This window comes from Centroberyx affinis, unplaced genomic scaffold (assembly GCF_046629955.1).
Source record: "Centroberyx affinis isolate AG114_WGS23_722 - 3 ecotype Tasmania unplaced genomic scaffold, CSIRO-AGI_Caff_v1 ptg001146l_1, whole genome shotgun sequence".
Lineage (NCBI taxonomy): Eukaryota > Metazoa > Chordata > Actinopteri > Beryciformes > Berycidae > Centroberyx > Centroberyx affinis.
Genome location: NW_027279680.1, coordinates 26,037 through 168,371, shown reverse-complemented (window position 1 = coordinate 168,371; position 142,335 = coordinate 26,037). Strand labels below are relative to the sequence as shown.

At 41.3% G+C, this 142,335-nt stretch overlaps 10 protein-coding genes and 1 non-coding gene across 15 annotated transcripts; 8 read left to right on the top strand and 3 right to left on the bottom strand.

Annotated features, from left to right (window-relative positions):
• Positions 1 to 24,089: 24,089 nt before the first annotated feature.
• On the top strand, positions 24,090 to 56,791 carry vsnl1a (visinin-like 1a). The gene is made up of 4 exons (XM_071524087.1): positions 24,090 to 24,194; positions 31,976 to 32,142; positions 54,497 to 54,712; positions 56,594 to 56,791. The coding sequence occupies exons 2-4, from the start codon at positions 31,981 to 31,983 to the stop codon at positions 56,789 to 56,791; spliced, it is 576 nt and encodes a 191-aa protein (XP_071380188.1). The 5' UTR covers positions 24,090 to 24,194; positions 31,976 to 31,980.
• Positions 56,792 to 60,369: 3,578 nt separating this feature from the next.
• On the bottom strand, positions 60,370 to 63,360 carry sf3b6 (splicing factor 3b, subunit 6). Its single transcript, XM_071524095.1, has 4 exons — positions 63,249 to 63,360; positions 62,338 to 62,456; positions 61,513 to 61,651; positions 60,370 to 61,084 (listed from the first exon to the last, which is right to left on the bottom strand). Exons 1-4 carry the CDS (start codon positions 63,276 to 63,278, stop codon positions 60,995 to 60,997), a joined length of 378 nt encoding a protein of 125 aa, XP_071380196.1. The 5' UTR covers positions 63,279 to 63,360; the 3' UTR covers positions 60,370 to 60,994.
• An 8,508-nt stretch (positions 63,361 to 71,868) lies between these two features.
• tdrd6a (tudor domain containing 6a) lies at positions 71,869 to 83,148 on the top strand. Its single transcript, XM_071524088.1, has 14 exons — positions 71,869 to 77,779; positions 78,211 to 78,332; positions 78,824 to 78,925; positions 79,000 to 79,060; positions 79,734 to 79,813; positions 80,071 to 80,151; positions 80,378 to 80,432; positions 80,853 to 80,932; positions 81,071 to 81,125; positions 81,400 to 81,467; positions 81,561 to 81,624; positions 81,893 to 81,969; positions 82,501 to 82,558; positions 83,009 to 83,148. Exons 1-14 carry the CDS (start codon positions 71,869 to 71,871, stop codon positions 83,119 to 83,121), a joined length of 6,927 nt encoding a protein of 2,308 aa, XP_071380189.1. The 3' UTR covers positions 83,122 to 83,148.
• pla2g7 (phospholipase A2, group VII (platelet-activating factor acetylhydrolase, plasma)) lies at positions 83,129 to 93,983 on the bottom strand. Of its 3 annotated transcripts, none has more exons than XM_071524090.1 (11): positions 93,849 to 93,983; positions 92,642 to 92,769; positions 91,597 to 91,747; positions 91,391 to 91,484; positions 90,899 to 90,967; positions 89,347 to 89,518; positions 88,372 to 88,485; positions 87,550 to 87,641; positions 86,781 to 86,951; positions 85,434 to 85,582; positions 83,129 to 85,230 (listed from the first exon to the last, which is right to left on the bottom strand). In XM_071524090.1, exons 2-11 carry the CDS (start codon positions 92,735 to 92,737, stop codon positions 85,130 to 85,132), a joined length of 1,209 nt encoding a protein of 402 aa, XP_071380191.1. In that variant the 5' UTR covers positions 92,738 to 92,769; positions 93,849 to 93,983; the 3' UTR covers positions 83,129 to 85,129. The 3 variants fall into 3 exon arrangements, with proteins under 3 accessions (XP_071380191.1, XP_071380190.1, XP_071380192.1); XM_071524089.1 differs by having other exon boundaries at positions 93,690 to 93,959; XM_071524091.1 differs by having other exon boundaries at positions 92,642 to 92,788; positions 93,849 to 93,949.
• A 504-nt stretch (positions 93,984 to 94,487) lies between these two features.
• On the top strand, positions 94,488 to 106,391 carry ints9 (integrator complex subunit 9). 2 transcript variants are annotated; one of them, XM_071524096.1, is made up of 17 exons: positions 94,488 to 94,586; positions 94,994 to 95,121; positions 95,347 to 95,407; positions 95,532 to 95,594; positions 96,027 to 96,166; positions 96,828 to 96,914; positions 97,288 to 97,408; positions 97,966 to 98,100; positions 98,402 to 98,513; positions 99,227 to 99,407; positions 100,090 to 100,150; positions 100,722 to 100,893; positions 101,886 to 102,010; positions 103,519 to 103,686; positions 104,010 to 104,108; positions 104,701 to 104,838; positions 105,559 to 106,391. In XM_071524096.1, the coding sequence occupies exons 1-17, from the start codon at positions 94,578 to 94,580 to the stop codon at positions 105,733 to 105,735; spliced, it is 1,977 nt and encodes a 658-aa protein (XP_071380197.1). In that variant the 5' UTR covers positions 94,488 to 94,577; the 3' UTR covers positions 105,736 to 106,391. The 2 variants fall into 2 exon arrangements, with proteins under 2 accessions (XP_071380197.1, XP_071380198.1); XM_071524097.1 differs by lacking the exon at positions 95,532 to 95,594.
• A 1,107-nt stretch (positions 106,392 to 107,498) lies between these two features.
• Positions 107,499 to 111,008, bottom strand: glrx5 (glutaredoxin 5 homolog (S. cerevisiae)). Its single transcript, XM_071524093.1, has 2 exons — positions 110,594 to 111,008; positions 107,499 to 109,373 (listed from the first exon to the last, which is right to left on the bottom strand). Exons 1-2 carry the CDS (start codon positions 110,889 to 110,891, stop codon positions 109,201 to 109,203), a joined length of 471 nt encoding a protein of 156 aa, XP_071380194.1. The 5' UTR covers positions 110,892 to 111,008; the 3' UTR covers positions 107,499 to 109,200.
• Positions 111,009 to 111,316: 308 nt separating this feature from the next.
• On the top strand, positions 111,317 to 113,820 carry prkrip1 (PRKR interacting protein 1). The gene has a single exon (XM_071524094.1). The coding sequence runs from the start codon at positions 111,338 to 111,340 to the stop codon at positions 111,893 to 111,895; it is 558 nt and encodes a 185-aa protein (XP_071380195.1). The 5' UTR covers positions 111,317 to 111,337; the 3' UTR covers positions 111,896 to 113,820.
• LOC139648051 (small Cajal body-specific RNA 13) lies at positions 112,718 to 112,990 on the top strand. The gene has a single exon (XR_011695559.1). It is a non-coding gene; the product is annotated as a small Cajal body-specific RNA 13 (non-coding RNA).
• Positions 113,821 to 114,792: 972 nt separating the features above from the next.
• clmnb (calmin b) lies at positions 114,793 to 120,880 on the top strand. 2 transcript variants are annotated; one of them, XM_071524099.1, is made up of 10 exons: positions 114,793 to 114,990; positions 115,523 to 115,584; positions 115,706 to 115,801; positions 116,095 to 116,178; positions 116,317 to 116,409; positions 116,540 to 116,766; positions 117,053 to 117,246; positions 117,619 to 117,701; positions 117,873 to 119,572; positions 119,948 to 120,880. In XM_071524099.1, the coding sequence occupies exons 1-10, from the start codon at positions 114,906 to 114,908 to the stop codon at positions 120,072 to 120,074; spliced, it is 2,751 nt and encodes a 916-aa protein (XP_071380200.1). In that variant the 5' UTR covers positions 114,793 to 114,905; the 3' UTR covers positions 120,075 to 120,880. The 2 variants fall into 2 exon arrangements, with proteins under 2 accessions (XP_071380200.1, XP_071380201.1); XM_071524100.1 differs by having other exon boundaries at positions 114,977 to 115,037.
• A 1,770-nt stretch (positions 120,881 to 122,650) lies between these two features.
• LOC139648040 (protein Z-dependent protease inhibitor-like) lies at positions 122,651 to 124,749 on the top strand. The gene is made up of 3 exons (XM_071524086.1): positions 122,651 to 122,857; positions 123,933 to 124,083; positions 124,341 to 124,749. Exons 1-3 carry the CDS (start codon positions 122,667 to 122,669, stop codon positions 124,527 to 124,529), a joined length of 531 nt encoding a protein of 176 aa, XP_071380187.1. The 5' UTR covers positions 122,651 to 122,666; the 3' UTR covers positions 124,530 to 124,749.
• Positions 124,750 to 129,151: 4,402 nt separating this feature from the next.
• LOC139648048 (alpha-1-antitrypsin homolog) lies at positions 129,152 to 131,792 on the top strand. Its single transcript, XM_071524098.1, has 4 exons — positions 129,152 to 129,812; positions 130,214 to 130,484; positions 130,812 to 130,959; positions 131,601 to 131,792. Exons 1-4 carry the CDS (start codon positions 129,152 to 129,154, stop codon positions 131,790 to 131,792), a joined length of 1,272 nt encoding a protein of 423 aa, XP_071380199.1.
• The last annotated feature ends 10,543 nt before the right edge of the window (positions 131,793 to 142,335 follow it).

The window sequence follows — 142,335 nt, the reverse complement described above, 5'->3', positions numbered from 1 at the left end:
TTTAAAAGAATGTATAATCTGTTTTCACAGTATATTTTGCTTTGGAGAAGTAAGGCTGTGTGATACATTTGGAAATGAAAAGGTAGCGGAGATAAAAGTGCGCTATCACACATGAACCTTGAAGGTGACAAAAGGTAAACCTTGACAGTCATACTGGAGTTTAGGTTGTACGTCAGTGCAACAGTGCAGTGATCTGTTAGTGATGTCTAGGTGATAACATTGTGACACTGCTTTTGTGTAATGAAAGATTATCAAGTAAGAGAGAAATAGAAAGACGTTTTTTTAGTTTAATTTCTGAGCTGTTTTATTCACCACAATCGACACAGAAGTCCCGCACCCCCAAAATACCCATTGTTTTCAATTTATCTACTGATCTCATTATGTAGTATCACAGCGTCTACTCATTTAATGTTTGACTACGCAGAGCCAATCAGACTGGAAACAAAACAAAACAAATGAAAACGAGAAAGAAAAACACGAGAGAGGCTCCGTCTTGCAATCAGGAACACTTAACAGATTCTCGCGATTTGTTTTGCTGCATTGCAGCATTGGTTCCCTCATGGCCCTCTCTCTGGGAAGGAGGGAGAATTAAAAAAAACAAAAAACCATGGCAGTGTAAATCTCAGTTCAACTCCTCGAATAAAACCACACACCGCTCTAACACATTGCTCTCTATGTTGGATTGATCTGTTGTTCTCATTCTGAATAACTAGAAATGTTTAGATGATCCCGGTGGCGCTTGAGTTGTTATTTTCCGAGTGTTTTATGCAGAGCCTTGAGTTGCAAAAGAGGCTGTTTTGCTGCTCATTCTCCACCTTCCCTCATATCCATCCATCGTTCTTGACACCTATCCTCCCAATCCATCATATTTTCATTTATATATCCCCCAAATGACCACATTATTTCATCAATAGGCCTAATACCCCTATTTTCCCCTGGCATTTCATTTTCTCTGACCAGATCAAGACAATTTATTAGCCCCTGCGCCAAAATAGACATCAATTCCAAAAAATATCAATATTATACTGTGGAAGGGGTCGCCTGCATTTTGATGATTTAGACAGATTCACCAATCCTCTCTTTTTTCTGTGATAAATCAGATAATCCCAATAGGGACGTGTGAGACGGCTGACTGAAGAGGCGTGATCCTGGGTCAGAGTATCGACAAGTCTTCCTCCAGAGGTCAAACCTTTTCACACTAATACAGTCGTAATGACAGGAAGCCCTGCAGTGGACCATGGGAACAAGAAAGAGGACCGTGAAACCAAAAGGGAATACAGTTTACTCTTCATGTTGCTTGCACTGAGCGGTGGAGTAGAGATGCTTTGCCCCTTGTTAACACAAAGAATGAGATGAGACCCATCAAATGATGAGAAATTATGTTTTACAATCCCACCCTGTATTAATTAACAAATATACGACTGCTTGTATCTAATTCAATGCATACATACAGACAGAGACCTCTAGTTGCAATAGGCTCAATTTTAAAGATCTGGAATTGTTCTATTCTGCATATATTAATGGTTCTCTGCATGCTGGATCTGCATATTCACAATGGTTCCACTATTTAATACTATATTCATACTATATATTTAAATATTTATTAGATTAGCAATCCATATTTAAGTAATAGTAGTGACTGTATGTATCTGTATGTACCAAGTGAATGTAGCAATGCAACAATTGTAACTTAATCCATATACAGTATGTTACTAATCTATTCTCTTCTTCCATATTTCCAACCAATTCAGTCAACAGTACATAACGTGTGTTTAACTTGACACCAGCATTCATTAACAGAAGCCCACAATTGTTTACAGTCTGTTTAATTGCTTTATTGCATTTTTAAGTGTTTAAGTGTTTTTATTTTTATATCCTATTTGTGTCCCTGCTGAATCATATTACTATTTGCTGCTGCCATGACCTAATTTCTCCACTGGGATCATTAAAGTTTATCTTATTTTCCTGAGCTTTGCTGCAGCAAAAATGAGTGACCATTTTGCACCATGGCATTCAATATAAATCAAAAGAAACAGACATTTATTTGATGCTTATAAACCTGCAGAAATAATGAGCTACAGAGCAAAGGCTTTCACACCGTACACTGGACCCCCCTTTCACTTTAAATGCTTAAAAAGCCTCAGTCTCTGAAATAATGGCGTAGATGTCTTGACTGTGGCTCTGGACTGTCATAATGCTGCAAAGTGCTTTGTCATTAAGTGGTGACAAGAGAGAGAGAGACAGAGAGACTGGGTCGGACTGTTCAGAACAGCTTAGACCTTTGGGATTTTAGTGAAATTGCCTGCTTATGTATCAATACAGTGTTTCCCATTAGGGTCGCCGAGAGAGTCTGTCCCTGAACTGAAAGGTTACAGCGTCAATCCCCACAACAGCCAATATGTGTCCATCAACAGCCATGTGTCCTTGAGCAACACAGGTCCATTAAATGCCTAAAATGTAAACTTTAAATGTTAAAAGAAAAAATAATCCACACAAACGCATACGTAGATGTATTTGTTTTGACCCACCACAATTTCCAAACACCTCACTACGAACAGATTTCGCAAACTGACACAATAACACACCAACAATGTTTCTTTTCTTGCACACAATCAGTCATTTCCACCGCTCCACTCTATATCTCATCTGTCCCTGCTTGCCAGCACCACAAATCACCTGAGAATTTATGGGAAACACTGCGATATATATCCATCATTTCTGTGTGATATCACATCTACAAAGAGCAGGCAGCAGCAGCAATGACTGCGGCGGTGTCCGGGTCTATCTCGTCACGCCACTGACTGTTGTCGAATGGCACCCTGGAGATCAATGAGGGAATCAGCGTCACGCAGTGAATCAGGGGGTTTGTGTGGAATGAGAATTAGTCTGGAGAATCAATGTACCATAAACAATTTCACTGACAACACCCTGCCTACTCCCCGTCAGACGCCTCCCTCCCTCTCTCTCTCCCAGAGCTGAAATAAATACACCTAATTAAATACCACCGGGAATGCTGACTCCAAAACCCCCTGGCAGACAAATTAAAACAGAGCAATAGATATACTGTAGGTTTGAAAAATCAAATAGTATTGATTGAGCTCAATAACTTGCGTGCTTGTTTCTTGCGCGCCGCCTCAGCAACTTTGGAGCAATTGGTGAGATTGACGTAGACTCTGACTGATAATCACCCAAGGCAATTTTTCTTTGATGTGATTCCTGCAATGACAATGATGGCGGTATAACTCAATAGAAAATCTGAGGTCTGGTTCTACTGTGAACTACAAGCAGCACATCCTGTGAGCCTGTCAGCAGAGGCCTCATCTAGAATGATTATCAAACACTTTCACAGTCAATCAGCTCTCTAATACCTGTTCAAGTTAAGTCTGGCCCTCAAGGTTCACAGTTATTATTTATTTAACTGATTTAGCTGCTTTCATATTTGGGCAGTACCCCTGAAAGCTACAGTTTGTATCCTGTTGGACTACTTGCAAAGTTTTTGTTAAATTCAATCTGTGTGTACAGCATATATTTTGTGTATATTATGTAAAATCGCTTCTCTCTTAATGTGAAATTATGCCTGTTTATGGCTAGATATTGTGCAGATTTTGGTTATGCATTAACTGACTAAGGCAAAGCATACATATATAGGTACATATGGGTTGTAATGTATCTATACATTGGTTCTCTGTAGGAACCTGACTAATTGCCATGGTGGGAAGCTATTGACGTCAGTGGTAGAGAATAATAATAATAATGATAGTACGAAGGCGTATATACAGGTCTAGGGAATATTGCACTGGATCCAGAGTATAAATAGCTATTAATATATAACTATACAGCCAGAGCAGAGATGAGTATTTAACAACTGTGTGACAGTGTGGATGCTGAATACCAACAATAGAATCCTGTTGTCCCTTTGGAGCCGCTTCTGGAGCTAAATTGTTTACATTCTATTATACTGCTTTATTGTTTTTATAAGGTTTCTTTTTGTACTGTTTTGCATTGCTTATTTTTATATTCTATTTGTCTCCCTGCTGAATCCTATTACTACTTGCTGCTGCAATGACCCAATTTACCCACAAGCATCATTAAAGGTTGAGTTCAGACCAAATACCTTCTCACATTCAAAGACACCACTCAAGGAATCATCACAGCACACAGAGTTAAGTGTTGCTGGGGTCACAAACAAAAAGTCAAGCATCTTTCACCATAAATGACGAGCATGTCCGGCATACTTATGAGGCGGTAAGACAGCTAGACAGAAAAATTTGGCTATTTTGGGTGCCAAACCCATTTTAAGACGTTTCCAGTTTGAAAAATAATGCTTGGCAATGTGTTGGACAAATAGGTCCTGAGTCACCGCTTTATTGGATACTGACAAATGTGAAATGTTGAAAGGAAACAACATAATATATCTTCTATCTTTTCCTATCTTTTCCTAGCACATAGCCACTGCAGAACCAAGTCTATGGTGTATCACAGAATTACAATAGATAGATATGGGCTAAATCGTCATTTGGCTATTTGATAATATTGTCTTGGACATGTTCATTGCTACAGTGCATGAGGTTCAGAAAGCCGATGTATTCCTCTTGAAAAAGGCATCAATTTTCTGTCCAATCCAGTCGCAGTTGTGTTGAACATTCTTGCTTTGTCATGCAGTTTCCCCACATGCAGCAAAGCTCGTTCCCATGACAATATGATCTAATTTCTACGGCAGCCAGTCCATATAGCAGCTGTCCTAAAGGAGATTACCATGACTCTCCAGGATGTGCCCTTCCCACCCATTTTAATTCTATGCGACTGTTCCTTGCATATCACTTAATATTAGCCGCTCACAAAAGCAGTAAAGTCTCCCTCTGCCCTGTAGTTGCTGTTTTTAAACAGATTAACGACACAAACTACAGTCATCTAGGCTGAAGGAACAAATTCCCCTGCTAGTCTTCTGCAGATTAATGCCCTTTCCTATCATGCCTGTGGGGTTAGCTGAGAGGCAGACAGCGATTAGTCACTGGGAGCGGCGAATTTATGACAGCAGCTCATTTTGCTGTCAGTGGCTCTACTTTAACAGTAACATCCACTTTGAATATCTTCTTGTTTAATCAGTCCACTGTGAACATGTTGTACAATCTGAGTTATGTTTGACAGTCTTGTTCCAGGGGTTTCAAGGGCACTAAATCTTTCTTGATTCTTCACAAACTAATTTATAACAGCATGATTCTTTTTTCCAGATTTTGCATATCAGAAATAGCACATGCAGTACTTTCTACTCATTATTAGCTTCAAACATGAACTTTAAAGACAGCTGGGATACAAAGGGGCAATGTTCAGTGTGTGGGTGTATTATAACGGTACAGCAGCATGTACGTAATGAAGTATCATAATGGAATTATGAGAGATTCTGGCACTTGGTAATTCAGGCAATTACTAAATGGCTCAACCTACGTTCTTTTAGCTGATAGCTCTGGACCTGATTCAGGTTCCATAGACTCATCTGGACTTTGAGGCACTGATATAACCATCCATCTCATCACTCAACAGCACATTTTGATGTTATGGACCCTAATGATGATATACTGTATGGCAGTAGCTGTCCTATTTTACTCTACAAAGCCAAAGTGCAGTACTTGTGTGGGTTGTGAAACTGAGAAAAAAACACCTCCTGTCTTGCAAAAATGATCTTTGGTTCAGAAGTGTAGTACATTGTTAAATAGAATTTATAGGTATAATTTCAGCTGACCTTAGCACTAGTCATGACCTTAAAAGACTCCTAGAGTTAGGTTCTGCTGTTTGCCTGAAGGGGGATGGTATACCTGCTATTGACACAAATTTCGGCAGATTTGTACGGACAAAAGGACACTTTTGCAGAGAAAACAAAGCAACACATTGGCTTCGGACTCCGCAGTTTACACAGGCTTTCTGGCCAAACTAGTCGAATGCTTTGCGAACCAGCAGCCGCTGTGTGAGCGTCTGCAATTGGTCTAAAGTATCATGTGATTGGTTGTATTGCCTTGTGGAAAAGATCCTTTTCCTGTTCATTGCCTTTGTTTATATCTCCCTGCTAACATCTTGTGGTCAACTCTTATGAAATGAATAATTTGGAGGCTCGGCTCGCTGTTAGAAGATATCTGCATCTTTATGGCCGATCACAGCCATTGTTGTTGTTCTCTCTATTTCTGGTTTCCCCAGGTTACTGTCTTCATGCACCCCCACTGGCACGGTGTGTCAACAAACAAACAATACAAAGCCGCAGCATGTATACACAAATTTGTATGCGTTGGCGTGTTTGACTACGTTTCTATTCTGGGCAAGTTAGACTTTGTTTTATACTGAATACCGATGGCTTTTGTAGGGAAGTATTGTTTACCATTCTATGTGCGGTTCTTTAATAAAAGCTCATGACAGCTGTCTTGGTTGCCACCTCATCCCACCCCCCCACCGGTGGCTCTGCACCTGATCCAGAGTCTGTCATGACTCAGCAAGGGTCCTGTTTATTCGACCAACCTTTTCTGTTTGTTGTGCTCTACCGTCCAGTCAACCCCAATTTAATTAGAGCTTTTCAGAAGCCCAGCAAACCGAGAACGCAGCGTTATGTCACAGCACTCCACTGTGAAATCCTCTTATTGTCCGTTTTCTCGGCCTGCTACCCTTCATGCTGCTCGATAACAAAGTAGTGCAGAGATTACTGTGCACGCAGACCTGGGTTAAACAGTAGTGGGATATATTTTGAGTGTTCGCAAATGGTCCACTTTTGAAGCCACTTAAATGTCAGGTGAGATAAATCAAGTGCGATTCAACAACTTAAAATATCTGAAACCCAACTGAACAATGTTTTTTTTTTTTCCCAGGTCCACTACAAGCTCTCTTTGCCAAAACTGTTCACAGTGATGCCCTCCACACTAAAAATATAGTGTATGGTACTGTAATACACTAGAGATAAGAGTATCCACTAAATGATGTTTGTTAAATGTAATCAAGAATCTTTAGTTCTGGTCACTTTTGTTGCATTGCTGAAAATTGCCCAAGAGTGAACTCAACAGTGTGCTGATGGGATGGATATTCCAGTGTATTTTTAGGCTCAAAGTCGATCATCTGATTCTGGCACTGTGGCCCAGTGATTGCTATTGATCTGAAAAAGGCAGCAAATACGTGCAGGCTAAGCCGCGTGTGTGTGTTTGTGTTTGTGTGTGAGAGTGAGTATACATACAGTGCTGTAATGTGTGCGAAACACAAACTCTTAGCTTGTTTGCTTTACAAAGATTCTATAGTCTACTGCAGACATTTTGATGCCACATTTTTCCCTTTGATGATAATGAAAGGATGCATCAGCGACTGTACTGAAAACACTGTCAACAATATAAACAGCCGTTTCATGGAGACAGATACCTTAAGGGTCCCAGTTTGTATGTGATAAAACGGGGTAAACAGAGACAGCGAGAGAGAGATGAGAGAGAGAGAGAGAGGGAGAGAGAGAGAGATAGATAGAGAGAGAGAGAGCGAGCGAGAGAGAGAGCGAGAGCGAGAGAGAGAGAGAGAGAGAGAGAGAGAGGGGCAGAAATGATGACGATAATAATGCACAATAAAAAAATGAATGCTGGGTGAGTTTTTCCCTACACAGAGAAAACAAGCAGTAATCTATCAGAGCTTCGGAGCATGATAGACACTTTTTACTCATTAACCTGTGTATTGGTCACATTTTATCTTTATTGCCTGGCATTAGCTGACATCTACTTGCAGGAGGCACAAGGCCTGAGAAGAAACAGAAATGCAAAGCTGTGTAATAATTGCTCTTGGTTTGCTGTTGAAATATTGATGGCATATCGGCTGATGCCCATTAATTATCCTCTAGCTATCCAGTAATAAGCTTTCTAAGTATAGGACTCGATGGTTCTTCCTACACTTCCTACACAGTGGAACCATGTAAATGATTCAAGGAGCAAAAAGGAGGAAGAGTGTGTTCTACATCTTCAAGGTCTCTCCACAAGCGTAATCGTGCTACTTGGACTCTCACGCTGGGATGATGCCCGTTTTCCATTCCACCTAATGAAAATAAACAAATGTGTGCATGCCTAATCCTTTTAATTTTTTTTTTTTGGGGGGGGGAGGAAATTAAAAACAAGAAAATTTAAATCACTGCCAGTTTTCATTTCTGGTATTGTTTTGAATCTTGGATCCCCTGGTTATGCTAGGAGCTCATAATTTGTGGTAAGTGAATTATACAGCGGAGCTTTTGTGAGAATGGGGAGGAGTAATTTTCTAAGAACTTCAAAAAAAACAGAGTTACCTTCTGGCTCCACAGGAGCCTTTGAAGTCTCCTCGCTCCTTCCAAAGCATTAATATCTCTTTCATGTAACACGGACGAGCAGCAGATTCAGGTTTAAGGGAACTTAAAATCACCTCTAATGTAATAAGAAAATTAAGACACTTGAAGTACTGCTCATTAGGCACTGGAAGACATCATAAGCATATTACAAGCACATTATAATCACTGCAATCAGAAAATAACAAAATATGTTAGAATACACATAATGTCCAATAACTCTGACTACTTTCAGAGGCAACTGTATAGCTAATTTCATAAAAAAGGCTGTGCCAGATTTATAATGTATTATACTATAAACAATTTTTTTCATCCAGTAGCCACAGTGGTTGGTGGATTCTGGACCCAAATTTACCCGCCAATCTCACTACTTATTTATTGATTTGTTTATTAGTTTATTTGACAGGGACAATGCAACTGGTTACAAACCAGTTCATGCAACTGATGTTCTGCATTCAGAGATTATTGCTGTTGCTAGTTTCCAACTTCTGTCCCTAGTTAGGCTTTTCTTAAAAAGAGAAAAAAAAGAAAAAAGGAAGAAAATATTAAAGTTACATACAGCTATACTTTATGAGGCAAACTGATCTTTAGAACAGAAAACAACCTCCAAATACTAGTTGGTTAATTGTCAAAGTGGCTGGTAGAGCAGAGAAAAAACTACCAGCCTTGGTGAAAATACCACAATTTGGCTGGTGGCTGCTATTAACTTTTATTTTTTAATTTTTTAAATTATTATAATGTGCCATTATGCATGTAATTTTATGATGTGTGATAATGTAAAAATAGTGGATATAGTTTTAAAATGTGTTTATGCTGCCTCACTGCACTTCAAGTGAAGTGTTACCGAAACCTGCAGATTATTGGCCTGTGTGTGATGAGGCATAACAAATACCAAATAGATGAAGTGTCGTTCCAGCAACTGGTGGAGGAGACGGGGATTTGCTCTCATTTAAGACCATAAATTGCCCATTAAGTTGTTAGAATGATTGAAATTGTTATTTGGATAATATATTTAAGGAGATTGTTAGTCTGATTAGTTCTGCTTTCTCTGAGCTCATGGTTTAGAGGAATACAAAGCTGTCATTAGCATTAATGAGATGTTTCACATTCAGATCCCACTACCAAGAGAATAAGTTTTCAGCTAAAAGGAGAGAAAATATCCATATCCAAGTGAAGATTAGGCCCTGCAACAAATCTGCAAACAAACTGAGCAAACATCGCTCCGCCATATTTAGCACTGACAAAGAAATTAGCAAACAAAAAAAAAAATCTGATTCCCTCAAGTGAGACTAGCTATCCCCAGTATAATATAGGTCTGTATGACTTCAAAAGATGCATCAAATTCAACTCCCTTGCCTTCACAGACTGCCTGATTAAAAAAGCAGATTGAATGTGTAGCCTGTGAATCCAATTAAATTTTGGAAAGCCATGCCTGGTGTCGTTTCTTTTTGATTTGCACTCATGGCTGGAGCCTGTCTGCCAGCTGAGACACTTTCCCCAGTGAAACAAAACACTCCCAAAACAAGCAGCTTTCGGTGTTCACATCGCCCTTTAGACAAGCTTCCACTGTAAATCAGAGATGCGATCAGGACGACATAAAAAGCCTTCCGAGTGGTTGCCAAAAGCCTGAAAAAACATCAGTGAAGAAAGCATTGGAAACATTAAAAAGAGTCCTGACTAGGTTTTATTAAACAAAAAATGTGTTATCCTTCCATTAGAGGAATCTCTATCCCAAATATTTGTGAAATTGTGCACTTTTTCAAATAATTAGAGGCCCATCTTGACTCTAAACATGACTGAAGGGATAACACTGACATCATTTTATAAAAAGGCCCATTCCAGCCTCTCCTTTTAAAGTAGGGACGCTCATTGTGAATTGTGAGTTGTATACTTTTGCCTTTTTCACTCTGCTGCTTTCATAAAGGAGACTTTCAAGGCAATGGACCAAGTAAAAGTATTGTGTCATATAAATAGTTCAGAGGATGGGCTTAGATGGCAGGCTATTGGCAAGTCAAACCTAAGGCACCTTTCCATGTACTTCATTATTTTTTAAAAATTCTTTTTAAGCCATTGGTGCTTTATTAGATGGCACACAGTGGAGAGAGCCAGGGAATGACAATCAGTCAAGATAGGTGTTGGAATACACAATACTGCAAGTACACTGAGGTACCAGGATGGTCCTCATGGCTTGATTACAGCAATAATACCTGATAATCAGATGGGTTTTTTTCTCACCATGAGTATGATGTGTAGCCTCAAGGGCATTATGGATTTTATACAATGGTTTCTAATGCATGTTCACTGACTGAGAAGTTTTCTGGAAAGTAATGAACATAAACAATAACAACAGCTGAAACAGGAAAAAGCCTGGTCACCACAAGTGTTGCCATAGCAACCCGCAGCTGGGAATTATCAACACGGTTGGAACATGTGTTTGACCAATCAATTTGCTTGTATAATCTGTTATTCTTCACATTTTATGATTAGGCAATGCTTCTAACATTCAAAAAATATTATTTTAAAGCTATACTAGGCAAGATTTTAATGTAAAAATGCACCTGTCTTATCAGCTTTAATCACAGAGAGGAGCGTCCCATCCCCCAAACTGAGACTCTGTAGTTTTGCCCTATTTGCCCAAATGAAATTCTGGCATTGGGTTTAGACACTTCTCCGCCCACAGGAGGTGACAAATCAAAACTTAAGAGTAAAATACAAATTGACTTCCAAACAGCAGTGAGCACTCCGTCCAGAGAAAGCTGGATCTCTCGTCCCTTCAGTATTCTTTCCTATACAGTGATTAAGACCAGCCGGATTGGTAAACATGTGCGTGCTGTGCGCAGTTTACGTCATGCTATATGATTTCTGGGTGTTGAAGTTCATATTTTTCAGTTTAACAGTTACCTCTTGCTGCCATTTGGAGCTTGCCGTTTGCCACGCCCACAGCAAATGGTATGAGCCCCAAAATGTCCCAAACATCACACCAGACAAGAAAAACGGCTGAACAGCTTCCACCTGCGATGCCTACGTCGCATCCTGGGCATCACGTGGCAGGAGAAAGTACCCAATACGGAAGTCCTGGAACGTGCTCACTGCACCAGCATGTGTGCCACGCTGAGTCAGCGCCGCCTCAGCTGGCTTGGCCACGTCCACAGGATGGACTCCAGTCGGCTCCCCAGAGCCGTCCTGTACGGTGAGCTGTCGACAGGCTCCAGGCCTGCTGGTCGCCCGTGCCTGCGCTTCAAGGATGTCTGCAAACGCGACATGAAGCAGGCAGGCATCGACCCCAACAACTGAGAGGAAGCCACAAATGACCGCAGCGTTTGGAGACAGACTGTCGCTGCAGGAACTCGCTGCGCTGAGGAGAGGCGCTCCTCCTTACTGCAGGAGAAGAGACAGAAGAGGAAACTGCGAGCAGCAGCCCCCACTCCTGTGCCAGGCCCCTCTCCATTCGTCTGCACCAACTGCAGAAGAGACTGCCACTCCAGAGTGGGGCTGCACAGCCACAATCGCCGCTGCAACAAAAACTGACGACCCTTCAGGCGCAATCCATCGTCAGCACTGATGGACGGATGCCTACCTAATGTCAAAAAGTTGCTTATTGTAGCTTTAAATCAAAATACATCACAATGTTGACTTTCCTCAATTCTGTCCATCGGATCGATGTTCTGGAAAATACAGCCTGAGTTAAGAATAAAAGGACATCTATTCAGTTCACGTTTAAGGAGCTGTGTATCGCAGGTAAACAAACCCAACTGCTACTCTTAATGCCATCTTTATCACTTGACCTGAGGCGTCTACTCCAGTGTCGACTGCTAATACTAGTAAAACCACCCAAAGTAGAGGGCTACACATCTAAAAGTCTTTGCACTGAGAGAAGTTTGTCTCAGGTGCGAGTGTTGAGTCGAGGCTAAAATCAATATGTGGCTGTCAACTTGTTGCATTCGGAAGAGAGCCAAGCATTCAATGAGGTACTGCGTTTCTATGGCGATGAAGGCTTATGTTAAAGGCAGTCTATGTAAGATTTTCACTTTAATCTAATTTCTACTTCTACAATTTCCAGTCTTCATCTGGTTTGCTGTTGTCCCCTGTATTCAGTTCAATACACTGTATTTTTTACGGCCTCCTTAAAAGTCCTCCCCAATAGCTGGAGCCCCTCCTCCCTCGGCTCAACCAGCTCCGCCTCCCCCAGTGACAGGTGCGTACTGTAAAATATGGTGGAGCAGCCAGTCCCAAGACCAACAACTCTGGTATGCCTCCTAAATTGCCTTTAATAGAGCAAGGTCAAAACAAGAATAAACATTAGTATTGCTATTGAAAGGACGAGGAAGCTGAGACAGACCGAAGAAATTAAAACTGATGCTGAATTAGCCTTTTTTTGACCTAGACTGGTACATTTGTCATCTGGAGTATTGCTATTAGGGAAACTAGTCTAGGCCTAGTCTATTTACAATATTTATAACCAGGCCATGCTGAGCTGTGCAGGGCTGAGCCTGATAAAGGAAAAGCACAGCTGGTTAGTCCTATCAAAAATATACTAATCCTCACTGATTTGTGTTGTCAGTGTTGCTTGGAAAAGGGGGTGGAGGCAGGTTTTGTCTTTGTTTTGATTTAGATTCATCATCTTCTTCCATCATCATCTTTGCACCTGCAGGGGGTGCTATTTTACATAACTCTTACATAGTATATCTTTAACATAATAAACAATGGATAAACACGTTTGGTTCAGAAACACATGACAGGCACATATGACCCACAGCCGACAAACATAAGTTAGACAAATTAGTTTTTGTTGAGTACCATTGCTTTTACTGAATGATGCAACATCTTAACAGTAATTAAACGCTCACCGTTTGTCACAACAACGAACATGTATTTAAGTTTTGCCTCAAGATAGGAGTCATGTACTGTATCTGTATGAAAAACAAATGTTATATGTGCAATTCATATTTTATTCTCTGGGGAACAAGCCTTTTTGAAATTCAACTCCGAAGCCTCCCACAGAACTGCTTGAGGATATGTTGCATACATATCAGACCATTTAATGGTGAGAACAGAACACACAACACAACAATCTCAAATCATTTACCCTGACTGCATACTCCCACACACAACAGGAGCGAGTAGCATACTGTATGAATACACCCAACACTTAAGAATGAATCAAAACTAACAAACAACAATCAAAATTGAATATACTGTATATTATAAATAGTGTAAAATTTGTTAAACTAGTTCTAAGAGTAAGGTATAAATAGTCTAAAACTGCAACCAACAGTATAAATATTTGTAACAGAGTTTGAATGAATGCGGCAGCAAACATTGTGCCTGCTTGCTGTGAAAAATTTCATATATATTCATATGCACTGTTATCCCAAGGTGCTTTTCCAGTCAGGGTTGTGATCAGGACAAATAAAAAAACAAGAAATAATGGGGAAGGGGAAATGTAGTAAAACCAGAATCTTAGCCTAGAGACAGCAGAGGGTCACTGGTTTGAATCCCAGCTGGGGAAATTTAGATACGAAAAGCAAATGAGAAACACTCTCCCCTCCCTCAACAGCTATTGTTGAAGTGTTCTTGAGCAAGGCACTTAAACCCCAACTGCAGTACAGCTGCTCGGTGGGCAACAGTAGAAAACTCTGGTTGTACTGGATTGCTCCCACATGTGAATGTAGAATGTATAATGTAATGATGTAATGAGTAATGATGTAATGATGAATATGTGAATATGAACCAGGCGGTTAAATAGAGGTTTTGAAAAATGAATAGGAATCAGAACAAAGCCTGAAATTCTAGAAGGGAAAAAATTCATAAAGCAAAATAAAAAGTTTTACCTTGAGCTTAATTTTCATTCATACGCACAACACCTTGACTGTGCTTCTGATGCTCCAGCACCCTCCTGTTCATTTGTAGGGATGGGGACAGTGCAGGTGTTTGGTCTTGGCCCTCCTTGAGAGTCCAACCCTGATGGGCCGTGTGCAGGTTCTCAGAGGCTCCAGTCTCCTGGCCTGCTCTGGCTGTCCTGCACGCAAGAACACAGCAACGCAAAAATATGACAAGGCAGCATGTAACATCCCTGCATGGCTGCCAACGCCTAACCCCTTTTAACTCATATATATTATATATTATATTATATTATATACTCCCTCTTAGAGACTTCAGCCTCTGCAGTAGTGATGCACAGGTTTTTTTCAACCCGCGACCGCCTGACCCGACACATAAACGTATCCGAACCCGCCCAACCCATTTTCATACACATAAAACAACGACCCGAACCCGAAAAAAAAACAATAGATGATCAGGAAACCAGGTAATTTTCCAAAGACTCGTGTCACTAAACTAACTAACTAAACCCATTGAAATTTAGTCTAGAATTACATTGTGTGTGTGTACTGTGTGTAGCCCATTTGACCCGCACCCGCCCGACCCGATCTCAATATCATCATAATTCGACCCTAACCCGCCCCACCCGCGGATAAACCCGCGGATAAACCCGCGGATAAACCCGCGGGACCCGCAGGTTTCGGATTGACCCGAGCATCACTACTCTGCAGGGTATGGATTTGTTTTTGGCACAAAGCCCCGCTGAGCTGGGTTTTGTTTTCTGCTATATCTTGAATGGTTGTGAGGATACATTGGTGAATTAAGACCCACAAATTGACATAGTGCCTTTCCTTGCCAGGCAGGATGTAACCACGCTTTTAGGCAATTTACCCAAACTGACAACATGAACACAATGCTTCTCAATGTACGCAGCACATAACCATGCTATTAGACTGACTATTTACCCAAACTGACACGGTGAGCACATTGCATCTCAAGGTTTGCGGGACGTAACAACACTATTAGACTGACTCTCCTCTCCTATTCTATTCTGTGGCCAGCTTGCTTTACTCCTGACACACTTTGCTTTAGAGAAGAATGAAGAGAAGAGAATTATGAAACTGGATGCAGCAAGAGAAGACCACACATTGTACTTTTAACCACTGTGAGAAATTACGACTAGCTACCAACAAGACAAATGGTGGTAAATTTTGTCTGTGGCTGGTAAATTTGTCTACTAAATATTTTGTGAAATTATATAGGCTATTCAGTGTGCAGAGATCCTTCCTTGTCTCTCTGTAAATGTGTCTACTTAACCAGCTACTTTGGCTGGTATCCAACCACCATTTAGAATTTCTACTGTATTCTTAAAAAAAACATGTAGTTACTTTACTACTATGCTTGTACTACGGTTTACTCTCTGTACCTGTTCTCACACATAAATCTATCTGTCTCTCTCTGATGTCTCCAGCCTTTATAGATACTTTCCTGTCACTGTCTACTATATACTACCAAATAAAGCCGAAACGAGTGACTCATACCCTACTACAATACGTTGTATCTTGTGCTACAAATGGATGTAGAAATGACAAAGTACGGAGTGATTACACAACCGAATGGGTTCGCCATGATTAGATTTAGATTTATGATATAATTGCACTGATCTGATGCTGTAGTTGATATTTATCAACTCAGTACAAAAAAAAGACCATTACAGGTCTTTCATTACAATATATCAAGAGATTAAAGACCTTTCAAATGATTTTGGAGAGGCCTGTCTTTTTTCTCTTGAAAACAGAAGATACTTTTTATCCAAAGAGCACCCAACCCTGTCATTTTCATCAATAAGAAGCTCAGTAGCATTCTAGTCTCTTGTCTGCCCTCACACTATGAAACTTACTATGGCTCAGTTGCTCCAGGAATGGTTGAAATGTGAAGGAGGGAGCCCATATTTTGCTTTTCTGTTCCATCTCCCTGGACTCTGAAAGGCACATATTGACAGTCAGTGACAGTCAGGAAAGACAGGATAATTCTGTCTTATTTGTTGCTCTGTTTACCCTTAAACAACATTTTTGCATTCATAGCGGCGTTATTGTTCAGCTGTAGCTTATTGAGGTAGCTGAATGGATATTTGCACATTCATGAGAAGAAGCTGTGTCAATTTGAAAAGAAAAATCAATAAAAGTAATTGTATTTCCTTACTGAATTAGCCCACCTGACCTTTTAAAGTCTATCATCAAGCATTTCTGCAAAAACAGTGTTAGTCACAAAAAGCCCCAACTAGAACAAAAGAACAGTTAGTCTGGTTGAAATAATGGACATGTTTTTCATCACAATGCAGACTGGTCATTTTAAAGGGCTGAAACTTTCCTATTGTGTTTATGAGTTGACACCTCATCCCTTGAAAAGTTTTCAGGTTGCTATTCCTTTATTCTAAGTTTAGTTTTTACTCTTTTTGACTCCCTTTTCCAATAGTGGTTATTGTGAAACTTTGTTGATCCCCATAAGGAAATTCTCTTTTCTCTTGCCCCCACTCATTCTGGTTTTGGTTCTGCATCTGTCCCCATTTTGGAACCAGTTTTAGATCCAGTGCAGCTTTCATTCCTGAATCCATTCTCCTTTGGGTACTTTATCATAATAACTGTGCTATTTCTAAGCATTGGCCCTACACTTGTTTGTTTTTTGGGGGAGATATTAAGCTAAATTATGTCTGTTTTTTGTCTGTCACATTTTTTAACAGTGGCAGAATTTTTTTTATTGAAGAAACTGAACCTTTGTGTTTCTCTGAAGAGTACATGGACGCTTCCTGGCACTGGTGGCTGCAGTCAAGGGGCACTTCTTGTTCGCGGTCACAGCCCAAAGCAGTACATGAAACCACTGGATCAGCTCCACAGATTTCCAGGCTGCGGTCTTCATCGCCATCATCATCGTCATCTAAATGATAGGCACGCAACAACATATCGTCACACAATGCAGTCAAAAGTTATTAGGACAGAGAGCTGAGTTTGGTGTTTTCTTTTTGCTGGTGTCATTGTTTGAATGTGGTCAAGCATGGTATTAATAAAGATGAGCAATCAAAAACCTGACAGCCTATTATTTTGCGTCATCTTTTAATGTGAAATCCATATTACACAGTGAATCAGTCAAGGGCAAAAGAGACTAACTTTAGGGGAGAGAGCGTTGTATACTGAATCAAAAGGTGATGGCTTGGCTTTCAGTTCATTTGATTCAAAATGTAAAGAGGAGTTCAATTTCTAAAGACATTCCCTCTGAACTATGTATGATAACTCTCATGCCCAAATGGTTTTGCAATATTTGAATTTTTGAAGAAAAATCTTTTTCCTAAATTGGCTGAATTGAAAACGTACTGCACCCTGCTTCAGTGACATGAGCACAGTGTTCTCTCTAAAATGTTTGGGAGCAGCAGGGTGTACAGATAATTTACTGTACATTGCTCAACGTAGGATTTGCTCCCAGACCTATTTCCGCCATCAATTTCAGTACCTGCTGTACTGTGGTACTGAAAATGCCTGTTATATGGATACATGCAGTATGATAGAGTATATTGTACTGGAATTATCCTATCCTATTTGTTATGAGTAATAGGGCTAGATGATGAATCTTTATTTCCCTTGACAGTACATTTTTCTAGCAGGGAAGGGAAATTGCTGCTGAACATAGCAATAATATCTGAGTTGATGTTCTTTACTGTGACTATGGGTACGATGGTGATAGACTAGTCAGCACAACCAAGTACCAATACCATAGAAAAACTGTCCTAAAGGGCATTACGGCTTTTATACAATGGTTGCCAACATAGTGTGTACCGTCTGAAAGGTTTTCATAAAAGTAGTGTTCATACCTTACAGTCTATGGTACATACATAATAATAAAAGTGTTAGAAAACATGTTGAGAAGACATATGGCATACCAATCCATGAAACATGGGTAGGTAAGTACTCTGATTGGTCAAAGATTTGTTCCAACTGTGTTTCCTGCTATAGCTGAATTATCAGCACAGTTGGAACGTAGGGCTGGGCAATATGGTTGAAATCAATATCATGATAATCGTAAGGATTTTTCTCGCTATCAATATATATCACGATATGGTTCATGTATGCAAAATCACGTTAAATAATCAAATGAATGTTCATCTCATTGAACCAAATGGTGCTGTTAGGTGTGATGTCAAACAAAACAGAAATATTCAAATAATATTCCTACCATACCTTATTTTATGAGAGTTTTAAGTCAAATTTGCTTGTCATCATCAGTTTAGACAGCAGAAATGTGTGTCACAATATCAAAATACCTTCATATGATCACAATATGATTCCACTGAAAGATGATAAACGATAATATTGTATTATCGCCCGGCCCTATTGTAACGAGTCAATCAGATTAAGTGGCTGAATTTACCCATTGTGCATTGTAAAGTAAATGCTGTATGTATATTCTTGCACAGCTACCTGATGATGCGTCTCTGTGGCGTTCCTCTGCTGGGCTGCTGAGGCACTCTCTGCAGTTTGATGTGTTTCCATCCTGGGGTTCAGTTATTACACTGCATTGTTCGGGTGATGACACCCTGTCTTCTGAAAGATTGGTTGTACTGATCTCAAAATACAAGCTCAGCTCTTCTAAGACCATGTCAAAGTGTTCCTTCATCTCAAACTTAGGGTAGTCGTTCGCCTCAGAGATTGGATTGTGTCTCTCAGTGGAAACAGTGGAGAGCATCAACTGAGGGTTTAAGTCACCCTGGAAGTGTCCACAGAAATCAGGGGCTGATTGACTACCGGGCTGTTGCTCTGGTCTTATTAGAGCAGGGATATGTGTTGTCCAGATAAAATCGGGGTCTTCATTGGACCTGGTTCCGCTGTTAAAACTTCCATTTCCCATATTCTCAGCTTGACCCTCAATTTTTTCCACCTCCTCTTCTTCCTCTCCCTCCTCCTCTTCTGATATCTCCTTATGGTCACCGCTCTCTGCCCCTGGCATGGAGTGGTGAAGTTGTCGCTGGGATGTTTTCAACAGCTGCCCGGACAAGCTGGTGAGGAGAGGGCTGTGACCCTGGCCACCAACATCATCATCTGGCAGGAGCTGGACCTTTTCGAAAGTGTCAAAACCCCCAGGCACACGGTCAGGGAAAGCGAAGGCAGATGGCACTGGGGAAAATCTGTCAGTACAGTGCTGAGCTGTGGGGTTATCAGCATTTTGTGAATAGCATCCATGGCTTAAATCGTGTGGACCGGGCACAACTGCATCACACGGTGGAAGAGAAGTGAGGGAGGACAAAGGTTCATCTTTATTTTCAACCATGAACGTCTCAGCTCTGTGTCGGTAATCAGGGAAACAACTGAGCAGGATGCCTAGTTCATCTTCAATTGGTAGTGTTGATTTGCTGCCACATTTAATCATTTTACCCTCTGTCCAGTCGCTGATGCAATTGCCAGTTGAGATTTCAGTCATGTCTGCTTTGTGTTGTTTATTTTGTTGCAGCAGTCCATCCTCTGATTTCACCAAGTTAACATGAGCATCATTTTTAATTTCTCCTCCAAAACTTCTCACTTCTTTTCTTGCCTTTCCCTCTGTTGTCTCATCCATCGTTGCAATTTCAGTCATTGAATATTCCACCTCCTGTATCTTCAGGTGGTCTAGGCTGATGGGAAAGCAGCCAGCTTGATACTGCTCTTCCCACAGGTGTCCCACGGTATCAGGTGGGCTTTCTTTTCTTTCGTCCCCAGTGGTAAAAGGCTTTGCGGGGCTGCATGGACTGCTGCTGGGACTGGATTTCCAATGACAGATCCCCTCCTTGCCTGTCTTGTCATGTGTCTCAATGGTGGGGATGGAGCAAGGCTGCGGTTCTGTGCATGACTGACATGTGTCCTCTTTTTCACCTTTGCACTGCTGCGCTCTGCTGCGGTTATTAAAATGTCTGTTCAGGTCAGAAGCTGAAAGCTCCTTTGTGTTGTTTTCAGGTGGACTGACATTAGAATACAGTGGAAGAGGAGTTTTTTGTACAGTGGAGTTTCTTATTGATGGAGATAATTCTACACCTGCAGCGCTCTCCGAGTTACAGTGTTTCTCTTCAGCCTCCCTGTCAGTTTCACTCCAGATTGCTGGGTCAATTACACTGAAAGCGCCTGCATCATTATCTCCTTCAACAGGCTCTTGACTGATTCTTGCAGGCATTGGAGTCTCTGTTGTGTGATCAGCCATTTCACTCCAAGCTTCAGCTATCATCTTGCCAGCAGCATGCCCCCCTCTTGCACCACAGAGGTAATCATTTTCAAGACTCGCACTGGTCTCAGTCCAATAACCCATAATATTTCTGGCTAATACCACATCACAAGAAACACTTGATCCCTCAGCACATTCAGCAGCACCAGGGTTGGAGTTACTGCTCATGCCAGTCTCATTAACTTGGCCTTTTGTTTCCCCATCACAGACAGCTACATTTTCTTTTACATCACTCTCCCATCTCGCTAAATTTTCTTGGTCAGTTTTTCTTGCTTCTGCCAAGTTCCCAGAGGGGCTCGTTTCAGCGTGAGAGTGGGATGATTTAGAGCCTCCATAATCACTGGGAGATGTGTGGCTCCTGGCCTCTTCTTCTTCCTTGTTGAGGAAGATATTCTCACCAAATCCTTGCTCATCCTGCTTCTGATTACTCGCTTCAACTTCAGCAGATTTGCCCGTTGTATTATAAATATCTACGTCATGTAGCGCATCTTCATAGTCACAATCAGTTGGACATCTGACCTCTTCATGCTCACTCAAACCAAGGGTAATTGCTTGGATTTGACTGGCATAATTTTGCCCCTGCCTTCTATCTTCATCATATCCAGAAGGAAGGCTGCCACCACCAGGGGGGTCGTGTTCAAGTGATTTCCCCAGCCGTTCGCAATCATGGCGAGTGGAAGTATCAGCTCTTGTGTCATTTGAAGTGTGAAACTCTGCTAACACACCTCCTGCATCATCTCCCGGGTATGAGCTGAGCTTGTCAGTTTCAATAACTGGAAGCTCCTCATCTTTCCCCAGATGTAGGAAGTGTCTCTCAGCTGTGATAAAACAGACTTCAGACGATCCTGTGTGTGTATTATCGTCAGGGTGTGAAGTAGTCACCTTAGTCATGGGGGTGACATTCAATTCAGTGTCGTCACGTTGATATTTTTCATGCTGTATATCCTCACGCCCACATTCTGCTGTGCATATTAAGCCTGTATTCTTCTGGAAAGTATTCAGCGATGATGCAGAGCCTTCAGTTTTCCGAAACGTCAAAAGCTCTGGAAACTCAAAACAGATTTTTCCACTGTGGTGGTTTGTCATCATGGAATCTGTCCTTGGTCGTTTGGGAGAGAGTGGTGAGGTAGGCTCGCTCTCAGTTTGCGGGCTGATAACTTCTTGTGTGATTTTATCCATTCTCTTCTATCTGCTAAACCTAAAATCAAAACAGCCCAAGTGTGAACACTGCATCTGAAGGCCACGCTGCTCAGATCAAGATCATATAAAAAAAAAAAACACAATCACGTCAAGAACTGCCACTCTCAAATGCATAGCTTTGTTTTTGCTAAATAACACAGTTTCAAGTCAAATTTACATTTTTAGAAAAAACCTAGGCCATGTTAAAAGAAACAGACTACATTTCAAACTAGAAAAAATGTCTAAATCTAATACTGATTCGAAGGAAAAAGTGTAATGGATTTTGCTTCTTTTAATATGATTATTACAACCACAAACAGTATGCGTGCCTAAGCATTGAGATGCCGCCAACTAAAAAAAAAACTTGTAAACTTCAGTCTGTGCTACAATCTATATTTCCATATGCATTAACAGAGACACATGCTTTGTTGTATGAGTCCATTATGGGTACAGTAACTCACCTGAGACCAAAGCTGAGTCTCCAACACATGAAAGGAATCCCACGGCGAACCTTCAAAGGGAAAATGGGACCCAACAGCATAATATTCAGTTAGCGGATTTACTACACCTGAACAGAACGTTACACAGCATGAAGTCTATTCAATATTCAGGATGCCAGGATGACACTAGCCGACAGAATAGGAGATTACAAGACACACTGCAGACTTGTGCTGTCACCCATCAGCCACTTCTGCATTACTTCCTCACTTTGTGACTGTAGTACAAAGAGTAGTCCCTCATGAAATATTTCCACCACACTTTGCTTGGACTGAAGACAACTGTTCACTCTCATGCTTCACAAACTTTTCGAGACAGTATGTGACAAGCTAAAAGTGAGAATCCCACATATTTTGAGGGTGTAAAAGGTTAGTTTACATTTTAGGTGTTTAGCTGATGCTCATATCCAGTGACTTAAAATAAGTGAGCAGGCAGGGCTTCAGGACACACGGGTGTTGATGGGATGTGACCTTTCTGTTACTGGGAAGACTCTCTAATCACTAGGCCACTCTGGGTGTCACACACACTGGGCATGTTTATAAATGTTCCAGCAAAACAGACCTGTATTTTCACTTGGGTCATTGTTTAAATTGTAATATTGTATCTGTGTATATTGTGTACAATATACCAAGTATAACTACTGCTATATTACCTTGTCTTCTCCTTTTACTAGTCTCCTGTTGACAGCCTCTACTTCATAAATTATCCCTCTATATTTTGCTGTATTTATTAAGTGTATCAACTCAACAAGGCAAATTCCCAGTAAATGTTAGTGTAAATCTGACTTAAAACTGATTTTGACTGCTTTATGGACAAGATAAAGCTTGTGTGTTGTGTCACCTGACCGGCTTATCTCTCTCATTTTCCTAGCTAAACTATGCTAGCTTGTTAAGAAAAAGTAAATTCACAGATAATATCTTGTATCTGCAAGTAGCTAAACAAACCTACATCCTACCTTCAACCTACAGCTGAAATGTGGAATTTTCTGGTTTGTGAAAGTGTACTTTAAGCATTTCTTAAGTTATTTGCTAGCTTTGCTGGTGTAAACATGACATGCTAGCTGTGGTCTGTTAGCTAAATCACCAACAAACACAAATCTGTTAACGTTATAACGTTATTTTCGGAAAGGCATTCATTTACTCGTTTCCCCCTTAAAAGACACTCCTTTCATATAACTTACGTCAAATTGATCCTACGTACTATGAAGAATACTATTAACTAATTTATATCTAACTTACCGTTACCTAAAAAAAATAAAAAAAATAAAAAAAACGGTAAGAAAGCTCTATTCTGCAACAAAAAGTTAGCTAGGTAAACTGAGTTCAGGTGGGTTTACCTTCCATTAAATACTCTGAAATTAGCTAAAGAGCCAGCTTTTTAAAAGTTGTCCTTTATGTCTCTTAATTCTTTATTTATCATTCCTACTACTCACCTTTTAAATTAAGCCTGGCCAGCTATTAGAGCTATCAAACTAAGCTGGTTAGCCAGTTTATGACAGCTATCAGTTCAGCTAGCTAGTTCTGCTACCTGCGGTGCTGAAACCAACTGGCGCGAAATTATAGAGCTGCAGCATCCACTTTGCCTGTTGTTTAGTCCTGATCCTGATGGAGTCCCATTATAATTATTGGTTTAGAAGACGAGTATATTTGGCTCTGTGCTAAAATAGATTAAAAACTGCTTAATTGGCCGTGTTTTCAGCAGAAATTGGCACAGCAGTGTTATGGATGTAGTGTTTGTGTCAATATCATTCTTGTCCTATAGTGCTTCACTCCACTAAAACACGGATCCTCTCGCCTTGCCATGCAATACAGAGGGAGAGAGAGAGAGAGAGAGAGAGAGAGAGAGAGTGAGAGAGAGAGAGAGAGAGAGAGATGCACACTCCTCTCACTACTTAGTATCAGCAGCAGTGTGTTTTGCAGCATCCTACGGACGGCACCGGTGACTTTCGTGCAGGCTGACTTTTCTCCTGCAAAGAAGAAAAGAAAACATAAGACGGAAGAAAACTAACATCTCAAGATCCAAGAGGGTCGACAGAAGAGCAGCTTCAAGCGTTTGAATTGCGTCTTTTTCCGTCCTCGCAGGCTTTATCCACTCCAAACAACAGACCGGACTTCTCCCGTTGACTTCGCACTCTCGCAAGGTAGGATGCTCTGTGTTTTAGGATTAATTTTATGCATGGAAACAAAAAAATACACATCTTTTACGCATGGACTTATCAGGTTGTTTTATGTAGCCTATAGGTTCTTCATGATGCAACATGGTGCATCGTCCATTTACTTTCAAAAGATCAATTTATGGATTTATTGGCGGGATGAGGTCCGTATTAGTGAGAACTAAATTAAAGTAATGAAATATATCACAGATCAATTTCGCCTCTGCAGCTCTGTTAGCGTTACCCCACAACATTTGCATGTTTTGCACGAAAAATTGCAGTTAATTAGCATTAAATAAACAGGGCTTGTCTCATTGCTTCCACATGTATGAGGCTTTCGATGCAGTGACAAAAGTGAAGAGACCGAGACGGATCGATTGGTCATCTTTGGCGATTGGCTCATTAATTTGTGTGATGATGATCAATGCAGTTTCTAGGTTAGGCGTTTGGATATTGCGTGGGTGGGTGTGTTTTGACACGATGTGGCACGATGTGGTGTGATACATCCTCGTAGTTTGGCTGCTGCTGGTCCGTGGTGCTGATGTTGGAGGCGGGGGAGAGGGGGGGTGGGGGGAGTGGTGAGTGGGGTGGGGACAGTGGAGAGTGGGGTGGGCGGGGGTCTCCTCAACCTACAGCATCCTCACTGGGAAGCACATTATTGCCACCAATAGGTTACTTTTTGCAAACGAAGGCATGACCACATCTTATCCAGCTCTCTGTGCTTTTAGTACCCCCCTCTCCCTCCCCACACCCCCCTCAGATTTTTTGGACAGCAGAATTCAAATCAATCCAAATCTATTCAATCAAACCCTTAAATTGCACCATTTTTTCCTCTCTGGTGGTGTCGTGCTCGGCTCGGCTCGGCCGGGGCTCTGCCTGCCTCTCAAGGTCATCCCCCTGTTGGAAAACGATGGTAAAGGGACATAGTGTTACGTAATACGCCTGGCTCAGGGGCAGATCTGCTGGTTGTTCACAGGACTGTAAAATTACTCATTTGACAATATACCTTTGCGTCTCCGACAGTCGATACCACGCCGCTGATACGCAACAGTAGCTGTGAGTGGTGTTATTTTGCACTGGTGTGGCCCCACTGGACTACAAGACAAAGGGCTATGACTCAGGTCTGAAGTCAGCATGGTGCTCTGCAATGCACTGCAGACAGACCCAGTGCATGCTGTCCCAGACTGGGTGCTATGTGATGGTGCTCATCTCTCTCAAGCTATAATAAAGCACTGGCATTAGCTGATTATGTAATGATGGTCTGTTTTTAGGAGATATGAGTAACTGATGCATAAAATCAAGAATGAACAATATTTTTGTGCTAAGGAGGGTGTCTTTCCTCTGCATCCCCCTCAAATCACACAGTTTTCTTGTATATTGTCCTGTTTTGCAATTAATTACAACATAATTCTTCTCATTCACATTTTACTAGTAGTGCACTTTCCCCTCTATCATCTGTATGAAAATGTACCTGAGTAAGCTGGAGAATGGGGAAGGGATTTCACCATTATCGCCTCTGGCCTGACTATCCAGCACTCGTTGATGGCTACTGGGAGCACACAGAGGTTTTGTTCACAGTCACAAAGATTGTTTTTATTGCATTTCTGATTATTAGATAGTTAACAGTGGAGAGTGACAGGAGGGATGAGTGAATGACAGGAATTGAAAATGTGGAAAGTGTGGTATTGGCACGGGAATGAAAAGTGTGGAAGAGGAATTTGATCAGTCTTGAAAAATTGGGATCTTGCACAAAAAACGATTTAAAAATATTTGCTGCTCAGCCCCGATACACGTATAGTGATATTTGTTGTTCTGAAGCATTATGTTCAGCTATAGAGTGTAGTGGCCTATCATATCACTCAGCTTGTATCAGTGGGTATCAGGTTGAACGCAGGCCAACATTCGCAAAGGTCTGGAAAAAGTATGGAAATTTGAGCTGGAAAATGTGTAGGGAGATGACATGTGACAAATGTTATGAGGCCGGTTCAAACCTACGATGACAAGTCACTAGAGAGGCCATCCTTCAACCAGATGACCCGGGTTCAAGCCCCCCTCCCTGCTGGAGTTTCCTTGAACAAGACACTGAGTCCCTACCAGGACCAAGTTTAGGAAAAGGAAATAGGGTTTTCAGTAGTGAAAACCCAAAAATGCACCACCTGCTATGTTGTCACTCATGTCTATTTGAAAGTTGTGAAGTTGCAGCAGGCTTTATATGATGGCAGCTACTGGTATGCCAGGAAGAAACCACTTCAGATATGTTATTTTCCAAGAAGTAAAAGCAATGGCATTATGATATAAAAATGCAAGAAAAAGCAATTGTAGCCTACATTACGATATGGAGAATTAGCTAACAATATGAAAAAAAAGTCAGTTTTTGTTCCATTGTGACTTTAAGGCAGGTCGCCTCTGAAGACATAACACTTTAAAAGCCTGCAGCACACAGACAGAATACAGATCTGCTGCCCATTGTATGAATGAAGGCAGACTGAGTAATGAGTAACGCTTGCATTATGATGCATTGTGAGGCATCTTATGCACATTGTAAATATAAGTGAATATGCGCAATTCTAACTTTTATTACCACATCAGACATTTGCATGCTCTATAAAAAAATTATGAATCGTGTGTGATTATGTTATGAGACTGTTTTAGTTATACAGTTGCCCCGGGAAGTATTCAGTCCCTTTCTACATTATACATAGGTTTTGTACATTGTGTGCATGATAGCATGTTTGATAATGTGATGAGGTTATAAGGTGCTTATGCTTACAATGTGCTTATGATGCCTTTTAATGTTTTATGAGCAAAACTTTAAGTACATTTTTAATGATTTCTGTAGTTCTGGCATGCAGTGGACACTCACAAGCACATAAGACAACACACACACATTCACAAACATACACACTTAATAAACACACATACATACGCATTCGAACACGTGGAGCACACACACTTGCACGGACGCAGATGAATGCAGGGAGATACATACCGAAGCACACACATGCACAAACACACACACACTCACAATACAAATAAATGCACATGCAGTCTCTCTCTCTTTCTATCACACACACACACACACACACACACACACACACACACACACACACACACACATGCACAAGCACCTACACTGAAATGGATGGCAAGACTGTGATGCATCTTGTGCTCGCAGCTCTCCTGGGACACATCTGTCTCCTGCTGTAGCTGCTGTCTTGAGGCTCATTCCATCTTGACTGACGGCCTGTATTGTAACAGAAAAGTGTTAGCAACTTGCTGTCAGAGTGTATTGCTTCCCCTGACTGTGTCGGTGCATCAGTGAGAGAGTCTTCTCACACAACAGCTGTCTGTACCGGTGGTGTTCCTGATGGCTGAGCACTTATAGGCCAAGAAGCCGGGTTTATAGTGGTCAAAAAACCTTGTTGAATGTTTAAGTGTGTGTTCGTAAAGATTTCTCTCTGCAGTCTTCATCAGCGGACATACTCTACTCCGTAATGTGTGTGAGTGTTTCCTTTTTGTGGATTTGCTACCACAGCTAAAAGAGAGGTGAAAATGAAACGAACTATAGGCACTATAACTTGCCCCTACGCTCTTCAAACACAAACATGAGTAGAGGCAATGTTTCAAATCAATGCTTTTATTTTAACAGAGTATTCAGATAGCAGCAATTTTAGCATGATAGCCAACACTATAGCCTAACACATGGAACAAAAAACAAAATTACAAACACCCACCAAAAAAATCGCACTGATGTACAAGAATCTGTCCCTGTTTTGGTTCCTCTCATGCAGGTTGCAGCAGCACTTTAATATATCAAAAAAAGTTATTTTAAATGTTAGATGACTTTGTGTTTGTTGACGAAAAACTGACTGATTTACAAAGGATTTTTCAAATTTATTTCACACTTTCTGTAGAAGTAGTGGCAGTTTTCTTGCTGTACTGATCCACCGCTGCTAACTGAATATCGTCACTGTCGGGTGAAAACCTCTTGAATCCAGTTTTGGTGATTTTCTTTTTTTAAACTAAAGGATAAAGACTAAAGAATCACAAGGGCATTTACCAATTGAATGAAGTCAAAAATACTTGGTGGTCAAAGCGAAACACAATGCTGAAAAGTTGACATTTTGGAGATACAAGGTTTTCACCGGACAGCAGTGATATATGGAAACACTTTTGTACACCCGAGCTGATTGAATTGCCAAGCTGACTCAGATCCTCTAAATCTGTGTCATGGCCAGCAGATAAGAGTATCACCCAGATCTATAGAACATATTATAGTACTACGCAGCCTACTTACAGTGCAGTTACATCTGTTAGGGGCTCCAGATGTAGGGGAAGAAGTTGGTTATGATTCAGGGGCCACTGAGTGAGAGAAGGGCCCAACCCTCTGGATGATGAATGAATCTTATGCTGCTGTGGCTTTATGTACTGAAGTGTCTCACCTCACCAAACGGCCCATAATTCTTAGCAGACCTCCCATGATATCCACTGTAACTTCTGTGGACACTAGTTTTGTAATCAAGGCTTCCTAAGCGGATTGTCCAAACATGTCTGCTTTCCAGTTTTCTGGTAATGTTTTTTAGTACAAAGCGAAAAGAGTAGTGCCTTGATTTGTATGAATGCAGGTGATAAAATAGCCTTTTGAAATGTAATGACGGGTAGATGAGATGACTCACACACATACACAATTACACAGTCAAAAATGCTACTAATCCTTTGTTAATTCGTCTTAGTTCGTTCCTAGATGTGACATTTCTCAGCACCTGTTCGGTGAGATATGTTTTTCTCAGTCTCGGTCGGGCGGCACTCTGTGAGCATCAGGCTTGTCTGGAGCCTTGAGGGGCTCAGCTGATAGTGAGGGCATCCGTCCAGTGCGTTTCCTGGTCCCGGGGGACGAGGCTGTCCGGGCACACGGGCCATTTCCAAGGACAGAGAGTGGCCATCGCAGTTCATACATCAGGCAGAGTGACATCCAAACCAGGGCTCAGGCCTGGAGCAGCCAGGGAGCCGCTGAGCCGCTGCCAGTCTTATTGGATGGCTTTGTATTCATGGTTTTTGGTTATTGGATAGGCTGCTTCGATCTCTCTCTCTCTCTTTTCTCTCTCTCTCTCTTTTTCTCTCTCTCTCTCTCTCTCTCTCTCTGTCTCTGTCATTCTCTGGTTATGGAAGTGTGGATTTTCATCTCTACCTCCCATAAGCCATGAAATGAAATGAAATTGGATTGTTTTTTTTCTGAAATTGGTGCAGTGTTGCATCGATGAATAATCATTTTTCTGTTTACCTCTTAGCAGAGGGTGATTGGAAATTCACATAACCGAATTAAATAACCTGAAGTCATATTACAATGTGGAGAATATGCTTCATATCTGCAGTGATTTCAATTATAGTAAGTGAATTTATTTTTTATGTGTTGCTCATTTTGTTTGTAGGCAGTGTGGGGGCCTAATTAATTGATATGGCCTTTCCCATTGTATCATTTGCCTTCGGTTTTGTACGTTTATGAACCTCAAGCCATTAGTGAACTTGTAGATGAGTCTGGGCAAAAGCTTTTTTTTTTTTCATGGGACTTCTGCTTTATTAGATAGGATTCAGAAAAGAATGGCATGCATTTAAATACAAAACAAAGACTTTAGACAAATGGTTCCCAAACTGGGGTCCAGGGACTCCCTGGGATGCTTGAGAGGGTTCCAAGGGGCCCTAGCAAAATGCTGCAAAATGAGTTTAATTGCACTTTTCATTTATTTGAAGTTAACAGGATGAATGAATTTGTAAGAATGACTATTCTGTCTGGTTTCACTCAGACAAAACAGATCCACCAACCCAGCCCCCCCCCCCCCCCACCTCCATCACAAAACCTTCCAAAATAATTTCAGGCCTGTGGATTGGGGCTCATGTCGAAAAAGACAATCTTCTTTCATAATACAACAATACAAACCCTATTCCCAGCAAAATCCCATTCGGATGGAGGCTTAAGAAACACTCCTGAAAGTGAACCATCGAGGATGCTGCCAGCATGGCGGGCCTGAGTACACAACAGCAGCACAGTTGCATGGCCGCCTGTGTCTCTGTCCCTCGCCCCTCTGCAGCCTCACAGCCACCTCACATTACAAAGACTTCAGTGTTAAACAAGACAGATTGGCACTGATAGTGCCTGGCATCCCTTTGTGCTCCCTTTGCCTTTTCACACAAAATGGGATTTATAAAACATCTCAGCAGAGAGAAAGTGTACAAATGTTCTAAAAGTCTAACCATCTTTTTCTAATTATGGTAATTAGGGGTTGGTTAATGAACTAATCAAGGCCCAAGTGCCAGTAAAGCAGCAGCAGCAGCAGCACCGTGCAGAAGGATCAGCTAGACACAGAGACAGCTGGATGTAAGCAGCTGCCAGCGGAGATGTTAAGGGACATTAAACGCCACAACACACTTGGGATTCTCAAAAAAGTCACAGCGGACCAACTACTTTAACATGGTTTGATGTCATCTTCACCCTTCCCTCTGCACAAACTGTCCAGACGTCAACAATCAAAGAGTTTCATTTGACCATGAGAGTTGAAAATGAGATCCAACATTTCAAAAGAATAAAATGACTGTTCTCTTGCAAAAGCATTGATAGTAGGAAAGTTAAAACAAATAATGGTACTTTTTAAAGGATACTATAAGTCTTGCTTGAAAAAACACTTTTATAGGCTGGATCCTAAATATTTTTTCATATTTTGAATGACGAACTTAAGGCAATGATTTTTCCCCAAAACATACATTTAGTATTTAGGAAACAAAGTCTTCATTCGTTTTTTCCAGGTTGAAAACGATGGGTTCAAAACCTACATTGCACAGACAGCGCAGTGAACTGGGAAGACTGAATGTCGCCATCTTTATGCCCCTGGTCCATTATGACACTCTATTAAACCCATTAAGATGTAACACTGGTGAGCAACACAGCACTGTGCGATAACATTAGGACTGTTGTGATAAAAGGGTTCGTACTATTCACATTTCATGTTTTTCAAATGTGTCATCTCTCGGGATAAAAAATAATAGGCTTCATGATGTTGCTTCGTGATGTTTTTTCAAATAAATATAGTGTAGTTAATGGTATATTTCTTGAATGAACATGAAAAATACGTTTTCACACCCAAAACAGTCACAATACTGGACTGTCGTTGAGAGAGAGTACAAGCTCTAACTCCAAATCAAATGATGTAAACTGATTGGAAGGATTTCAAGGGTTTAAAACTCCGGTAAAAATGAAAAAAAAAAAAAAAAAAAAATCTAAATTAAGCTGCTCAAACAAACTCAACACAACATAGGGAAATTGAATGTCTTACAATATGACCCCATTAAACCAAGTCCCGAACAAAGAAAGAAAAAAAACAGAACAAGGCTAATTTCGAAGATGTGACAGTTTTTCGGCGCCTCATATTACACTGCATTTGTTTTGAAGCTTATTTTTAGATGAAGCTTTGGCTTGCAGTTTTGCTGTTCTCTAGAAATTGCAGCTTCTCAGGCCCGATGACTCACACTTCAAAAAGGCCTTCAGACTTTCAGGTTCATAACACCTATTTTGTAAAGAGGCACAGCTTTATGTTCTGTGTTACATGAAAAAATGCCCATCATAATTAATTTTGTGTGTGTGTGTGTGTGTGTGTGTGTGTGGTCGCTTGTGCACTTATGCCATGTTGGGGTGTGTGTGCGTGTGTGTCTGTGTGTGTATGTGTGTGTGTGTGTGTGTGTGTGTGTGTGTGTGTGTCCTGTGCCATCCTTTTCGGCAGACAAAATGGGGAAACAGAACAGCAAGTTGACCCCCGAAGTGATGGAGGATCTGGTGAAGAGTACGGAATTTAACGAACACGAGCTGAAGCAGTGGTACAAGGGTTTCCTGAAGGACTGTCCCAGCGGCCGGCTCAACCTGGAGGAGTTCCAGCAGCTCTATGTCAAGGTGAGTTTCCGCTCGCTGTCATGACAGCCCGTCGAGGGAGGCGCCGCGCAGCACGCACACACACACACACACACACACACACACGAGCAATACCACTCACTCATTTGTATGCACACACCAAACCCTGCCCCACACACACACACACACACACACAGACAGTCATTTATTTTAGTAAACATAGTATATAGAGTTTAGAGTGGAGTTGACTAGAGTTCAGTAGAGCACAAGAAATACTACCAACAGTGAGTTTAGGTTTAATTAGAGGAGATTGAATGTAGTGTGAGAGTGAGTGTCATGTATCACAGTAGAGTGACAAGGAGTTGAGTAGAGCAGAGTGGAGTAGAGTGGATTTGAGTACAGTAGAATTCAGTGGGCCTAGAATAGAAAACAAATTATAAGTTGCATAGAGTTCTGTTTAATTGATAGTAGTAGTAGTGGTAGTAGTAGTAACAGCAGCAGTAAGTCTAGTAGTAGTAGCGGTAGTTGTTGTTGTACTAGTCATAGTAGCAGCAGTAGTAAATTTAGTAGTAGTAGCAGTTGTAGTACTAGTAGTAGTACTAGTCATAGCCGTAGTAGTAGTAGTAGTAGTAGTAGTGGCAATAGCAGCAGTAATAATAATAGTAGTAGTTGTAGTAGTAGCAGCAGAATCATTAGCAGAAGTAGTAGTGTCAAATAGTAGCTATTACTAACACAGACCAACAAAACTCATTCTCAGTGGGTGTTCCCAAAATTTGTATTAACAGGGTTGGTGGGGGGTCACATGAATATATTCTGTATCAGCACCATAGCCATTGGGGAACTAAAATTGTGTTGCGGTTATTAATTTGGTACTAGATTTAAGCAGGCATCCTGCCATGTTCTCATTCGCCCCTCCTGTATCTGGGCAGAAAACCAACAGAGAAGCAGATATCAGAAGCTCTCAGATGATTATCTGTTCATGCTAATGTGCAGCCGACTGTATCTCATTACCTCTGATAGAGCTTTGTGGCTGGATTTCTTCTAAGTGAATTTATTCATTCATTCATTCATTCATTCATTCATTCATACAAAACAGGGAGGGACACACAAATAGAATAATGATCATCTCATAATGAAAGAAATTATGATAGTATAGCAATAAAATGGTTATTAGACTTATATAGAGTTAATACTAATACTAATACTAACTAATATTTGTATACTACTGCTGCTTCTGTTACTGCTACTACTGCTACTACGACAATTACTGTATAAAATAATGAATAAAAAGGACAGTAGAAAGTACTTAGGTGTATCAGATTACCATATGGTGATATCGACAAACTCTTGGAAATGAATAGAATTAAACCCGTGAATTATAGGCACCGTTAGGCTGCTTTAATCAAAATCTGCCGCTAATCTGATATGCTCTTAACACTTGGCTGTAATCTGTCCCTCACTGAGTTACAACCGGCTTATCTCCACATCTCGCTCCTCCAGATCCCCTTGTATCCTTAAACGAGGCCGACTTCGCAAGAGGCTACGACAAGCTGCGCTTTCTGAGTCGTGTAAGAATAGCCGGCATTAATCTTTTATCGTTGGCACCAGGAAATGCCTCATAACCAGAGGGGCTGCACAGTTACATAAGACGAGCCCGGGTACCGAGGTCATGGGCACGCTTCCTTCTAAATGCCACCGGAGCTCACGCTTCAGCTGAGACCGGAGGAGAAAGTGGAAAAAAAAAATCCAGTGGAAACAAAAAAAAGTGAAGGAGTGGGCGCCAAGGAAACAAAACAAAAAAAAGGGATAAAGCACATCTGTCAACACCACAAATGACATTTTCCATTTGGACCAATTTGTCTTACGTAAGACCTTATACTGAAAAGCATCGAAATCCTTTTAAGATTGAACTATAAAAATAACCTATACTCCTGGGAAATAAGGGAGAGTTGGCAGCTCTGATAAACGGATACACACGCACAAAAAAAAAAAAAAAAAAAAATCTGATGGAATATCCCCTAAAATCTCTTTACAATATAATATGACGGCACACAAGCAACAGCGGGAGGAAAATCTGCAGCCGCACAAAGGGGGGCAACGCAGCTCGGATCCAAAGGGGCCTTGTAGGCTGCTGGGTAAATCCTATTATTGATGCATCCTATTGTGTTTCCAGGCAACAGTGTATCAGTGATAGGGCTTTATTTAAATCCAAAGGGCTGATAAGTGGGAAAACGGTCTTCCGCGACCTCACATTAGCGGGACAGATTGTTCCTGTGAAGAGTGACTGTGTGTGTGTGTGTGTGTGTGTGTGTGTGTGTGTGTGTGGTGGGGGTCATATGTTTAGTGGGAGGGAGAGGGAGACAGAACAGTGTGTTTGCGTCGGTGAAAGCGAGAAACAGAGAGAGGGGCAGAGACAGGAAAAGTAAGCGAGCGAAAGAAAGTGGGCTTACATTATTTATTAGTCATTAGCTCAAATACAGTCATACAATGGTGATGGGAGTGATGGGATATGAGTTGTGTGTGTGTGTGTGTGTGTGTGTGTGTGTGTGTGTGTGTGTGGATGACCCTCCATGTGCATGCATGCATGAGATAAGCACGGTTCGCCTTACACCTGTGCACAGAGATGGGGGATGGTTGATCTCTGGCTTGCTATCTCTTCCTCCCTCCCTCTCTCTCTCTCTCTCTCTCTCTCTCTCTCTCTCTCTCTCTCTCTCTCTCGCTCTCTCTCCCTGCCCCTCTCTCTCTCCCTATCTCTTTAGTTTCTACCCTCCTGCTCTTGTCAGCATGCCTTCAGATCTGTCCACATTCACACACTAGTGCACCTGTGCCAATTGTCCAGATGCCTTTTCTGCCAATGTGCTAAACGCAGTATTACCTCCACTCGGCTGCCTTCCTGGAGTTAATGTACTGTTTTACTAGGACACAGACGCACTGTTCTTTCTCTCTTTCTCTTTTTTTTTTTTTTCCTCGGCCTCTCGCTCCTTTAATTCCCACTGCCTTTGTAGGAGTAATCATCTCTTAGGCTGCGAAAAGAGAGAGAGAAAGGGACAAAGCGATGAAGACAGGTTGAGAGAGAGAGAGAGAGAGAGAGAGAGAGAGAGAGAGGAAGCGGGAGAGGCCAGTGAAGATCAGAAAGAGAGGAAGAAAAAAGGCAAAGAGAGAGAAAGCGGGTGCAGCGCGTCGGTTGGAAATAATGGGTGTGCATATCTAAGGGCACGTCTGTGATATTCATATTTGCGGCTGGGGTGTAGGTTATATTATTTTTCTTTGTGTGCTCTGTAACCGGTATTACGGCTCTTAATGGTTTCCTATGATCAGGGCTGGGGAGTGATGAATTACATGGAATATGATTAGGAAAAAATCAGTAAATATGATGAATTCCAAAATGAACATGTAAAATCAGATAAAATAGTTTATTTAAATGCATATTCTATGGTAATGTAATCAGTCCTAATCCCTCACTGTGGTCAGTAGGCTAGATGGATGGATGGATGGATAGACATAGAATATACTTCACTCCTGTACTGAGGCTTGTTTGGTCGATTGCTTGGTAGAAAAACCTAATTAAACCCATTTTTGGATTTGTAGTTATTCATTTTTTCACCTTGATATATTTATCTAAGTAGAAATGATGAAAACGATGCCTCTGAGATTTGTACCATTGGTTTTCTTAAAGCAAAACTCATCACCCTAAAACAGAAGTCAGTTAAAAGTTGCCTTTATCTTGTTTCATTCAACATTTGTGATCATGAACACCTGTACCTAGAAAACAAAAACCTGACACTCTAATGTGTAATTTTATAGAGAAAGCACATCAGACCTGTTCCACTGACAATGAATATGTGGCTGGTTTTTGGAAAATGTCTGCCCATATCTTCATAAAATCGCCCTGGGTGCTGTCACAATGTCTCCAAGATTAATATCTTCATTATGTCTTGCCTGTCACATTTTTTTTTAGCTTTGTGAGACACTTGTTAATGTTCACAAATCTTGACTAAACTATCCGAGATCGTAAGAATGACCGTCATAAGTTTTGTTCTCTTTTGGATTTTCCCTTTAAGTGGTACTGCCAATCCCAGACAGCGATATAAAAAACGGAAGAGGGGTTTCCGTGACAAATCACACTCAAGCGTTTGCATGCCACAGTGTGTGAAATTTCTCATCCCTGACACGCCAAGCACTCTGGGAGCCATTTGTAACAGGATAACGACACTGCCTGAAATGCTAAGGTGATAGATTTGCCCCTAGGTTTTTCCCAGTGAACACACCCGACGCATCCAGAGACAGCAGTGGCACTCACGCATGTCCATGATTGAACACACACTAAACACGATTCATTCAGTCATTCCTCGTATAAAACAGGGAGGGACACACTGTAGTGCTAAAAGTAAATGGCATAAAACACATAAGATCATATGATAATGAAAGACAAAATACAATAGCAATAAAATACCAATAAAATGGCAGACTCACTATTACTACTACTACTACTACTACTACTGCTACTACCACTGCTACTACTACTGCTTCTGCTGCTACTACCTCTACTACTATGACTACTGCTACTACTACTACTACTACTAATACTACCACTGCTACTACTACTACTAATACTACTACAACTATTACTACTACTACTGCTACTACTGCTTCTGCTGCTACTACCTCTACTACTATGACTACTGCTATTACTACTACTACTAATACAACTACTACTATAACTACTGCTACTACTACTACAACTACTACTACTATTACTACTACTACTGCTACTACCACTAATGATAATAAAAATAACAATAATATTAATGTACATTAATAATGGATAAAGAGGACAGTAGAAAGTACTTAGGTATTTCATGTTATTGTACAGTCTGCCCACAAACACACATGTCTAGGATGTGTGTGTGTTTGTGTGTGTGTGTGTGTGTGTGTGTGTCTGTCTGTCTGTCTGTGTCAATGTGTGTGTTGACAGTCAAGTCAAATGAGCATCTGTCACTGTTGGTCTTCTGCCAGTTGGTGTTCTGATGTTGCTATTGCGATGAGGTAGCATTATAACGTCAGTATACTGGACTTAGTCTTATAGTTATGGTTTCTGCTGCACACAGCATCTCTCTCTCTCTCTCTCTCTCTCACATTACTCTGTAATTGGTCGCATGGAGAACACATGCAGAGAAAGAGAGACAAGAGCGACATATGGATATGGTGCTTCTGTAATGTAATTGGCCATTCTGAAGCTCATACTCTACTGCATGTTTATACACTATGATAAAGACAGCATAATTGCAAATGGCCATTATGCATCTACAATGGCTTCATTTATTTGCATCGGGGCCTGGGGGATCAGACAGCAACGCAAGCAAAATCTAGTTTTGTGTTTAAATTTTGCACTTTGAACTTGTGATTAATGTCAGGATTCCTTGAAATGTATGGAAAATTCATTTGATTATTTCCAAGTCTTGAAAATTTTGGAACTGAGTAAAAGCTGACAGTCAAAGTTGCCCCGCCACTATCAGCATAGATCATGATGAATACACACAACATTTTATAAAGTCTGGAAAAAAGTATGGAATTTTGAAATGAAAAATGTGCACACTAAACCTGTGGCTCTTTGCCTTAGATGAGAGGAGATTTGAAGAGGAGAGAAGAGAGCCTTGGTGTAGAGCATTGTGGACACTTTCCCACACACACAAACACATAGACATACACCCACACACACACACACACACCCACACACGCACACACACTGACACCAACGCACAAACACACACACAGATGCTGACCTGGATATAGATGTATGGATAGATTCCACTCTGGCGCTGGCTTGCATAGCCTCAGGGCTTTTGCTGTTGACGGGTGTGGAGTGTGCAGTGTGCGTGTGTGTGCGTGTGTATGTGTGTGTGTGTGTGTGTGTGTGTGTGTGTGTGTGTGCCAGTGACCATTCAGCAGCAGCAACTGTGAGACTCCCCATCTCCCCAGACAGACAGACAGACAGACAGGTAGACGGAGCGACAGACCGACCCTGACATCATCTGGCCAGCAGCCTGTGCCTGTGAGCCACCGACCCAGATGGAAACATATGTTGCCTAATCACAGGAGACAAAGGAGAGACAGAAAATAGAGAGAGGCAGAGCTAGATGGGCATGGAATAATAGCTATAAAAGTCCCACATTTCCAGGAGGAATTGTTTGGAAAATTCTGCTCTAATAATTAGGATAGATGTGAGGCACGGTGGTGCTGGGATCTCTACAATGGCTTCCACAGTATATGACAAACTTTTTAAACTTTTATTTATCCAAGGAAAGTTTTTGGTGACTCAGAAAAGTTGGTCACGGCTGAACACTGGTCATCATCAAGAGCCAATCAGATTTCTGTGCTTCCTTGTTTCCTGTCTGATGTGATTTTGTTTCATGAAGAAGCTGCAAGACCAAAATGAACGAGAATTACAGCCATCCAAAGCTTCCCAGTTCTCTACAACTTTTATTTGAAAGACTACAGCAATAAACGTCTCAAAAACTATGCTTGGAGAACAGTTGCATCCATTGTTGAGCTCTGAAGTTTGTTTTAGATGGTTATGTTAACTCAAAACAGTATAACTTTATGATCTAGATGCAGTCAAAGCCTCTTGATCAGAATAGAGCGATGGTTACTTGTTCACTTTCCCCTCCCTGTCCAAGAATTTAATCTAACTTCCGACAACAAGTCCGCCTCTCTAACCTCGAGGCTTCCGTAATCATGGAGTCTTGATGAACATGACAATATTTTGGCCTGATTGAGAGCCTCTCATAGGAGGCGGTCTCACATTAATTAAAAAAAACGCTAATGGTTTAATTTCTCTCCCAGTGTCTCCCAGCATGAACCTAAACCTGGAAAAATTGGTCCAGAAAATACTGCGGTGTCTCCTCCACACCTAGGAAGAAGAAGGATGCTGTGACAGACTGGTGTGTGTGTGTGTGTGTGTGTGTGTGTGTGTGTGTGTGTACGTGCATGTGTGTGTGCGTGCATGTGTGTGTGGTTGTGGGGTTTGTGCTATAAAAAAACTTGTGTGTGCCCTCTAATACGCTAATAATGGTGCATAATATCAACCAACCTTCCCCGCTTCCCTCTCCCTCTACTATATCTCACTCTCTTCCACTCCTGTCTCTCTCTCTCTCTCTCTCTATCTCTCTCTCTCTACTTCCCCTCTCCCATACACACACACACACACACACACACACTAATTCTCATCTCCCTTCCTCTCTGTCCAAGTGGGGTTGTGGCTGCCACGCACTAAAAATAGTTTCTGTCATTTCAGAAGCTCTCATGCCATTCTCCATGGTTGTCACAACACATAGACACACACACACACAACTGAACAAGGCACATGATGAGTCCTGAGAGACAAGAAAGTGTGTGTGTTTGTGTGTGTGTGTGTGTGTGTGTGTGTGTGTGTGCGGTTTTCTTCAGTAACATCAAACACCTTGCATTCAGTTGCAAACTTCTATTTGTGAGTTGCACTGTGTTCAAATATAGAAACGTTACTGACTGTTTTTTTTTCCTATTAGAAGTTTATGAGCTTATCAGATATCACATGCTCTGCTGTGTATTACATCGACTCCCCCAAGGCTCGAGTCAAATGAATCATAATCGAAAGGCTGAGACTCACTAATTAAGATATCGAGTAGTTTACGATGTTTGGGAACCACTAGCACATTGACATGGGCGATCTCACTCAGGTCCTCACTGGGAAATCTGACATCGAATTAGCAGACAGAAAAAGACAAACAGTGTTTTTTTGCTCAGCGAATCTTCTCCAATCTTTCAGAACAGACATTGGTGTTAATTGCCCTCTGTCTCGGTGTGTCAGGGTTTGTCAGCGAGTCTGAAATGTGGGCTGTATCAGACAGAACACACACAGAAAGATAGATAGACAGACAGACAGACAGACAGAAAAATAGATGGATAGACTGACAGACAGATAGATGGATGGATGGATGGATTAATACTGATGGATGGCTGTTGACCTATCGGCCAGTGGCTGCTCTCTGGCCTCTCTGCGATGTCTGCAGAATAACTTCGGGACCCTGCAGTTCTAATTGAATTATTGGCTCAGCGAGTCCCACCGCTGTTGCTGCAGTGTGAGAAGAGGAAAGGGGAAGTTAGTGAGAGCACAAAGTAAGATGATCGGGCATATCCTGGGGGGGAAAGTCTAATTCGGCTTGAGCTGTAAATATCCATCATCATATCCCTGCATGGAGAGTGGGTAGTTGTCATGGTCGAGTGGTTAAGGCAACGGGATAGAAATCTATTGGGGGTTTATCCATGCAGGTTTGAATCCTGACAACAGTGATGGTACATTTTCGGCAGCGGGGTGGCGTAGTGAGTATGGAGAACTTTCTTCAACTGGAGAACAAGGATTCAAGCCCCCATGTCAGCAGGAAATCCGCCTTACTTAAGTGTCACTGATATTCACTGAGTGCCCATTTTGTTACCACTCCATTATTCAGCCTGAGATTGCCTCCTTGTTAGCTGTTTTCTGTGTGTGGGGGGGTTGATTTTCTCCTAACCAGTCACTACTGACTGACGCTCTGACGTTACTTCAGTTGAAACGTCAGTTAGCCACTACATCCATGGTTAGCCAGTGTATTTACAAACTCTACCAAGAATGTCGGTCGATTTTGACAAATATATATCTTTTGCAAAGACAATATGTTAGGGTGATTTCAACAAATCTATTCTCCCGAGATGCCAATGAAAAACTGTTGCACGAACGGTTTAAACTTGCCCACCCACAAAGGCGCTAATTGGCTCGATTGTTTCTCCGAGCGAGAACAAGCCACTGACTAGAGCAACACCAGACTCTCTGAATCGCTCAACAAAATCTGTATAGTGGGCGGATTGTATAGGAATTGGAAGAATATTCCCTACATTACAGTGCAGACTGAGCTAACACAGGCAACAAAACAAGCTACAAACAGGATTAACGTCTATACATGCTTCAACATCACAGCAAATAATGGTGTATTCCAGCTCAGGTTTTCCATAATCGTGAAAAGAGTTGATCCAGTCTGTTATAAACTCAAATTGGAACACTTGAGAAAATAATAGTTATTGTTGAATGTTTTAAAATATGTGCTCAAGGTCAAGGAAGGTTGTCTTGTCTTTGTCAAAGGGAATAAATCGTCCCTCGGTAATCAATAGAGTGGCCATCTCCTTCCCAGCCCAGCTCACCGTGCTTTGGAGTCTGCCTTTATTAGGTTAGGAGCCTCGGCTTTCCCCTTCTCTCTCTCTCTCTCTCTCTCTCTCTCTCTTCCTCCCTCTCTCTCTCTTGTTCTCCCATTCTCTCTCTCTCTCTCTCGTTCTCTCTCATTCTCTCTCTCTCTCTTGTTCTCCCATTCTCTCTCTCGTACTTATTTCATTTTATCTTGCTATTCTTATGTTCTTTCTATCTCTTGTTGCTCTCAGCCTTTGCTTTGTCTCATCCTCCTCGCCTCTCTCTCTCTCCCTCCTCTCTCCCTCTCAGTCTCTCTCTCTCTCTCTTTCTCTCTCTCTCTCTCTCTCTCTGAGATAACATGAGCTAACAAGGCTAAATAGCCTGAGAAATTCTGCTTTAGATGATTCCTATTAGAGCTCTCCTCTCAGTTAAGACACTTGATACTTGAAGACACTGATGGCAATGAAAAAGGATTGGATTAATTTCATTGATCATTCATCTGGGATCGTAAAAAATTTGCATATTTTGTAATCAGTCACTGAATATGTATGATCTTGTGAAACTCCAAAACTCCCTTTGGAGTCTCAAGTGTTTTGTTCCAAAATGAGGCATTAATCATTGAACAAGGTAACTCACATGAAACATGAAACAGATTACAGTCATTCTTCAGGGATAATAAATAACTTGAGTCCTTGTTTAACAAAATTATAACACTTTTTTTATGATATATATGGCCCACCAATACATCCCAATTAGGTATTCTAGATATTGATACCTCTGCCTGTTCTATTTTGGTGTTCCACAGGGTTCAGCTTTAGGTCCACTCTTATTTTCCACTTTCCACTTTCCACACCCCACCTCGGTAATATTTTCTTTCATTTCTTTCACTTCTCTTCAAAACGTTACATAGCAATAAAATAACACATCTAAAAAACTTGAATCCTGTATCTTATCTCTAAAAATCGGGATAACAAACAACTTTCTTCACATCAGACCAGCAAAGAACTCACTTATCGGACCTCTCACTTCAAAATCAATAGCTGTACAGTTGTCCCAAAGGAATGTGTCCAAAACGTTTATTTTTCTCAATTTGACGATTAAGGCTTGACTTCCTGCTGTCAGGGAATCAAACACTGCTATGTTTACATGCATACAATAATGCAATAAGAACACGGCGAGTAAGGTAATAGTCAGATTAAGGCGTTTACATGATTGCATAACTGACTCCCCATAATAACTGTCTCACTATTTAAGTCCAGACTCAACACCGATTTACTACAGCTTCCAATCTACTAACCCCAGCCAAATTACCCCAAACGAATGAACAAATCTGCAACTAATGTGTAGAGGTGGTGCCCTTATCATAATAAATTCATTCAAATAAAGACTGTTTTAGACCGTGATGCAGCCTGCAGTAGAGGCAAAACTGGGACCAGAAAGCAGGGCAGATATGGAAGCAAAACCACATCAGAGCCAACAGAGCCAAAGGCTTTGTTCTGTCACAAAATTATATCAACAACATTACAGCTCATCTTCATGGTTCAGATGGTGTCGTGATTACATTTATTTCATTTGAATTGTTGGGTAAATACATTAGCAAAGTTGTGTAAATCAATTTGTGGTTTTGTTCAGAGCAGCTCTTAATCAGCAACATCTGAATTTCATACTCTAGGGTACAATGTGTTAGATAATGTGGCTTGTGGAAGCTTTTATTTTTTTCAGCTTTGTCAGTTAAAATTGATCAAAAGCATTCCATTGTGTAGGCTAATCCTAACCCAATCACAATGATTGAATCAAAACCCAATGCACTTTTTAATGTTGTGAGTTGAGTCGGCATTTGCCAAATCATTATTAGTTTTCACTGTCTCGGTTATGAATATTTCACAAGTAAGCCGTTAATATATTTTGCTGTCAAACGCGTGTTAACACAAGCGTAAAAACATTTCTATAACCCTGTCTCTGAAACCCAAGCTGCAAAGAGAGAGAGAGAGAGAGAGAGAGAGAGAGGGAAAAGAGAAAGAGAGTTTCATGCCAACCAGCCCAATTACCCCTCAGGCAAACTCCATCAATCACTGGATGAGGGTGAAATGCCCGATACCTGGAGGAGGGGATAGAGAGACAGCGAGACAGAAAGAAGTTGGACCTGTTCATCTGAACTCAAGGCATTAATACACTACATAACAAAGCCAGAGCACCACTAATTACTTCAACCTGTCAGCTGGCAAAACTACAAAGTGGTTTTCTAAAGAGGGTTAGAGCAGGCGCATTTATACTCTAACTCAGGACTAAAATGGGTCTGCAGACCTGTCTGTTTCCGCTGAGTCTCCACATCATGAGGATACAACCAGTTATGTTTTAAAGCACCCTGGGGTTAGAATAAATTTACTCCATTTAGGTCCTCAGCTGAAAAAAATGGACTTATAGACATGAGAGATGATAGAAACCATCTAGACTTCTTGTGGGTGGTTTAGCAAATCAGCTGAGGCTCTCTGCAAGTCACTTCAATGCTGCTAGTGAGTAGGATGGAAACAGAATTGTGACAGGAAAGACTGCATGTTTGCATGCAGATTCAGAAGTACATGCTTTTTCATATACACATACGCATGCACACACACACACGGGTACAAAAGCACATGCATAAAACACTCAGACATGAAAACCCCTCATAAAACAGAGACATAAATATTGAGGTTATGCTTGAGGAGCAATGGCAAAGGAGGGTTGATGAGTCGTGTCGAATGTAGGCACAGTGTAAATAATGAAGCCATACTGTAGACATCCAGGGGAAATGGAAAGGAGGTTGTGTGTTGTTTTGTTCTCTTGCTCTGTGTCTTTCTTGTTTTTGTTCTGTGTCTCTCTCTTTCTCTCTATCTCTCTCTTACACACACGCACGCACACACACCTCACATTGTCACCATCTCGCTCTATCCGTCCTTTCCTCTCCTTTTTCTGGCATGGAAAGTGGAAAGCTTGCAGGCTGATTATCGGGTTTTAAAAGATGGCTTCAACTATTTCAAATGCACACATTGCACTGGATTTATCTCGCCAAGCACTTAGAGTCTGTCCATTTTGGACACACCACTGGCAAGATAAGATAAAGCGAGCGGTCCTCCTTTTCTCTGTTATTTCGCCTCGGTTTGGCTTGCGTCACAAGGAGCGCAGGGTAACCCTCGGGTCTACCTGGCAAACCTGGCAGCCAGCAGTGAGTCACACTCTTCTCCCTTGCCTGCCTGGCTGTGTTTCCCTATCTGATTTAAATTAGCATCACCATTAAAATGCCACAAAAATGAGTCAGTAGCACAAGGGCTGGTGACATCAGATCCTGGTTATTGGTGGTTTTTGTGCATTCTGCTGTCAGTGTTATTTTAACTCTGAAAGAGTTAAAATCAACATTACCAGTGTGTTATATAAGTTCAATCAACACTTATTAACACACTTATTAACAATTGCTGTTTAGGTAGTATACTGTATGTATCAGTCCTTCCGTGGCAGCCTTCCCTCTCTCTCTCTCTCGCACACTGCCAGTAACGATCTTCCTCACTGTCCTCTGGGGCATGAAATATGTTTCCACACTCAATGGTGCCATCTGCTGTTGTCATTTCATTGTGCAGAGTTAGTGCTGCCAGATGGGCGTTTTGTAACCACAGATAAACCAGGGTCAGGGACAGGTCCGCTGCAAATTCCTCTTAAATCAGAAGCTGAATGTTTTCTGTGTAGTCCAGGAATCTGTGATCGAGCCTGTCGCGGTGGACTGTGATTAACAACGAGGGCTGGTTGAACATTATTTGGCTGACATTTTCCTTGAAATCTATGGTTAATAGGAGGGATACGATATATTTTTAGTGTTGACAAGGGGAATCCCACCCTGCCAAATGCCCCGAACTTCCCCGCAGTACCTCCAAACGCACAGTCATGTATACACACGCTAACACACTTTGTCACACACTGATACACACCTACAAAGCTGCCGGGCATAGGCGTTGGTGTATGTTTCCATTAAGCGGCCCCTCTTCTTGAAAGCCTATTGTCAGGCTGAATCACTGGCTCATCCCTCAAGACCAAAGCAATCCTATAGACCTTGACCATAAACAAAGGTCACACGTGTATTAATGCGGTCTGATTACACTGTAATAGCCAGAGATAGATACCTGCGGCGCTCGTCTCGCTCTAGTATCTTCGGCTGTGATGTGCAGCCGTAATGGAAGAGCTTAGACCCGCCGTTCACCTTATCTGACGATAACAGGATCAAATCGAAGTCACTCACCAAGGCAATTTACATTCACCACACAGTTTTTGAAGTCATGACAGGGAGACAACACCGGTAGGAAATGTAAACAGTTATGATCAACAGCATTTTTCATTTCATTGTTGTTTTTCAGTACTGTTTCAGCTCCTTGCTGGCCTTGTTGTAATTCATACAGATTTTGTCCCATTTGCAGTTTGTCCCTCAATCTCCATGTGGAAAACAATATTGCTTATCTACCTCAATATGCTTATTTGAGACTAGTCAAGGTTATTAATAATTACCTAGACTTTAGTCATTTGCAGTCTCTGAAGTACTCTTTTTAGCCTTTATTGTCAAAAAACATTCAGGGACCAATAACCACTAAGTTGTTTAGCTTTGGTGACATTGATATCCCAGCAGACACCCATCTGAGAGTAATAAGACGATGATTAAAAAATCCACTTTACAGAGCAGAGTGGCTAGAGTGTGTGTGTGTGTGAGAGAGAGAGAGAGAGAGAGAGAGAGAGAGAGTGTGTGTGTGTGTGTGTGTGTGTTACAATTGTGTAGACCCTGGAGGCTTGGAAGCAGTAGCAGCAACAGCAGTGTGCTGGCTGGGTTTCTCTGGATGCCTGGCATGTCACTGAGGGTTTATGTAAGAGCACACAGACTCTGTCTCTCTCATGCACACACACACACACACATACACACACACACACACACTGTAAATACCCCAGTGATGGATTATGCATGTATTCCCTTTCTCTCAAGCCGTTCCTTCGCATCTAAGCGATGCTTTGGTGAAGCAGCGTCAGCAGTTGTACGCAGCGACAGTGTTGTCAACCCAAGGTCTCCCTGCTGTGTTTCTCAGAATAGGCCCGACTGCATCTGACATTGTTGGGAAAAGAACGCATGAACCATAAGGCATTACTGACACAGCAGCAGTGTCATAGAGGAATGGGAAAAACGGTAATAAACAAGTCAGACTTAAAGCCCCAATTTTGTTATCAGTAGGAGACACAGAGCGTTTTGAAGCGTAAATCAGTTACTTCTTGTGCTTTGAATAGCCTAAGGCAAATCTGCCTCCCATTGATGATAACAGTAGAGAGAGTGCACAGTGTCCTGCAGGGTCCATAACTGAGGATAGATGAGCCTGTGGGCTTCATGAAAGCTGGGTGGGTCATTATTCAGTTTGAGCTTGCAAATTCTGAATAAATATACAGCTCAATTTCAAGCTGTATAATACATACTTTATTTTGTAATAACTATTGGCTGAATGTTTATGCATTTCCTCCCCTCCACATTTTGCTTCTCAAAATAACCTGTTTGATCGGCATAGCTTTTTTTATCTCAATTTTCTGTTCTATTCTGTTCTATTCTGTTCAATTCTGTTCCAGTCTGTTTGGTGGTTACTGAACAATGAGGACAATGAAACCATTTTTCTTTTGTCACTGGTCCTGCAGGTAATGATAACATTCATCCATGGGGCAAAATGATATTGAACCATCCATATTGCTTAGGGAGAGGGAACTCAGACATAAATGAGCTCTGTGGCTCCCAAAAGTGTGTGGGTGTGTGTGTGTGTGTGTGAGGGTGTGTGTGTGTGTGTGTGTACGTACGCTAATGCTTTTAGCATATGTGTCTGCAGGCTATGGGAGCAGGGGGGAGGACAGAGAGAAAGATATGGAGAAGGATGGGATGGGAGTAGGAATGTGACACTGCCAGTGGAAAATATAGGTATGCATGACAGAGTATAGCATCGTTATGGCAGCGGTCCAGGCCAGGCATTATGGGATGGTGAGTGTGTGTATTATCATGCCTGTGTGGGGGGCAGGGTGTCTGTTTGGGCATGTCAACTTTCTTGTCTGTTGGCCTTGTCAGGTCTGTGTATTGACAGCAGGCGTACAGAGGGACGGCTCTGTCGCCGCCTGGATGGCAGCCAGGTGCGGGTCAACATCAGTGGTACAGCGGTCTGATTCATGTTGTTGTATGACAGCAGGGTGTCTTAGTGAGTAGGGAGACTGTCCCTCTACTGGAGAACCCAAGTTTAAAGTCCCATGTCGGCAAGGATCCACCCTGCTGAAGTGTCTGTGAGCAAGACTCTGAATCCCTATCAGCTCCTGACCTCTGACCTCCCTGTTGAGGGCAGGCAAGAAAAAAGAGAATTTCCCTGCAGAGATCAAGAAAGTATCAGATTATCTTTATTTATTTGGCTGTATAAGATGTACGATAAGACAGGAATAGGTGAGAAAGGTACAACTTTCAGTGCCAGGAGTGCCCACACTTAAAGGAATAGTTTGGTATTTTGAACCCTGGCCCAAATAACATGTTTTCCGTCACGATCCCTATTAGTAGAAACCATAACTTGGCTAGCCGCCTGCTCCGCCCGTCAGGTAACAACCGGCGGCCCCCTCCTACTCTACTGCAATAGAAACCTAGGGGCATACGCGACAGTCTTTGAAAACTATGATAAACGTTGTTTTGCAAAACACGACGCTCACAATATAATCACACCGGTGTCAGTATGTTGTCTTGAAAAAAAAATTAAAAACCAACCCATCAAGCTACACATCAGAGGGCATGCATATCATGCAGAGATGATTTGTAATGCACTTTTTTTTTCAATTATTTTTATCTGTATGTGTGTTCTTGGTTTTCTGTGAAGCACTTAACAGTCTTGTTTGTCAAAAGTACTAAATAATTACACCTCATATATCTTGACTTATAGGCTATGAAGTCTATATGCTGAAATTATTTTCATAGGTCTATTCAATAAATGATGAAAAAACAAACTACATTTGTCAGGATGCTGCAGAGAGCCACAAAGACCCCAAAATCACTTGCTGTTCGCTCTCACAAACCGTCAGCTGCTTCAAATCACTTCTATTTACAGTTTCCGTAAAGGATTACAGTTACCATTTTTTATTTCTTGGTAATCAGATAACGGTAATCCAGTTACATGCAATCTGTAACTCCACCAACTGCAACAGAATGTGCATGTACTAAATAAATCTTCGCTGCATTTAAATCCTGACCCTTGTGAGCTCGTCACTGGAAGCTTTTAAGCTGCAAGATGTCTGTCCGGCTTAACTGTTATCTGAAGAGTTGGCAGTGCAAAATACAAAATACAAATCTGGATAGTGCGTCGCTGAACGCTGCTGTTACCTAACCTTGAAAGAAAAGTGTTTGCCAGCAACATAGCAGTTCCGAAGTCGTCATTTGTTTCTTTTACTGAAGAGCCTCTCGTCTGAGTTTTGCCGCGGAGTCTCCATCCTACAACCCAATCAGTGCTATTCTGTTAGTGTGAAATGGCCTCCATTAAAGTGTGACTGCATGGTTCACTGTCTTTCTCTCTCCCCAAATCTGTCTCACTCTCTCTTTCACTCCTTCTCCCAATGTCCCTCTCTCCTCACACTCTGCCTTCCTTTTCCTTTCTTTCTACCCCTCTCTCCCTCTCTCCTCTCCTCCCCTCTGCCTGTCTCTCTCTCTATCTCTCTCTGTCTGTCCCTCTCTCTTTTCAGTTTTTGGATCAGTACCAGTGGCAGCTTGCTCGCTGATTATGGAAGCTTTTATGTTCCACTTAACAGCAGGATGGTTTGGGCTGTGTGTATGTGTGTCTCTTGGCTGGACACAGAAGAGCATCACCGTTGCTGCCCCTCATCCACCCCGCTCCTGAACCCTCCACCCACCCACACACACACACACACACACACACACACACACTAACATCAGCCTTTATTAGGCCAGCTGTGCCTGACCGCCTGCCTGGCCCTTCCTCAAGTGGACAAAAACTGTCTGGCATTCAGCCTGTCCTTTGATGGCCAACTCCAAATAGCCATATCAAACAAGCATAACCGCAAATGGGACCCAAATCAGGAGAGGAATAAGACTTAATGGAAATGTTAACAGCGTAATACCCGTAGCTGCAAAGGCGAGGCTCTAAGTCCTGACTAGGTCATTTGGTTGTTAAATGGTAATTGTGCGCCATCCAGCGAGGGTTTTGTTTTTCTCCAGAGTGCCACATTCGTGAAGTCAGCTCCCATCTCTCCTGCCTCTCGCCATCTATTCCTCCAACAATGCACCGCTCTCACATCTGACAGAGACAGCAAAGGAAACTCATATAGGAGGAATTTCACTGCCTCATCACCCTGTCCCACTTTCTTTCTCTTCTTCTCTCGGTTTTTACATAACAAAGCGTTTCATAACTTGCCAGATTGTCAAGGAGCCACACTGGCTCTCTCTCCTCCTCCTCCTCCTCCTCCTCCTCTTTCCTTTCTCCTCTCCCTCTCTACCTCCTCTTAACCATCTCGCCTGCATCAAACCTCCCCCCCCCCCCCACCCTGCCCCCTTCTTTCATTCTGCCTCTCTGCCACTCTCCCATCTCCTCCCCCTCATCTCCTTCCTGGAACCTTTCCCTCCCTCTTCCTCTTCTTCCCTCTCGGTTTTCATGTCAACTTTTGTTTTTGTTTTTTTTCCGTATCCCGTCCCATCCACGTGCCTCCTGTTCCTCCGGGAGGGGCAGATGAGCCGCGGCGGGGCCGTGCGAGGGCGGGAGGCGGTCCTCGTGGGAAGGAGCCACGTCGCATTTGTGCAGAAAGCATCAGGCAGCGTCCTGCGCATCCTGGCAGCTTCACGCCAGCCGCGTCCCAAGGGGCTTCCTCCCTCAAATTAGTTTGGCTTCTCTGGAGCAGAAGGGCAGAAGGGACCTGGATTGGGGGACCGAGCTCTATCTCTGTCACACTCCCTCTCTCTCTCTGTCTTTCTCTCTCTCTCTCTCTTTCTCTCACACACACACACACACACACACACACATTCTCAATCTGCCGCCTTCTATTCTGTCACATTCATTTCCGTCTCCTCCTGCGTCTTTCTTTTTCTGTTTTCATTTTCCTGTCTCTCCTAATCTCTTTGCTCGTCGTCGTTCCTCCCTCTCTCTCTCTCTCTCTCTCTCTCTCTCTCTCTCTCTCTCTCTCTCTCTCTCACACACACTCTCTCTCTCTCTCCCTCTCTCTCCCTCTCTCCCCTTCTATCTGTTCTCTCTGTTAACTTCTCACTGCAGTCTGATCGGTTTGCTACTGCAGCAGAATTTTCATGGGTGGGACCTTATTGCAGATGGGCAGCTTCACGATCCAAGCTGACTCTCGCTGTCTGACCCTGTCTCTCCGTCTCTTTCTTCTCCTCTCTCTCTCTCTTGGTTTTTTGCTCGTTCTTTTTTTTTTATATATCTCTCCCTCTCACCTATTCTCTCTCTTTCATCTCTGGCTTTTGTCTCCCCTCCGTTGCGCTCTCGCCTTTTGCCATTAGGATTCACAGCCTCTCCTTCCTCCCCGTCGTGACTCCAGACAGTTTGTGCGTGCCGGGGTTGTTAGTCTTATGAAAGGTGCAGGGCAGCATCCTGGGTTTTGTTTTCTTTTTTGGGTTTTTTTTTGTGTATGACGAGACTGGCAAGGACGCAATGTAGAATAGTCTTGAAACAAAAGTATTCATGTCTCTGCTTGCTTGTTGCGTGAAACTGCAGCAGATGTGTGGGAAAAGAAGATAAAAGATAACAGAACTTTACAAGTATACTGGCAAAGTTCTGTCACCTTTTATGCATTTTGTTGACATTTATTCATACTTTTTAAATAATGCTCAGTCATCAGTCATCATTCACTACACCAGGGGTCTCCAACCTTTTCTTCAAAGCCTTTCTAACTATAATTCATCAAATTCAAAGTCCCTCCTGAAGTAGCTGTGGTTCTTCAGCCACTCACTTCTCATCATTTAGACTTGTAAATGTCAGTGGGTGCAAGATCAGTTGACATTTGCTGCAGTTAGTCACTCAAAGATAAAATATTCAAACAGTGAGGCTACTTCATTTCTTCCGAGTTGACTTGCCTTGACTTTACTGATTCATAATTGCAGCGTTCACTGAATATGAGCAGAATTCGGCAAAACCTGATAGACGAGAGCATCTGTGTCTCTCTTTTATGTGATTCATTTGCTTCATCGCTGTAGCTATCTTACTTCAAGTTTACAGATTTATAATATGTAATTATAGCAGAATGATTTCCCTAGAAGCAGCAGCAAAACTGTAGAACAGAACAGAACAGAATTCATTCCAGTTTGTTCCACTTTCCTATTACTGTATCCCCAGCCCTGCTTTGTTTATACCAGTCCTCAGAGAGAGCAGCCCAGCTCGGCTTAGATTACCCATCAGCTTTTAGTGTTCCTACCAGAGGTCAAGTGGAAGGTTGTATCTAATGAATCGCTTGGCTTCTCCCGGTCACCCACAGGGTTTCTGGGCGAGATGACGAGCCGAGCAGGGGCTCAGCGCTCATCCACAGAGTTCCTGCATTAACCTTTGACCTTGTGTACATGGCCGGCTTAGGGAAGCAACGATGACACGGATGATTTAGACTGCCGATAACCGATTTACTGATGGACAAAAAAGTTTGAGATACAACATCCCTCTACGTGTGGAAAGGGAAGAAAATCAAGTCATATTGCTTTCATCTCTGACAGTTTTGGTTTTTGATTTCATTGTCGATGAAATTTTCCACTTCTGATACCCAGTTTTATCCTGGTATTGGCCTGAGGTCCAGTTCCAGTATCTGCATCAATGCATCACAAGAATTGTTCCTTCACATCACAGTGTTACCTCTGTGTCTCAATGTGCAATCCCTCTCTATGAACTGTAGGCCTATTTGAACTTACAAACATTGTTATTATTTCATCCATCCATCCAAAAATACCATCCTTCCAAGTTTCACTCATCATCTCATCAGTGACTTGTAATCACAGATGAGATGATGAGTGAAACTTGGGAAGATGTAGAAAAGTGGTGATTTTTTTTGTTTTTTTGGGTTTGAGGCTAAACCAGCAGATGGTGTGAGTGAACACTTTCCCTCGCAGTAACTGTGAATAATAATCTGCAAGTATATTTATACACTGACATGTCCTCATCAAATAACAGAGATGGTTTGATTGATTGATGGACTTATATAAGACTTTGGACCTAGAAAACAACAAACAAACAACAAATGTTGTCAAATGAAAAAGCAACCAATCCAGATGATCATTTGAGAACAACTTCTTGTATGTGGGCACATTCCCTCTCCTAACTGAGGATGGCATCTTTCCAAAGCTTTCCTCAGTAACATTGTGTTTGTTCATCGCTATTTAACTTTTGAAAAGAGAGAAATAGAGACAGAGAGAGATGAGAGGTGATATAGGTCCTGAGCCAGGATCGAATTTTACACTAGCCCAGCGAGGATATGGTTTGAGTCTTGGGCTGCTGAGCCTCAGAGGGCCCATCTAAGCTGAATTTCTCTGTTTGAGGTTGGAGTTTGTTCAGCCTCAAGTTGACCCCCATGTATTTTTCAAGATGCAGAACACGTTTTGAATGTTTTTCATGGGCGGTAGGGTAACGCTTGAGGTCTACGTAGACTTAGAAAAACATAGACGGTTGCAGCACGGTGACGTACAGTAGGGACCCGGGTTCAAGCCCGTGTGACAGCCAGCATCCGCCCTGCTGAAGTGTCCTTGAGCAAGACACTGAATCACCACCGGCTCCAGGTGCTGCTGCTCTGTATTTGACCCTGACCTGCCGGTGTAGGACGGCAAGAGAAAAGAGAATTTCCCCTCAGGGATCAATAAAGATCGCATTATCGTTGTTGTTGTCTATTTCTGGAGGAGAGTTTCATCTGCATCTCTAAGCTCGGGGAAAGACTGTAGGCAGGGGGCGATCTGAGGTGAGGGAGAGTGACGATGTGCAGTGAGAATTTGCTAAAAAATTTCAAGAGATAATCCCTTGGTAACTAGATTTTAGGTTAAATCTGCAAGATGTTACCTTTGAACTAATTTCTTACCTGACTAATAGGTGTAATTTTTTCCAGTGGGTGTAAATCCATCTCTCTGTCATCTAATAGCAGCTTCAGTGCGATAAAATACTATCCTGAAGTTGAAAAAAACAATGCTAAGAGCTCTCCTGACAACATATATAGTGTGTCACGCACCCACACACACACACACATACACACACACACACACAGAGCAACAATCACATTTGCACAGGGAGAGCTTAAAAGCATTGTGTGAGAGCAGAAAATCAAAGTTCACTTAGTACTGGTAATGAATGTCTATTGATTTAAAATGCAAATCATCCTACATCATTATGCCCCTGAATAAACCCCCTCTATTCTCATTAAACTGCTGCTTCACTGCAAAACTGCCACATGGTCTATCGAAATCTCACACTGAACCAACTCATTTGCTCCGGTTCTACTTATGAAACTTAAGCCAGAGTTCAATCAGAACAGATAATAATGATTTTTTGGAGGAAAAAAGACGAATGTAGTTTATTTTGGCACCAAGTCCCTGCTGTATGTTGTTCCCTGCTCAGCTTAATTTAACGGCAGCCACTTCCAAGAGCAGGGACTGATCAGTTTCAAGTAACCACACAGAGGCAGCAGAGCCCACAGGTTTATACTGGGTTAGTTGTGGGATTAAAAAAAATGTTTGCAGCAGAGCAGCAAACAGTTGGCAGTGAACTTAAAAAAACGTTACAGCAGTGAACACATCAAGAAAGTGAAAGATCTGTTAAAGGGGAATAAATACGCATCACTCTTTCCAAAAGCTGTAAACTGGAGAAGTAACCCTTGAATTTGTGATGTAAAATCTGGCTCTGTTTCATAAAGAGTGAATAGGGCGCTGACTTGACCCATAAGATTTTTATGTGAGTTCTTGCACCCAAATGAGGATTAAATTCTGGTTCATACCTGTTGGCACGTGATTTTACATCCCAGTGGCATCACAAATTCAAGAGTTCCCTCTCTGATTTTGAAATATGAATTCTTAAAATGGGTGGCATTCCCCTTTAACAAAATAGATCCCAATGGTTATGATAATGTTTGGAGTTTTGTGACTATTTAGAAAAAAAGAGGCAACATTAATCATAAAAAAACATACTGATCTTCCTCTTCCTCCTTCCTTCCTTCCAGTTCTTCCCCTACGGCGACGCGTCCAAGTTCGCCCAGCACGCCTTCAGGACCTTCGACAAGAACGGCGACGGCACCATCGACTTCAGAGAGTTCATCTGCGCGCTCTCCATCACGTCACGAGGCAGCTTCGAGCAGAAACTCAACTGGGCCTTCAACATGTACGACCTGGACGGAGACGGCAAGATCACACGGGTGGAGATGCTGGAGATCATCGAGGTATCGGAGCGGAAGAGCAGTGGTTCATCTAGATTTAGACACTTCTAACCTAAGATCGTCATTACAAGCATGTGTTTCGCAGCCAAGCTTTGTTCAAGCCTACAGAACTTTACTTTAAATTCTAGTCAAGATCTTAAGGTTTCCAAAGATACCAAACATGACATACTGAATTACAGGGAAATGTGTATAAAATGATGCACAAGACATCTAGATTTTTCCACTTGACGTAATGGTGCAGCTATAAAAAAAAATGGTGTCTTGGGTTTTGAATATTTTTTTATAACTTTGAAGCTACTTAAGGGCAAAGTTAAGGGGAAACTCAGGGTGTAAGGGGTTAAAAGTGTACCAATAATAGCAGCACAAGTTCTAGATATCAAGTTTATTCTAAAACAAGTTAGTATCGGTATCAGAGAATATCAATAATGTTTAAAATAGATTACAAAACATAACAGAAAACAGTGTTGATTTTCTGTCTTTTATTCTGTCTTCTAACCCTAACACATACAAGATGTTAAATCTCTCTAACAGATAAATGGATTATATCAATATTTATTTCTCAGTCAACTTATGGTCAAGTTCATGTTTTTCAGTGAAAGTCAGTTTGCTCTATATTTAACGTTTGAGGTATCAGTGCGTTCCTTGACCATATTATTTTAGTTTGTGATATTTCATGTTATTTTGAAGGCTCCTCTGCCTTATTAGACAGCATACAGCGGGATGTCATGATGCGGGTCACGAGCCGTCACAAGCACACTGCGTGCTGCTTAACCTGCTGAGTCACCAGGGTACAGCCGATTAGAATTTTTGACTCTAGTTAAAGGTCACGGACCAGAGGGCAGAGTGCTGAGCCTGCATGGGACGACATGACTCTGATTATTCATAAACACGAATCATACAAAAACAAACATCTGCAATGAGAAGCAAAACTGTGTACTTACAGCAGACTCATCTAGAATTTTGAGGAGTTTAAATTGCATGAGGAAGTGAGACAAACCCACACACACACACACACACACACACACACACACACACAAACACACACACACACACACACACACACACACACACACAAACACACACACACACACACACAGTTTTCACACACATCGAGTTTTCTTGCTTGAGTTTCTTCCAGCAAACATTTGTTCGATTTATTAGATTTTACTCGAGTCCAGTTTGGGAAATTTATGTTGATTGAGGGAGTGATACGCACACGCACACACACACACACACACACACACACACACACACAAATTCTGTTGTCGTCCTTTTTAGATGTTTGCTTTTCTGGTATTTTGCTTGAGTTTCTTACAGCAGACATTCATTAGATTTTACTCAAGTGCAATTTGGGGAATTTATGTTGAATGAGGGAGTGATACGCACACACACACACACGCACACACACATACACTCTCAAATTCTGTCGTAGTCCTTTTATGTCTGTTTTGCTGGAGTTTTCTTGCTTGAGTTTCTCACAGCAGACGTTAATTAGATTAATTAGATTTTACTCAAGTACAGATTGGGGAATTTATGTTGAATGAGGGAGTGACACACAAACACAAACACACACACACACACACTCAAATTCTGTCGTCGTCCTTTTTAGATGTTTGTTTTTCTGGAGTTTTCTTGTTTCCATTTCTTACAGCAGAATTTACTCAAGAAGAATTTGTGGCATTTATGTTGCTTAAACTAGTGAGACACACACACACACACACACACACACACAAATTGCCCCATAGCCGGTATTAGATGTCTGTCTCGGGGTGTTTTTCTGGTGTTTGTTAGTGTGTGCGTCCCCTCTCTGCCTCTCTCTCATCTCTTTTTCTGCTCGCTGATCAAAGCTCAACCCTGCCTCCTCCTCCTCCTTCCTCCCTGCAGGCGATCTACAAGATGGTGGGCACAGTGATCATGATGAAGATGAACGAGGACGGCCTGACGCCCGAGCAGAGGGTGGACAAGATCTTCTCCAAGATGGATAAGAACAACGACGACCAGATCTCGCTGGAGGAGTTCAAAGAGGCGGCCAAGAGCGACCCCTCCATCGTATTACTCCTGCAGTGCGACCTCCAGAAATAGGCGGGAGGGCGAAACGAGCGCTCCGCCAGCCGCCACGGACTGCACAGAAAGAATTTCATGTTCCATTCAGTTTGCAGCTAATTTCCACTGAAAAAAAAAATGCTTGGACTACCTTTCAATGGATCCGCTTCTTGTGTTTGCAACACTCGTGTGCATGAGAATGTTATTTGCTATAAAAAGATCTACACATAACATATAAACAGTGTGCGAGTGCAAGAGTGCGGGTGCACACTCACACTACAGACACACACACACACATACACACACACATACTCACAGTATGTGCACACACACACACACACAGACACACACATCTCACTACATATTTACACCTCGCACAAATATATATATATAGATATATAAATATGAATATATATATTTAAATTATTTAAAGATCAACTGCCAAAATGTGAAGTGTGCAAAGTATTTTCCATACAGTTTCATTCTACTGGAGCTTGCGCATCAGTGATGTGCTACGTTGAATTTGCCGCTACTCTATTTATTGTTCCAAGTTTACTGATGCTAGCTATACGTGTTTCATAATATTGAGTAATGTCAACTGAACCAAATTCCTATGATAATGTATCTGCCTCCAATAAAACACTCAATCCATTCTTCTAAAAAATTAGCTCTGGACAGACGGAGAGATGGATTAGCGTTTGTCCAACTTTTCCTTACAAAACATGCCTGTACTGTCGGTAAAACTGTAAATGTAGTTAATTTGCATGCCTTTAGGTTCTGCCTTAAAATCTCCTCATTTTGCATCCCGTAAGATTAATCGAAGACGGAAAGCCTTATCAAAGAGATGCGGTGCCACTTTAAAAAACCGCGAGAAAGGATTTTTACTGAATAGGGAAAAAAATCACATTGCAGTAGGTCCTTCTACAAGTATTGTCGTATGGGATGTAATTTTTGTGATCTGTCAAGACATTTTATTTTGACTGCTATAACTGTGGGAGCATGTTTCCTTGTAGATTAGCTGTAGTATATGTTGCTAAGAACTAATTCCCTGCCCCCGTGCATATAAATACACTAACTCATCAATCTGTTATTGAATGAGTAGATATTGAATGTGGAGGATCTGATGAATCCATCATTCTGAACCACAATCAGATAAGGAGAACTAAATTAATTAACAATTTTTTTTAAACAGATTAAATTTGATTGGAAGCAAGTGAGATCAAACGATTAAATCAGGATTCCTTGGAGAAATGAATGGATGCCTCCCAACCAGAGGTAGTGAATGGCTTAAATTAGCTTAGAAAGACAAGAAAAAAAGTAATCTACAGTGGAGAGATTTTAAGAAAATGTTATCAAAGTTAGTTTTAACCTATGTCACCGTCACACGCATGTTTTCCAGCGAGCATACAGGTTGCATATCAATAAGCTGAATTCAGAGGGGATTTTTTTTTTTTTTTACACTCTTTGAGTGTAAAAAAGAAGAGCAGGAATAAGGCCAGTGCAACATTTTGTGGTAGACATCAAACACTAACTCACTCCTGTTTGTCTTTTTCAATGGAAGTAAATGAGTGCTAAGAGCAACGTATAGTGAGAGAAGCAGTGAATGGCATTTCATCACACACTGTAACTAGACGACAGCCCTTAAAGCCATGTGTTTAGTAGGTTGGACAATTCGCCCTCCCAACACTTCAAGTATTTCTCTCTCGCTCCTCTTACCGATCAGTCAATCTTTTTGTACTTTTTTACTCCCTTCTCTCACATATTGTACACGTACTGATGCATACTAAAATGTAGAGAAGTTCAGTGTTTCCTTTCAAGTGTGGTACCCTCCTGAAATGATTTGGAAATAGCCTGTAAGCCCAGTTGTGTCTGGAAATAGTTAATAATAAGATAATTAGTAGTGCCACAGACCCTTTTCCACCTGTAGAAACACTCCTGCAGGTTGATAAACTACTGTGCCCATTGTTTTATGAGCCGTTTGCATACTTGGGAGGCTATATGAGTCGTCATATTCATAATATACCGCACTGCAATAAAGCCAATAGCATACCAGTCCATCTGTCAACAGCGAGGCTTCTCCCAGTCAGTTTGTAATCTGAACTTCTTTACATGAACATCTTTGGCCAGAAAATGTTTCTAATTACAACTCTGTTATTACTATTGCTATTACGATCAAGATACCAAATGTAAGCATTGGCAACCGTGTACAAGGATTCTTTTGTAGCATGTATTGTGTCCCCGATGACATGGCTGCACTACTCCCTGTGTTGTGATTTAATCTAATAAAAGGAACTCTATGGGCCGTTGTCTGGTCTGGTAACTCCACTCCACAAACTGGAATCATCTGCTCAAGCTCTTGCTGTACTTTTCCATCTGGACTTTAGGTAGAAAGCGTTGATACACATCAGGCATTCATTTGCTGATAATGGGTACCTAGAGAGTCAGGGGGTCCCCACATTTTTCATGTCAAGGACACAATAAACAGACATTTTCCCATCTGAGAGGACTTGTGGTTAGATGTAATTTAGTCCAGACTTCCCAAACTGTCTTATATATTACTTATTTTGCTGGGAACTCTTAGTAATCTCACCAAGGACACCTTAGGGGTCCCAGGACACCACTTTGCAAGCCGCTGCACTGAGCCACACAGAGAGTACGGCTGCTCATGTAGCTGTGATTCATAACCACACAGCAGGTCTAGCCATGGCTCACACCTCACAGCTCTACACCTGCATTGTCTTACAGTCTAAACAGGGAAATACAACAGCTATCTGATTCCAGCAAAGGTGGAATCAGATAGCAGGTCGATACCAGGCTAAAACAGGGTAGCAGCATCAGAGATTTAATGTTATATTGAAATCTGATATTTAGAGCCACATTTAACAGAAGCAAAGTAACTTTATTTTCTGCCCTTTTTCACTCATGGAAGCATGTTGCATCTTTTAACTGGGGAAAATAGATGTTAGTTTCAATCATTGTTCCTCTGCCCCAAATAAATAGTCAATTTGTCCAATACTTGAAAGTTTACTAGTTTACTAAAAAGTTGTACTGATTGAATGCTGTTCTCTGTTCAACCACCAGATGTCACTGTTGGAAAAATACTGGCAAATACAGGCAAGTTTGTAGATAGAATACACAACTTTAGTGAAAAGTTGTTCATCACACCTAGGCATATAGCACAAAACCATGTTAAGCAGTTGTATTTCAGATGGAGTTGTAATACATGACCAGTGACCTCCTGGTGACAATTCAGTCCATCTTGTCTTCTATATACAGAGAATTGCTGCAGGGGAAATGAGTGTGACACAGCCAGCTGTGTTTACCCATAACAGCCCTTCGGCACCAAACCTGGACTCATTGATTATATATAGGGTTCATGAAGAGGCTGAAGCTCTCACAGAAGAACTACCATGAAAACACGCACAGCACTGCAACAGATGAAACTCCAGGGACTGCATCATAACACATAACATGCGATTTGAAGCTTCAGGCAAAATAAGAATATGGCGACCCACGGCCCTGCACAAATGGGGAAATGCATACTGTCTATTGATCTAAAAGGGTTCACATAGAGGACAGTGTTTCCACTTCAGTACATTCACACAAGGACAGCAGAAAAAGCTTTTATAAAAAGGAACATTTATTTTACAGAGAAGATAAACTTTACAAACTGAGCACTAATCAACTGATGATTTCATACCATTCATTGCAGACCATGGTTGGCTTTAAATTAAGATTGTAGAGTATGGGAGAAGTGACAAATTCAAACAGGCCAAACAAAAAGACTGTGAAACAATGAACTCTGCCAGATTTTAGTAAGTTAACCATGGTGGCAAACTACAACCAGCCACCAACCAAATATTGGTAAAACTTAGTTGCTGTTGGCAAGTCTGTCTGGAACGCTGGTTGCCAACCGCCGTTAAAGACAAGAAGAAGAAGAAGTCTGTCTGATCCATCAACCACTTTGACAGGCAAGCAACCACCATTTTGAAGCCATATTCTAAAGTTGGTAGGTGAATTTTGACTTGCAGCAGTCACATACAGCAAATCTATCCAACATTGTCACACATATTGGATGATTGATGGAAATAATAAAACAAAAACTGGTCTAACTGAAAATTTGTCTGACAAATTCGTAAACATCATTGGCATAAAAACAGGCAAGATCTGAATTTGAACAGATGGAAAAACGCACATTCTGGGCATAGAGGTGAAAGGGGAACAGACGTGTTTTCCAGGCGGCTACTTCGGAGGGTCTGTGTTGATGCCGTATTTCTCTTTTAGAAGCTTCAGCTGTTCTTCTTTCTTCTTTGTGTCCATTTTCTGGAAAGCCTGCAGAAGATTAAGTAAAAGAGAGAAAAAGAATTAGATCAGGTAATATTTTTTCCATCTACAGATAGATATCTTCCAGCATATAAATGTAAATCTAAGTGCATTACCAGCCAACTAGTGGGGCACAAATACTGCACTCTGTATTTTAAAAGGACATTATCTTCCTGAAGATCTCCAATCAAAGGGAAATGATTGCATGGGGACACGTGTTAAGAAATAGCTTCTAAAGACTTATTTCTAGTGACTGTAGAACTGTAATTTTCTAATTTTCGAGGACAATCTTGATTTTTCGTGGCATTTATTTACTCATTTTTCCATGTGACTGAAAAACTAGCATTTAAATGCAGAGCGTTTCCACAAGGCGTGGGAACCTGATGATTGCCCTTTGACCTGACCATGCCTACAGATGCTGTAACAGTCATACATACTCTGTTGGCGTTGTAGTAGAGGACGACCAGGTAACGGTTGCAGACATTGAAGCCCGACAGGTGGTCACAGGCGTTCTTGGCATCAAAGATGTCCTCATACACCACATAGGCTGTCCCTCTTGTTTCTGGTGTGTTCCCTCTGAGAAAAAGGAAAGGGAAATTATTACAAGACCAATACTGCAGTTTCCTACAGGTCCCTAGCAGAGGATCAGACTGTGTGCATGCAACAACACAACAAGAGCTTTTAGTGTTGTTGAAGCAGTTTAGAAGATCTATTTTAAGGTGGAATACTACAAATAAATGTATGTATGGGAGACACAGATATTGGTGCTTTTGGATCCATGTGGGTTTGCAGCATCTATCACAGCTAATACAGTCTGTTTTGAAATCTGAACTGGCCTTCCCTTTCTGACAATTTTCACAAATCATTATGGCAAAACCTTCTCCAGACAGCATGAATATTATCTGACTAGTTCTGGTGACTAATTATTTCAAGAGCACCATTAATAACTATTTTTCAGTGGCGTTTCCTAACTATCCAATACAAATCCATCCAAAACTATCTTCTCCTCCTAAGGGATGGGAACTGTGACTGATTTCAGTGCTGATTAACCTACCCGACTAACTAATTAATCTAGAAATAGAAAGGTGGTGTGTAGGCTAAAGCATGAACCTCTATTGCATGATGAAATGTGCTTCAAAGTATCAATGTGTATTATTTTAGTCTCAAGTCGAGCATCACAACGGTATAGAAAAATCTTTGCAGCCTCATAAATAGCAGGGTCTGTGTCTATGTGAACACTCCTGCAATCAACAAGTACTTACGTTCTGATTTGACGTATTGGTCCATATTTCCCAAAGATATCATACATTTCCTCAGCTGTGATCTTGTAAGGAAGGTTCCTAATGTACAGGATTCTGTTGACCTCGGGAGGTAATCGTATCTGCAGCGGACAGGAAAAAAACAACAGATGAGTTAAACACATTTAAACCAGACTGGAGGAGTCAAGGACGATAAAATATAAACCTTGGGTAACCAACTGAAGGCAACAAATTTCTATATATGCTCTCTCCTACACTATGCTGAAGCTGTATAATTCATTAGACTGATGTTCATGTCAAATTACGTGATTAAATAGTCCTGGGATGTTTTTGTTATGTAGTGCGAATGTATATTTGCATAGACAGAACTCTATAGCTCTGGATTACCTTATAACTACAATATTTCCACATTTGTTTATATCTATGTTACCAGATGCAGTGGAAAATGAGTTTTGTAGTAGTCTGAACCCTGGAACTTCCCATCCAAAACACAGAACCACATTCATTTCTGTAACAGATTTGCAGTAAAGTTAACTGGCCTAAATAAAAGTAGAGATCCTATACGAACTGCCTCCAAATAAAATGGCAACATTATATTGCTAGGTTAACTCCTCATTGGACTGCAGTTACTTTCAACACATTTCTAAAAAACAGATTCCAGCCTCTATGTGGTTCTAAATTACGTTGTCAGAATAATTTTGTCGGTTTTAACCGCTTTAATACAGTGCAAGTGTGTATCATGTTTTAATTTCGTCAGAGTGATGTTTTCAGTTCGTTAGCCATCTAGCTAACGTTGTGGCACGTTAGCTTCCTAGCTAGCCTAACCAAGCTGACATCAAAATTATGTCCATCGCGAAACATATCTGTCCGTTTGATCACCGTTTCTGAACAACGGTCGACTTGTATGTACTTACATTAGCTCGTTTCGCTGCTTGCATAGCCATGATGAGATATTTTTATGTGTAAATAAGGACACTGAACAATAAACACACAAGCTTTCCAGCGCTTCACGTCAAAATGGCAGCTAGTTACGCAGTAAACGCAGGTCGCGAGCTGGTGACGAACTTCCGCTTCTCGAGCGAACACAGATAGAGATCAGTTTATTTATCCTGAAATAACACTGTCACTTATTTGTACGTGTTTGTGGTGTATGTGTGCTTATTTACAATATAGTAAATAAAATGTTGTTTAAAAAAAAAAAAAAAAAGAGAGATAGAGAGATCTTCTTCTTCTTGGTTTTGACGCAACGACGGCGTGTTGCTGCCCCCTGCAGGTTGACTGTCGACCTCATTCTCTAACTCAGTGGTTCTCAACGTGGGGTCCAGGGACCACCAGGGGTCCTTGAGGGGGTTCGAGGGGGTCCACAGCAAATTGATGAACTGATAAACTCCACCATTATTTCATTAACAAGAGGTTAACACAGTTAGGGAATGTAGAAGAATGACTATTTTGGTCATAGTTTCACTGTTATCTCTCTACCTACTATGGAATTCTGGACAAAATCATATCTAACAATAAAAAAATATCTCAGATTTGGGTCAGAGAGACAAAATCTCATCAGTTGGGGGTCTGTGTGTCCTTGACATGAAAAAGGTTGAGAATCACTGCTCTAACTTGTACCTGCAGATACACACTAGTGCTGCGGAGAAATAGAAGTCCAAGACCATCCTTTGTTATTCCCCAGTCATCCATGCAGAGTATTTGTTTTCAATGTGTAGCCTACACTGTTACTCCAAGCGTGGTCAGGTAGAGGCATGTTTTAGTGTACACAATTCTCTGCTTCACACATTCAATCTGGATATTTTCCAACCAAAACCAGCGCACTTTCCCAAACTTGCCAAGCTTGCATTATCCCATGCTTATCTAGGCTATGGCACTCTGATCTTCCATATGATAATGCCACTAGCACATTCACTCCGTCTGGATATGAGCTGGTACACAAAGAAACCCCAGCACCCTACTTGATGTATTCTATATAGCACCGTTAGTATTTATACTATCAGGCCTGGCTTTAGATTTCCCTTTCTTTAGAGCAACACAGGCTGCAGCTGAATCTGACCACACCACCACCTCCTCTGGTTTTACTTCCCCCACCCACCTAGTGCCTATAACTGCCACAAGATCAGCAGTAAAGACAGAGGTTGTATTAGGTAGCTGCTGATGAATATGAGGGATCACTTCCCTAATGTTCACAAAAAAAATTACAAAAATTGTATAACTTTTGAACTCATTCCAGTCAGTCATAGTGAACCAATAAGCATATGAAAAATTTAGTAGTAGTAGTAGTAGTTGCTGTTGTTGTTGTTGTTGTTGTTGTTGCTGCTGTAGAGATACTGTTAAGACTTTTAAAAGCAGGAAGGGAAAATGTAACTTATGTTGGTGACTTGAGTCAAATATTTCAGTGCTTGTCTTCTTATCATACTTGCTACAGCCTAGGCTTATTTTTTCTTCAATTTCCTCTGTATTTTAACCCCTTGTCCCCCTGTGTCCCTTGTTATTTCTACAGCTGAGAGCAGTTCTTACTAATATCTTTATTAGGACCTTTGCGTCATATAGGTAGGCATCACATCACATGTTGCTGTTTGGCTTTAAATGTGCGCATATCAACTAATAAATAAAAAAAGGGATGTTCATTCTTTTGGCTGGGAACAATCATTAAAAAGCAGAACAAATGTGAGCGTGTGTCAGGTCGCAAGTACATAGATGACCAACAATAGCACAACTTCTGTCAAAAGAGTTGGTAAAATGGTTATGCACAGCAATGATGGAATAACCTTAAAAAGGCAACTTGTGTATTGTTCAACCGTGATTACAGGGGCCATGTAGGATTCAAAATCAACTTTAACTGCACAAGCTATTCTAGTGGTATTAGTATTATGTATTATGCTCATGCCACAGAGTCATGCTCATGCTCTTGTCTATAAATTTTGACTCAACAGGTGATTAACCATACAACGAGTGATATTTTTCCAAACTTGTAAACCCCAGTAAGTGACTGCAGAAAGTGATGTTTTTTTTCTGTGTCTATGTAGAGGAAGGCATGGGTGACATAATTCCTGAGGCAACACTTTCCTCATAACCCCTTCTAAACCGCTTCTTCAAACCAAAACATATACAACTTGAGCAACACACTGGGCATTCATTTATGCCCAGAGCTTAAAGAGTGACTTCCTATTCAGATACGATCCCTTTTGACGCATATCCTATTCACCCAACCACCAACTCAACTACATTTTCTGATCTGTATCTACTTTCCTCTGTTTATACAAAACTTTGTAGACATTCGTCCTCTTATCACATGCCTGTTTGCCTGCAAGTTTATATTCATAGATAATAACACTGATCTGTTCACACTCACATTGTATGCATGCTATTGTTTTCTATGTATCTGATTTATCATAGGACTTATGAGGTGATCACCATTTTGATGCATAAGTGTGGATCTGCACCAAAAAGACACTGTTTGTGTCTATGCATAGTGGACAAGAATATTTACGATACCATCTTACATTATACTCTTGATAGATATTTCCAATACACAGTATCTGGTGTAAAATCTAGTTTTGGGGAAAAAAGAAATGTTCTCATGTTGGGAGATAATGCATCTATATCAATCCTGCCATAACTATGTTCTGTGAGTGTGTGTGTGTGTGTGTGAGAGAGAGAGAGAGAGAGAGAGAGAGAGAGAGAGTTAGAAAGACTATTTCTATATGTCAGCAATGTGTAACTCATATATTTTGATTTATACATTTTATATTGCCTCAACTTGTGTCCTCTCTGCAACATTGTATTGCTTACTTGTTTTACATGGAGTTTATTTTTAATGTAAATACAGTGTAGGGCTACTATTTGTACTATTTTACACTGAATTTATTATTTTTACACACCACACCAGCCTACAGAGGAGGCATCGGCCACCCTTCTTCTTGGGCTTGTTGGCCTCTAAAAATCAAAAGAGGACAGTCGATATACCTCAGTTTATCTTGACAGAAGTCTCTATTAGCTGCAGTGTGAAAGGACTCGTTCACTGAAACAGACTGGACGTTACAGACCAGTATCACAGGCTTAACTGTACTAAATTGCAGTGTTATTCCCCTTCAAGTCCACCAAGCCATTTAGGTACTCTGCCAAATCTTCCATGGGAAAAACAATCCTCCAAGTCACACTAAAGAGTGTAACTGTCACTGTTTGCAGAGGAGGTTGGTGGGTAGGAAAAGTAGAAGCCACTGCTGGAGTAGCCTGGTTAAACATCTTTGATTTCATAGAGTGAAACTGAGCTGAGATTGGGACTTAAATGTCGTTAAGTAGGCTACAACATGTTCAAACTACTGAACTGAGCTGTTGTGTCATTTCTGCCAAGCAACTTCACTGGCAAGCAGAATCACTGAACAGGCCATTCGATAAAATAGTAATGTGTAAAAGCAATTAAAAGTCCAGGGTGACCATCAAATTGTGAAACTATAATTTTTTTTATCCATACACATCACATTATAATGTGATGACATTTTATATATATATTTTTTGCTTTTGCCTTTGTTTTGTGGACGAAAAAAACCCCAACATGTCACCCACTAACAATTGATAATCAGAGTCCATATTCGAAAAATAAAATGAAATATCAAAGTTGTTGGTGTTAATCATAAGCAGTGCATTCAGCAAACTGTGAAACTGTTTATTCCTGACAGGTCGGAAAAGAAAGGCCAGTTCCGGGTCGGAAAAAAACCCCCCAAAAAACCCGTCAGGTTCAACACAGCACGCGTGCGTTTTGGGTAGTTAACGTCAAACACTTTGCTAACCGTTCACGTCAGTTTGCAGTGGATTTTGCCGATATTTGCACTAAAAATATTTTCGGAAGCACATGAAACGATTGATTTTGATTTATCCGTCTAGTACTGAACAATAGGTGATTGGAATTTAACTAAATCTGGAAAATTTCGGCGGCCTGGCGCCGCCGGCTGTGTGGATTTGTTGGGTTAATTTCGCCTAGTGTGTCTATCGAGTTTCAACCGCCATCATCGAGCCGACGACCATAGATCCACCACCATATTCAAGAAGACTGGACAAGACCGCGGGAATAAAACGGGTGAGTTACTGTGTACTTTATGTAAATAATTAACGTTAAGACAAACAGCCTAATTTGCCCACAGTTGGCTTGGCATCTGTTGCTACCACCCGGCGCAACGCTTTCATCGTTTGACCCAACCGACTGAAGTGTCGAGGAAACGCTAACGTTACTTAGCTAGCACCTGACGTTAACGTTAATTGCGTTCAAAAACCCACATTAATATTGTCACAAATCGTGATGTAAACGCTGTATTTTGGGATTATTTTGCTGTAAAAACCCACCTCTATGTTATTAGTAATTAGTAAAACCCACATTATGTTACAGATGAGACAAAACCTTTATGTATCTTGGCCTAGCTAAAATAAAACGAAGGTACTCCTTAGCTAGCTATCTGGGAGTAGTAGGGAAGCAGCTATCCTGCGCTGACTCACAACTTCACCTAAAGCATAATACCGGTTGTTCTAGTCAATGGCCCCATTTTCGCACCATTTTCCGTCATTCCGATTGATTCTAATCAAAATCTCGTCCATTTTGCTTACATAGAGTGACTTGCCTCCCAGGACCGGTGAGTTTGGCTGGAGGTGTATGAAGGCAAATCAATTCAGGTAGGTGTTTTCAAAAAGTGCAAATTGGATGTGAATTTTGTGTATACGTTTGCCAATATTATTAAATTTGTTTACTAAGCAAGTCTCAGGATGTGGACCTAGTGTGTTCAACTGTAAAATGGATCATTCCGTGTCAAATCAACCAAATTTCAGGAATTTCCCCTGCTTAAGCTTTTGATTTTGATAATTTTTCTCCTGGTGGAAGATATACATGAATGTTCACTGATCATTATTTACTGTGTTTCCCCAATTTTGTAGCAGGGGGATCAAAATGACAATTTTCGCCTAGGATGTAGAGCAAGTTTCGGTGTCTAACAGTGATACTGAGAAAGGTAGCAGCTCCACTATTTTCCTTTTACAGAGAGGCTTGTAGGTAGACTACAAGATTCAGTTTCAGCACTTGATTTCGTGATGTGTGTCTGTGGCGGTAGTTCTTAAATCAATTTACAGGCCCTTTGCACAACAATGAATGTATTGGTTTGTCACACATTGTCAATGTAGTGTATTTTTGACCCTGGAAAACTGTTTTTTTTTTTTTATATATATTTGCCCTAATTTTTTTTAATGAAGGAAAAAGATACATTTCCAATTTTTATATTATTTTTTACTTCAGAACCTCTTCTTTATGTACACAAAAGTCTAGCTTCCTATCATGTGTCACACAGTTGTTTTTTGAACTTTGAAAACATGTCAAATTTGACAATTTCATTCTGGAGTCATATTCACAGGCCATTATCTCAGAGAATAAACCACCCAGGGTCTTGTAAATGCATAGACACCAAGACATTTTTATTTTAAACCAGAAAGTAGATTGAAGGTTGATAGATTTGGAGTGATTAACATTTAAATTCTTAAAAACAAACACTGGTGTTTTACTTGTTCCTCTTATGAAATTCACGACCGGGGGCAGAAAGTGGCAAAGACAGATCACACACACACTCACTCATGGAGGGACTTTTGTGGCAATAACCCAAATCTATCGGCTCTGTCGTTATTTACTTTAGAGAGTGTGTAAAATAAAAGCACGTTGATAAAGCTCAATTGTTTTCTCTAAATATTTGGCGCCAATATCGTAGTGTGAACGCTTGAGCAACAGCATATAATTACAGTTTATAGTTATCTTTATAGTTGTCGCTCTGTGTGAATGGGCCTGCTACAAATGCGTTCCAGGTCGTGGCTTGTGCTTCGTTCCTCAATGAGAGATGTCCGCAGTATCACATAGTGTGTTTGTGTCTCATCTCACACATATTGGGATGGGGGTGTGTTTAGCACCTGCCAAAGCAGGGAGGAGGGACAGCCTTTTGAGAGGAGACTGAGTTTTATGAAGGCAAAGACCACAAAAACAGTAATAAAACTAATAATAATAATGGCAACATTTCTTTCTCAGCGACGTGAAACTGTGGCGGTGCGCCACAGTTTAATACATTAATGGGAAATCCTGTACATTTCCAAATTTTATATCATTTTTACTGCAGAACCTCTTTATGGACACAAAATACTAGCTTCCTACCATGTGTCACACAGTTGGTTTTTGGCCTTTGAAAACATGAGAACATGTCAGATTTGACAATTTCATTCTGGAGTCATATTCACAGGCCATTATCTCAGAGAATAAACCACCCAGGGTCTTGCAAATGCATAGACACCAAGATATTTTTTATTTTAAACCAGGAAGTAAAAGGATATTGAGGTATCTTTGATACTTTTGGAATGATTAATATTTAAACTTTAAAAAATATCACTCGTTTTTTCTGTTTTTTGGCTACTGCCATAGGCACACATCACAAAATCAAGTGCTGAAACTGCCAGAATCTTGTAGTCTACCTACAAGCCTTTCTGTGAAAGAAAAACAGTGGAGCTGATAACTTACTCAGTGTCGCTTTTAGACCCCTAAACTTGCTCCAAATCATAGGCGAAAATTGTCATTTTGATCACCCTGCTACAAAATTGGGGAAAACTCGCTAAATAATGGTCTGTGAGCTTGAATATTTGGGCTTTCTTCATCATTTATGTATATATTCCACCAGGAAAAAAATGATCAAAATCAAAAGTTTGAGCTGGGGAGCTCTGGTTGAGTTGACATGGAATGACCCAAATGCAGTTCCTCACTGCCAATTCCATAACACAAGTTCAGGTCTGCTTATATTTTCTATAAAGCTCTTAATGTGCCACTTTATTACAGTCTAGTTCTAGAACTAGTCTGTACTAGTTCTATTACACTAAAACTAGTACAGACTAATTCAATGGTTAATTATTATTGGTTAACTGATAGATACATGAAAAAAACAACAATAAAAATTGATTATCTTCTGGGGGGTATTCCATCAAGGCGGATAAAGGAAAAGCCTGGCTTATTTTGATAAGTCTCGCTAATTTAAGTGAGAGTTTCGTTCCATTACCGTGGCTTATATGATTCCCTGTTCAGTAGCCAAGGTAACTTATACCGCAGAACTAGCCTGCTCCGTAGCGGGCTAACTGTCAAGTTTAATTTAGCTGTGTGTCAAAGAATGTCCGACGGGCAGAAACAGACTCCCAAAAGACAGTTCCGTCAGGTGTGTTTTCGCACTCGCATCACTGTTTTGTCCATGTTCGGAAACATAAGTTCAGACCTTTTTCTCACAATGTGACCAAGCATGAATGTACGTGTTTACTTTAGTTCCAAAGACCGTATTAATATAAATAAGTCATGAAAATCATGTCTTACCACTTTCACTGTCTCCAAAATCAATCAATCAATCAAACTTTATTTATATAGCACAAGTCATACATCAAATGCAACTCCAAGTGCTGAACATAAAAAGAGTTAAAAAGAACATGAGGTTAAATAAAAAAGACGCCTTATTTCATTTCCCACCCACATTCCGCGAAGACCCGCCCTACTCTGCCTCTGATTGGCTAGTAGTAGTAGTCAGCGCCAGCTCCTCTGCGGGTGTGAGGTCCTCAGGTGGAGGTCCCCCACCAGTAGCAGTGGCATCCGTCTTTTTTTTTGGGTGGCTACAATGGTACATATTTACAGCTCAACAACTATTTTAACAAATACATTTCACATTTCATTATAGGCTACTTACCACTCAGGAAATGTTTTTGTATTTAATTTTCACTTGTTTTTTTTTCAGCTTGAAATGATCCCTGTTGATTCAATGCAAAGAATTTGCATCGATGATTTTTAGTAATTGAGTTCCTCAAATTTCTTGAGGAATTGTTTCAGCCCTAGGCTATATTAAGTTACAGGTACATGTTTGATGATGCTAATATGCTGATTTTGACGAGAAGTAACGAGAGAAGAACTATCTTTGATAATGCTTTCAGTTGAGTTTAGACAGTTTGCTAGTTGTGCAACAGACACATCTGCACAGCTCTCATGTAAGTGTGACACACTTTACAGCCTTAATGCCCAGACTTGCGTTGTCACCAAAGCAACTCCCTTACAATTCCATAGTCCCATTTTATGCTGTACTAGCCGAATTACCATGACAAACAGTGGCAGGACTGTTCTATCCATTCAAGTTCTGTGGTTAACATGCCACAGCAAGTGGCCACTACTAATGCTAGCTTCTAGCTATGTAACATTAGCTACTGAGCAAATCAGATGTGTTAACAAGAGAGTGATAGTTATCTTACAAAATACTGTGGTGAGCTATCTAAAAAGCCAACATTGTGGAAACACAAAATTGATCAGGTGTATCAGTGGTGAAATGAGTTCCTAGTCAAAGACAGCACAGAAATTAACCATGTCTATTCCATACTGTGTGTCTGTGTGTGGGGTGTGCATGCATGTTTTCCAGATACACCCAGTGCTGACATGTAAGCTGTGTTGATGAGGCCAACAACAAATGGAAAACTGGAATTCTTGAAAGCACCAAAATGTCTTCAATCCCTGGACTCCCTACACCAGGATCAGATGTAACAGTTCTCATAACCAGGGTCAACTTGAGTCCTCGTTGTGTGCTTGTGGAGCTTTGGGGCAACTTTAGCCAGGAAAAGAAAGCAGACTACCAGAACTTAGCAAAAGATATTCAGTCTCCTGGAAAAATATTTCATGAGTTTGAAGGAAATCCTGGTGACCAGTGCTTGGTTCAGGTGGATTATACTTGGTACAGGTCCCGCATAGTCTCAAGAAATGGCTCGAATTACAGTGTGTTCCTTATTGACAAAGGGTGGACGCATAGCGCCACCACAAGCATGCTGGCGTGGGGTAAGAAAGAGTACTTCTGCCAGCCGCCTGAAGTGGAATTCTGCGTGCTGGCTCATGTGTTACCACTGTCGCCTGAGAACTACTGGTCTCCAGTGGCTATGGAGTTTCTGAAATCTCTCTGTGGGAAATCTGTGAAGGCATGTGTCCAAGATGTACTGGTGCCCCACAGAACATTCATCCTGCACATCCCCTGCATATCTAAACAAATGTATGAGATGGGATTTGCCAAGAAGTTGTCTGCAGAAAGCTTCAAGGACTTTGTACTTGGGTCACTGCAGTCCCACAGTGGAGCTGCAGTGTCCCCAGAGACTCAGCAGAACTCCATGAGATATGAACCTGTGGGATCAGGTGAGCAAATGCACAAGCAACAGCTTTTCATGTACCCAGAGCTGCCGACAGGAACTGTAGAGACTGTAATCATCACAGAAGTGACAAATCCACAGCGGGTTTTCTGCCAGTTGAAGGTTTTCTCACAAGAGCTGAAGAAACTCACAGAGCAGATTACCCAGCACTATGAGGGCAGACTGGCCACTTGCATTGTAAGTCCTGATATGCTTGGGTCCCCATGTGCTGCAAGAGGAAGTGATGGTAGGTGGTACCGGTCTGTTTTACAGCAGGTATTCCCGACAAACAAGGTGGTGGAAGTACTAAATGTTGACTATGGAACAAAACAGTTTGTCCAAGTGGAGCATGTAAGACCACTGGCTGCAGAGTTCTTCAGGATGCCCGTTGTGACTTACATCTGTTCCCTCCACGGAATCACTGACAAAGGTGTGGGATGGACAGCGACCCATATTGACTATCTCAGGACCCTACTCCTGTACAAGACAGTGATCGCCAAATTTGAGTACCAAAGCCTCTCAGAGGGGGTTCACTATGTTACGCTATATGGAGATGAAAACACAAATATTAACAACTTGTTTGGCTCTAAGGATAGGTGTTTGGTGGAGTGTGAAAAATCACTTGGAGATTATGCCATCCACAGCACTAAATACAGAGGCCAGCATCAGGTTCGACAAGAAAGTCAAGGAAGTATATCAACTTCTGCGCAGGCTGTGAAGGGAACAGAAGGCAAAAAGTTGCCAGTTGAAGACCTCCCTCTTAACTCCTCCCATGTGGCAGTTGTACAGCATGTGTCCAGTCCATCAGAGTTTTGGATTCAAACACAGAAGTATGCAAATGAGTTTGATAAACTGATGGATAGCATCTCTGATCTGTACAGGGATTCAGTCAATGAAGATGTGGTGAGAAATCCAACAGTTGGCCTCTACTGTGCTGCCAGGGCAGAAGATGGTGATTTCTACAGAGCAACTGTGTCTGAAGTGGGTGAGACACAAATCAAGATGTTCTTTGTTGATTATGGAAACACTGAAGTGATTGATAGGAGTAGCATCAGGACCCTTCCCGACAAGCTCAAAAAGCTGCCCCACCTTGCACTGAAATGTAGGCTGGCTGCTGTCAAGCCAAACGATGAGAGATGGAGCCAGAGTGCCACTGACTTTTTCACCAAAGCAGTCACAGATAAAGTCTTAAATGTACATGTGACAGCAAAATATGATGGTGGTTATGTTGTTCATATGACAGATTCTACAGCACATGGAGAGCGAAATGTCAGTAAGATGATGTGCAGTTCTGGCTTTGCTGAGAAGGATGAGGCACAGAAACAACCCAAAGACAAGATGACCATGCGACCTGCTATTATCCCTGCAGGACTGAATCCAGGTGCCAAACCTTCTGAAATATGCAGGAACAGTGGGATTTCTTTCCAAATCCAAAACACTGTTGGTCCCACCAGCAATGAAAGCAGAAATACTACCTTTAAGGAGCACATGTTTCCCATAGGAAGTGCCCTTGACGTCAGTGTGTCTTACATTGAAAGCCCAAATGACTTCTGGTGCCAACTAGTACAAAATGCAGGGCACTTGAAATTGCTTATGCAAGACATGCAGACTCACTACGCAAGTAGTCAGTTTCAGCCTTTTGTGGAAACGGCTTGTGTTGCTCGCCATCCAGATAATGGAATGTGGTACAGAGCCCTTATAATTCACAAACATGTGACGCCCCACGCAGATGTGCTGTTCGTTGACTATGGCCAGATGAAGACAGTCTCCCTCTATGACCTAAGAAGAATATGCCCAGCATTCCTGAATTTGAAAGGTCAAGCTTTTCGATGCAGCCTGTACAACCCTGTTGACCCCACATCAAACAAGAATGATTGGGGTGAGGAAGCAATGGCTCTGTTCGAGGAATTTGTGGATGCTGCTGCGTCCAACCATGTGATTTTAAAGTGCACCATATATGCCGTCATGTACAATGAGCAGAAAGTTGTTTTCAACATTGTGGATCTAGAAACTCCCTTTGAAAGTGTCTGCAGCCATATGGTCAGTCTTGTAAACAGCACACCTCCCAAGAAAGCCTCCGGGTCCTCTGTCCATCTGAACACATACTACTACTCAACACACAACATTAAAACGGGGACAGAAGAAATGGTCACAGTGACATGTGTGAATGGGGTCAATCAGTTCTACTGCCAGCTCCAGAGGAATGCTGATGTGGTGAAAGATCTCATGGTGAAATTAAGCAATCTGTGTCACCATCTTGAGAACGCAAAGCTCCCAACAGTCTTTGGAACTGTGTGCTTTGCGAAATACACTGATGGGCAGTGGTATAGGGGACTGATCAAGACCACACAGCCATCAATCATGGTTCACTTTGTGGATTATGGTGACACCCTTGCAGTGGACAAATCTGACTTGCTTCCAGTTCCCAGGGAGGCTAGTGATATCATATCTGTGCCTGTGCAAGCTGTTGAGTGTAGTCTCTCCGATATCCCTGCCAATGTTCCGAGTGAGGTGAATAGCTGGTTTGAGAGTCATGCGACAGAACAGACATTCAGAGCGCTAGTGGTGGCCAAAGAACCTGATGGTAAACTGCTGGTTGAGCTGTATTATGAAAGCACTCAAGTCAATTCCAAGATCAAAAAGCAGTTTCAGATTGAGATGCACAGAGAAGAGAAGGTTGTCTATCAGGGTAGGAGAGCATTTGAGGTCTCTGCAGATCATGCACAAAAGACTCCTAAGGCTGTCCTGAAACAAGCTACAAAAATGGAAGATGATACACAAATCCCAAAGACAAACCAGGGGTCTGCCACAAAACCAGTACATGGAATGGAAGACGAGACAAAATCTTCCAAAGACAATGCTCCAAAGCCTTTACACCGAGAAAACGGTCAGAAAGCCAAAGCTCGGTCATTAGAGCTGTACAGACCTCCACACCAAAGGCGGTTATCTGGCAGGACACCAAGCAGTATTGGAAATGGCTCTGACCCAGCGGAGGCCCATACCAAACCAATAAAACAAAGTCTTCCTACAGCCCCCGAACAGTTCATCAAGTCCACATTTCCTGGCACAGAATCTCACAAGAAAAATGTGGCCCCAGAACTCGAGATTGAAGCCCTCCCTAAACTCACAGACCTGCCCTCGAAATCCATAACATCAGGTATGGAAGCAGATGTCTTTGTCTCACACTGCAACAACCCACTGAGTTTCTATGTACAATTTGTCAAAGAGGAGGATGACATATTCTCAATTGTGGAAAAACTCAATGATTGTCAGTCAACCACCAAAGCCATCGACATTAAAGATGTGCATCCAGGTGACCTTGTTCAGGCAGAGTTCCCAGATGATTCTTCATGGTATCGTGCAGTTGTAAGAGAAATCCATGGAAACACAATGGCTCTCGTTGAGTTCGTTGACTATGGAAATACAGCAGTGATGTCAATTTCCAAGATGTACAGGCTACACAAACCATTCTTGCAACTTCCTACATACAGCACACACTGTATGCTGAGTGAAGCTGCAGCTCTTGGAAAAGATGTAGTGCTGGATCCAGAAGTTGTGTCAACTTTCAAAAAAGACATTGGGGGTAACGGAGACAAGGAGCTGAAGTGCCGGTTTATCAGGCAGTCGGGATCTGTGTGGGAAGTCAGCCTTGAGGAAAGTGGTGTGAATGTCATGTGTAATTTACCTAGTAAAGATCCAACTGAGAAACATGGACAAGTGGAGGAAAAGCCTGTCCAGAACTCTGCCAGCAGACAGATGGCATCTGAGAAATCTAGATTGAACTCCTGTCCTCTGTGCTACCTCAAACATGACTTCCTTGAGGGACAGAAGTTGGAGGCTTATGTCACAACTATAAATGGTGCTCAGTCCTTTTGGTGTCAGTCTGCTGACTCAGAAGAACTTGATAAGATGACACGAAGTGTCTCAGAAGTAGGGAATGCAGCACTTCACAAGCCTGTTGATACAAACTCTCTCTACCCTGGCAGACCATGCATTGCCCTTTATGTAGAAGATGAGCTGTGGTATCGTGCAGAGGTCATCAGCAAAGATGAAGACACGCTGTCAATTCTCTTTGTGGACTATGGAAATAAGTCCCAAGTCAATGTGAGGAACGTGAGGGAAATGCCACCTGAACTGGTTGAAACTCCGGCACAGGCGTTTCTCTGTGAGCTTGAAGGCTTTGATCCTTCACATGGCTCCTGGGACGATGGGACAATAGATGAGTTAACAGAGCTCATAACAGACAAGTTATTACAGCTGACTGTTCTTAAAGTAACAAGAGGAGAACAAGGCCAGATCAGATGCTCTGTCAAGATAGAATGTGAAGGCCAGGAGATAAATGAGACAATGAAAGCTCACTGGAAGAGCTCCCCAACAGAAAACAAACCTGATGCCATTGGACTGTCCACTTCATACAAAACACCACAACTACCATGTGATTCAGCTATGAAAGAGACAGCAATGCCTGACGCTCAGGGAGACCACAAAGAGGAGCAATGCACTAATGTTTGTTTTGGGCAGCACACAGAGCTTGTTATCCCTTGTGTAACAAGTGAGGCCTCAGAGTTAGCAAGTAGTCTCAAGAACAGTGATTGCTCTGAGGGTTCTGTTCGATCTGAGTCTTATACTGATGCCCAAAAGGAAGAGATGGATCAGATTTCTTCAGAATACAATGCAACTGTCAAATCTCCTCCAGTGACAAAGAGAGAGAGCCTGAGTGAAATGGTTTCCAACCAAGTGGTGACGACAGTTCCTTCTATTGTGATATCTGAAGCAGAACCCAATGATGAGCTTTTGTCATATTGTATCGGCAAAGATCAAACCATGTTACCTCTGCCTGATGAAGATGGTGAACATGAACATGATACTTTGACCTTGAGCTCTGACATGAATGTGGTGGAAACTGACAAAGACTTTGAAAAGGAGGCTGCATCAGTGATGGACCAAGCTGTTGGCCCAGATGACTTAAATTCTTCTCCATCCGTATATGAGAACCCCAGGGAGGCTATGGTTCAAGATGCCAAGGAAATTCAGAAAATATGCAATAAGATTTGCATTGAGGCTGTTCCTCAGAGTCCAGAGTCTGCTCCCGCCACTACAGACAAGTTGATAACCCAGGAGGAGTACTGTCACATGGATGAGGAAGAGTCTGAGACTGTGGTTGCTGAGCTGGAGTCTCTGCCTCAAGAGCTGGTTACCCATAATGTGGAAGACAACTCTGACATCATGAAAGATTCTGGTAAGTTGCACAATTCATTTCTCCAGTGGTCCTTGTCTCTGAATTCTACACAATATGTTTATCAGTAGGCTATTTCATAATATTGAATTTGAAAATGATTAAACAGGTGTGAATGAATCAGTATATCGCAATGATGTTAAACTTGAAAGCAGCAGAGTTAAAGAAAAATCAAACCCATAATGCTGTATGGCATGAGTGATTTTGAAATTAACAAACTGCAGAAAGCAACATAATGCAGCATGTAGCATCTTGAAATTGTCTCTTAGCATGTTGTTTATTTTTCACATGCTATATGCAGTACAGTATGGTTGGTATCAGTAGTGGTAACTGTTAGGTGTTCATAAACAGACTTTTAACACAGCAACTTTTCATATAAAACAGGATTTAATTTAGCTTGTTCCCCCTTTCCCTCATATTTTATGTGTTTATAGAGTTTGGTCAACTGAGAGCTTCTGAATTTCTCCCCATTGGTTCTACCTGTGTGGTCTGGTCACCTGCTTTCAAGTCGTGGTGCAAAGCAAGGGTCTTGAAGAATTTAAGGGACTGCACACTGGTAAGGACCCCAAGTATTCATTAATGTTTAGTCATTTTCAAAGTCTGGGTTGGCACACAAAGGTCATGAAGACGAGATTTAATATTGAGTTATTTGCCATGTTATTTTGTAAAAGCCCTTGTGTGTCCTTTCAAGGTCAGCTGAAAGGTTTGTAGCATAAGGGGTATGGGTAGGCTATATTTTTTTATAAGCCTGCACAAATTAGCAAATATTGGTTATGCTGCAAGGAAGAAATATTTATTAAAAAGTTTAAAATCACTCTGTATAGTCACCATTGCTTTGTCTTGGTGGTCTTCAGTAAAGATCCTGTTTTTTGTGTTCAATCCATTGTCTTGGGCCTTGAGTGTGCGGTTACAGCAGCATATATGTGAAGTTTTTCACTTTAGCTTTGAATCCTTTGTCTATATTGTGTTGTGTCAAGATGAAGATATTAACTACATCTGTTTTTTTTTTCAACCTTGACCTGGTTTTATGTTGTCCCTCATTTCTAGGTTCTGCTGGTTGATTGTGACACTGAGATGATGGTTAACCATGACAGTGTCTTTGAGATAGTGTTACCAGAGCCTGAGCAGGTCAGTGAAATAATGCAACCAGCATGTTATCTGCAGCATTCCTTCTCATTTACCTCATTTAACCACTGTCTTCTTGTCTGTCTGCTTGTTTTCAGTGTGATAATGATGACAGGACTGACCACGATAGGGCCTTATCTCATACAGATTCTCAGGCTGGTAAGTTGGCTGCATGCTTGGACTATGACTGGATTCTTGTGACATTTTCGGGACCACAACTGTCAGCACTGATTGTATTCCCAGAGATGGAAACTAGGAGGCTTCATACTCCTCATATTTCTTTATACTTTATTGCTACTTTATACTAGAATCCACTTCTTTTCAAAACGAAAAAACCCTTCTTTTTACTTTACTGCATATATGTAACCCTTGCAGATGCTAGTTTCTTTCAATTACTTTGAAGAAAAAAGTTTTTCATATAAAGCAAATGTCGCATGCCAGGGATAGAGTTGCATCGCTACCTGTTTTCTTTCTATGCTTCCCATTTCAACAGAACAGTTCACAGTTTTAGAAGCTAATGTATGTACAATTAAATGTATAGGATTGCTGGTAGGATGGACTGTGTACTTGAACTTGCATACTTGAACTTGATGCTTACATACATATAATGGCAAATCCTTAAATATTTTAATTTTATTAGAATTTTTAATGCAAATCTTTTAACCGTTACCATACTTCTTTTACTTGGGCTTTCTAAAGCATTTGTGTTGTTTTACCACACAGCCATCTTGGTAGGCAAGCAACAGATGACCGTCATCGAACTATAGTCAATGAGCTGTGTTTATGGCACTGCTCCATATTAATGTGTTGCTTTTTTCCTTTTTATTTGCAGACCCAGATGAGCAAGGAGATGACAGTGAGGACATCATTGCAAGTGATGATCCTGTTAACACTATGGCAACAGAGGAAATGGTAATTTGTATGACAATGACATTTCAATTTCCAACTATTTTCTATTGGATTTTATGTTGAGTGATGTAGTTGAAGTTCAGGGTGGGTTAGACACAGCAGTGGAAAAGCCTGTACATGAAATGTGTGATGCTCATAAGAGTTGAATGTGTTTACTGTACAGTACATAGGGGTAAATGGACATTGGCACCATTTGGATGTAATTACACATTGTCTGCGTTATAATTAGAGTTGTGGTTACTTCATATTTTTTTCTAAAGGCTCCCCAGGAGGATGTTGGTCCCAAGGCATATGTTGACCTGCACAAAACATTTGATCTGATCTCTGAAGAATCAAAGCAGGTATAAAAGTTATTTGTATCACCATACACACTAACATAACCCTTGCCATAACAACTTTTAATTTCCATTTTAATGTTGTATGTATGGTAATTTTTGTACATTTACATAAATTGTAATACTGAATGGAAATACTTGCAAGGACAAATATAGTACTCCTTTTTCTGTTGATTTTGACTGTGATTGTGATTTTTGTTGCATTTGTTTGGTGTGTTCTCTTACATTGTAGGTGCAGAATGCATCACTGCTGTCTTCCTGTGTGCTTCCTGTGCAACAATTTATTGGTGTGTGAATCCTAACCACAAACAAGCTCTATCAGATCTGTATATACACACACACATACATATATATATATATATATCAGATATAATTCTTTATCTGCCTTTATGCACCTGTCGGACTAGAACTTAGCTTTATGGCACTTACTGTCGTTCTCTCCTGACTAGATCCTTGCTTGTGTTGTATTAAAATCTTATGTGTACGTCGCTTTGGATAAAAGCGTCTGCCAAATGGGAAATTGTAATTGTATATACTGTAGGCTTAGGGTACAGTTTGTGAGGCAAGCTTTCACATTAGCCTACAACATCAGTTTGGGTCTAGAAGCATTTTGCAAATGTGGTTCGCTGAGGCAAAAAGTAAAGTACTGTTTGTGTTCACAGATTGATGATGTGAATATGTGTGTGTGATTGTGACTATCTTCACAGATGTTTGTACAGAACAGGAAGTTGAAACTGGAGACGATGCCCTACAGGAGGAGGCACCATGTGCTCCCACGCATAACAAGGTAATGGAACGGAACTGCAGTGGTTTGTATAGAAGTGTACCTGTACCATTTTTTTGTTAACTGTATATGAGAATATTGAAAGTGACCATTGACATGGTCTGTATTACACACAGTGATCAATGATCTGTTCCATTTTAGAACAACTTGATGATTGAAGAAGAGACACCCGCTCATCATGAGGATAAAGATTCTGGTTTGTTGTGATCGCCTTGTGATTCTTAGTATGCCGAATACAATCGCTGAACACATTTCCGTCCCTTTTCCATTCCTCCAACGCATGTGCATGTACACACTGACATGTTTTTTTTGCCAACAGATAATTGATTTTAACATTTTCAGTTGGCTCTGGCATGCCTACTTGATCTTGTTGTAAAAAAGTGACTATTGTGACCGTTATACTTCATGGAAACTAAAACATAGGCATCATTGTACTTCTGTTATCTACTTATGTGCCTTTGTCTCTGCAGCCCTGCTAGCTGACACTGAACCAGCAGCTAGTGAGCCTCACACAGACACAGTTCTCTCTCAGAATACGGTAATGGAATTCAATCAACAAAATCCAAAAAACAAAACTGCAAAAGTACTTATTTCTGACAAGTGTGTGTTCTCACTGTTGCTGTTTGTTTAGGATAATCTGGTTGGAGAGGTGACCTGCCTTATTGAAGAGGCCTGTTCTGCAGATGTCTGCATTGGTATGAGACCATATTTTGTGCTTACAGAATGAACAACAAAAACAATGTGTCAGACACGCCTTGTGATTACTGTTTTTGTCTCTTTGATTCAGTTATTGTCCATTGAACTCTACTATTAATGGCCAAACAAGAAATCCACATCTCATCTTGTTTGCTTTTTGTGACATTGATCTGACCTACTTCTTTGACAGCAAGCATATCTTCATTATTTGAATGCAGATATTGTCCTGCTGTTTTGTAAGCCTGATCTTCCTCTGATATCCCCTAGTGCTTCCAGATGTGGCACGTGAAGCTGAAACAGTGTCCAGTGAGCTGCCTGCGCACACAACCCCCACACAAAATACGGTAACAGAATTCACTGTCATGGCAAAAAATATAAGATGCTATTTGATGCTTTTCTTCAGAGCCACATACAAATGAGAAAAGAGACCAAACTGTTCTAGGACATAGCGCTTACAATTTAATACTGTTCCTTTCTAATACAAACTGCCAAAGGACACAGGGTTCTTACACTAGGTCTGAATAAGTAAGGAAATTTCAGTTGATATTTTCCACTTAGACAGTTTGCCAATTCGACAAAAGGCCTGGCTTGGTTATACAGTGTGTGTATCATGGGTTTTATGTGGTTGTAGACTCACTGTCATTTCACATTGTGAGTTTTTTTTTTTTTTAATTAGCATCAGCTATACAGTGATATATTGCCAAGCCATTATCACCATTCATCATAGTTACCATCCAAACAAATCTGTACAAATCTGGTCATTAAAGTCTGGCCTGAGTATTGAATGTTGAAATGGAAAATGTTTAGGAACAAGGATTCACACTGCTGTCCATAGAACAGCTTTGTGGTCTGAATTTTTTCTAATGATTTTCCAGGATTTAAAGGACGATGTGTTTGTGGAAGAAATGTCCTGTTCTGCCGTCGACAGTCTTGGTAAGTGATCGCATGGTACCATGATGATGTTTTTTTTACGTCTGATTTTAGAATGCTGGATTAGATTAAACTTTAATCAGTCCCCATGAGGAAATTGCAGCAGCAAGTAGTAATGGGATCCATCAAAGAAGAACAGGATATAAATAAGAATAGAGCTTTCTGTTGCTCCTTCAGCTCATCCACAAGGCTGTGAAAAAGCTTAATAATTCAACACAACTGCCACTGTGATGTTCAGTGAACACCTTTTTCCATAACACATCTGCTCAGACTCACACACCACACTATTGCTCATTTGTCTCATCTTGTCCATTCTATTTGTTTTCATCACATCCTCAGTTCCCAAGTCAATAATACATTTCCATGGCAGGAATTACACCAACAGGCTTTGAAGTGTGTTGAGTTCTGGTGTCAACAATACCAAGTAATCCCTTCAACTTTTTCCCCTTGAAGAGGCCCAGTTGTCAATGGTGACTCATCTTTCTCTGGTAATCGAGGACAGTTCTGATGACAGCGTCATATTCGTGAGGGAGACTGAGCCGCCTCAGCAGCAAGAAGAATTGTGACTGGAAATACTGGAATTAGGAGGCGGTCTTGTGGTCTGAAACACATTTCCTCCACACGTCCTTACCAGACACCTCAGATGGAAGTTTATCAACTGCTTATGTTCTGTTAAGTTCAAAATATGTCCAGGTTCAAGTTCAGTTTACCTTGTTTTGTTTGTACTCATACAATGCTTCATGCCAAAGTCTTAAATACATTGGTTGACTTAGCATGTCCTCTGATCTTTGGGCTAATTCATTGTTCCTATTGAAATACTGTGACCACTTGGTAAAAATGTTTTGGTAAAACACATTGCAATGGTTGTGAAAACCTTAGTTTTGTGAAGCATTGAATTCATCAGTATATTTGTGCTTGCCCAATATGCTAATCGGAGCATTGTAAGATCAATCTGAGTGTTTGTTAGAGTTGCGGTGTTTGGTATATTGCCAAATAAGTCTTTGAAAAATAATTTTGAGTATTGAATGTTGTGTCGAATACTAATGACTGTTTGAGCCAGGTGAAATTCTACAGAATTTAATTTTCAAGAGTGCCAGAAGAAGCTTGATCCTGCATTAGGTGTGGAAATGTGCAGATGTTTGAGAGAAATTTATGTTGGCACAATAATTTATGTTGGCAACGACAATTTTGGTTAATTTCATGTGTTTATTTGTGTTGATGGTTTGTGTTCTGAGCAGTTTTTAATGACTTTAAAGATGAGAAAGCCCATTCACAATTGATTACGCTCCTCTTTTTCTGAAAAGGTGATTTTTGGACATTTTTTTTCATACATGCAGGCACTTCAGTCACTTAATACAAGTGAGATACTGGGCAAGTAAATGACTGTTTTTTTTTTTTTACCCTTAAATCCCATTGCTCCCTTATGGCAGTGAAGATATTAGTTAAGGAGTTAATAAATAACTAATAACTAATAAACTTGAGTGACAGAATGTGCTGATTTCAGTCTGATTTGAACCCTGAAACCATTTCAGTATGATGACACTATTAGGATTTAACATGGAACAAAGCACTTTAGAGCAGTATTTCATATTTGTATACAAACCAAATTTATTGGATTTCAGTAGTGTACAAATGCAGATATTTCAGACAGTAAGTGTATAAAAGTAGAGAGGCTGTTACATTTCAATAACCCAGGATGAACAGTACTGCGAGTTAAGGCACATAGTATCTTCATGTATCTGTTGGCTCAGGAAACATCTCGCTCTACTTTTTCCTGAATTTTAGTGTTGGTATCGTTTTGATCAGCTTGATGATATAATTGTATAGCATACTGTGGAAGCATGATGGATAAATAAATTTATATTACTATGACTAGGTAAATATTGAGTATATAATCAAATTACTAGTCTAAGATCATATATAAAAGAAAGTTTGTTTTTTTTAAACCATACCCAACACTAACACATTGGTTGGGTTAGTATTTCTTTAAGGGGGTGTATCACAACCACACTGCAACCATAGTGTAGCTTGTCTCTGATGGAACTGGTATCATGTCAAAAGAGTCATTCATATTCGGGTAAAATAATGATTGATAAGCCTAAGTATTTCAAGGTTGGCTTTTTATATACATTCTAGGAGACCATAAAACTTGTATCATGTTCGGAAACATTTCTCTGAGAAATTACTGGTAATGATTCAACATAGTTCACATTTGTGCATCTGTTCCTACGCAACATTCATTCAAGGCCCGGTGAAACAAATATTGGTACATTGAGTGGTGATATTTTCTGCAGTTATCGGATTCGCACGGGACAAAACAAATACTCGGAAGGTGAAGTCACTCTTTACTGCTGACCAGGCTGGGATCAGCTTTCCTTGCCCGAGCTTTCATGTGGAGAAATCCGAGGTCAAAACCTCCCTGCTAATCCTTCTTTGAAATATATTTGTCTGCTTGAAATGCCAGGCTGGACATTGTAGGACCATTCCATTGACTCCCATGCGCAAGGCAAGATCGTTCGACCACAGGCCAGGCAGTCACTGGTATTTCAGCAGAGTGTGAGGCAGAACGGTGGTTCAGATGGAAGACTGGAGCACAGTAACATTGGTTCCTGAAATGAGGTTTTCATCCTTCCCGTCAATCAGAGGGTCCCATCGATTGAAGTCCTTCTCCAGACCTGCAAAATTCAAGGTTTTCAGCACAAATCTTAATGTCAACATTATGCAGAATTTTAAAATCAATGTGTTATAGCACTTCTGCTTTAAAATAAGCAACGCTGAGTGACAAGAAAGGTGGGACGTAGAGTGGCATGGTGCATCTGGAATGTGTCCCTGCCTGCTGAGACGTGAGGTTGAATGTTAATTGATCCATTTTCCTTACCGAGGTGGCGTTGTAGAAAGGCTAGCGTTGCTTTGTTGGAGAGGTCTATGGCGAGCTCTGGGTCGATCTCTCCCTTCAGCTTCATCAGCTTTCCGATCCAGTTGCCGGTGAGGAAGGTGAAGTCTGGGAAACTCTGGTGGACTGTTCCTCTGATGAAGGAACACAGAGGAACACAAACATTACCACATAGTGAAAATACTATGATTTTACCATGAGATGACACTTATGATATCTAGAGATCAGAGATTACTTGGCTGACATCCCCATACTATTTCCATTAGAATACCAGTGTTGGGGAAGTTACTCTGAAAGCATAACTTTACAAGCTACCAATTAATTCACACTGAAAGAAACTGAACTACAATAAAGCTACCCTCAAGAGAAATATAGTTTGGTTAACTTAAGTTACTCAGGAAATTTAGTTCAAACTATTGTAAAAAAAAAAAAAAGATCATATCTACATCTGCAATGTAATATAATACAGAATCACATGACTGTAATAAATACCACTGATTAGGATTTTAAGAACTTTTATTTGAAATAAAGTGAAGGACTATTTCTAACAGCTGCTTCTGTCAAAGCCAAATAATCCTTCATCACAATGCTAACTTTCTGTTGGATGTAAACTTAAGATAAATAACAGGGTCTTTGTAACATCTGACTTGTTCATTTTTATAGCCAAAAATAGTTGGTAGTTGCAGTAGTTAACTACGCCTCAAAATAACTAAACTGCTAAAAACACTATCCAAATTTGAATTTACCACCAAGCTACTACAAAATGTACTTAAACTACTAGATTACTTACATGTAGTGAAACTACTCCCCAACACTATAATACAGTCAAATTCTGAATGAGGACAGAAGCGGCATTAGCCTGAGCTGAGAAGTACTAGCTGTGAAATTGCAAACTATTAAAATTCCCAACACAGTTTGACATTAGGGCTGATCAATTAATCAAAATTTTATTGAAATCGCAATATGGCCTACTGCAATTTTCAAATCGCAGGAGGCGCAATATTTGTTAAAGGCGAAATGTGTGTCAAAATACCATTTTAAATTAAATATTGTCGTGCTGCAGAGATGTCCTGGCCTACACATCGACTTAAGAAAACATCTTTGTTTGGTACAGATCCCCGCAAAAATCACACCATAATCATTTTAATACGTTTTTCAATGAAAATGAGAATAATGATGTAAAAATGATCATTCCCTCTAATATCGCAAATCATATCGCAATTACAGTATCAGTCAAAATAATCGCAATTACATATTTTTTCAAAATCGTTCAGCCCTATTTGACATCAAGTTCTATTACGTCTAAACCTGTTATTGTTGTGCCTGTCGTACCTGATAGTGATCATTTTCCTCTGTATGAGGGCCGAGTCCAGCTTCCTCATGCGGCTGATGTTTCCTGCCCACTGGAACTTCTCCGAGTTGATGAAGAAGATGGGCTGCTTCACCCGGGGGAAGATCTCTTCATCCAGAGGGGACATCCAGGCATCCAGGGCTACGCCGCACCTAGTCACAGAGCATGACAGTTTAAATCCTGAAAAAAGCTACAGTGTAGACATCATTTGTCAACATACAGTATATATATATATTTTTACCAAAGCACTTGTAACTCTTTTCAGTGATACAGACAAGACCAATCAGTATGTAGAGCGATGTTGTACCCTAGAATACAATAGTCTGTAGTGGGCTAGTCCTGATCGTGCGTCTTGGCTGAGTTTGTATAGAAGTTTGTTTTTAAGCATGTTTTCCATAGACTTAACAAATACATAGATTAATATTAAGTCTATGTCCTGTTATACATTTTCTTTTTTCGCCTAGCCCAAATATCTACCACTATGACATTTATTAATGCATGCAATTCGAGATGTAGTGTGATGCAGTTTTTATTTGCCCCTTGTTTTTTTGTTTTGTTTTTTTTATCTCCTGCACAGATTGACTGCATCTCTATAATCACTACGTTTTATCACTGTTTTCAGTGACTTTTTGAAGTTCCTGATGTGATTTGATCTTCTTCCCCTGAACTGCATCTTCTTCATGACAAGGAGACATGATGGATCAAAGAGACCTCAACTACTGAAAAGGATGATGTTTCAAATGCACATACTTGAATTTAACCTCTTTGCACAGCGCTTCGATCACTGTTGCTCCCCCGAAGGAATGGCCCATTGCAGCTATCCTACACAGGTCCATGGAGTTCTGTCAGCCAGGGGACAAGGAGAAAGGGATAATGAGTAACAGCATGATGGAAAGTTATTATTACTTGGAATTGACTAACTTGATCAGTTTGAGTTTCTGCCATCTGGTCACTTAGCTGATCAACTGATGTATGACCATCACACATTACTATAATACTATGAAATTTAACTCTGATGCTGTATCATACAGTCTGGTACTTTGCTTATGTGATGTGGGTCGGTTACTAGAATGGAAACTGACTGTTGTGTTGTTTTTTTTTAATGCAAACTAATTCATTGATGGCATTTAAGTTTCCTAATCAAATCTCATCTAATCAAGAAGGAGAATGTCCCTTTAGGCCCATCCACTGAGGAAAAAGCGGCAATGTAAATGAATTAGAATTTTTAAATTGTTCCTGTAATTTTGTTTACCAGTGCTCATATTGATTTTTTTTCTGCTTCTTTTTCAATTTGCCTTTTGCCTGCAGTCTTCTCCTAAGGGTGCCTGCTGATACGTCCCTTTTCATGGATGAATCACAAGTTATGCTATACTAAATTAAACTAAACATGTGTCATAAGAGTGCAAAAACTTGCTTATATATTTTTTGTTGTGGTTTTGTTTGAAACTAAACATGCTGCTTCTGTCTTGGCCAGTTTTACATTGCAAAGAACAGATTATTGACCTCTCCAAGGCTAGACTTAACAAATAAACATTACATTAAAATATAATAGTAACCATGAAAATCTGTTACCTCCAATGTCGTCCAGTCGAACTGTGTTTTCAACACGTTTTGCACTGAAATCCCCGAGTTGATTTCAATTAGTTTATCCAAGGCCCGAATGCATTCGTCTGCTCTTTGTTTCACCTGTAAATAACAAGAAAAAAAACAGCATAGGTCACAGGGGAAGGGGGAAAAAACAACAACAAATATTATCACATTGTCACGAATTTCCCCAAACTCAACATAGAGAAATATTTCCAAACACTACAAAACAGCAAGAATGAATGTCCATAACGGAAGGAAATGAAAAAGCTGAAAAGTAAATTAAATGCTAGGTTGTATTTTTAATGAAAGAGGCAGCAGACAGATCAGATAAAATACCAAAGAAAGGAGCATGTGGTTTGAATTTAATAACATCACACTGCACTGCTGCACATTTTCCCACTGCTTAGTATGGATAAGGTTCAGATGTTGTGCAATCCAGCTGGCAGTGATTCTAAATTCTCTTTCTGTGACAGAGGAGTCATTTCCCCACCTGTACTCTTACACAATGGCTGCTAGCGTCACAGGTTGAAAACTCATCTCTTCAAGGAGTAGGTGCGTCACACCACCCTCTCCCCAGTGAATGATATCACCTCTCACATATCACCCACTTCCTCTCCCTCTAAAATTAAGTTAAATATCTATGATGATGTGGGAATTGAAGCTTATTCTACTGCTGCACTCATGGCAAGTTGCTCTAGATAAGAGTCTACCTAAACCTAAAGTATGTAATCTAAAAACGGAATGTGAAATACATTATGGAATATTATTAAAAGTAACTCGCCATCTTTACTTTTGCTTACAACATAGCAACATTTTGTTCAGGAGGGACTTGGAAGATATTTTAGAAATACTGATTCATGAAAACTGGGAATGTAGTTTTCCTCCCAAAGTGGATAGATGTTTTGTGATGAAACACTTGATCTATACTTGTTTATTTCTTTCTTTTTTGCTTTGTTTTACTTGTTTGTTTCTGAGGGTGAACTCGCTCTCTCCATGCTGCAGAGCTCTGTAGTACATCCACTCCTCTTCCAGGCCGTCTGGAGTCGAAACTGATGTTTTAGGCAAAGCCTCATCTCTCTTCTCGGACTCTGGCTTTTCACGGTAATAATACGTAGCTGAGGCAGACTGATCTCTGCATTAAAAAAAAATAAAAAGACAATTATGAATGTCCAAATGTGCAAATATGATAGTTTTCTTTCACAGATTTATTTAGCATACCTTGAACCAAAAGCATGCAACAGCTTATCAGATTTTGAATGTTGATGCTATCTTATTTTTTCCCTTTCTACAAAACTGAGTCTAAAGATAAAAGGAAAAGGTAAGATGAAACTTAACATTCTGTCCTTTATGTTATTTGTAAATACTGGACTAAGATAGACCTGTATCTTGAGTTACATGTGAATAAGAAAACTGCAAAGTTTCAAAGTCCTACTTCAAGAATCTGATAAATGAGTGTATGATCTGTGCATTAATCATTAGTCACTCTCTCTCCTCTCTTTCTCTCCCTCTCTCTCTCTCTCTCTCTCCCTCTCTCCCTCTCTCCTCATGCTGAACTTTGAAACCCTTGTCCTTGTTGGGACTTGTTGCCAGAGTGAACAGGGGGTTGCAGTAGTTCACAGTAAACGTGATGCTGAATTAGAAATTAGCCTTTGTTTTTTTCTTGCCTTTTTTCTTTTTCTTTTTTTTTCCTACTAGAGACTAAGCAAGCTAATTTGGCAGTGTGACAAGGGCACCACTGGAATCATGTGAAGCATGTGGAACAATGGCTGTTTCCATGACAACACTGTTAAAACACTAGGGCAGCCATTCTAGCTGTAACCAAGGAGTTTACCACGATAAACTAGGGGCATTTCCTTTCTATACATTCATATTCAATGGCTTTGGGCTTTAACCTGCTGCTGCAGTACAGAGGTATTCCACGTCAATCAACTGACTAGCTGTGGGCAAGCCATTATGTTCATCTCCATACTGTCCCCTGCACTCTTTACTGAAAAGAAATGTGATGACCTGGTTCGTACTATTGTCTGCACACCCTTTCCACTCCTACTCAACAGATAGCCGCTTATAGAGGGGGGCGACTGCCACATGTCTATGGAGAGAGTCCTCTGTTATTGTTTGCTTGGCTCGCATCCAGCTAGAGCTTCCTCCGACTGACACCAAGCGCTAGTTTGAAAGTTTGAGTGTATATACGCCTGTAATTTCAATATAGCTCAAGTAGTTAAACATTTTGGCACAGATAATGTTTTAACTATATCCTATACATTATATATAATTTACCATGCTGACAACATTGCATCTGCTTACACTGTAAACTATTACCTTGGCGCTTTTACAGCTGTCTCACATATTTATTACTATTAGGACACAGACTGATCCCATCTTCATTTGGGCACTAACAAGAATCCTCTTTGATTTTTACACTGCCGCTGAAAAACACCCCAATGAATCATTACACCAGCATGGAACGACATTATACGTCAACATATAGTTAATGTAATGGATGTATAAATACCTGTGTTCCACCGATGCCACAATGAAGCCCTGAGAAGCCAGTTCTGCACATATAGCTGAATACAAAGTCCTGGGAAACCAAGGAGATTTGAATGAGAGCATTCTGGATAGACAATAACTGAGCTCAACTTGTCACAATGAATAAGTGCCATAGGAGCGTCATAATGTTCCTCGTTTCCTAGTTGTTCTATTTTTACTTCATTGTTGCCTGTTGCTGTAGCTGTGTTTTTATCAAGGTTTTTATCAAGGTCTTGTAGAGGCTTTTTTTAATAGGAATTTTTCTATTCCTTGTTTTCTGTTCCTTGTTTTGCAGTTCTATATTTTACTTCATCGTTCCTGTAGTTGTGTCAGTCATACTTTCTTTATATTTTTACTCTATGTTTTTGTTTGTTGTTAAGCACTTTGTAACTTTATTGTTTTGAAAGGTGCTATATAAATAAAGTTTATAATTATTATTATTATTATTATTGTAATATAAGTGTGTTGTGTGTACCTGAAGGCTCCCAGGCCGTGCGAGAAGATCACTACTGGGCATTTTCCATTCTGTTTGAATGGAGCGTCCAAGTAGGCTGGGATCTTAAAGGATCCTTAAACAAACAAAAACAAACAAAATGCTTGTTAAAGACCAGTTTCAACAGCAGACACTTGCATAAAAAATGTGTTAGATGTTCTATGATGTTAGATGCATTAGATATTCACCAAAGAGGTAGTTGAAAATCCTTTCACTGACGCTCCTGTTTATTTTCATGAAGTCTGCCAGACCGTTGAAGTACTCTTTGCACGGGATCCAGTCTGGTTTTTCTGCTTTCTCTGACTCTTGGCAAGGATAGTAAAGCCGGAAGAAGCTGCCCTGTAGATACGACAGAGTTGACACAATCATTTACATGGTGTTCATGTACGTGCACTGTTCACTGTGATATGACTAGCAGTGGTATAGCCCAAATAGGCCGGTGAAATAAAAAGTTGTGAATGCAGTTTTTGGGTACGGATCCTGTCTCAACTCATGGTGAACTTTGAAACTCTTGTCTAGGCATGGGACAATAACCAGTATTCCTACACAGTATATCGCGGTAAAAACTATAATGGTTATAACACCTCCAACAATTTGTATTACCGTGACCACAGTGATAACCATGATGCTATATTTTCCCCAAAAGGGGAAGCCCTCTAATAACTGTTATATTCATGTTGCTGACTGAGTTAAAGTAGCACTTTATTTGAGACGCATTTGACTTTATTTAGTGTAGATGCTGTTATTTAAAAATTGAAAAGCTGTTATTTAAAAAAGTCAAATGTCTTGTGATTGATATGACAAATTCGTTTTTATGTAATTGAAGCATATTACAGCACTGTTTTTAGAGTTTTCATCTTTTAATAATTATCAAGATAATATTGTATATCGAGATAATTTTGGCTAAGATAACCGTACTAAGAAATTGTCCTTGTTGGGCCTTGCTGCCAGAGTGAACAGGTGATGTTGTAAAGGAAATGAGTATTGTTTTTTTAGTTGACCAAGCAGTCAAGTGACTAAGCAACTTCTATGGTAGCCATTTTTGCTGTGACCAAGGAGATTGCAATGTTACACTCAGCCTTGCCCTCTCTTTCCATTTAAATCCTATTGTGTGTACAGCGGCTTTAGGCTTTAACCCCATGCTGAAATTCAGGGATATTCCAGTTTAATCACATTCTTGAGATCTAACACTAAAAAGGGGGAAGCAGCAGTGTCCTCTTTGAATGGATATACCTGTGCAGTGTGATCCATCATGAAGTCAGTGCATCCCACAGCGTTGGGGCCTTTGGCTGGAGGGATCCCCAGGTTATTACTGCAGGCGTTCCCCATGGTGAAGAAACCGAGCTGGCACCTCCACTGATCTGTCCAGTGAAGACGACACTTACAGTATGTGACATGCAGAGGGTAGAGACAGTGATCACACCACTGCAACTTGGCAGGGACGACGTGGATGACAGATATGACAGAGACACGACAACACGACTTTTATGACAGAGATAACATTGATACAACTTTTGCCCTACTAACACTGACTCCAGGTAGTGCATTTTAAATGTCAGCTGATACTGAATACTGATTTTATCCATTTTTAAATTGAACAATATCACAGATCATTAGTTGGGGATCATTAGAAAAAAAATCCATTTAAAAAAAAAAAAATGTCTTTCCATACCATAAGTGATATCTAAATTAATTCTGTATATGAATAAAGTTACTTCATTTCTTACGTTTCTGATGTTTAGGTTGCTCTTGATACTGGATTTACCAATTTATCAATTTTAGCCTGGTTTTGACCCTATATCCATTAGCAGTTAACAGAGATCCTTGTCCAGTCTATACTTTACTGTCTGTCAGTTGTTTGTCAGTCTGTATTATCTTTTTTCTCTGGATGGCCACAAATTAAATGGTGTAACTTGGGTGAATTTTCATCATTTCCATAGATGCTCACTGAAAGTTTAATCCTTCCCTCTATACTAGATAGTTGTATTAACAACACAGCATCTTCAATTTTAGATTTATACAACATGCTGTGTTAACATGTAACATGCTGTCAAACTTTAAGACCAAAATACTGTCAGTTATTACAACAGGCAATAAGTAGCCAGAGTAAATCATCTGTAGTAATGTCATGGATAACTGACTGACAATTCTTGATTCAACTTAACAACTGACAGCTGTTGTTGTTATCTCCTACAATGACTGAAAATAAGAAGTGAGATTATTTGGCTGTAAAAGTATGACATTTTCAGGTAGGTGACGGTAGTTACAATTCAACCCATACCTGTCCTTGACCACGCGTAAATCTTCTTGGCTAACAACTGTACGAATCCTCCATTAGAAAACATCGACCTCGACAGCTTGACCAGCAAGCTAACCTAGTTAGATATCTTCTAGCTGTTAGCTAAAAAAAAATCGAATAAAATAGAAAACCAAGGCCTACCGGAGAAAGAGAAGCGTGTTGGTGCTAACGTTAACGTTAACTTGTTATCAGTTTCGTAACATTACCAGGTGATTTATCTATCTAGTGATAAATGTACCGGTATGAGTCACTCGGGAGTGGTTTGACAGGTCGCTAACCCGTTACCGTCAGCTAGCTAGTAGCGTAAACATGGGCAAAACCAGAGCCAATGATAGACAGAGTTTGGTCACTGCAACTGTCTGTAGCAGCCGAGCTAGCTCTGACTGGCTTTTACGATGTCAGGCATCCCAGTGTTAACTAAGTTACGTGCAGGCAGCCGATACTCACTACTTTAAGAGACAGTTTCGGCATCTGCACAGCCCCTCTCAGTTAAACATAGCCAAACTCTATTTTATGTATGGCTCTGGGTGGAGGCAGCGACTCTGACGGACAGTCCTGCAGTCAGCGGGCACGTGCATTTGTTGACAAAAATCATCAACGCTTTGAGCGACATTTTGCTGTGATGTGACCTGCTCTTCTCTGTGTACTTATAGACAGGCAAACAGATGGTGTTTTGTTCAGTATTCGGCGTATTTGGTAATATATTCCATATCAGTAACGTTACACTCCACCACTGTAGGGGGCAGTAAATGACAAAAGTCAGAAATAGCGAGTGGAGACCGGTGGGGAAACACTTCAGAAGGATGCAATGCTAGCAAAGGCAACTAAGCTAGCTAAACCAGATTTATCCATTTTTACTTGGTGTCAAAAATGAAACTGGTGAGTAAACAAGTTGCTAGGAGAAGTATTGTTAAAGTAACTCCTGCTGGCTGCAATATTTTGTTAGCAAATCGTGCAAGCCACCTTTATATGTCAGTGTGTGCTAGCTTAGCAGCTACGTTAACAACCTAGCAAAGCTAGGCAGTCATTGTTACTGAGCCAAAAGAATGCAAACTGACTGATGTTGATAAATGGAGGCTCTCTCTTGTAACCAGATTACTGCTCTGTGTGTGCATCCGTCCGTATGCACCAGCCTTCAAACACACTGACAGACAGCATGTCTTGTCTGCACTGCATGTGAGGTCCTGCACCTAGTGTGTCAGTCCTGTACTGTATTGTGTGCACAGTCATACGTTTTCCTCAGTGTTGTGTGTGTCTCATAATGACTTACCATCCATGTCTTACAGTACTGTCTGTCCGGTCACCCTACATTGCCTTGCAATGTGCTCAAATTCAAATCCACCACCATTATGCTGGACTGTGGACTGGACACCACCTCTGTCCTCAACTTCTTGCCCCTGCCTCTGGTCCACAGGTGAGTCAGTGGCAATCAGTGGCAGTGCCTCAAAGCTCATATTACCTTCTAAATAGCATGCATACATAAAAACTGTCAACTTGCTCAAAGCAGCATACACATGTGTTGTCATGTCTTCCACAACTGGATTTCTCAAATTTTAATGATATAAATCAGAATGATAGACTTTAGTAGACTTCTTACTGTTCTGCATCATGAAGAGTTTTGTTTTTGTCCTTTTTCCAGTCCAAGACTCTCCAAGCTACCTAGTTGGGTCTCTAAGGATGGGACAATAAACTTGGAGAAGGTATGAGAAGCCATTTGTGGCCAATCTGATTTGTGGAGCTTTTATCTGTGGACTATTTCTGGACTTGCTACACCCTTAACCTGTATTATGTCATATCAAATATTTTTCATTCCCATCTTTCCAGGAGCTGAAGGAGTGTGCAGGAAGAGTGTTTGTGGATTCACAGCCAGAATTCTGTCTACCTGAGGTGCTAAACCAAACTACACTACATATATTTAGCTAAAGTACATCTCTCTTGCTTAGGCCATCAATCAAATGCTTGGCAATTAATGATTCTACTGCAGGGAATTACAATGCTGCTATGACTAGGGCAGGAAACTAAGGGAATGGCTCTGACTTAAAGAGACTTGTTTTTGTTTATCAGACAAAATGATTTCTAGAATATAATTGAGGGTGGAATGCAAGACTAGACAAACTTACCAGCTCAAATTTTCCATCATTTGGCTAGTGGATCATATTAGTTTTCCACTGTCGACTCCTTTCATTACTATGATCAATAAAGTACTATTACTACTGCTAATATGAATATCAATCCTACTATTACTAATAATAATGAGAATTACAGTAAATCTACTGTAGGAAATAATATACGTCTTATTCCCGTTCATATCTACAACAGAGAGAACTGCTGGATCTGTCTACCATTGATGTCATCCTGATCTCCAACTACCACTGTATGATGGCGCTGCCCTACATCACTGAGCACACAGGCTTCACTGGGACAGTGTATGCCACAGAGCCCACTCTGCAGATAGGCAGGTAGGGAGACTGATGGTGTCTTTCCAGTAGTCGAGTGGTTACAGTCCCTCTGCCTCTGGAACCACATATATGCCCCCGCTGGCCTGGTTTGAATCCCACCAGAGCTTCTCGACTGTACCTCCTCTTCTCTGTCTCTCCTGCTACTTTCCCACTGTCTAAACAAAGAATATAACTACTTAAAATGAGTGGACCGTCCATGTACCCTTTAGAACATATAAAACATGTCCTTATAAAACATAAAACCTTATATTACACCCTGGTGGATTTTTAAACAGTGGATTGGTGTGTGGATTATGTGATTATATAATGTTATAAGTTCTTGCAATTTATGGGAATGCAAAAGTATTCATTTAGAGAGAAAAGTGTATGGCATTGAAACACTGTTTTCATCATGGTTTAGTAAAGGGAGATTAAAATCTATTTGTCATGTATTGTGAAAGCATATTGGTTGCACCAGGGGTTTTTAAAAAAAATTCAGCCAGGGTCCCAAACGATTTAGTTATTATTTAATTCTGTGCTGGTTCTTGAGTTTGAGGAATAATGTTTTGCTCGGGGACCCACGCTCAGGAAAACAAACTCTCACTCATGTCATATAGTGATCCAAAACAAAGAGGCTGTGGTGGCATATTTGATCAAATGGTTTGTGCTGCTGTTTCCTCAGACTGCTGATGGAAGAGCTTGTCAACTTCATGGAGCGAGTACCCAAAGCCCAGTCTGCCACCTGCTGGAAGAACAAGGAAATACAAAGGTAGGTGTACTGTTGAGACCAACTGAGAACTGATGTGTTGAAAAGAAGACTAAAATAATCTGTGGGTGGTTCTTGGAAATGTCTGTCTTTAAGTTTAAAATGTTCATTCAATTTGACAAATTATATTGCAGTTGTGTAACTGCATGATGCTTGTATTTCTAAATAGACCTGTTTGTTATATACTTGCTTTTCTACCCTATTATTTTTACTTTAATATTTTCTTATTTTGCGTTCTTACCTTTTATCTTGTTTTTACTTGTTTTACCTTATTTTATGATAATGCTGTTTGCTTTTATTTGATTGCTGAACACTTTGTAAACAGTTTTTTGTAAGTGCTATAAAGATTACGTTTATTATTATTTCATTGTATTAGGCTGCTCCCCGGCCCACTGAAGGATGCAGTGGAGGTTTGGACGTGGAAGCGGTCCTACAGTATGCAAGAGGTCAACTCTGCCCTCAGCAAAGTGCAGCTTGTGGGCTATTCACAGAAAGTGGTAAGAACTGTTTTTTTCCCCTATGCTCTGAATAGGGATATACTGATACTGAGGCAGACGCCAGGCTAAAATAAAGTATCATATCAGTGAAATCAAACACCGAGAGCTATTTCACACGTACAATGATCTCTAGTGGAGAAAAATGGATTTTAGATCAATTTCTTTTGCTCAAGGCCACCAAAGTAGGCGTCTCTGTGTTTGCTGTTTTGTAAAACTAACTGAGGTTTAGTACGCACAATTTGCCTCTGAGCTTTGCACTCTTTACTACTGGTTTCTTGCAATGTTGGTGAAATAGGAACTGGAGTTGTACTCAATGTAGGTGCTGCTCTTCTAAGAAAGACTCTAAATCAAATCATCTAAGAAAGACTCTAAATCAAATCATCAAAATAAAACAAAGGGGGAAGAGTATAGCACTATGCTCAGTATTAATTTTATTGGACACTGGAAAAAATAGCAATGTTTTTGTCACGCATGTCTTTGTGTAGATTGTTTATATCTTTGTATCCATCCTTTCTCTTGTTAAATATCTCGCTGTTTCCTCATATCTTGTTCTCCAGGAGTTGTTTGGAGCTGTACAGGTCTCCCCCCTAAGCTCTGGCTACTCGTTGGGCAGCTCCAACTGGATCATCCAGTCTCATCATGAGAAAGTCGCCTATGTGTCTGGCTCGTCCCTCCTCACCACACATCCACAGGTAGGACAGGAGGCCTAACATTGAATGAAAATAAACGTTGGGTTAGTGTAAAACTACTGATGTTTTAATCGGTCCTAGTTGAAAATGGTTTCAGTCAAATGTTTGATTTATGTAAAGTACACTTGATTTCGGAGGCTGCTCTTTGGACGTGCTTTTCTTAGAGAGAGCTGGAAGGGAGCGAGAGGCCAGATGAGTCTCATGCTATGATCTCTCTATGATGCCTCACTCGATAGTCTGGCTTGCGAGGCTACCCACAAGTCTGGTGTTAATTAATTAATTTTCTTCCTCCTCTGTCTCTCAGCCGATGGACCAAAGCTCCCTGAAGAACAGTGACGTTCTGATTTTGACAGGCCTCACCCAGATGCCCACCGCCAACCCAGACGGCATGCTGGGAGAATTCTGCAGCAACCTGGGTAGGTGCTGGATGTACCAGGGTGCCACGATAAATTGGGCTCAGGTCATTTTCAAATTCAGCCAATTCATTAAAAAGATACCCCTCGATATTTGAAAGTCTTTTGCTATAATAAAGAGTTCTTAAATCCAATCTATGGAGTTACTATTAAGATTGAATGCATAAGATTGAATTGAATTTAAATTATTGGGCAATTCAGTTCAACTTACATTTTGTAGTGAAAGAAAATTGACTCCAACTCTAGTGCTTAGTCACGTTCCTTTATGCCACTAGGTTACACAAGGATGCATGTAGGACTTCTGCATTAATCATATATTGTAATTTTCATTTCCACTATTAATAATTGTACACTATCTGCAATGGTGAAACATGTTGTTATTAGTTAGTGTTATTAGTATTAACTATAGTTGAAAAACTAGTTAAGATATTGACATAAGATGCCCAAACTGTAGTAAAATAATTTTGTTCCTTAGATTATCAAAATGAATCATTACAGTTAAGAATCATGATAACAAAATCTAGCAAAAAATCTGGAGTATCATTTTAGCCATAATAATGCAGCCCTAGATGCACGTGTTTAGTCAGCTATTCATGTCTGTGGGGATAAAACCTTTCAATTTTTGACTGATTGAGGAATGATATTGTCTGTGGTGTCTTAGCCGATTTTGAGTGTTGTTTTTATGTCAAACTGTTATTATTTATTTGTGCCTGTAGCCATGACGATTCGTGCGGGAGGCAACGTGCTGGTGCCGTGCTACTCCTCAGGAGTGATATACGACCTGCTGGAGTGTCTGTACCAGTTCATCGAGAGCGCCAACCTGGGGACCACGCCCTTCTACTTCATCTCTCCTGTCGCCAACAGCTCGCTGGAGTTCTCCCAGATCTTCGCTGAGTGGTGAGGAGCTGCTGATCAGATTTTCATTATATCTCCCACTACATTTACATGGGCCGGGATGGTGGATTGGAAAGAAAGAAGTAATGAATGAAAAGAAATGGTACAAATACAATGATGGAATAAGACAAAATCAAACATCGACATATAACACCGGTAGGATTTATTTTTCTTGCTAGACCCAGGTAAAAAAATATGTGTTAATTTCAGAAACATTCTGCAGAACGGTCTCTTTCACAGTACTTCACATAATATTTGTCCTCAGACTGCTAAACAGTGTTGCTCCAGACAACTTTTTTTTGGCCATGATATTGATTTTTAGAATCAAAACAGTGATGCAGCATCTGGTTTTGGTGCTGAAGTCAAACATTTTAGTAACTTTTGGTAATCAGCGCATTCTTCGGATGTTGTCTGCGTTTTCTGCCAATATGGTGCACAGCAACAACAACGCTACTGTGGAATAGCTGAGTTTTCACATGATCTTAATGTTGTTTCATAGGCATTTCCACACAGCCAGGAAAAAATCAGGAAGAAACACTGCTATGAACAATGCTCATTGGCTGTTGTTGTATTACAATCACCTGATATTTGATCACAATCATCTGTTCTTTGCCTTACAGGTTAGTGATGTGATCATCTTACTATGAATAGATTTATGATTCATTTTTTTTTATCATTCCTCCAGGCTTTGCCACAACAAGCAGTCAAAGGTCTACCTTCCAGAGCCTCCATTCCCCCACGCAGAGGTAAGTGCTTTTGCTGTGTTGTTTACCAGGGATAAACTAATGCTGTGTTCCAGACATGTCTTATAGTCAGAAATTCTGACTTCCTACTAGGAAACATGCAATGGAAAAATCTTTAAAGCTGGAATTCCAAGTAATAAACTCGGGTTAAGATTTCTCAACGCTGAGTTGTCTGACATGCAGTTATCGTCACATCAACATGGCAGCCTATACTGTAAACACTACACAGCATTACTTTTAACATGTTTATAATCCTCCAAATATACTTAAGTTCAATTTCCAGCATTACGTAACCTTAAATCCATCACAAAACCTGTCTGGGAAATTGTTAAACATATAAATTCGAAATGTAAAGTTGCCAATAATAGACTAGATAGTTAATATTGCCAAACATCATTCTCATGACTTTACCTTAGTGTTTAAATGGTTAATTTGGATACTTTATACACAAAAAATGTCTATTCTAAACGTTGGTCTTGTTTGTATTTGGTGGAGGTGCATCGCTGCTGAGTGAATACAGAGGAAACATTGATGTAGGCTTGTTTCTTACACCTCCTGTGTCTTCTTGCTTCAGCTGATCCAAACCAACAAGCTGAAGCACTACCCCAGTATTCACGGAGACTTCAGCAGTGAGTTCCGCCAGCCATGTGTGGTGTTCACCGGTCATCCCTCTCTGCGCTTCGGGGACGTGGTTCACTTCATGGAGCTGTGGGGCAAGTCCAGCCTCAACACCATCATCTTCACTGGTGAGTAGAGCACACCAGAACCGTTTTCCAGTCGCCTCTATGTCTTGCGTTGTGCATGGGTCTGTTCTCATGGAAAAGCTTTTTGATCTTCCCTTATATGCTTATTCTTATAATGGCCATTTGAAATTGACCTTTGTTGAGCTGTTTAATGACAAATTGCCATTTGTGATTTAGCTACTACTGGAAGTGTTTGTGGTCAAAACACAGATACAAATTGCTTCACAACGGATAAAAAAAACATAAAGTCAACAAAAAAAGCTATAAAAACAAGACAAGAGTCATAAAAGGGAGGTCAAAAACAATAATAGAAGGTCATCATATAAAAGCAAGTCTAGAAAAATTATTTTTAAGAAGTGATTTAAAAGATGGTTGGGGTTAAGCCAGCCTGAGAACCTCAGGCAGGTTTTTCCAAAGTCTAGGAGCACTGTAAACAAAAGCCTCATCACCTCTTGTTTTTAATCTACATTTTTATTAAAAACAAACAAAAAATGGCTGCATCTGTCTTTTATGGCAATAGAAAATAAATAAAGAGTAAACGAATTGGCCCCAATCCAATAAAGACTTAAAAGTGATTGTGATTTTTTTATTTATTTATGCAAATAAATGGATATAACCTGGAATTTATCTGGCCTTCTAAATTTTGGGTATCTTTGCATAATAACTTTGTTAGCCTCGCATAACTCAAAATACAGGTCTGCTTTGCTCCAGTGTCTAGGAACATTTAAAATGTTAAAATAAAACTTTCACACCCTCAAAATATGTAAAAATATTAAGTTATCATATACTGCCAGTGCCTGTATCAGACCCTTACACAGTAAATTGCAGATTTAAAAAAAATATCTGTAGTCCAGTAAATCTCTATGTAAACAGGCACTATTGTCCCTACTATTGGCTTTATTTACATAGAGATTTCAACAAAAGACATGATGCTGTAATTATGAAATGGGTACTATGTTTATAAAAGCCTGTGATTTTCCCCTCTGCCCCCCCAGAGCCAGACTTCTCCTACCTGGACGCCCTGGCTCCCTACCAGCCGCTGGCCATGAAGTGTGTCTACTGTCCCATAGACACACGGCTCAACTTCCACCAGGTGTCCAAGCTGCTAAAGGAGGTCCAGGTATGATCTGTCCACACTTACATGTAACTGATAGGAAACACTCAGCAGCCAGTTTGAGTACAGAAAAATAATAAATGTATTGTTTGTACAGCACTTTCCTAGACCGAATTACGATAAAAGGAACAAAACAAGCAGCAACTGTAGCAGCAATCCACTGTAATAGAGTGAAAACTCACAGTGCTGACTCCATTAATGACCACAGCTTATAAATGCTTTCTTACACACAGGGACTGGAGCTAATAGGTGGACATTCATATAGTGATTCAGTTACCGAAAAACGTGAACCTAAGCTGTTTGAAAGATGCCTTGATTGTTTATCTCAGAAATGGCTGCCCTCATGGGTTTCTCTGCACATTACTGGCAAGAGGAGCATTGTGCTACAGACAGAAATCATTCAGTCAGCAGCAGTCCTGTGGGTGAAACCGGCTCATTAATGACAGAGGTTGAAGAACGGAAACAATTTTGCAAACTAACAGGCAGACCACAAACAGAATAACAGTACCATGGTAGAACAGCATTCGGTGCAGAGCAGAAAAGCATCAGAATGCAAAACATCAGTCCACATGTACTGTAGCAGCAAATGGACGGATCTAATAAGTGTGTGTGTGTGTGTGTGTGTGTGTAAGTGAACACAAAAACACTTTATGATAATAATAGTTGTTCTGTTGATTATTTAAAAAACTGTCGCTGCTCATTCCTTTACCAGTTTTATACACCTTTTCTTAGATGCTTAGATTAAACCAGAAATCTAAATTTGGATTAACTAAGAATGCTTTTTTGGCTTTCATAAACATGGCTCAAGTATGGCTTAGCCACTTCTGGACTCTGGAACCTGATTGCAGAGTCTAATAATAATAGGCATAGTGAGTTTCCTCTAAACCCTGAAGTGGCATCAGACATGCTTGTTTTGTGTTGTTTAAGTGGAAATGGATTTGGGGGATAAAAAAACCCCAATATTAGCTTATCAAACATGATATGAAAGTAATACAAATATGGACGTTGAAACAAATTAGATGCCTCTATGCCAAACCTGGTCAACGTGTACATTTTGAATGTGTCAAGGAAAACAATTTAAAACTTAATTTATTCCTGGTGTATCTCTTATGATTGCCTGTGCAATTTAATCGAAGTCAGAATATGCTCAATCTAGGACTATTTTAACAAATCGTGTATAAAGTGTAGCCTAAAGTTCTGTCTGACTTTTTAAAAAAATGTCAGATCTTTGAATGTCCTGATCTTTGAATGTTACTTTATGCTTGCGTGGTGTTATTTAATAATTAAAAAGTTAAATATTTAAAAGATAGAAAGTATGTAATTGTTTTGGCAGCTGGTATGTCAAATCTTTGATGCCAAATATTTCAGAACTCCACCCAGACAGAACCTTTTTATAATTCAAAGCTCACAAAATGTCTGTAAAAGCTGCTTGATTTCCATCCAGTCCATCTTAAAAGGCTGTTTCAGTTTAGCCTACAGGAGTTCATGTTTGTCCCTGGCTCACCCTCCTGCAGCCCGTCCATGTGGTGTGTCCGGAGCAGTACACCCAGCCTCCGGCGTCCCAGTCCCACCGCTCCGATCTGATGCTGGAGCTGCAGCCTCCTCCCATGCCGTACCGGCGCTGCTCTGTCCTCAGCCTGCCCTTCAGACGCCGCTACGAACGCATCCACCTGCTGCCCGAGGTGAGACGCAACAGAGCTGCAACCAGTGCAGTTTCATTCCTGTGGGCAAGAATATGTTCTTGCTCAACTTGTCTGGTTAAAAAGGCTTAATGAAGTCAGTTGGCAATGTTGAAATAATAATGAAAGTCAGTCCTTGTGGAAAGCAGACAGTGAATGCACTCATGTAACGTGTTTATTAACTGAATATGTTGCTGGGAGACAATGGCATTTGGTGCTAGTAAAGCTTTCTGAAATAAATGATGAAAATATTCAACTCCTGTCAAACAACAGGTGGTTAATTTGTCCAAATGTCTAAAAAACATGTGTGATTCTCCTGTTCACAGCTGGCCAACTCTCTGGTTCCCTCTGAGGTTAAACCGGGCGTCTCTGTGGCAACTGTGTCTGCAGTGATGCAGTCCAAGGATAACAAGCACACACTACAGGTGTGTGTGTGTGTGTGTGTGTGTGTGTGTGTGTGTGTGTGTCCGTGTCCATTGGTGTATCTGGTGTCTGTCTCATGAATTTGTGTGACAGTGTAGGTTTATGAATGTGTGAATGTGGGTATCCATACAGAACTTCAAATAGGGCTGGGCGATAATTCAATATTATCGTTTATCGTCTTTCAGTGGAATCATATTGTGATGATATGAAGATATTTTAATATCGTGACACACATTTCTGCTGTCTAAATTGATGATGACAAGCAAATTTTACTTAAAAACTCTCATAAAATGAGGTATGGTAGGAATATTATTTGAATATTTCTGTTTTGTTTGACATCACACCTAACAGCACCATTCGGTTCAATGAGATGAACATTAATTTGATTATTTAACGTGATTTTGCATACATGAACCATATTGTGATATATATTGATATCGAGAAAAATCCTTATGATTATCATGATATTGATTTCAACCATATCGCCCAGCCCTAACTTCAAACATAAGAAAAGTCACCAACATAAACAAAGATAGATTCAAGTTGTATTATCTGTACACAGCCAACTGACAGTTTTCTCTTGTGTGTTGCCAGTCGGTGCCTAAACCCCCTCCAGCCCCACCCAGTAAGAAGAGGAAGCGTGTGATTGAGGAGCCCCCAGAGGTGCTGGCCCCCAAACCCCTGCTGAGCGGAGCTGTGCCCCTGGAAGCTTTCCTGGCCACATTGCACAAGGTCAGAGATCTGCTGAACCTGAATATCGTGTTCAGAACAGCCAGTAGTCTGAACTCACTTGCATTCATCCCCCCTGTTCTTTCTATTGAGCGTCAGTCACTTTCTGTGGCATTAGTATTCCAAAGCAATGTCTGGTGATTACAGATCGGAAACTAAGCCTCGAGTTTTATCCCTTTTATCCCATCTGAAATGACAATCTCCTAATGCATAAGATTGTTGGAAAGTACAAGTGACTTTATGACAGAATCTTTACCGCACCAGCAGTAAAAACACTGACGCGGCCATTTTAGGGAGATTAAATGCATGCGGCATGGTCTAGTAATTACTATGAACATCAGACCTTCAAGGAATCACCAAGGATCAAGGATTTCAAAATTCCCCACCACCTTTTTACCGTTTTACCAGCTCATTTACTTCTTAGAATAGAAAATAACCTCAAATTGATGAATCTGAAGTTACTGTTTAACAGAAAACAAAGGGCTGCCTAGGGGTTAGAGAGGCTGTCCTTCAGTGATGGGTTGAGGTTCAAGCCCCTGTGTTGGCATCAATAAATGGATGATATATGGATCAATAAAGTAATCTAAATCAAACTATTATACATTAAAATCTGAAATTTACAGGATCTGGCTGGTGGTAACTTCTCTCCCTGGTGTTAACATGCAGTAAAACACATCTGATATGGAAAGTTGATTGTGCATGTATGTCCTTCCCCCCCTGCAGCATGGTATTACAGAGGTGAAGGTGGAGGAGACGGCGGACGGACACATCCTGCACCTGCAGGCGGAGGACACACTGATCCAGCTGGAGGAGGATGGGACACACATCGTCTGTGACAACAACGAGCCGCTACGCACCACCCTGCGAGACCTGGTGCTCCGCTTCCTGCAGAAACTCTGAACTTGAATCCTCTTCATGTGTCCTCTTTGATTATTGTTACTTTTCTAACGGTGTTTCTACTTCATCGGACTGTGGATGGTGACAGAAAAGATTTGTGGACTGGAGTCAAAACTCAAAATGTCTCAAGTGAAATGTGGGAGTGCCCCCACCTGAGTCATATTTTTTAAAACTCTGTCATGTTTACAGTAGTGTTACTGTAAAGTCAGATTATATTTTGTAAAATAGTATTTTGTATTAAAACACAATTGAGAAAATGCTTTTTAAGAACATGTCACAGTGAATGCATCACTAACGACGAGTCCTCATTAAGGAGTGAAATGTGTGTTGGCAGACAGACATGAGCTTAATCATGAGCTGCTTGGTTTCCCAAAGGAGGAAGTAAAGAAGAAAGGTCCCTTTACTTCAACAGAGAGACATCTCAAAGTTTTGAGGTCCTTTGGGTTATCGATTAATTACAAGTTCGCAAGGTTAAATGAGTGTATGCTAATGACATTTGCAAGTTTAATCCACACGTCAATTTGCATTTGTGAAGTGGTTTTCATTACAACTCAAGATGTTAGAAGTTTTCAGATGTAATGCTTGAGAATAAGCACTGTGCTCTAAATTGAAAAAAAAAAAAAACTCAACTACCACTATACTACCTACTCAACAGGCCTATATGCATTACAAATAGAACGCTACAATTATATTTGTATGTTGTGATTATTATTGAATAGTAATATTCTAAATGCTTCATATCCATTTTGGGTAAGAAAAAGAATATTCAATATTCAATATTTCTAAAATACAGGTGATCCAGTCTGTCAAGCTTTATACTTTTATCAACTAACGATTTAAGTTATTTACTATCTTTTAGCATCATTGTGTTGTTGATCATTTTATAAGAGTAGTCACATCTTTCTAATGGTGTTCATTTTGGTTTTGGAATGAAACAGATTTGTCAAATTTGATAGTTATTTGTTCTTATGGATGTCTGCCATACCAGCTGATGAACTTATGATCAACACTTTATTTCAATGTAATTTGAATTTCTAGAGTTACCTGGATAACAAGTAATTCTTCTGCTGTAACCCACTAATTCCCTGAGTTTGCATATGGTGCCAGCTTGGCGGTTCTCCAATGAGGGCAGATGACAGTAGAGAAAAGTAGATAATCATACAACATCTGCAGTCCTGATTGTAGTCGTCTATAGCGTGGTTTCTGAACTACTGAGCAAGACTAATGTTGAGCCTGTAAATTATGGGATAAGATGTGGGCTATATGTAAGCCTGAGTGTTGGAGTGGTGTCAGGATAGTGTAGATTATCAGGTCTGATGGCTGCTGAGTGATTTTGAGATGCAGGAATTTCTTTTAAGCCTCTTTGAGGCTTCTGGAGATAAAATGGCCTTAATTCTAATTAAAACAAATTTGTGGTTGGTAAAGCCCACAGTAACCCGAGGACATCCTGCCTCTCACCCGTCGGATAGTTACATTAGATCTTGTGTGATAGAAAACGACACTAAATACGTAAGTGCGCCTAAGGTGCTAGTTTGGCCTCCATTCAATGACAACAGATAAAGGTGGAGATTAAAGTCCCAACAGTTGATGCAGAACAACTTCAGTGTGCCAACAAACCAGCTTTGAATGAGAGCACAGCTACTGTATTCTGTCTTCTTAACTTTATGTTGTCATTTCATTACCGTTTTGGGATTTTGACAAGGTAAAGTATGATCACTTAAGTTAGATTTCATATAAAAAGATTCCAGGTCACTGGTTATTTGTGTTGCAAAATATTTAATTGGTACATAGTTTACATGCAGCTAAAATACATTTAATAATATGCTTTCAATGTACAATATCTTACAGTGTACTACGTGAGCATTGCTTAGATAATACGACTGTATGCAGCAGAAGGAACTACAATGATTGATAAGTGTCAGGGATTTGGCTCAGAAAACTCCAAACAAAACAAAAACAAGCAAAGGGAAAGAAAAAAAAAAACAAGCTCCTTTTCCTTCGTTGACAAATTCACAAATACCACAGACCTGGACAGACACTTCAAACCTGAAAGTTAACTGCTCTCATCTATCCAAATATACTGTAAATCTGTCATCTTCAGAAACAAAAAAGGAGAGAAGGTAGCAGGACAGTGTTTTGTTGCGTTTGAGCGGGTGTATACATTAAAAGTGAGGGTCTGTGTTTTTGTACGTGAACTTCAACAGTAGACGACACCATGGCTACTAGGAGGAAGAACAAATGGGAGACAATACTGTCACAGCCAGTTAGAGTCGGGGTAAAACATCCATGTAGGGCAAAAGTGTGACATCTTGCCTGCACCCAAAGTGTGATCTACATCTGTGGTTACGAATCACTTCTACAAAAGGCAAAAAATTTCCTCCCTTCCCTTCCCTTCCTGGACAAAGTTACAAATACCACAGACCTGGACACACATATAAAACTTGAAATTAAACCTCTTTGTTGATAGGTGTCCATATCAGCTTTATCATCGGATTTGTGCACACTCTTTCTACCTTAATATGGGGTAAATCTGTGATGACCAGGTAATTGCATTGTACCCTCAACTCTTACTAGCCGTGACAGTGTTGTCCCCTCCTCATTCTTCCTCCTGGTAGAGATACAGGCAGTGCATTTGGAGGGTTTCTGGTGAGGATGATGACATCGCTTCCCGGTGCCACCGGAGGGTGATTTGGTCTTGGAACAGGTTGTGGCTTTTAGAAAGAAAAAAAAAGAGGAGTGGACAGTAGAGGTAGCAGGGTGTTTTTTGAGGGCAGGATGAGAGGGGATGCCAGCTTTCTTGTGTAGATAAATTACAACTTGCCTCCCCTTTGTTAACTATGACTTTAAAATGGGGTATTAAAGGGCTATAGGTAAACAGCAGTAAACAGCTTCACATTCCCACCATCCTCCCTTTTATTAAATTTGAAAAAATTGACCAATAGACAGAAAAGGGGGATAAAAGTTTGGGTAAAACCTTTGCAACTCCCAATCCTGGATCCCTGTGATGACACTGTCCACTCCTCTTATTTTTCCTCCTAGGTGCTGGTGCATACCTTGTTAAAGGTGCTATGTTGTAAAAGAGATACCTAGCCAACAGTTCCTATGCCACAAATCTCAAGTTCTCATCTCCCAGGCACTTCATTTGTGCAAATCTGGTAGGACTTAAGTGTAAGCAGTGCAGTAAGAGCTCCATATCTCTCCCCCAGCTGTTAATATGTGTCCTGTAAACACTGTAGGGCACGAAAGCTCATGACACGGGACACAGGGCTTTCACCAAAACTGCTTATACCTATCAGCTCCACTCAGATCTGCGCTCTCGGTGTGCCTCGTAGGTCAGAAGGGTGAGTCAATTTTGTGAGTGGCTGGCTGGAAAGTCAATTTGTCTGCGGCCAGCCGTGGGGGGGGGGGGGGATTCAAACTTTTAAATTTAAACCTCTCGTCAACTGCCTGAGGTTCATCCCCCTTCCTCTACTTGGACTCCTTCTCGGCGTCCAGCAGCGCAGAGTGGATGCCCAGCTTCTTCAGCTCCTCCACCAGATCTCCGTTCTGGTGCATCTGCAGCAGGATGTCGCAGCCTCCAACAAACTCGCCGTTGAAGTAAACCTGAGGGATTGTGGGCCAGTTGGAGAAGTCCTTCACTCCTGTGGAGGCAAGATAAGGTTGGAATTAGAGATGCACTGAAACTGATGCGATACCAAATGTCAGGCGGGGAGAATCAGGAGTGAATTTCCCAAGTGCTTAAAAGTAACCTGTGACATTTTCATATAAATAAATTTCAGTTTTCCTAGTTCCCAGTTTTCAGTGTTCCTGTGAAATAAGGGGGGGCCGATGAGATCCAAATGGCTCCTAATGTTGTATAATTCGGGAGGTTATCGCTCAAGTCTGAAACACACACGTTTCTCGGTCTAGTTTTATGTTTTTAAGTCTACCAAGCACTTTCAGTTGCACTCTTCACTAGCATATCGTGGGAAAATCACCCACTGTACCTCCCATCAGTGATCAATCTCAGATTATTTATTGTGTCTGGGCTTGGGAGAAGAATTCCTGCCAGACTAATTTCATTCTCAGTTTCTAACTACTTCTGTCACTGATTAGGCCTACATTTAATCTAAAAAAATAAATGAAATGCCTATATTGCAGCCTTTGTAAAATAGTGTTCTTTCACACCATATTAAACATCATGTTTTGTAAATCCCAAATCGCTCAAATAGAGTTTGGGAACAATTTCCTGACCAGGATTAAGTGTCAGAGTCAGAGTTTGTCTCATCTGTGTGTGACGAGTTGGTGTTGCACTGCTGTTACGAGATAAGCCTCAATTGACGAAGACTCATTAATGTGCAGCTGTGATGTAACTAGAAAAACATTTCCTTCTTCCTCATACATAACAGCCATACCTGCCGACATTTAGAAAAGGTTCAGGTCGTGGCAAAATATAATACGGAAAAATAGAATTGCTTTGAATAGTGTAAGAGACTCGCATATCAACATTCATGTCTAACGTTTCACTTGGAGCACCACACCCTTCAGACCTGCTGCACAGTGCTGATAAAAACTTCATCTGTTGTGGTACATTTGAGAAAACTAGGTAGCTAGAACTTTTTGTTGATAAAAAACAGTTGATATGTTTGGCTTGAATGTGCCAATAGGGCAAATATTAAAGAATGGTGTTGAAATGAGGCAATGAATACCTAAACATTAGTTAGAGCAATTAAGAGCATTTCATTTTATGTGACAAGTCTATTGGTCGGTTATGGAGAGATCCAGCCAAAGACAGCAGTGACATCTAGGCTCAAGTTAAACTGAGAGCTACTTGTTGCTGTCATCCAGGTTTGTTATCTCACTGACTGACTGACTGACTGACCTTGTCTGAGGTCCTGGTCGTCCAACACGTTGTACGCAGCATATTCGTCCACTCCGTGCATCCTGAGGATCTGAACCACGGCGTTGCTGAAGCCACACATAGGCTGAGCCGGCGTCCCCTTCATAAACACGACCACTTTGTCCTTCTTCACCATCTCACCAAGGTCTTTCAGTACGCCCGCCGCGGCGCACAGGTGCCGGGCCGAGGCCAGCGACACATGTCCGCCGGCTTGCCCGGGCAGACAGACCGCGGCGCCGGCCCGTAGACACCTCGCCGTTGACCTAATTAGACTGTTCATGGTCTTCGGTCGGTTGTATCGTTAGTAGTCGGTGAAGAAGTGTCGTAGAAATGGACCGGTTTGCTTCTACGTAAGCTTGCGCGTTAAGTCACAACACTTCACACACTCACGATGACAATATACATTTCGGAAGACTAGCTAGATGGGAGGAACCAGAATGCTGATTGGACACTTCATTCATCACTTCATTTGCCATTGGTTAAACACCACGTCAATCACGTCGGTTACACAAGGAATATATTTCAAAAGAGACATTTTAATGAAAGTATACTGGATTAAATAAGTACTACCACAGCCGATATGTTACATACTTAATCACTCAATCATAATATGTTTTGAAGCAACAAATACTTACAAGTTACGCAATCATTTCCGGGTCGCAGCAGCTTTTAATAGCTTCCGGTGTGACTTGCGCGAAAGGGAAGAAGAAGAAGACGCTTTGAAAGATGGCGGCGCCCACGGAGAAAAATGGGAAAGCAGGGAAGCCCGGAGGAAAGGAGGCTCAGCCGTTGATAATCGCCAAAACTCCGGCAGAGGAGCAACGTCTAAAGTTGGAGAGGCTGATGCGTAACCCGGATAAACCCGCGCCCATCCCCGACCGACCGAAAGAGTGGAACCCGCGGGCTCCCCCGGAGTTTGTGCGGGATGTGATGGGCTCCAGTGCCGGCGCCGGCAGCGGGGAGTTCCATGTTTACAGGCACCTTCGCCGCAGAGAGTACCAGAGGCAGGACTTCTTGGACAAGATGTCTGAGAAGCAAAAGAAGGACCTGGATTATCTGGACAAGATCGAGGACAACAAACAGGCGGCCGAGGACAGGACGGCAAAGCGCAGGAAGAAGAGGGACAAGCTAAAACAGAAGAAGCTAATGGCCAAGAAAGCAAAACAAGACGCCAACAAGAAAGAAGACCCCGACGAGAGCTCGACCAGCAGTGAGGAAGAGGAGCAAGAGAGAGAAGCTGATGATGATGCCGAGGTGCCCAGCTTCATCATGGGGAAGAAATGAAGTGTGATGGATACGGACTGCCTGAACTGCCAGTTTTCTGGACTGTTTTCTGGCTTTGGTGGTGGTGAAGTTGTGATTTGGATGATGTTTCACGCAGGGCTCGGGAAGATTGAAGACACCAAAACCACATAAACATTCACATAAACCATCCAGAAGGAGCAATTAAACATTTGGACCTGGTTCAAGAGTCCTGTGCAAGGAAAAGACATTAGTAGAACTAATTCGTTAGTCCTTTGGACTGCAAAGATGAAAAATGCATTTGGGTGTTTGATATTTTTCTTTTTAACAGCCAGAAAAACTTGGATGGACTGCCTAGTTTTAATAGGCAGGGAAAACCCTGACCGCATGATTACAGGGAAATATTGGTCTATGTCCCAGTCTAATTAGGCACGTCGAGACGTCTTCAGCAACACTGGTTCTTCATTGTACTTTAATAGTTAATACAGATCAACACTCTTTGTTAAGTATTTGTTATTCTGTTTCAGCTAGCAGGCCAGGTATTCAGTCTCCAGGGGCGTCTTGAATTAGCTAAAATTTATGATAAACTTTTCTGAATTTGAGCTTGAAAAACCACAATCATCCTGGATTTTTTTGAATCGTTAAACTTGGCATTTTCTATTTTTTAATGTGATATTGTAAATGTTTTAATAAAAATGTGAAAACACGTGGACATGCAAGAGTTATGCAAGTTCATTACATTTAAATTTCCCTTTTCTGTTCCAGTCAGTGTTTGATAAGAGATATTATCAAGTCTTAGATTACAAATGCAAGTGAGTACATTTCTCTATCATCCAGTTTCCCATCATTGTGCTGCTGTCATTCATTGCAGCCTTGTGAAGCTGCCCCTTGCATGGATGATTGCTTGTGTGGCCCAACAAGGTTGCAGAGAACAACACAAAGAATGAAAAGGCGTGACTTCTGGAGGCTCAGGAGTTTCACGTGCGATGTTCCTTGGACAAGCCTGCTTTCCACGGTGGTGAAGGTCTCGCTCTGTAACCTTCACCTTTCTTGAGGCAGGTAGAGCAATACTGGCGGCCAGATATTGTTTGGAACAGGGGGAGCTTTTCCTGCCAAACACTTTCCACTGTCACACTCCATTCTGTGATTTTTTTTCCCCCACAAACTCCTGCCTTGAATCACCAGTTAAAATCCACTCAGTGAAGCAGGTGAATAAAGATGGCGACCTCCTGGTTTGACACAGTTACTCCCCCTCAGGCAAAGCATCATTGCTCATGTAAGAAACACTCGGTGTGTGTGTTGCACTGGGAGGACCAAGCAACATCAATCCAGGAGGCTGCCAGCTTTGAGAACCATTCATGTTTTTCTGTCATTGATTAACTTGCTACAGTAAGTGTATTGTATTTTCCCTCAAGTTCAAACCCACCCATCCTGCTGCACAGGCAGCTTGGCAGCGATCCCTAACAGCTGGCTCATGGTTATAAGCTACACCTCAGGCCCTATGAATATCTTCTTCTTTTTTTTGTCCCTGTCTTTAATATTTTTACTAGCCAAACTCTCCTTTTGTTTTGTTTTCATTCAGTAACTTGTGTTTTTAACCAAAGGAGGGAAAATAATGCTTCTGACTGACTACACACCTCTGATCAATTTGTGCCATCCTCTGTTTCTTTTCAACATTGAAAGGATCGATGGAGAAGTAGCTTATGGAAATGAATGGGCAAAGGACCAGTTCAAGGGTATGATCAGAGCTAATAGGCAATGCATTTGTCAGTTTCTGCTCATTTATCTTGTCTTTCTTTGCAGACCGGCTGAGACTTTTGTCCAGTTCAATTTTGTTTCTTTCACAGTCTTTAGTTATGTGCTGATGTTTCAGATTAGTAGAATCATCCATTTTATTTAACAGTAATGTGGAATCTGCAACTACAAATTTCTGCTCTGTTGGAAAAATAAAGTAGTTTTATTACTTGGGTGTATTGTAGCTTTGTTTATTCTGTTGTGATTTATGAATGAACCCCCCCATGTTACAAACTGTAGCCAACAACTATGATCAAAATGTAACTATTTTCTATATTAAATGTTATATGGATTCAAGTACATCCCTACACATAAACAAAGTTGTTGATATATGTATATATGCACTAATGTACATTTATTAAGTGATTAAGTTGGGGAGCTTAAGTTCCCAGGTGAAGTGATGTCAGGAATACCAGAGAATTATAAAAAAGAGTGCAATCATGGAGTGCATTTTGCAGTTTGTTTCACACACATTCATTGCATTAGATGGTGTTATCATCTGTGATAAGGCGTAGATGTACTGTAAGGCCAAGTAGAGTTTATCAGTGCCAGGTTTAACTCAAAACACAGGGTTGAAAACACTTGATATGAAATAAAGCTCTGCTCATAAACCATTTTTGCAGATAACTCATATTCTGTTGTATTTTTTTTGGAGGGATTACAGTTGCGTAACTTAATATATCAGCCCTCCCCTGACTCCCCCTGCTTGACCCTGTTGTGAAATCCAAACTATTCATCCTTTTAGAGGTCTTCCGAGCTTAAAAGGTGCAGAAACATACTCAGAAGGAATTCAGATTTTTAGTTCACTGATTCGCTCTGTCGTAATGAAAAGTCAAAGGAAATTCATCACATTTGGCCCAGAGTGGGAGTCTCCTCCATGAAACAACCTGCAACCTACCGCTATGATCCCAGTTGATTTCTTCATTCAAACGTGTTATGAAATCCAACACTGCCAGCACATTACATGGTGAGAATATTACCAATCACAGCCTCCCGTTAGGATTCAGGCTGAGTTGATTCCAGGCCATGGGGGAGTGGTGCGAGAGTTGATCAACACCTCAGAGGGAGGACTCAGCGTGTTCGGGCACGACACTCTCAGCCTCCCGCTGCCATTTCCTCATCTCACTTCTGTAATGAACCTCAAATTACTACAACTGCATTACACTTTGAACCGCTTTCCCTTCCTATGCCCTCAATGGAATATAAGTAGAAGTGTTGAGAAGAAGTGTGAAACAGTCACGCTCTTTCCAGTGATTCCATGGCAACGCAGGACAAGGCCAGCTGGGATGGACAGGGGAAATCATTGGGAGAGATCAGTGAACAGGAAGCACTGTGGCCTCAAGGTATAGTAATATCGAGATGAATGCTGAGGATCTGTATTCTGATGCAGGTGATTATTACTATTGCCATGGCCTACTGTGTGAATAAGATACAGATGAGACAGAGTGACTTCAAGTGTGCAGATTGTACTTTTGAAAACAGAATATCTATTCTGTTTCCCTGCTCCTCCTTAGCCTTCCATACTTTCATTTTCCAGGTAATTGTGGCATCTGATTACCCAATCATTTACTATATTTTAACTTGTTGATATTGTGCTTGTGGAACCAGACATGGTATCTTCTAAAACACTTTTTAGTGGGTCTTAAAGTCACATGTCATAAAATTTTGCATTCTTCTGTGGGGAGGGGGGGGGGGCACATTTGCACTGTTACCCCAGGCTCTGACAGTCCTGTTCTTACCTGCTTGCACTATTCACCACCTGTCTGCTATATTACATCTAAAGCAGCCTTTTGAAAACATCTATGTAGGACTCTTCTGCTGCAAAGTTGCATTGTTACCTGTGTATTTCACCAGGCCTTGTCTTCTTTTCCCCAGGTGAGAGGGAAGCTGCACAGAAGAGAACTTTCACCAGGTGGATGAATGTCTTCCTGCAGAGAGTAAGGCATAACCAATCTGGTATTATACTGTGATACTTAACGGAATAACGGATCTCATTTTCTTCACACTTCACCTCACAAATGCAATCACCGGTAAGGTTTATGTTTTGTTATTTTCCAGTGTGAGCCTCCGGTTGAGATGCACGACTTGTTCACAGACATCCAGGATGGCAGGGTGCTGATGGCCTTGCTGGAGGAGCTGTCCGGGTGCAAACTAGTAAGAATCAAGCTATAAGGCTATTTAATGGAATCCAGAAATAGAGAATATAATGTAATATAATATCTATTTTATTCCTTAATTAACTCATGCCCAGTTCAGTTCAGTTTATCGCTTTGCAGCTTTGTTTATTACCCTAAGAGCTATAAAATTCATTCATTGTTGTTTCAAAAGTAGATCACTATCAATGAATAAATAAGAATCCTTTTCTTAAATCCTGAAAATGTTTTGGAGATATCAGGTTTTGATCTGGCATCGATTAGCAGTGTTTCTTCAGTAATTTCTCATCGCAGGTTTACAGGTTTAGGCCGTCTTCTCACCGCATTTTCAGGCTGAACAACATCGCCAAGGCCCTGGCATTCCTGGATGATCGGCATGTGAGTCTGTTAGCCTAAAGCTTTAATAGTAGTTCCAGTGACGCAGTCTTGATAATTTGTGTTTTGCATTTGGCTCTTGGTGCATTTAGATCCAGAAAAACTAGTAATTTCAGATGATGTCTCCCTGTTGTCTCTCAGGTGAAGCTGCTTGGCATTGATGCCTCTGGTATTGCAGATGGCGTCCCTTCTGTTGTTCTGAACCTTGTCTGGAGCATTATCCTATATTTCCAGGTAGGGAGTTTCTCACCATCCATAACTCTCACATCCTCTCTCTGTCATTTGTTCCTCATCTATCTCTCCTTGCCCATGTCTCTCTCATTATGACAGACCTTACATAAGTACCTCTCTCTCTCCCTCGCAGATAAGGGAGGTGGCGGGAGGCCTCCAGAGGCGAATTTCTTCCAGCCTCTCCTCCTTATCTATGAGCAGTTATCCCTCCTCCAGTGACCTCTCACCCCCGGCCAGTAGCATCAGCAGCTGCTCCAGCAGCACTTTGCCATCCAAAGGCAAGAGGGCCGCCAGGAAACCAAAGTACCGTGGGAAAACGATCAAGACACTCCTGCACTGGGTCCAAAGGTGCACATCAAAGTGAGTTTGAAATAGGAGAAATTAGGAGAAAAATAACTTGGTTTAAACATTTCCCTATGGTCTTTGTCAGCAAATTCATGTTAGCCAGGGTAGAACATCAGTGGTAAGTAAAACAAAAACATAAGATTTAGTTCATTGATCATTGATCAGGTGAATGCATGGATAGCACAGGTTGGATTTGATATCTTGAAAAGAGTCTAAAACCTCATAGGATCTGGACAAGGAATTAAATTTGAAGGCCTTGCTTTTGTTTTGATTATCTATTGGATTTTCTTCAAATCCGCAGGTTTGGGGTGGAGGTGCATGACTTTGGGAAGAGCTGGAGGAGCGGACTGGCCTTCCTAGCCATGATAAAGTCCATCGACCCTGGCTTGGTGGACCTGAGGGACAGCCTGTCCAGAGCGCCCAGGGAGAACATTCAGGAGGCCTTCATGATCGCCCAGCGCAGCCTGGGCATACCGCCTCTGCTGGAGCCTGAAGGTGAGGTGGTTGCTCAATAAAAAAGTGCTGCACATTGATTTGTTTTCCTTCACAAAGACAAACGTGTCTTTCTGCAAGAAATCAGTCGCCTTCTGCCAGATAGTGCTGCGATTGTGTCTGTACTAACCAGCAGCACGCTGTAATGATGCCACCTCTCAAAAGATTAGGAGTGAATCAGAAGCACTGATCCCATTGCAGATCAATTTAAAACTTGATCTCCCTTTAAATGAGATACGTAAGTACATAATAGTGCTAATCTCTCTATGTCTTAAATAATACACGGGGGAACCCAGGCCCTCCGATTGAAGGATGGTCTCTCTGTTCCCTACCCAACCTGCTGCTGTGTAAAAGTGTGTATCCCTCTTTCTGCAGACGTAACATGCACTTCACCAGATGAGCGGTCCGTCATTACCTACGTGTCTATGTTCCTGGAGTATTATTCAGGCTTGGATGAGGTCAGTAGGCTTCTTCCTATGCATCTTAACAGCAGAGACAATTGCATTTATAAATACTACTATCCAAAGGACCTTCATTTTGTTTCTGGCCAGTATTCCGTTTACCTGCAAAAAACACAAACAAGCACACAAAAAACTTGACTCCATATACTAATGTACCCTAAATTACAGGATCATACAACAGATTGCGGAATGAGAGTTAACATTCCCGAGATCCCGAGGTTCGCATCGCTTGAGTCGATCAGCTTTGGAGAGCCGCTTGCTCCTGACCCAGAAGCCCAAGTCTTGCTGAAGAGCCAGGAGAAGACCGACGAGCAGCTTCTGTGGAAACGATGGTCCAGAAGATCCTCAGCAGAGCGCCGTGCCGCCTCACGCCACCTGAACGGGCCGGTTACCAACAACATCTTTTCATCCTACAGTCCCCAAAGCAGCATCGAAGAAACTGTGGGCGATGCCACCACCTCACAGCTCAACAAAGGGAAGTCTCTCGGTGTCTTTCAGCCGATCAGTCCGTTGGACGCAGGTATCGTTGACCAGGAGATCCGGTCGTGGATGGAGAAAACCGCCGTGGATCAGCGCCACAGTAAAGGGAGAGTGGGTGAGGGTAATTTTTCCCTGAGCTCCGAGGAAGGGATCTACAACTTGTCAGCGCTGGACTCCGACGAGGAAGACGCCTACAGCTACATCCTGGATCTGAACAAAGACGTTTTCCAATCTTATAATCCGCTCAATAGACAAGCGCCGATGGTTGAAGAGGGAACAGCAGAAGAAATGATCTCAAACGGAGAGCTGACGGCGGAGTCAAAACGTCCGAAACTATCAGAGGTGTTACTTGACAATGGATCTGAATGTTACTCCCAACATGAGGAAAGCTTACTCACACAGAATGGTGACTTTGAGAGGGAATCTGAGGACAGAGAGCAGTCAATGGATCAGGGGAGCATTGACATGGAGGAAAGTGGAAGCAGTGTTGGGGATGAGCAGCAGGAGATTAGAGGCGGCAATAGATTCAGAGAGACGGTAAACAACGGAGAGGTGCTCGATATGGAAGAGGAGGCAGAGGATGAAGGCAGGGGCAAAGAAGAGCTTGAGGAGGAGAGAGAAAGAGTCGTGAGGGAACAGGATGATGGGGATGATGAAGAGGAAGAGAAGGAGAAGGACAAGAGAGAAAATGTTAGATTTGTGAGGCAGGTTTATGGTGAAAGAGAGACACCGGTAGATGAAGCAGAGAATGCAAAGCTTTTTGAAGTTGCCGGGTGGGAGAGAGAGCTCAGGGAAGAGACTGACACTGGGTCTTTTGAAAAATTTGGACAAGTGAGGGACAAGAGGTTAGTAGAGGGAGAAGGAGAGGAAGAACATTTGTTGAAGGTAGGGAAAGGGGAGGAGGAGAGAAGGGCAGGGGAGCAAGAAGAGAAGTTAGAAGATGATGTAAAGAGGGAAGAGGAGGCAGAGGAGGCAGAGGAGCGCAGGGTTGTGAATTTTGAAAGTTTTAAGGTGGAAAACCAGAAAACTTTTATTGACGAGGCGGTGTGTGAAGGCAGGAGGACAGTCAGAGTTAACACAGAAGAGGAAGAGGACAGGAGAGACAGCGTTGCCAAAGAGGAAGATGTGTCCACGGTGGAGGAAAAGGAGGGTAACAAAGATGACAGTAATGAAGTTATGAATGTAAAGGATTGTGAGGTTATCACAGCAGAGGAGGAGGATGGGGAACAGGAGGATAAGAAACACAACACTCTGACTGAGGAGAAGGCAACAAGAATAGGACATCCCACTGAAATTACCCTGGAAAATGACATTGAGACAGGTGTTAATCTCCATAATGATGGCAAAAATAATCCACATAGGACCTCTGCCACCTCTCAGTCATTCAGGTAGGCTATCATCATCTTTTTCTGGACTGCAAATACAAGTAATACCTGTCTTAAAGAAATAACCCTTTAATTCATCCACAGAGATTCTAGAGATAATAGTTTGCCATGTAAAAAAACTCATATATGCTGAATTTATCATACGCAAATCTAGCCTTTTGTTCTGTCAGGTGTTTGGTGTCATTTATGCAATGTGTCGTATTTTAGTTAAAATCCTTTATATATCTGTGTTGAACTTATAATAGGCATCTGTAGACTTGTATTTCGTCTGTGTGTGGTTTCATCCTATTTGTGTAATTTATGTTTCTTCATATGTATGTAATGTGGCCCATTTCAGTCTTAATCCAATACTCTTGTGTTTTCTCTACTTTCCAACAGCGAGGGAGGTACCGTTCTTCAAACTTTGGCAGCCTCTTGTGAAGTAACCCCATTAGAGCTGGAGTTGCTGCTGGTCCTGTGGATCCTGCTCTACTGCTACTTCATCTTACCTCGAATGAACCTTTGAGTCTCCCTCCGCTGCTCCCTTCTTATTAAGATATGCTCATTAGCCCAGTTTCCACTAATGAGCCAAACAGGGATACTCGGGCTTGACTCACTCTTTATCAATGTCACTAAATTTCCCCCAAGGCAACAATTAATGATTATGTTTGCTTCTAGCTGCCGGCAGAAACGATTTGTCAGTTGGGCTATAGTTTCAGATAAACACATAATACTATTATTCCCATGTTAAACACATTTTGAGTTGGTCTTGCTTCTAGTAAGCACTATTGCGCTCTGCTGCGGAAAAGTGATTGCTCTTACAGTTTCACATACACAAACTGTTAGTCAGCGTCTGTGGAGTTTTTGCTGAATGCATGTGCAAAATGCTCTGCTTCGTATCCTTTTTGATGTGGGTCAGGCAAAATTACCACTTTACAACTTTTCAAACGTCACTTAAGATATTAACCACATGGTGGCATCACAGCATCACTGCAGCAACTGTTTTACATGCAGTACAGGCTGCTGACTGTCTATATGGCGTTGTGTTGTGAATCCCACATGACCTGCTGTTTAATTAAGCTGTATTGGCATGGCGAGATTAAACTGATAATGTTTAATGAACGCTTTGACATTTCACACCGCTATCATGCCATCACTTGTGGCTCAGAAACTGTACTATTTCATTGTTTTCATCTCAGGTAGATAAAGGTTAAGCTTTTTTTTCCCATGACATCCTTTTTATGACTGTGAGATATGAATAATAAAGACACAATATCTTCTGATCCATTCCACAAAATAGCATCAGGCATGTGCATATTGTCTTTGTAAGATTAGACCAGTTTTAAACTGTTAGAATTGCAAATAGGATAGAATACACCAAAATGTGCACAGTGAAACTAGAACGCTATTTAAGTATGCATCAGTTACATAAGCGTTCAGAATTCATGTTGACCAGGATTGGGGGGGGGATTGAGTGTGTCCTGTCCTCTGTGCCCACCACACACACACACACACACACACACACACACACACACACACACACATTGCTGTAGGATTTCTGAGAAACTAAAAAAACAGACTGGCGTTGTTTGCTTGGAGCTCAGCCCATGGGTCAACAGCACAGCCTTGGAGATCAATATCCTTTCAACACGACCACCACCCCCGCATGGAGCTGGGAGAACAACACTCCCCCAAAGCTGGAGTTTGGCCGGTCTTACATGAGATTGACCTGCGGCGTCTCCGGATCGGGCCAGGCCAGGACGGCAAGAGAAGAAACGATGATCTCCATTATGTATAGTATTATGTGGCTAACAGCGCTAGCAGTGCTAACAGGCTTCTCGGCGGATGGGTCTGCTCTACCACAGCCAGAGAAGCTCCTCAGCAGGTCTATCAGAAGAGAGCGAGGGGTCAAGCAGCAGCAGCAGCTTAACACATCAGCCCTAAACAAAGCCTTGGCCTTTGAACCTTACCGTGACCTGGCCACCAGAACCGCCGCTGAACCCGGTGTCCAGCAGCAGCACAACCTGCTGTTCTCGCCCTTGGGCCTGGCGTCGGCTCTGGCCCTGCTGTCCCGGGCCTCTGGGTCCGAGAGTCGGAGCCAGGCCCTGGAAGCGTTGGGGCTGGCGGCCAACTCCACAGAGCAGAGAGTGGAGGCCACCATATCTGCTCTGGCAGAGCTGCAGCAGAGCCTCGTGACGCAGGAGGGAGGGGTCGGGGTAGAGGTTCAGAGGGCAGGGGCAGAGGCAGAGGCTGGGACTGAGGCTAGGGCCGGGGCAGGAGCTGGGGCAGAGACTGGAGCTGACGTAGGGGCTGGGGCAGAGGTTAGGACTGGGACTGAAGCTCAGGGGGCTGGGAATGGTACTGGGGTCCAACTGAGAGTGTGGAGCAGCCTACATACAGATGGCAAACCCTCAGTAGACCACCAGAGTTTTGTGACCGAGCCTCAGCACACCAAGCCTGCCACCTTCAACAACATCAGCTTTGAGATGCTGATGAAAGACTTGCAAGGCGGCTCTGACAAACTTATACTCAACAACTATGTGCATTTCAAAGGTAGCTTCCTGTTGTACAAAGTGTTTTCTCAGGAATGGAAGTTGTTTCCCATGCATATTGATATTGTCACTACATGATTGGGAAATGTTGCTATGTATTGGTGGTATGAACCGTCAGACAGATCCAAAATATATTCCTTCATTTCTTGGCAAACAAAACAAAACAAAAAAAAATACGCTGGGGTGAAGTGACAGCTGAAATGAAAATGAATTTGGAAAAGTATAGTCAGTACATTTTTTATTTTATTTTTTGCACAATTTGCGCTCATTGTGCCAAAGCATTACCACCCACCGCTCCGCATATTGAGCACCTGCTCTTCATCAGTCTTTTCTTGATGAAGAACGAATCCTCAATACGTCACAGTTGGTGGTAATAAATTTACACAGCAGGAGCTTTTCATACATGTGCATCTACTTTTTTTCCCATTTCATCTTCATATTTCATGCCTAACCTATTCCTTCTGTTAACCACACGTAAATCAGGTGGGTGGAAGCAGCCATTTGCGCGGCGCCACACGGTGCTGCGGCGCTTCCAGCTGAATGCTACGGCCAGCGTGGAAGTGCCCATGATGTTCAGGGACGACTCGTCCGAGCTCAGGATGCTGTACGACACCAACTGCTCAGCCACAGTGGTGAGGCTGCCTTATTCTGGACGCCTGGCCTCGTTGCTCCTGCTGCCTAAAGCAGAGCTGCAGCCGCTGGAAGAATGCCTGTCTGACAGCCGCATGAGCTTCTGGCTCAGCAACCTGAAGCCAGGGTGAGTGGGGATGCCCAAGTGTCCGAACAGGCTGAGGCACGAACCTTGTCATTGTAATGTCATGGGTTTGAATCCGGCTCATACCCATCTTTTGCATGTCACCAGCTCAAGCCCATCTTTCTCTACCAAGTTGCGTACATTTTTTGTCTCAGCAGCCTCAAGCCTATGTGGATATGGATTGATTTCACTTGTGCCATTTTGCATCCCTTGTTGAATTATATATGCTTGCTAAGGTGAAAGCAGAAGAGCAGCTGCAAAATGGTTTCAGACGGGAGCTGTGAAATCAAGTGAAAGCAAAGGGCAGAGTGTGTAATTATCTTAGAACAGTGGTTCTCAAACAGGGGGGCACAAGATATTCTTTTTTATAATCGTGTAATTTTTCAGATTTTTGTTTTCTTTTTCTTTTTGTTTTCTTTTTTCTTGTGAACTACTAAATAGTTTTCAGTCTCTAGGCGTCCTCTGATAATCAAGTGAATGACCTGAAAAGGGAAAATAATTTTTTGGTTCAACTCTTCACCACTCTGCATATGGCTTGACTTGAGGGGGAACAAGTAGGCATTGCTTCGTTTTAAGGGGTCATGAGCCAAACATTTTGAGAACCACTGTCCTTTTCAAACACCCAAGGGGGAATGTTTGGAAAATCCAGCAGTTGTAATGCAGGATAGATGATTTACAAACTCTCCTGTGTAGTTGTGGTGTGTGGTATGGTGCCACATAAGATCACTGGGTTTGGATATACGCGTGTGTGTATGAGCATGTTAATCCAAAGGTTAGTATTTGTATATATGAGTGTGTTTGAGTGAGCGTATACTGTATATGTCCTCTATGTTTGCTTATCCCTGGGCGTGTATTGATCCATGTCACAGTATACTGAGCAGCCCCTCTCGCTGCTCCCCTCAAGTCACTTGCTTTCTGTTGTTCGGTAACATGATGAATGATGCTGAGTGGCTTCTGAGTCAGCAATAATTACTGCTCTCTATACATCAGTGAGCGAAAGCCTGCAGTACGGGTCCCACAAGTTGTAACAAGACAGCTTAGAGCAAATCCATTAACACATTGATTGTTGTTTTCACAGGCGGGCAGAAATCCGTTTCCCCAAGTTCCAACTGAGGAAATCCTACAGTTTAGAAAGCCTCCTGAGAAGCTCTGGGGTATCGTCTGTTTTCTCCGACTCAGCCGACTTCTCGGGGGTATCGCCGAAGAAGAAGACACTGACACTCGTCAAGGTCGAGGAAGAACCAAAACACGTCCCGTTTCTGTTTGCTGGAAACAAACTACCAGCGGAAAATGCTTTTATAGGCTGAGACCTTTAAAGAAAAGATAGAGCATCTGCATCTAGTTAATTAAACATTTCCAATGAATATGCTCAGATATACTTACACATCTGTCTTTTTCCCTCTCTCTCTCTCTCTCTCTCTCTGTCTATCCATGTCTTTACTAGTCCATTCCCTCACTCCACCTGTTTCTGTGTCGTTCCACTCAGGCTCTGCATGAGGTTACACTGGAGGTGGAAGAGACCAAGTCAGCAGACGGGGGGAGATCTGACGCCAAGCTGGACTTCTCCGTCCCTCCTCGAATTACCTTTGACAGACCCTTCATGCTCCTAATCTACGATGAACTGACAGGGTTCGTCCTGCTCATTGGGAAAATTATTGATCCTAGAGACATCTAGAGTGAACATCAAATTCTTCTGTTTATCCCTCCTTCTTTTACTGTTGACATTATGCTGCATTCACTTACAGTTTTGGTGTGTATTTTTCCCCTGCTTCTTAAAACGTGTAATTTTGGAAAAATGTCAATCTAAAAGAACTACTGTTGGCTTTTAAGATTGTGCATTACAAGCAATTTCACTCAAGTAGCAGAATGTGTTTTGTTCACTTCCTAGCACTTCCAAGCATTACAGTATGATTTATAAGCATCTTGTTTGTTTCTGCATTTTCACAAAATGATGAAAAGGAAGGACATTTAAATGGCAGTAATTTGAGTCTCTCCTTGTGATTTAATCGCTTCATTTCTCGCTAAAACATAAAGCACCTTTCTTCCATTGTGAAAGCATTCTCTCTTTTGTCATTTTTTTCACTCTACAATCCATTTCCCCCCTTTAACATCTCTTTATCATCTTATGCAATTACAGGAAATTGCTTTGCAAGAACATCGAGGCTTGTTGAGTGTCAAAAAAAGAAAACTCCCATAATGTAGTTTTACATTTTCACATTGCAGCAAGGTTCAGTAGCTTTGGGACATTAGCTCATTTTTACTTCAGCACCAGACGGGCCTGTGGAGATGTCACGGTGATATTCAGCCCATTGGGGAGATGATGAATAGAGGATAGTTTGATGAATAAGACAACAGATCTATCACAAGCAACAGAAATGTCAGCCTATTAATCTGCTCCCAGTCTTTCACCATGACACATTTATTACCATCATCAGCCAGCCAGGCGCCTAATATAGAGTTAGCAGAACCTGGTTAGGTGTTCAGAGGTGTAAATATGTCATTATGTCAGCTGTATATAATACAGTGAATAAAGTCATTAGCGTATGTACTGTTCTATAAGTGTCTACTGACACATTGAGCCAAGATGGGCTTTTGTTCTGTCGTTATTTCAGCATGGTTTAACAGGGGTAAATAAAGACTCATCATGAGAAACTGACATTCTATTTATTGGCCTCATCTTTTAATATTATCTAATTTGAGTGAACAGCGAAAAGACTACCTTGAGCTCACTGATCCAACGCTTTACTGACTATTGATTACAATTTAGAATACCCATTCATGCTATTTTATGAATATAAGGTAACAATTCCTTTTCCAAAATGGATTTACATAAAGCTGACATTAGCCAAAATTAATTTACATTTTGGAATGAAACCCTTCACATTCCCCTGTATAGAACAAGTCAAAGACCACTGATTTCTGGTGTATCATTTGCTGTTTGATATAGTGAGATCACAACAGTGGGGAAATCTTTCTCCAATCTTTGATTACTATAGAAAAGAAACTAAGATTGTATTTTCCATAAAAAGAAATTATCCAACCACACACTTCGTTGTTAACTTACATCTTTATTTTCTTAGGATTAGGTTTGAGAAGTGAACAACGCGTTTCGCCAGTTGCTTCCTCAGGTTCGCTCATTGATTGCACAATCACAGGTGTTTAAGAAGACTCAAATTACATGACTTGGATCCTCGTCACATGATCATGCCGTCACTCATTTGAAACATTTTAACCATATAATATTTTTAACCATATAATATATGCAAAAATAGAAGAAAATAGAAAAAACTAAATATTTAGATATAGGTGTAGGCTACACTAGTTAGCCTCATCCCATCATATGCTAGACAATTTCAACAATACATGTATAGCGGTACTCCATAGCACCTGTAAAAACCCGGAAAGTAAAATCAACTCACAGCACGCCATGGCTAAATAACAACACCAGAGAAATAAAGAGAAAATGCAGACAAGCTGAACGGAAATGGAAAAAGGATCGTCTGGTGGTTTCATATCAAATTATGAAAGAACTAATGTCTACCTATCAGAAATCAATAAAAGAAGCCAGGTCCTCCTATTTCTCGAACATCGTTACAACAAACCGCCATAACCCCAGAATTCTTTTCAAAACCATTGAATCCGTAATTAACCCTCCTCCTAGCAAACAAACTGAAGCCACCCCCATGACTTGTGAGCAATTTTTATCCTTCTTCACAAGCAAAATAAATGAAATAAAACTCCAGATTGGTCATGCCACCAGTCACACCATGCCGATTTGAAAAATTTCAGACCCATTTCCAAATTACCATTTTTGTCAAAAGTTTTAGAGAAAACTGTTTACTTACAGTTGATTTCTTGTATCAATATGTATGATATTTTTGACAAATTTCAATCAGGTTTCCGTGCACGTCATAGCTCCGAATCTGCTCTCATCAAAGTGACAAACGACCTTTTACTTACAGCTGATGCCGGTGATTGTTCGATTTTAATTCTTCTGGATTTGAGCTCTGCTTTCGACACTGTGGATCACTCTATCCTATTGGATCGCCTTGAAAAGTGGGTTGGCATCAGGGATACTGCTCTAGACTGGTTTAAATCATATCTATCAAACAGAACTTTCTCAGTAGTCATGGGTAATGCCTCCTCTTCTGTGGCCCCTCTGACCTGTGGTGTTCCCCAAGGCTCCATCCTCGGCCCCTTGTTATTCTGTATATACATGCTACCACTGGGACATATCATAAAGAAATACAAAATCCAGTACCATTGTTATGCAGATGACACACAAATTTATGTCCCATTAAAAACCAGTGAAGAAGGCAATTTTAATCATCTTTTATCTTGTCTGTCAGAAATAAAGTCCTGGATGTCCCAAAACCTTCTCCAGCTAAACGAAAGCAAATCTGAAATAATTCTCTTTGGTCCCCCAAAGTCCATCCCCATTTTACAGAAACATCTTGGATCCCTATCTTCAAATATCAAACCTGCAGCCAGAAACCTCGGTGTGATATTGGACAGTGACCTTTCATTTGATAAACAAATTACAAACGTTGTTCAATCATGCTTTTATCAACTAAGGAACATCTCAAAGATCAGGTCTTTTCTCTCTCGGCCTGATCTCGAGAAGGTCATCCATGCTTTTATTTCATCTCGTTTAGATTATTGTAACTCATTGTATTCAGGGTTGAGCCAAAAAACCATCTCGCGCCTTCAGCGGGTACAAAACGCAGCCGCTCGGCTTTTAACAAATACTAGAAGACAAGATCATATCAGCCCTGTTTTAGCCTCTCTTCACTGGTTACCAGTTAGTTTTAGAATTGATTTTAAGATTTTACTGATCACCTTTAAAGCTCTTCATGGTTTAGCCCCCAGCTACATTGCTGAATTGCTGCTCCCCTACGAGCCAGAGCGCAGCCTCAGATCCTCGGGCAGGGCTCTGCTGGCTGTTCCAAAGTCCCGGCTCAAGACTAAAGGTGACCGGGCTTTCGCAGTCAAGGCCCCTCGGCTCTGGAACTCCTTGCTGGAGGATCTGAGGCTTGCAGAATCAGTGACATCTTTTAAATCACTTCTCAAAACATATCTTTTTAAAAAAGCCTTTTATTAATTCTGGCACACCGTTTTGGTTTTTGTCAACATGTCTTATTTGTTTTATTATCTTATCTGTCTTATTATTATTGTTATTGTCTCTATTGTTGGGTTTTTTTATTCTATTCCATTTTATGTCTGTACTATTTTAATTGCCTGATTTTATTTGCCTCAGTCATGAAATATCCTGTTGCACCCATGTAAAGCACTTTGTGACTTTGTTTTGAAAAGTGCTGTACAAATAAAGTTTATTATTATTATTATTATTATATGAGCCTACATCATGTGATGAGGATCCAAGTCATGTAATTTGAGTCTTCTTAAACACCTGTGATTTTGCAATCAATCACAGGTGTCAATCAGCAATTGACAATGAAGATAAACATATAAAACTATTTAAAGGGTCTCAAGTGTCTGAAGTGGTTTGAGCATTAAGTCCTGTGTGATAGGTGTGTGATGCAAACAGGAGAAAGCAGGCGGGCAGATACAGTATAACCCACTTTTTTTTAGACCAGAAGCCCGACCTCAGCAGCAGTTTTACCCATGAGTGCTGTGTGAGCTGTGTTGCATCAGTGGAGATAGTCAGACCTGATATCTCACTGCACAGGACAGAGAATAAGGGCTGAACCTGGTTAATCTTTAATCCACTGCTCAGCTGACTCTTTTAGGGCTATATAAGGGCAGAGCTGCTGCCAAACTGTCTCCGGCAAAGAGGACATTGACGGTAAGCGTTGCCCTTTATTCACATGTGTTGAGCGTTTTACGTAACCTTCATTTTTGGATGATTTAGACTTCATCTTGAAGTAAATTGAATTTGGAATGAGTTAACTTTAAAAGGGAATGTTTGTAACGCGGTGACAAAATGTATGATAATATGTGATGGAAGTGTTAAAGCTGTTTAGAAGCAACATAATTTCCCCAGTGTGTCCTGTTTAAAAGCTTGTGAGCTACAGCTATAGCTGATGTCAGATTTATTCTTCACATTCATCCTACATTAGATGATATGATTTTGTGATGTCCATCCCAATAAACTATCAAACTATTTCCCAACTATTTATTATTATTATTATTAGAAGTAATTACCTTGTGTTTTTTTATTTTATATCATGGTTATGGAGTCAAATATCAACTACTATGATGAATACTATGATGTTGGTGAAATACAGCTAACAGTCTCAAATCCTGTTTTCCCTTCCATCTTGACAGGTGATAAAGATGCGTGGTATTTGTGTGATTGCGGCCCTTCTGCTGGCTGTCGCCTGGGCGGCCCCTCATGGGGGAGACCACCAGGGCCACACAGACAAGCACTTCCACCAGCTCCACCACGGCCCTGGGGAGGCCCACAGCCACGAGGGAGAGGACATGTGCCACAAGCTGTCCCCTCCCAACGCCGACTTCGCCTTCACCCTCTACAAGAGCCTGAGCGCCAAGACCGCTGCCGGAAAGAACATCTTCTACTCCCCGCTGGGCATCGCCGCGGCCCTGTCCATGCTGTCCACGGGCGCCGTCGGTGACACCCACAGCCAGCTCTTCACCGCCCTGGGCTACAGCGGCTCCAACCTGACCCAGGTCCAGGTCAACGAGGCGTACGAGCATCTCATCCACATGCTGGGCCACAACCAAGAGGCTCAGCAGCTGGACGTTGGCAACGCCCTGGCCCTCCGCTCCGGCTTCAAGCCCGTGGAGAAGTTCCTGCAGGACGTGAAGCACTACTACGCCGGCGAGGGCTTCACCGTCGACTTCGCCACCCCTGCTGACGCCGCGGCAGAGATCAACAGATTCATCGCCAAGAAGACCCAGGACAAGATCACGGACCAGGTGAAGGGCCTGGACCCTGACACGGCCATGGTGCTGCTCAACTATGTCTTCTTCAGAGGTAGGAGGGACGTACAAAAAATGTAAAAGATGTACGCGAAGAGAGAGAGGAACATGCATGCAGATTGCCAGCCAGCCAGTCAGGCAGACACACAGTTAGACACATAATTACATGCATGTGCACACACGGAAATGGGCACTGTGTATTTATACAAATACATGTCAAGTAAATCCACCAGGCGCCAGTAAGGCTGTATGGTAATAAAGACAGTTACTGTGTCATGAAAACTCACCAGTACAGTCAGTGCCTTTAAGGACAGTGAGACATTGGATAGCCATGTGTGAAAATAAACATGATTTATGATGAATATAGACCATATTGCAGTATTTAACAATGTATAACAACAACAAAACGTCTTTATTTACAATATATTCATCTTCCCCCTCCACCACCTCCTGCAGGAAAGTGGGAGAAGCCCTTCGAAGCCTCCCAGACGCACAAGGCGGACTTCCAGGTGGACGAAAACACCTCGGTGCAGGTGGACATGATGAAGAGGACGGGCCGCTACGACTTCTACCAGGACCAGGACAACCACACCACCGTCATCCTGCTGCCCTACAAGAGCAACACCTCCATGATGATCGTGCTGCCCGACGAGGGCAAGATGGCGGAGGTGGAGGGCTACATCAACAAGGAGTACATCAGGCACTGGCACAACTCCCTCTTCAGGAGGTGAGAGAGGAGTTTTGCTCGTTTTTGAATCCTTGTGCCTTGGTTGTAGATAAAGTGTGTTGTAGGTAAAGTGACAGAGCGAGGGAATGTCTTGGTATTTGTTTATTGGGATTGGGTGTGTTTTCTTCTTTCTGCATAATCGACTGGGTGAATACAACCTGGGTGATCCGGATAATTCTGCCGGTGTGTTTGATTTGCTTGAAATTGCAAGTACTGTGACCCCAGATCAAGCACAGCTCAACTTCACTGAACAAACTCTGTATTCCAGTAAATCTGATGCCTCTGACACTGCTGATGTGATGCTGTGTGTGTGTGTTTGTGTCCCAGCTCGGTAGATCTGTTCCTGCCTAAATTTTCCATCTCAGCCGATGCCTCCCTGGACGGCACGCTGAAAGAGATGGGCATCAGCAGCGCTTTTGGAGACGCCGCCGATTTCTCTGGCATCTCCGAGGAAGTCAAGCTCAAAGTCTCTAAGGTATGACGGGTAATTCATAAGTGTGTTATGGGAAAAAGAGGCAGCATGGGAATATGACTTACTACACTATGGGGGATTACAAAGGCTTCTTTAAATATATTACGTGCTGCATGAAAATGAGCAGCATAGTCTAGAAGTGATTGCAGAACATAATATGTCCACAATCAAATACACTACCAGTCAAAAGTTTGGACACAGATTTTTCGTTTTTACTATTTTTCCACATTTTAGAATAATAAAGACATCAAAACTATAAAATAACACAAATGGAATTATGCAGTGACCAAAAAAGTCATAAACAAATCAAAACTATCTTATATTTTAGATTCTTTAAAGTAGCTGCCCTTTGCCTTGATGGACAGGCAAAGGCTTTGGAAAGAAATTCATACATGGGCATCAACTTCACTATTTATATTTGTCGAAGAAACAAATTTCAAGCATTTAAGCATAAGCCTTTAGATCAAAATTACTTTAAGATAATGAAAAACATAGTACATTCAATCAGGTGTGTCCAAACTTTTGACTGGTAGTGTACTTAGATACTGAATTAAACCTTAGATTCTAGCTTCTACAGCTTTATCAGAGACTTATTAAAATCCCAAACAGACATTCACTGCCTCCTCCTCCTGCTTGCTCCTCAGGTGTCCCACAAGGCCGTGCTGAGCGTGGACGAGACGGGAACGGAGGCGGCGGCTTCCACCACCATCGAGATCATGCCCATGAGTCTGCCTGACACCATGAGGCTCAACAGGCCCTTCCTCGTCTTCATCCTGGAGCACTCCACCAAGAGCCTCCTCTTCATGGGCAAGATCAACGATCCCACGGCCAAGTAAAGGCGTCGTCATGACGATCCTGCCGTCATCAAAGTCAACGATGCTTTTACAGTTGTAGCATAAAGTGTGCTTGTTGTCTTTCTTGGCAGGGGAATTTTTGATTTCATAATAACATTAGAAAAGCTGCCGTCATTCAAATGTAACATTTTGTTGAAGGACGAGAGGAGCTGTTACACAAATTCAAATACAAATGTGTTTGTGTTTCTCTGTTTGAGCGGTGGTGCCTGTATGGATGCACATGTTTGTCTTTCATGTTGGAGCGTCGATGGATTAATTTTGGCATGGTAATTGCATTATGCAATCACCTTCCTCGAAATGGGTTTTCATCACAACATCTGTCCTTCAATTCCCACCTCTTCACAGACTTGTTAATGAATGTCTGATACTTTACAGAATGTGTTGGTTTCATTTCTTCTATTTTTTTTTTTCCAAAGAGGACTAAGGGTCATGTGTACATCCAGTGAATATTCTTTTTTTCCCCCCAAGTACAAATACTGTCCCATTTCTGTGAGAAATATGGTTGGTTAATAAAAGTTAAAAACTCAAAGTGCTTGTGTAAAATTTCGTTTTTTTTTTTGTGTGAGTTGTTAAAATGGTAGAGAGTAATTGTGACCAAATTTAGATTTTCAATAGAATAACAGAATGCAAATAACACAACATCTTTGTCCTATCAAATAGACAATATGATAGAATATGATTTTTTAAATCTCACACACTCTCTTTGGCATGCTACTCTACTAATTTCCCAAATCAGATTTAATTTTCCCCTATCAATATACTTTACTTGATTGACACCAAAGCCACAGTTGGTCATAAATCATAAATTACTTGTACTCTGTTACAGGGAAATTCAGTAATTTTTCATTTCATTTTTCACTGTAACTCCAGCCACATGGTTCAGCTGGAAACACACACTCAGCAGTAACACAGTGACTGAATCCTGAGCGAGGCAGTTTCACCACGGCAAAGTTTACTCAGCCCAAGATACAGCAGAGAGAAGCTGCGTGACCTGATGGCCATCAGCCTCGGACGACTCCTCGCCCTTTGACCTGTCAACAGAGAAGCTGCTGCTGGGGCGTTTACACAATCGGTACACATACCCTCTGTCTCGCCTGCCAGCCCCCACACACACTGACTCAGGAGAACGACATGAGTGAGAAACGACTGAATCACAAAGCAGAGTGGGCAGCCTGCTGCGATGTGTTGAAACGCTTAAATGTCCCTTTTTGTCGAACAGAGACAGGCGCTATCGTCGTGATGTCGCTGCGGCCCGAGCAGCAATAAATCAGATTTTTCATTGTCTTATCAATGGAGAGAAAATCTTCAGAGACCACTGAAGTTCTTGAATATTTCCCTCAAATATCCTCGCCTATTTTTACTTAATCTCTCTTAAACCATATTCCTTCTGGACTCAGCTATGGATTCAGACAAACTGAGCTGATGAGCCTCCTTTCAGTACCCTAAAGCTTCAGATGAAAGTTTAAATGTTCTTATATCAGAAAGTGTTGAAATACATAAAGACAATTTCAGCTATTTCATTTTAATATAAAGTGTTTCTTCTGAACATTATTCAAGGTCTTTCAGAGGTTTTTAAAGCCCACAAGAGAGGTAAAAACAAGCCATACAAGTATCCTGAATAATCTATATTTATTTATATTTATTTCTAAAAATGCTTTTCACTGAGAGGCAAGGAATGATAAGCTGTGTGACAAGCTGGGACACAATGTTGTGAAAACCCCAAATTATGTGAATTTTTCGGACTACATTTATGCAAATTATCTTCACATTAAATTGATCATCCTATTTAAAACAGGAGCATTGATTAAAAAAAAGCTTTATACTGCTAACTGGAATGAGAGGCTAGTAGCATTGTTATCAGATGTCAGCAGATGGCCTGTGTGTATCTACAAATGGGGAGAACTCATAAATGGATGTTTAGTCATGTACTAAATGTTAATATATTCTACTATTTGCATGTATTGTAAGTTTTCTCTGGTTAGCTAAGAGATAAAGTCTGAAACAAAACAGAACAATGTAAATGCAAGTCATAAAAGTAAGTTTGGGCCAGCTAGTTTTTTGCTAACTATCTCTTGAAGTTGAATCATACTGGGAAAGTTAAGTCTGCACTTGCACTGTGTATTACACACACACACACACACACACACACTTGTGGAAAACACCACAAAGTCAAGATATTTTCTGAGCCATCACACAAAGAAGCGTTCATTAAGGCGTAAGCTTCAAAACTCTCCCTCTACTACCACCGAAGATCCCTCAGATCTCTCTGCTTTGGTTATTATTCCTGCTTAAAGAAGATCAAATGCATGGTGCGCATGCAAATCACGACATGATGTGTCACAGTGTGAAGTGGGCATCTATAATGCATACACCATCAGGTCGAGGGGGTGCAAGTAGCGGCAGTTATTTCAGCCTGCCTCTGTCTCATGAGCGCAGAAGACCTCCTCATTCTCTTGGATCTGACAGAGGGGAGAAACTCCATCTGAGAGATGAGAAGAAGCCATAGAAAAACTGACTGATGAGATAACTTGGTCTTCTCCACAGCTTTAGCTATCATATGTCCCACTTTTTATCACTTAAAGACTCAGATTTTGTGTTAGAGAATTCTTATTTAACTCTACTTTGAAAAAGAGTAGGTTATAACTGCCACTGCAGTACTAATAGGGGATAGATGTGTGATGAAATACCTCCCTGATAGCTACCACAGCACCTTCCTATAGATTTTCAATCACTGTAGGATGAGAGATACAATGAAGCCATGTGATTTGCAATGATTTAATCTCATTTTACCAGCAATCTGGGGGCCATTAAAGGGGAGTGAGAGTGGATGGTATCCCACTTGTTAGCGCAATGTTTTGCATGCATTCCCCCTGTTACCAAAACAATGATAGATGAAGAAGCAGCAGTGCAATTTGGGCAACTGAGCAACAGATTTGAAAAACTCAAAGCCCAACCAGGATGAGACTTATCTCTCAATATTCTTGATAAGTCTTCAGGCCTTCCTTCCACTCTACAATCTCCTCCAAAGTTGGTAATGAACTCACAAACATATTAGTCAGGTCTAGCTGATCGTCATGCCGACCGGGAGTGGAGGTTTTAGACTTTTTCTCTGACATTATGTAAAAATCCTTCTTGGAGGACAAAGTATGATTTTACAACAAGACTTGAAACGAGAAGCGTTTTATGCAACAACAAAGCATAAATCAGTTTGGATATAAACCGTTTAAGTGCATAGACGCATGCAGGTAAGCACACACACATATGCATCTATTAAAACACACTCACACTCACGCACACACACACACACACACACACACACACACACACACACACACACACACACACACACACACACACACCAGCAGGTGGCACTGTTGTGTCACAGGAAAAGAGCAAGGCCCTTTGCACCTTGCTATTGTTCAGTTAGCGCTCTCCCCATTTGAGTTTGTAATTTAGAGCAAAATTAAAGCACATCCGCCCCTCCATTCATTGGTCTGTTTTACACATCAAAGTCAAATGAGTCGGATGTTTGGAAGGTCATAGAAAGACTCTCTCTCTCTCTCTCTCTCTCTCTCTCTCTCTCTCTCTCACATCATCTGTTATCATCTGGGTGCTGTGCCACAAAGCCAGCAATCTCAACACACATTAAAGGGGAAATCTACCCAAAAAGAGAATTATATTTCGATGTACTTGGACAGTGTAAACATTTTTGTAAACAGGCACAACTCTCCAAGAGCAAGAATCCAGAGTGAAGACTCTAATGTGGAAGAGCGGGAAAAAGTCACAGATTAGTATTTTGTCTCTTTTTGCTAACAGTCAGAGAAGCTTGTTGATGCACACAAATCTAGATTAAACTATCCAAAGCCATAGTAGTAAGAGTTTACAACTGTTTTGGGGTGGATTTCCCATTAAATAGTCTCCTCAGGAGCGCGGGCACTAAACTCAAACGCTTCTTCACATCCGTATTGGCATTGCAATCAGCCGAAACCCTTGAGCTGCTCGGAGGACAGCGGCACATTAAGAACAAAACCCCATGGTTTGTGATTACACAACAGTGGACCCAGGTCAATAGAGCTGAGAGGTGGCAATGATAGAATCCGTTGAGTATATAGAAATAGCACAGACCCAGTATACAGAAAGCTTAGGTACTGTATAACCTCATTAAATGTGCATCAAAGCCAAACAAAAAAGAAAAAAGAAAAGAAAAGGCAGGAGCTCGGTTGACAGAAGGAGGCTGCTCTCGCATCAAAGAGAAACAATGAGGAATCGTAAACTTTGATAATGTTTATTATTTATGTCTCTGCTGCCTTTTCCGCAGAAAGTAGAGGTGTACAGTTGATGCAGGGCTCACACTGAGAAATCAAACATATTTTATGTTGAGGCTTCCGTGGCAGAAAGGGGATAAACTCGCAAGGAAACTAAAAGTAAACTAAAAAATATGAAGAAATGTACTTATATATACACACAGCGTTTTGTTATGATGTCTTATTACTCTAATTCGTGCTGACAGTCCAATGCGCATCATTCACTAACTGCGCTGACCTATGCGTCCGTGCACACACACACACACACAGTGTTGTTGCGTGTAATGCTATTCGCAGAGGCAATGGATGGCGTGTAGCGGTGTGTGAATGTGCTGTTCTAGTCTGCGGCAACGCTATGACCCTAAAATCTAAGTTTGTCCTATTGTTGACAAATGAGATTAGACATAACGTGTTTCCACAGACACCCCATTGTTGGAGGATTGACTGCCTCTGTATCTCTGTGTATCAATCCAGGTCACTTGTAAGACAGCAATTGCCTTTCATTATTATTCCTCTGTCGTTTCGCATCAACTCTAAAGAATCACACCGCTCTCCCCGGTTTCTTGATACATGTGTTGACTGCTTTTGCACCTCGGCTCTAAGGTGTGTGGCAGTCGGCTGATCCATCAACTGTAATGTGCAGTGAAATTGCTGCGGGCTTGTGGGTGACACACACGCACGCACGCATATATATGCCGCACACCCACCCACAACCTGTCTGATAAAAACAATCACTTAAGATTTACAAGATCATAAAAGATGCATTACAGGTGTTGACACAAGCAACCCAAATACACCCTTCCCCCCCCTCAAGTGTGCTCATGTGTGATGATTTTCAAAGTGCAGGATTGGATTGAAGAGCTTAGACTTTCCGGTTTATTGAGCCATGTGAGTCATTTGGCAAGAGTGTACTTCAGGGAATAGGATCAAGGAGTAATGTAGACAGAAGAACGGTATAGGGATTGTGCGGTAATGTAATATTGTAAGAAAATTGCTACCATCAAACAAAATGTTTAACACAGCGGGATACGCTGTGGCAAAAATCAACATGCTGAGGAGTCGTTCACCCAAGTGGGAGTTGCTTGGGTGTTGTTAATTGGTTACTTTACTTTGTTATTTACCTTAAAAAGTAGTTACATTACAAAGTTAGCTCTTAACTTGTAACTTCCAAAACATGCTGTAGCACTATGGCTTGTGCTGCCAAGTGTGTTGCTGATCATTGTTTTAAAATGCAATGCAAGGCTATTGCTGTCTTTTTAAAACTGTAAGCCAGGCTCATTTATATCAAGCATATTTTGCAGCATGTTGTCTGCACAAGATGCTGCAGAATATTAATTTTTTAATTTGCGCAAACCATGTAAATTGTACATGTTGTATTTAATGTGTTTCTTGTTGTATAACTGTCTCTTTGTTGTCTGCCAGGTATCTTTGGGAGTACAATTCCCTTGGTCACATGCTGGGATGACAGGTGTTTTGCTTTGGTGCAATTAAGTGGCTTGTTGTGCAGCCCTCATACTGCTTTGTTCAGTTGTTGCCTGTTTATGCCTTGAAGAAGGTCTCTGACCGAAAGATTTTGAGTGTGCAGATGCCTTTTTCAAGTCATAATTTGCACTAACAATACAGAAGAGTAGCGAGATAGTAATTTTAAATTGATACTATAAAAAGTAACCTGAGTACTCTAACACATTACAGAGTAACGCGTTGCCCCCAACACTCATAATACATTATAATACATGCATGTTTTGAAATGCTTAATACATGCTTATGATCACAATGCATTTCCAGTTAAGAGTTACAACACAGCTCTACTGTACATGTAGTTTCTGGAGGCACATTGAAGCAAAACGCAGCAAAACGCTGAATACTTTGAAGGATGTAAAACACTACATCTGCAGGTTTGACCGTCAACTCTTTGAGTGCAAGCTAGCTGTGACCCTGCAGGAGAGAGCTCAGGTGCGCCTCGAGATTCAGCTCAAATCTAAAAAGAAATCGGTGTCAAACAAGTCCGTGTCACTGTCAACAAGAATACTCGTCCCGCCACTGTTTGGACTGCAGGGTCGCTCCCTATCCTCTGTAATAACCTGAATTGCTGCGGGCAAAACTTCATCCCTCCCTCTCCTGGGAGCCTGAACCCGATCGTGCAGCTTGCGTGTCATCTCTGAAAAATTAATTCGGCATGCCTTCGATTTTTGTGTTTTGAAAATGTTTGAGAAGCACTGCCTCATAGAGCGTGAGCTGCGACCAGCCCAGGTCCTATTAAGGCCGGCAGCGACATGATGAATAGACATAACGGAGCTTGTTCCCGTGGCTTAGAGTGGACTATAATCAAGATGAATGTTTCTTTTTGATTACACCGGGAGCAGAGTTTTTGTCAGTCGAAAAAACTCATGGAGAGAGAGAGAGAGGTAGAGAGAGAGAGAGAGAGAGAGAGAGAGAGAGAGAGGGAGAGAGAGAGAAAGAGAGATAGAGAGAGGGATCAATGGATCATCTATTATGTCCAGTGTTGAATGAAAAGGCTCTGCTGCAGATGAATACAGCGCTGCCAAGCGGAAGTCTTCAGCGGGCCGCTCTGCCTTCAGCTTGATGTCATGATCAGTTTAATACTCAGGCTGCCTGTCCTCCTCTATTGACCGCCGCTTAATGGCTTTCCTTGCACAAGCATCATTCAAATTGCACTTTATTGCCGTTGTTTTTTTCTAGTCTTCGATTCCCTTTTACATCACATATCCATTAGGGTGCTAAATTGTTTTCTCTCACTCTCTTCCTATCTATCTATCTATCTGTCTATCTGTGTGTCTGTGTGTCTGTGTGTTCAGTATTTATATACTCCTTACTAGCTAACTGTAAGCTAGATTTATGAGTTGATACTATAGCTATATAAATACATATGTATGTTACCTCCAGCATGGACTCATAAATCAGTTATGTAGCGGCTGCAGTGAGCCTCAGATGTTGATGTTGTGGGATGGCAGAGCGGAGCAGCGCTGCATCATGTCCTTGTTAAAGTGCTCTTGCCGGTTTATGTGTCCTCTGGCAATGTGAACTGTGGCCCTGGGATTTATAATACCTCATTACCAGGCCATCATAAAACCTTGATGTTTATAAATGTTAATGCTGGTGATTTATATTTAAATGTCATCTAAATGTCACAATTGAAAGGCGTGTTAATGAGGAAGACGGGGGGAGGAGGGAGGGAATGAGAGATGAGAGGAGACAGACATCTGTCACCTGTCAAGTAAGAGAGGAACGTCGCCGCTCTGCTAACAGGATGAAATATTAATTTCACGTGTTTCATTCCTCCATCTTATTGTTCTTCAGTTACATCCATCCTTTATCCTCAGACATTTTTCATGAAAGCTGCTTGTCCCATGTGGCATATCTGCAATCAATAAATTATGAAAATCTCTCTGCTTTAGTCACATTCAGAACTGCCACTTTCTTTTGTGCCAGTTTGTGGGTGCTGCTGATGATTTCTTGTTAGGATGATTAATAATTTCATGTACAGAACACTGTGTATGTGTGTGTGTGTGTGTGTGTGTGTGTGTGTCCCCACTTCAGATGGCATCTCACAGATACAGATTATATCTTCCAGTGGCAGAGATAAAAAAGCAGGGGAGAGAGCGAGGGGGAGCCCTTCCCTTTGCTCCTCTCCTAAGGAAGTGACACACTTTGACATCAAAGCTGGATTGTAGCTTATTAGTGTGACAGACTGAGACCGGTGGTACGGTTCAAACGCTCATGCTCACTTTCAATTACACTTCTGGAGATGGATTCATATTTATATCTAGGAGAAATATGATCATCAAAGCAAACAAAGCACTGCACACTCGCCTTCCTCTCCGTCTCTCTCCCTCTTGAGACGAGCGTCGGAGCTCCTGATTTGAGCCAAACAATCACAATTTCATCACTGCTGATATAAACGCAACTGTTTTCACTTATCCACTTCTGCTGAATAAATCTGAGTTCTTGCATCACTCCAGATAAAAAAGACTGTTTTTAATGATGATCTCTTTGATAGTTTCCATGTCTAACTTTAGGCAGCCGAATGTTTGGATCTGGTGGAGCTGAGGAAACACACCGGAAAACATATCTATGGCTGAAACCAGTTCAAACTCACTCCCAGGAGAGGAAAAGGTAATCTGTTTCAGACCTTCAGAAGGTAATAGATGTCATTTCAACAGTTTCAACAAAGAGCAGAACTCCTGGGGTGCCCACCTTCTACTTCCTCCAAACCTGGTTTGACCGGCGGGGATTGCACTTCCCATTTTGGCTCTGAATCTGACGGATGGTCAACTCTGATTGATTTCCCCCCATCACTCCCCCTCACCCACATCTTGCTCCTTGCATCATACCCACTCGTGTGTCTTATGTGGGTCCAACAGTAAACAAAGACTAGCTAATGCACACACAACGTCCGTCAATACCCGAGTTTTAAGTGCTGCCCTGGTGATTGTTTGAAGAGGTAAACAGCCTTAATTCCTCTCTGAGAAGGGCTTGAGTCTGACTTTCCTCCAAAAAAACATTGTGAAACAAAGTGAGGAGTGAAGTGAGTCTAGTCTGAAGCAAACTGGGTCAAAATTCAACTAGAATGGGTTTTTGAATACTTTGACAACCTGAGCTGAACTTGACTAGTCTTTCATTAAAAGTGGACACAATTAAAAGTGGCAAACAATAAAAAAGAAAAAAACAGCATCTCCCAAAGTGACCCTACAGTTCTATACAGTCTGAGCTTTCGAACCACTTTAGAATAATTGTCAAGCTTAGATGGAGACGCACATGGGGAACAGACAGGAACGTCTAGAGTTTAACCCTTCACCCCTGAAATGGTTGCAGGAGTACATAATTGCTACTCTCTCATACTTTTTCTGAAGTGGTGTCTGTTTGACTGTGTCTGTGTGTGTGTGTGTGTGTGTTGGGCAGACAGAGGGAGACAGACAAGACATGATTCATAAGTCATTTCCTCATCCATTTTCCTCTGATTTCTTTTTCAACTTTGAAAAAAAGTTACAGCCTGTTTAGATATGATGGTGTTTGTGCATGTATGTGAGCGTCTGCGTTTGTCTGCGTCTGTATATTTAGTTTGTGTGCATGACTTAGCCGTGTGTTTGTGTATTCCAGAGACAAAGCGGCCCTGCGTGTCGTCATTGTTTCCACCTTGCGAGGTGTTTGTGTTTGTGCTTGTGTATTCCAGCGACAAAGCGGCCCGGCACGGCGGTCCCGGTGTGCAGTCTTGGGAGAGCAGCAGAACAACCAGGAGATGAATGGGCTGTGAAGTCCTCGTGTCAGCACAGACAGCCCGCCACAATCTCCAGAGGTGCTCCTTGCGTGATTGCCACTGGCGTTATTGTGTTCCATTTGATGCAAAACCTTTTGTCGCCTGACAGCAACGTTTGCTATTTCCTCTCATTTTTACTTATTTATTTATTTTTTTTTCGCTTGCAAGGAACATCTTGATTCAAACGTGGGAAGGAGATTTAGTCGGAACATCACATGCATGGCTTTTGTAGCACTGGATTATTTTGGAAAAGCAGATTTTTTTATTTTTTTTGAAGTGGTAAATCATGAATTAAAGATGAGGCTGGAGTTTTGCTATCGCAGTGCGGCGCTGGCGCTGAATGACAAAAAGCTGGATCACTTCAAATTTCTACAGATGCCATTCACATCACACCCCACTGCTTTTTACACAAGCAAAACTTATTTTTGTCTTGCGTTTATATTGTTGAACGCCCCCCAAAAAACGCCCCTTAAAATCCCTTATCCAATATAAAGAGAACAACAGGACCAATCTATACCATGGAAAGCAAACTTCCCACCAGTCGCTGGTGTCCCTGCTGTTGTCATGGTAACCATGACCGAGGGGACACCGATCCGTGCTGATGAAGGGAAGGGAAACAGGCCAACAAGCACTTCATCATCGGCTATGGCTAATTAAAAGGCAAAAACGACAAACATGGTGAAAATGAAAGCGCAGTCACATAAAGCGTCAGTCAGCCTTCCAGTTGTTTCCACATCAGCTGATCTCCATGCACGGAAGGAAAGCACAACGAGAGAGTCGTTGGCAAAGTAATGCGTCATCAGAGGACGCGTGTGGGAGAATATTTCACGGATAATTGAGCCGGTGTGATGCCGGGCAGTGTCATCGTCGGGGGAACGATAGGCGAAGGGCTCCAGAGGAGAACAAACAATCAGAGAGGCTTAACAAGCTCTCACTGGGTTCTCAC

Bases quoted from the DNA above. Each gene is read 5' to 3' on its own strand.
- glrx5 (XM_071524093.1), bottom strand. From the start codon at position 110,891: ATGAACAGTCTAATTAGGTCAACGGCGAGGTGTCTACGGGCCGGCGCC. The intron at 109,374-110,593 runs GTCAGTCAGTCA...TTGCCTCCACAG, and splicing joins CGACCAGGACCTCAGACAAG to GAGTGAAGGACTTCTCCAAC.
- LOC139648040 (XM_071524086.1), top strand. From the start codon at position 122,667: ATGATGTTCAGGGACGACTCGTCCGAGCTCAGGATGCTGTACGACACC. The intron at 122,858-123,932 runs GTGAGTGGGGAT...TTGTTTTCACAG, and splicing joins CTCAGCAACCTGAAGCCAGG to GCGGGCAGAAATCCGTTTCC. The intron at 124,084-124,340 runs GTCGAGGAAGAA...CGTTCCACTCAG, and splicing joins AGACACTGACACTCGTCAAG to GCTCTGCATGAGGTTACACT.
- ints9 (XM_071524096.1), top strand. The intron at 96,915-97,287 runs GTAGGTGTACTG...TCATTGTATTAG, and splicing joins AAGAACAAGGAAATACAAAG to GCTGCTCCCCGGCCCACTGA. The intron at 104,109-104,700 runs GTGTGTGTGTGT...GTGTGTTGCCAG, and splicing joins ATAACAAGCACACACTACAG to TCGGTGCCTAAACCCCCTCC.
- sf3b6 (XM_071524095.1), bottom strand. From the start codon at position 63,278: ATGGCTATGCAAGCAGCGAAACGAGCTAAT. The intron at 61,652-62,337 runs GTAAGTACTTGT...CCTTTTTCTCAG, and splicing joins CCAATACGTCAAATCAGAAC to AGGGAACACACCAGAAACAA. The intron at 61,085-61,512 runs GTATGTATGACT...AATCTTCTGCAG, and splicing joins TCTACTACAACGCCAACAGA to GCTTTCCAGAAAATGGACAC.
- tdrd6a (XM_071524088.1), top strand. From the start codon at position 71,869: ATGTCTTCAATCCCTGGACTCCCTACACCAGGATCAGATGTAACAGTT. The intron at 79,061-79,733 runs GTAAGTTGGCTG...TTTTATTTGCAG, and splicing joins TCATACAGATTCTCAGGCTG to ACCCAGATGAGCAAGGAGAT. The intron at 82,559-83,008 runs GTAAGTGATCGC...TTCCCCTTGAAG, and splicing joins TTCTGCCGTCGACAGTCTTG to AGGCCCAGTTGTCAATGGTG.
- clmnb (XM_071524099.1), top strand. From the start codon at position 114,906: ATGGCAACGCAGGACAAGGCCAGCTGGGATGGACAGGGGAAATCATTG. The intron at 115,585-115,705 runs GTAAGGCATAAC...GTTATTTTCCAG, and splicing joins TGAATGTCTTCCTGCAGAGA to TGTGAGCCTCCGGTTGAGAT. The intron at 116,410-116,539 runs GTAGGGAGTTTC...TCTCCCTCGCAG, and splicing joins GCATTATCCTATATTTCCAG to ATAAGGGAGGTGGCGGGAGG.
- pla2g7 (XM_071524089.1), bottom strand. From the start codon at position 93,753: ATGTTTTCTAATGGAGGATTCGTACAGTTGTTAGCCAAGAAGATTTAC. The intron at 90,968-91,390 runs GTACACACAACA...TTGGTTTCCCAG, and splicing joins CACGGCCTGGGAGCCTTCAG to GACTTTGTATTCAGCTATAT. The intron at 85,583-86,780 runs GTACGACAGGCA...TTCCTTCATCAG, and splicing joins AGGAAAATGATCACTATCAG to AGGAACAGTCCACCAGAGTT.
- vsnl1a (XM_071524087.1), top strand. From the start codon at position 31,981: ATGGGGAAACAGAACAGCAAGTTGACCCCCGAAGTGATGGAGGATCTG. The intron at 32,143-54,496 runs GTGAGTTTCCGC...CCTTCCTTCCAG, and splicing joins TCCAGCAGCTCTATGTCAAG to TTCTTCCCCTACGGCGACGC. The intron at 54,713-56,593 runs GTATCGGAGCGG...TCCTCCCTGCAG, and splicing joins AGATGCTGGAGATCATCGAG to GCGATCTACAAGATGGTGGG.
- LOC139648048 (XM_071524098.1), top strand. From the start codon at position 129,152: ATGCGTGGTATTTGTGTGATTGCGGCCCTTCTGCTGGCTGTCGCCTGG. The intron at 129,813-130,213 runs GTAGGAGGGACG...CACCTCCTGCAG, and splicing joins CAACTATGTCTTCTTCAGAG to GAAAGTGGGAGAAGCCCTTC. The intron at 130,485-130,811 runs GTGAGAGAGGAG...TTTGTGTCCCAG, and splicing joins CACAACTCCCTCTTCAGGAG to CTCGGTAGATCTGTTCCTGC.
- prkrip1 (XM_071524094.1), top strand. From the start codon at position 111,338: ATGGCGGCGCCCACGGAGAAAAATGGGAAAGCAGGGAAGCCCGGAGGA.